The sequence below is a fragment of the Rhopilema esculentum genome, chromosome 15 (genome assembly GCF_057945365.1).
Source record: "Rhopilema esculentum isolate cy_ngs chromosome 15, ASM5794536v1, whole genome shotgun sequence".
Taxonomy (NCBI): Eukaryota; Metazoa; Cnidaria; class Scyphozoa; order Rhizostomeae; family Rhizostomatidae; genus Rhopilema; species Rhopilema esculentum.
The window spans coordinates 10,729,592-10,845,664 of record NC_142829.1 but is presented as its reverse complement, the minus strand read 5'-3'; the positions used below and the strand labels follow the sequence as shown (position 1 = coordinate 10,845,664).

At 36.4% G+C, this 116,073-nt stretch overlaps 10 protein-coding genes across 14 annotated transcripts; 3 read left to right on the top strand and 7 right to left on the bottom strand.

Annotated features, from left to right (window-relative positions):
- Positions 1 to 11,349: 11,349 nt before the first annotated feature.
- Positions 11,350 to 15,185, bottom strand: LOC135685534 (uncharacterized). Its single transcript, XM_089112866.1, has 3 exons — positions 15,057 to 15,185; positions 13,141 to 14,781; positions 11,350 to 11,912 (listed from the first exon to the last, which is right to left on the bottom strand). The coding sequence occupies exons 2-3, from the start codon at positions 14,759 to 14,761 to the stop codon at positions 11,485 to 11,487; spliced, it is 2,049 nt and encodes a 682-aa protein (XP_088968992.1). The 5' UTR covers positions 14,762 to 14,781; positions 15,057 to 15,185; the 3' UTR covers positions 11,350 to 11,484.
- A 23-nt stretch (positions 15,186 to 15,208) lies between these two features.
- LOC135685535 (histone deacetylase 8) lies at positions 15,209 to 27,584 on the top strand. 2 transcript variants are annotated; one of them, XM_065201510.2, is made up of 11 exons: positions 15,209 to 15,326; positions 16,176 to 16,228; positions 17,026 to 17,198; positions 18,901 to 19,042; positions 19,656 to 19,768; positions 20,211 to 20,288; positions 21,210 to 21,318; positions 23,880 to 24,052; positions 25,631 to 25,725; positions 26,157 to 26,262; positions 26,538 to 27,584. In XM_065201510.2, exons 1-11 carry the CDS (start codon positions 15,246 to 15,248, stop codon positions 26,912 to 26,914), a joined length of 1,500 nt encoding a protein of 499 aa, XP_065057582.2. In that variant the 5' UTR covers positions 15,209 to 15,245; the 3' UTR covers positions 26,915 to 27,584. The 2 variants fall into 2 exon arrangements, with proteins under 2 accessions (XP_065057582.2, XP_065057583.2); XM_065201511.2 differs by having other exon boundaries at positions 15,216 to 15,314.
- Positions 19,763 to 22,210, bottom strand: LOC135685541 (low molecular weight phosphotyrosine protein phosphatase-like). The gene has a single exon (XM_065201520.2). It carries the CDS (start codon positions 22,155 to 22,157, stop codon positions 21,687 to 21,689), a length of 471 nt encoding a protein of 156 aa, XP_065057592.1. The 5' UTR covers positions 22,158 to 22,210; the 3' UTR covers positions 19,763 to 21,686.
- A 297-nt stretch (positions 27,585 to 27,881) lies between the features above and the next one.
- LOC135685540 (spermatogenesis-associated serine-rich protein 1) lies at positions 27,882 to 35,208 on the bottom strand. 2 transcript variants are annotated; one of them, XM_065201519.2, is made up of 7 exons: positions 35,093 to 35,191; positions 33,862 to 33,934; positions 33,224 to 33,288; positions 31,765 to 31,914; positions 31,297 to 31,414; positions 29,147 to 29,209; positions 27,882 to 28,721 (listed from the first exon to the last, which is right to left on the bottom strand). In XM_065201519.2, exons 2-7 carry the CDS (start codon positions 33,930 to 33,932, stop codon positions 28,613 to 28,615), a joined length of 576 nt encoding a protein of 191 aa, XP_065057591.2. In that variant the 5' UTR covers positions 33,933 to 33,934; positions 35,093 to 35,191; the 3' UTR covers positions 27,882 to 28,612. The 2 variants fall into 2 exon arrangements, with proteins under 2 accessions (XP_065057591.2, XP_065057590.2); XM_065201518.2 differs by having other exon boundaries at positions 27,885 to 28,721; positions 35,097 to 35,208.
- A 7,219-nt stretch (positions 35,209 to 42,427) lies between these two features.
- On the bottom strand, positions 42,428 to 58,280 carry LOC135685539 (KH domain-containing RNA-binding protein qki.S). 3 transcript variants are annotated; one of them, XM_065201517.2, is made up of 8 exons: positions 55,332 to 55,580; positions 51,738 to 51,862; positions 51,085 to 51,201; positions 50,221 to 50,364; positions 49,785 to 49,926; positions 49,448 to 49,513; positions 45,554 to 45,610; positions 42,428 to 44,500 (listed from the first exon to the last, which is right to left on the bottom strand). In XM_065201517.2, the coding sequence occupies exons 1-7, from the start codon at positions 55,444 to 55,446 to the stop codon at positions 45,555 to 45,557; spliced, it is 765 nt and encodes a 254-aa protein (XP_065057589.1). In that variant the 5' UTR covers positions 55,447 to 55,580; the 3' UTR covers positions 42,428 to 44,500; position 45,554. The 3 variants fall into 3 exon arrangements, with proteins under 3 accessions (XP_065057589.1, XP_065057588.1, XP_065057587.1); XM_065201516.2 differs by lacking the exons at positions 42,428 to 44,500; positions 45,554 to 45,610 and adding exons at positions 45,795 to 47,471; positions 58,151 to 58,280 and having other exon boundaries at positions 55,332 to 55,490; XM_065201515.2 differs by lacking the exons at positions 42,428 to 44,500; positions 45,554 to 45,610 and adding an exon at positions 45,795 to 47,471 and having other exon boundaries at positions 55,332 to 55,581.
- A 2,685-nt stretch (positions 58,281 to 60,965) lies between these two features.
- On the bottom strand, positions 60,966 to 80,028 carry LOC135685538 (cilia- and flagella-associated protein 298-A). The gene is made up of 6 exons (XM_065201514.2): positions 79,823 to 80,028; positions 68,504 to 68,739; positions 67,885 to 68,043; positions 65,075 to 65,206; positions 63,963 to 64,058; positions 60,966 to 61,692 (listed from the first exon to the last, which is right to left on the bottom strand). Exons 1-6 carry the CDS (start codon positions 79,959 to 79,961, stop codon positions 61,585 to 61,587), a joined length of 870 nt encoding a protein of 289 aa, XP_065057586.1. The 5' UTR covers positions 79,962 to 80,028; the 3' UTR covers positions 60,966 to 61,584.
- Positions 80,029 to 85,512: 5,484 nt separating this feature from the next.
- LOC135685843 (small ribosomal subunit protein uS15m) lies at positions 85,513 to 92,909 on the bottom strand. The gene is made up of 6 exons (XM_065201928.2): positions 92,774 to 92,909; positions 89,169 to 89,241; positions 88,663 to 88,711; positions 87,972 to 88,038; positions 86,646 to 86,704; positions 85,513 to 86,010 (listed from the first exon to the last, which is right to left on the bottom strand). Exons 1-6 carry the CDS (start codon positions 92,862 to 92,864, stop codon positions 85,774 to 85,776), a joined length of 576 nt encoding a protein of 191 aa, XP_065058000.1. The 5' UTR covers positions 92,865 to 92,909; the 3' UTR covers positions 85,513 to 85,773.
- Positions 92,908 to 101,691, top strand: LOC135685840 (uncharacterized). Its single transcript, XM_065201926.2, has 2 exons — positions 92,908 to 93,259; positions 101,019 to 101,691. Exons 1-2 carry the CDS (start codon positions 92,938 to 92,940, stop codon positions 101,438 to 101,440), a joined length of 744 nt encoding a protein of 247 aa, XP_065057998.2. The 5' UTR covers positions 92,908 to 92,937; the 3' UTR covers positions 101,441 to 101,691.
- Positions 101,692 to 104,632: 2,941 nt separating this feature from the next.
- LOC135685842 (uncharacterized) lies at positions 104,633 to 108,293 on the top strand. Its single transcript, XM_065201927.2, has 3 exons — positions 104,633 to 104,796; positions 106,877 to 107,031; positions 107,727 to 108,293. Exons 1-3 carry the CDS (start codon positions 104,789 to 104,791, stop codon positions 108,185 to 108,187), a joined length of 624 nt encoding a protein of 207 aa, XP_065057999.1. The 5' UTR covers positions 104,633 to 104,788; the 3' UTR covers positions 108,188 to 108,293.
- A 1,120-nt stretch (positions 108,294 to 109,413) lies between these two features.
- Positions 109,414 to 113,466, bottom strand: LOC135685838 (uncharacterized). Its single transcript, XM_065201924.2, has 2 exons — positions 112,792 to 113,466; positions 109,414 to 111,474 (listed from the first exon to the last, which is right to left on the bottom strand). The coding sequence occupies exons 1-2, from the start codon at positions 112,968 to 112,970 to the stop codon at positions 110,505 to 110,507; spliced, it is 1,149 nt and encodes a 382-aa protein (XP_065057996.2). The 5' UTR covers positions 112,971 to 113,466; the 3' UTR covers positions 109,414 to 110,504.
- Between the last annotated feature and the right edge of the window lie 2,607 nt (positions 113,467 to 116,073).

Below are 116,073 nucleotides of genomic sequence, written 5' to 3'. Positions count from 1 at the left end.
GTTCTACAAACACATTCACATAAAGGAAACAAGAGGTTTATAAATTTTATTTTGAATTTTTTAGCTTTTTATCTGGCTGTATTTTGAAAACCAAAAGGCAATCAGATTTCTTCAACCAGCTCAACTTTTCAAATATTTGGCCACCTTTCTCTGCTTATTTTTATTTCTACAGTGGCCGTGGGTCCGTGATGTTTTCCTGACACTATAATTATTAGTTTAGTTGCCAAAATCAAATCTTATAAAGTTTCCAAAATCGAACCTTTTTGAAGTCAAGCTAGTCAGCCCATTCAATCTGTCTCTTCTATAACCACACCCAACCCTACTCACTCCCAACCTAACTACCTAGATCCCCTCTTACATGATCAGGGGGCCTCAAGCCTCTTCTTTCTCCTAACTCCTGGGTAAAATCCCTTCCACATCGATACCCAACCCTATCCACCCCGTTCCTTCAATCTTGATGCTTACATTTACAAAACAACAGAGCAATGTCGATGGCAAAATTTTGTAAAATAATGCAAATTTCGAAAGTGTGACTTTTCTGCTAGTAACCGTGAACCTTGATGAAGGAATACGTAGGGTGCCCATGTGCAACGACCATATTAAATTAAAGCCTCAGAATGTCCCTTGGGAGTTTCTGGCTGGTGACTAACTTATTTAGATACAATCTCATATGTTTTTCTTTCCTATTCAAGCTATTGCCGCTCAAATTTCTAGGGGCACCCTGGCACCAAAAATCACTCCCTATCTGAGATTGAGGCTGTAACCAGGTGATCGTTTCTACTTCTTTTTCACCTTCTCCTTTTTTCACTTTATATTTGATCGTCTATTCAACATCTTAGTAAGGAAAAATCACTTAGTATCCGTGACCAAATTGCCGGGATCTCGTTTTGACACTTATTTCGACATCAGAACATACAGAAAATAAGATTGGAGGTTCCTGTTGAAAATGCCAAGAACACCTCCGCAGAGGTGCAAATTGATGACTGCAACTCAAAAAGCGTCAAATGCTCATTTTGAGGCTATTTTTACAAATAGAGGGGTAAATCGTATAACTAACGCTGTAATTGATGTAAATGATTCAATTTTGTAATTAAAAATATAAAAATCCTGTGCGATGATGCTATAGCGACTATTTTGATTCAAGCTCCTCCACAGCAACAAAAGTTCAACTTCTTTATTTTGGCTCGAGAAAAAACTCAATCCAGACTCTTTAAGAAATGACGCCTGCACTCTGGAAGAGAGGAAAGTAAAGTTAAAAACAAGTTCTTAGAATTTAAATGTCCGGCTCCCATGGTTGTAAAACAAAGCAAAAGAAATGATGGTACAGGATCTTACACTCCTCAGTTTGACCATATCGGTCTTATAAACTTTTTTGAATCATGATTTCTTCGGAAATAGTGTAACAAGTGCTTTTCATGAAGGGTCATCAGGTGCTTTTCCCCAATTACTGGAACAATCAAACTGATAGTTGAGTTCATCAAAATAACCAAATCTTAAACAACTGGTTAAAAGTCTTCAACAAACAGTTTAAAGTAAAAATTAGTGTTGTTAAGCTAAATCGAGGAACAAACATAGGTTCCTCAATTTCAACACGCAACTTGTTAATATCATCTATACCTTTACATGTCTTGCGCTGCGAGTTCTTGCATATTCTCAGAGGGAGCTCAATGAAAACAAGCTGCTATTATTACCGCCACAGCCAGAAGAAGTTGACAGAATTTGAGACCATAGGGTCATGGCGTTGATGTTCAATTATCATCTCTCACTTTTTGGCAAGGGAAAATTAAAAAAAGATCCAAGCATACAAAAAGAACCTCGAAATAAAAGAAGAGAAGAACAATATCAGAAGATTAAAGAATTAACATCAGCGTAAAGAAACATTGGTGATATCTAGTATTTGCATTTCTTACTTACTAGCAACTTTTTATCTGAATATTCCATTAAATTTCCATCTCATTCACTTTTTTGTATTTTGTGAGGCGGAATATGGATTTTGAGACCCTCGAGGGTTATCGAGTGTACCCAATTATACCCAGATTGACAGCTTTACCTCTACTTATGCAAGACTGCAACTAACGAAATTATTTCAGAGAAATGAAAGTCACAGCATAGTGAGCATAGCAATCTACAAATTTACGTTTTTAGCCCATTGCAGCCTCCCGTGGTATAAAGCCTCGCAGCCTCTCATGCATGCAGCCTCCTTTGAAATATGATTTACTCGATTAGCTCAGCAAAATGACAAATTCGTAAAAACAGTCAAATCCACTGAAAGTCAAAGAAAGAAGGAATTTGAACCCCCTTCCCCCTCATTTCATTTATGAATCATTGCCATATCAATCACTGCCTTTAAAACACATACTTCCTTGTCTGCACCTTTCTCCCACGTCTGCCCATGGAGACTTAAGCAGTTTTGCCGATTCAGTCAAATCTACGAAATATATTGCCGTCGGCGTAACTAGAGATGTGTGTGGGTGCAGGTACACCAGCCAGACATTCAATCAACGCTGCTGCATCATAATATTTAAGAAGAACGGCCCAGGGAACAGCTCCATGTTTATTAATGCTACATTTAGGATGTACCAAGACCATAAATAAAAAGGCTTACAAACATTGTTTAGAATTTTCATTAGGCATAAATCTATGCTGTAAATATTTTAGATGCTGTTTACCGGCACCTTTTAAAGGTAATTAATTATAATAGAATGCAACAGTGCACTGACTTTCTCTGTCTTTTCTTAAAATTGCACCTGCATTTCAAGCTGACACATTCCACGTTTAATTGGTGTTACCTGATGAAGAATCTCAACTCTTCAATTATGTGCTGGTTACACCACTGACATCTCTGTTTGCATTTCCATCATTTTTCATGCTTCATTGCAGAAAAACATTTCTCACGGATGGAAATCAGTAAGAGGTTTTGTAACATAGACACTGTTTTGGTATATTTGGTGACTATGTGGTGATGATAGATGAAGTATTGAAAACTATTTGACACAAACAGATTTGCTGCAAGTTTGTTGTTTACTTGTTTTCTCATCAAAAATTCAAAAACGTGATATTCATAGCATAGAAGAAATAAAAGAATAGACAAAAAATAGAGTAGATACCAATCTATTGAAAAAAAACAAATTATATTTTAATTTATTTGAATCAGCCAATCTCCTGTCACAAATAACAGTAATATTGTGAAACATCTTGTGAAAAAATTTGATGTATTCATCCCAGCTGTAGAGGAATAGTTGCAAAATTATGAAATCATCTACATAAAAAACGAAACTTTACAATATTATCATTTAATCGTTTAAGTTGCTGGCTATTTTGCCATGTTTTCCATTCTGAAACACTCGATAAACCGTTGATATTATAGTTTTTAATCATTCGATCTGGCAGTCACTGTAATTCTTGCTCTTCACGGGTAAAACAAAAAAGTCTGGGTGGGTAGGTCAACCAATTTCTTTGAATGGTCACATGCATTGATGTGTGGTATATTATACTTAGCGTAGAGTTTTCGATCTATGTTCTGACGTTTTAAACTCTGAAGAGTGTCAGACGAAAAGCTTTAGTTTACTAAATGTTTGCTTTTTTCAAAGCCATTTACAAGTTTTGTACCACCAAAAGATTGTTTGTATATTATACTATCTTGTAATGCTAGGAAACACACAAATTACTCAAGTAGTACCTTGAGTTTTTGAATAATTTTCCTTTTTTCTTTAGCAAACTTTTCTTTCTATATCCTAGCATAAAATATCATATCTGATTACCAACAACCGATGCTATACATATAAATGAAACTTATAAAGATACCAGCAGATTTCTAAAATCACTTTATACCGTACTCAGAAATAAATCAAAGAATTGCGAATGCGTGGATGTATCCGTTTCTTTATGTCGAGATGCCTTGAATCTGTGAATTTGCGATCTACATGAATGTTTTTTAAACAAGTTGTCTCTAAGAAACAGACCCGTGGGATGATAAAAATTCAAGAAACCTTAGTATTGATCACAATCAGCCTTTAGAAACTGCTTAAAAATGATTTTGTTAAAGATAGGATAGAAAATGCTTTTTTAGACGATTAGGTTTCTTTTTCTGGTTAAACAGATAATAGAAAAATGAATTTCTAGCTGTTCGGTTATAATATTGGGTTTCTTCCACCTTCCAAGCGGTTGGAACGTCATTCTTTTAAAACATAAACGGAAGTTGCGGCTTAGGAGGAAGCGGATGACAACCAACATTCCTGTAACTGCTACACCGACATTTCGGTTCTCTTTTGTTTTTTTTCTACTTGTGTTTAAAGAACTTGGCAAGCAGAATTCTACAGCAGATGACATTGCCCTTTCCCTTTCGGCAATGATTATGTTTTTCTGCTTGTTTTTCTTGATCAGCTTGAAATTTCATTGCATATTTAATGACAGCTGATCGACTGAAAGCTGAAAAATGATGCAAAATTTGGAAAACGAAAGGTCTCGGTTAGCATTCTACCTTCCCAACCGCTTTTTTGTCTCGAACAGAGCACGACCCCCTGATACCCGTAGGATTTGGTTTTATGATAAGGCCGATTTTGTCGCTTTTAGGAAAAGTATTGAAATGTTTAATTGGCATGAGCACCTCAACAAATGAAATGTCCCAATGAGCAGGTCAAATTGCCCTGGATAACAAAATGTTGTAAAAAGCTTTTTAAGGGAAAAGTATCTTGTATATAGAACCTTTGTGAAAAACGGTCAGCCAAAAGATAAGCTCAAAGGAATAAAAACCATGGTAGCAGAAGGTGCAAAAATGATTTTAGCATCTCAGAAGAAAAAATATTGAAAATCATAAGATCACTAAATCCTAATAAAGCACATGGCTGGGATGGTATTTCTATAAGAATGGCAGAGCTAAGCGATGCTTCATTAGTTTCTCCTCTTAAAATAATTTTCATGAACTGTTTGAGATATGGTGTATTTCCTGAAATATGGAAGTGTGCTAATGTAGTTCCGGTTCACATGAAAACTAAAGAAACTTAAGAGCAATTACCGTCCTATTTCTTTTCTACCAAGTTTCGGGAAAATACTTGAAAAACTAGTGTACGATTCTTTATACTTCCATCTTGTTTCATTTAATTTTCTAAACCCCAGGTTTCCGTCCCAGTGACTCAACAGTCAACCAATTGATCTCTATAACATATACAATTTTGAGGCATTTGACTGTAACCCTCCTTTCGATGTTCGTTCTGTGTACCTAGACATTTCCAAGGCATTTGATAGAGTATGACAAGATGGGCCCATTCATGAACTCAAACGATGAGGTGTCTAGGGACATGTTCTTTCCCTCATCTAAAGTTTTCTTAGGGAACGAAAACAGCGAATAATTCTGAATGGTCAGTGTTCTAAATGGGGAGATATTTTGGCTGGGGTGCCCCAGGGTTCTAGTTTAGGACCATTATTCTTTCTTATATATATAAATGATCTCACTGCAGGCTTGAAATGTAATGTTAAACTTTTCACATGCTACTGATCACATGAACCACGACCTTTAGCTGATAGTTCAGTGGGCCCATGACAGGAGGATGACTTTTCATCCAGATGCGCAAAAGCAAGCTTTGGATCTGCTATTTTCAAGGAAGAGAAACAAAATAAACCAACCAATTCTCTTCTGTAATAACATACCCGTGGAAAAATACTTAAACGAACACAAACATCTAGGTATCATCTTGGACTCTAAACTTTCCTTTTCATCTCATATTAAAGTTGCTATCGCCAAAACGAGGAAGGGCATTGGTTTGATAAAATATCTCTCCAAATATTTACCCATGAATACCCCAAATGAACTGTATAAACTTAATGTACGGCCCTCACCTGCAATACGGCGATGTTATCTAACATACTCCTGCATGTGAATTCAGTCAAAATATCACCTTATCAAATTTAATGGAACAATTGGAATCTGTTCAATATGCTGCTGCTCTTGCTGTAACTGGGATATGGAGAGAAACATCACGAGAAAAACTGTATGCAGAGCTTGGCTGGGAGTCACTAAGTTTCCGTAAATGGAGTAGACGTCTTACCTTGTTCTGTACGATCATAAATAACCTCACCCTACTATACACAAAGGAACCAATTCAACCTCTTCAACAGCAAAATTTCCCTCTTCGCAGCCAGGATGATGTTGGATGAGTAAGAGCAAAAGCAGAGAAGTTTCAATCGAATTTTTATCCCAACTGCATATCTGAATGGAATAAACTTGATTCAGAGATAAGATTTGGCCCTTCTGTTGCTGCTTTCAAAAAAAGCTTCTGTCAATAATTCGTCCCACTGCAAAATCCCTATTCGGTATCTCTGACCCAATAGGTTTAAGTTATCTTTTTCAAATAAGGGTCGGTCTCAGCAAATTGAATTTTCACAAATTCAAGCACAATTTAAGAGATATAATTGGCATTGAGGATGCGGAGCATTTTTGTTGCTTTGCCCTGCATTTGACATCCAGTGACGAGATCTTCTCACTGGAGTTTCGCAATTGCTACGACCAGTTGAACAAATTGGCACTCTTTCAAACCATGTTTTGGTCCAATATTTATTGTATGGTAATAAAGAACTTTCTAATGATGCAAATTAGAAGATAATCAAAAAGACTATAAGTTTCATTCATAAAACCGGTATGTTTGGATGGCATCAAATATTTTACTTTCTTCTCTTTTTTACGCTACACAGCAACCGTCTACACTTTTTCCCGTTTCTTTTGTAAATCTGTTTCACATCTGATGTTAGGCACATGGATCATTATTCGTTTTAAAACAAATCAGGAGTATATTAGACCATCGATATCGTAGTACCTGGAACCTTACAGCGTGTGTACAGTTTACTGAGCAATGGGGACCCTGGAGGGGGATCAGTGGCTGCAGTAATTGCTGTCTTTTGTTCCGTCGCCCTTGGTTCCAGTTCTCCAGCATCCTTCTCATATGCTGACCGAACATGCAATGTGAAAGGGGTTCCAGTAGCTATCAGTAATTAATTGTGCTTTATTTCTGTTTCTAAAAAGTGGGGGCCAGTCCCTCCCAATACCCAACTGCTATACCTACTACGAGTTAGAATCCTAGGATATCAATAAAGCACTTTGGACTTTTCCAAAGTTCGAGAATTACATTCTTTGAAAAAACACAGTGAAGGAATTCATTTGGATGCTATGCATCCCCTATCCTATTGCTCTCTCTGGTTTTTTTGGCATTTCTGTCCTCTCTGGCTCAACAAAACATTAAAAAGCGCTATATCGAAAAGTGATTTACGCAATAAACAACATCCTCTGTAGCAGGGTTGATGGACAGAAGCACGGTTCAGAGAAGCACGGTTCAGAGAAGCACGTGACCCTGTGACCTAGCGTCATGCTACAAGAGTTTGCGAAAAATACACCTTTTGGGAGATTAAGAATATATTATTTACCGCAAAGAAGAAAGGAATCGAGGAAGGTTCGACGCATATTTTACTCTGTCAAAAATTAGAAAGACGTTAAACTTGTCTATCCGATTCGGATGGTTTTCAAACAAATAACAAAACAACTGCAAAGAATTTAAATGGAAACTTTGATTCCTCACAGCATAGTATGTTGACAACACGAATCTTAAACTCTTCTCTCATAGCAAATCTGACCAAACATGGGGTTAACTCTGTCAGCTAAAACATGTTTACATAGTACCATTGAACCAAAAAATCATACATAACCAAGTAAAGTATTTTCATGTGAAGAGTTTACACCTTATTCAGCATGGAATTGCAACCACAAGTAACGCCTGAAGGAGTGGTTGTTACAGTTTCCCATTTGAAACCACCAATGTAAGGAACCTTTGCCATAAGACTGCCTGGTTTGATGATGATAAACGATTTATATAGAAGGTGCCAAACTTTGAATTTGGATAGCTCAGCAAGAAAGCTGGAGTCCTCTTTCATGATAAATACAGTACTTTTCAAACTTTTTAATAATTGGGAAAATGAGTATATTGGGAAAGAAACTAGAAACTTTAAAAGAATATTTTGGATGATTTCCAATTACCAATAAGTCTCCTTAGAAATAATGTGAATATTTCAGAAGATAAAAATATTCATATCTATTCTCTTGGAAGAAAATTTCATAAACATATTTAGACTTAGATTAAAATTATTTCAGGGCAAGATTTGAGCACAGCTACACCTTGATAACATCCCTATAAGCGTTTTCTGTGATAGACCAACTCACTAACTCAACAACCAGTGTCGGCAGAAATACATAATTTATTGCTTTTTACACTGTGGGAAAATGAACATTGCGCAGAATGAAGTTATCGTTGGTTCGCCCCTCAAACACAGTTCAGACTTCTCATGTGGTCCCTTTTGAAAACAGATTAACCACATCTGGTGTAGGCAGAGCTAACAGGACGGTTCTAAATTGCTTCTCAGAGCTTCACGCTTAATGCGATCACCAGGCAACTGTTGTACAGCCCTACCTATACGAGCACAAAGACCGGTAAAACAGAAATTTTCAAATATGTCTATATCTGCCTATTTGGCAAAGGAAAGGTTAAGCCTTAGTAAAGGCCAATTACATATGGATTACCATAGAGATCCTGTCTAGGGCCATGACTTTTCACATTGTTCCTTGACGCAGATGACACAGAAGTTCCAATTCCGTCAAATGAATTTGGAAACGTAATGCAAAACTTTCAGGCTGAATTAATAAGCACCCCGAGAAAACCGAGTTCAGGCTGTTTGGTGTTGGTGTAAGGAACAGGACAACTCTGAGTTGCTACTCCGAGTTTCACACTTAATGTAACAATCAGGCAACTGTATGTATATATATATATATAACGATAGAGTTGGAACATAAGGTCAACCGTAATTGACCACAAAGGTAATCAAAAACCCGTGCGAACACCTTTTCCAGTTGGATATGGACTTCCTAAGCCAGACTACAAGGAGACTCATTAGACAACATGTCATGTGTAGATTAAAAAGTTTCCAAATCAGTGCCCAACAAAATTTGACTTTGAATCAATCCCTTCAAGACGACTCCCTCAAACTAATCAGTGTTACTTAGTAAACTTGACTAGATTCCTGGTTTAACTGTAAAACTTGACGATTCGGCAAAACCTAACGCAAGCAACAATGAATATTTATGAAGAATAATACCAGGACGTTTTACAAATTACCAAGTCATATATGCATGTTAGATATCATCACATCTTTACGTATTCTTCCAAGAGCTTAGGATTAAAGAGGCACAAGATGCCTGTCAGCAAGGCTTCTTGAGTTCTTGTGAAAGAAGGCTCGTTACTTGAAACAACTGCTAGACATATCAGGCGAGGGGAAAGGTCAGGCCATTTTGGTTCATGGACATCAATAGCCATTTACAGAACATTTTATTTGATTAAGCATTACAAACATATCTGAGGCTTACCAACGGATAGATTTTAAATTTTGGTTACTGCCTCTAAGCCGGGGTTTATCCGATCTAAGCTTTGTGTGTACTTACAATTACAGAAAAAGATCAACATTAGAGAAGGAATTTCAATGGTTCTAAACGATTCCAGCAGATCTCACACGAAAAAGCCAGTGTGAAAAACTACTGTAAGAAGAAAACACGAGCCTGTTCTACTCAAAGTCATCAACATGCACGATAATGGCCATTGATAAACATTAACTTCCAAGTCTTGTAACACTGGATGTAATTTTCAGCAGACTTTATTAAGAGGCTCGAATTCACCGAATTGAGGCTTGAGTAATCGCTAACCATGTTTCACAAAAATTTCAAGACATTTCACGTTTGCCTTAGGTGATGAACAGAAAGTTAAGCATCCAGAGGTGAATGGCCGATACTTTTTGGTTTGTGGTTAGAGAATGAAGCAGCATGATCTGAAGACAGCTCGCTAAATAAAAAATCTAGATCGATTGCTTCTTATCAGTATGTTATTTCAGTGGGAGCAAGAAAAATTTCACATTATGTTCACAAGGAGCATCTTGTGCAGGCAGCATCCTTGGTCAATCATTTCCTGATTGTTGGACAGCCTGTTACAAATATGACCAGAATCTCTGGCAAATAATCCTCGCAGTAGTTTTCTTCTCAGTCAGCATTTTGGTCTTAAGAAATAAAGACAACTAACTGTAGCAAAGACATTCCGACGCTAAAAAACTTATACAGTGACGGCTTTTCAAAGCGAGGACAAAAATCCTTGAAAATACCATGCTTCGATAAATCAGATGATTTGGATGATTATTAATTAATGATGAATAACAGGGTATACCAAAAAATAAGGTGTGCGGACTGGTGCAATGTGTAACAAGAAGTTCAAGCTTTTCTATGTACAGCGTCATTCATATATAGTTTTATCAAAGCAAGTTATGTATTACATGCCCTGTGCATCCTAAATAGTTCAATTGCAATGGGTTCAATTGCAACGGTACCAGTGCCATCCAGGAAACAACCGAGTTTTGTTTTGGGTCACAATTACCTGATTCATGAGAAATCGCCTTGAGGTCATTCTTTATGGTCGCAAAACTGGTTTGTTGCTAATATGCAGACATCGACGAAATAACGAAAAACCCGCAGATTAATTATCTTTACGACGGATGAATTTAAAAAAATTTTGGTTCTGTCACTTGATCAGTTGAAAAGTAAATTCATTTCACATTAAATCATTCACAATATATTTTTTGCGGGTTCTCTCTTGACCAATAAAACAATGAGCCTTGGATCGAAATTGGGATCGCGGCAATGTAAAAGAGTTCAAAAAGACTACCCGGCTACTACAACTATGAAGGACTTCCAAAGTTGCTTTACAACGCTACAACAGTCTTTTTCTTTAAGTGGCAGAATATCGTCATCAAACTAACCTGAGCTTATTATCAAAACGCAGGGGAATAAATGCTAGAATTCTACAGTTTAAAAATTCTGAGCCCGTTACATTATTGCTCTCAGGCATATACAAACTCACAACAGGGTTCTTTTATATTAAGCTTGATTAAGTATTGCAGGTGTTATTCGTATTGTTGTCAAAGTTATGACTTTTTAGCTATTTATAGTAGCATAGAAACTCAGTACTAGAACGGTTGAACCTGGTTAAGATATCAACATAGTAGGGATTGTTGAACCTGGTTAAGTGAGAACATCTTGAATGATGATGAATGTTCTTTTTATTTTCTCGTTTTCTTGTTGTGATTCATGTTTGCTACAGAACATCCTACTTCAATTTTCTTTCAAAATATAAAATACCTGATACAAATGCAAAAGGCCTTTATCAGAGCATTGTTTCCTGAAATTAAAACTAATGGTTTTTTTTCAAATACTTTTCATAGAATGGTCATTTTAGCATTTTGTAGATAGTTTTTTTAATCACAATGTCTACTGCAACAACCAAAAGAATCTTGTTGTCTGAAATGATGGGTTACATCCCCTAGCAGAATTTACTATCCACCCTCCTAATTAAAGTCTCATTAATTGTTAGGTTTTCTGTAAGAGAATCGTGAAGCACTATTTGTTAACAGTTAAATGGGTTGAAGCAGCTTCTTTGTCTGGCTACAAAAAGAAGCAACATTGACAATACAGTCCGAGCCAACTGAGGCAAAGTTTTGTGATATTTTGCTCCATTCTAACCCTTCAATTGATCCACAATGCAACTTCTTGCAAAAGAGACAGTTGAGAGAATCTAAGTCCCACATGACCAAGAAGCCATTCTGTGATGAGCATAAGACAGCATTAAGCAATGGGTTGATTGAAAGGTAGGTAAATGTGTACCAACCATGGATTTCAGATGTATTTAAAATTTGAAGCAGTTCAAATGTCTCACCATTATTTATACGCACTGTCTTATCATCTGCACATGTTGCAAGGATACATTTCTGACTCATCAATGATTTCCAATCAACTGATGTCACTGCTGATGAATGCCCAGTAATTTTTGCTATTTGATCACCTTAAACAGAAACAACATCAATGCAACAACACACTACAATGTCCATTAAGTGCATCATATAAAGGAATTATTTAAAAAGTTTCATACAAATACTTTTAAAAAGGGAGGTGCTCAGTTCATAGAAAAAGACTGCATAAATTTATTTGGAAGATTGCCAGAATATTATAAAGATTAACTAAATGTAGTTCAAAGGGGCACTGACGAAAATTTTTCCATCTGAAGATTTCAAAGGTAATTTATGATCCACAGGTTGGGGGCTCATAGTACCTGAAAATATCTTTTGCCTTTCTGTACCCGCTGTGGAAGTAAAGTTTGGAAACTTGGGATATACATTTTTTATATCCCACTTCTTTTCTGGTCTGCTGTGATGAAATAAAGGTTTGACGCCATTTGGCAGCTTTCGATCAAGGTTTTTGCCCCACCTGGTTCAATCGGTGGTCATCATTTCTTTTATTTCGCTTGTAAGGGTAGATGGAGAACGCAAAGGACCATTGTAGTGGAAATAGAAGTAAAAAAAAGTCTTGGTATAAACAAGCAAATCTTGTTCCAGTGTTACAACATGCTTGCATCATTTCTCTCACCATGGCTTTCATAGAATCATGCCTCGATATTTCTGCCCCAGTTTTGTTTGACAAAAAATTTTGTTCTCATTAAGTACATAAATCTCTACAACTGTCTTTTATGCATTAAGGAAATCACTTAATGATTACAATTCTTTGCGTTAGTGCCTCTCCAAACACTACCAACAAACAACAAAAGGTACTCTGCAGCTGGAATATCTTTCTTGATAGCTTTAGTCTGTTTCTAAAAATATGGCAATTGTTATTTCTATGCAACTCTAGGAAACATAACCACCAGATTGATAACAATGGAGAGTCTTTTTATTGCACTGTTATGACAACTACTTGTACCAAGAGCACAATTTGGAAAGGTATCTAAGAAACCAAATATCTTGTTTTGAAATTATCTTTACTGCTTTCAAATTTGCTTCTTAATGATGACAAAATGATGGGGAGGGGGTTGGGGGTCAAATGCCCTTCCCTAAATTTGATATGACTAGTCACTTAAATCTTTGCTTAAAGAAAATCAATTTAAACAAGCAACGCCAAAATTCCCTGTGTTTACCTCATCATTTTAAATTTTCACCTTCTACCACTGCCTTAGAATACCTTTTTGGTTCTTAAACAATGGAACTTTCTTCATACTTTAGTAAAAAATCAACAACTACCTTTTGCAATGCTCAGAACTATTGAAGTTTGGTCCTCAGATGCCGTAACTATCATTTTGTCACTAGGATCCCAAGCAAGACTCCAAATTTCCATTGGTTGTATTCCTGTTCCATCAACAATGGTCTTGCAAGCATGCACTTTGCGATGTAGAGCCAAATCGCATGTACCACTTCTTGTGTCAAAGATAAAAAGATCTCCACCTCCTGTTCCAACAGCTAAATGATTTGATGTGTTTGCTTTCCTGAGCGTTAGTACACCAAAATCAAACACATGTGCTACATTATATACCTGTGTTCCTTCACTGTATTTAAATGGCTGCCAACAAAACAACATACCTTCTAGGGTTCCAATAAATAAATCCTCATCAATCCAGGCCAGACAGCGCACTGAATTCTTCACATTTACTCTATATTCATTATCAAAGTTTGAATGCCTCCCTAAATTATTGATAATCACATTCCCAGCAAGGTCTCCAGTTGCTAAAGTAAATTGGTCCTTAAAATTAAGACCACAGCCAGCAACTGTGTGGTCAAATAAGGAAACAGTTTTTGATAACTTTTTATTATCACTCTGTGTTGATTCAAAGAATGTGTAGTTTAATGATGTAATGCCTCCAATCCAGAGTTCTTTTTCAAGAACAGACCAATTAAGGTGCACAACTGACTCAATTTTTTCAATTTCAATTTCTTTGACCAAATCTCCGCATACACTCCACCACTGTAGCAAACCACTTTGATAAGAAGCTGTAACTAACAAATCCTTTTCCCATATACAAACTTGTGCTGAGCCTTGAGCCTGGAAAATTGATTTCAGTTCAAAATTTTCTAAATCAATAAAAACAAAAAGGCCTCGATGAAGGCCAATGGCACATGTCATTTTTCTGCACTCACTCATGCACAACATGCTAGTATTAGGCTCACCTAATGGTGATATAGTGCATTTTCTTAACAAAACACCATCGTAACTGTAAAGGTGTGCTTCACAAGGATTTCTATCATGCTTATATATAGCGACTAGTTTTTGATTATCTGTAAAGATACATCCATAATAAGTATCCATAGGGTCAGCTTTTGATGATAATGCATCTTTGATCTGCAGTCCATCCACAGATCCAGATTGTTCCAAACTGTGTGTTCCATCTTCACTGGTAGCACAGGCTTCTAAACCCTTAATACCTGAAGCTTTCACGCACCACTTTAAAACAACAGATGAACCATCGCTCTCAATCTCATATAGTCTCACAGAGGAAAAATGACCAATGTTGCAAACACAGAAATATTTGCCACAGGTTGACCAGCTGGCGTAGACCACATTGTTTCCTGGGACTGCAAAGTGGCAAAGGGGTTTTAATGAGGGGCTTAGCAATATTCCATTACCACTGTAGGATATCAGCAATGCAAATTTCGTTTTCTGGCACTTATGCAGAATTGTAATCAGATCATCAACTAGCTGTTTAGCTTCCACTCTCTTCTTTTTTATTATATCCCAAATTACAAGCAACGGTCCAACAGGACAGACATAATGATACTTATTTTCATTTCCAATTGGAAATCCAGCTGTTTGCCTTAAGTTTCCAATACCCCAGGCATCATATATTTGAATGTTGTGGTCATCCGCCATTACAATTGAGAGGTAGAGCTCTATGAGAGACGAAATCAAAATAATAGCATGATTTCTTAAACAGTTTGCTTATACTTTTTAGACACAACAACAGTTTTTATAAGTCAGATAAACAATACTTTAGCATTGAATGCTTTTTTCTGTTTTTTCGCATTGAAACATCGTAATTATAAATAGATAGGTACAAACACAAACTCTCCATCCCGTGTTTATCACATGCACACCATCACTGCTGGTTAATCAGTATTGGGTGCTTATAACCTGTCTGAAAGTTGCAAGCGTGAAGCTTTCTTACCTCCCCAACAAGTGATAGTTTTCTATTCACTTCGACAAAATTGGTAAGCCACCAGCACCACCACCACCATAAAAACCAGCACCATAATTGACCAGTACCTATGACTCTCCATTACGAGAATGCCTCGTTTCACTGTACATTGAAATGGGGCCTTTGGCGGGTAACTGCTTACGCGCCAATTTATTTAAGATGGCGAAGAAAGATGTTGTTTATATCCACTCCGATGATTTCTTATTTACTTGCGAGCATCCTGTGAAGGTCTCTGGACGAGTATGTAATTTTCTAATTATTAATTATGGCTGCATGTATTGCTTGTTTCAATCTTCTTCAAACCAACGGCAATACTAAAGTTAGTGTCCACCAGGCCAGAGAGAGAGAGGAATGCTAGCTAGCAGCGATAATCGAAAATCGTTTTTGTCCCAGTTGGCAGAAACAGGCTGGTAGCAGCTGAACCCCCTTCCCCTTTAACGGAAAATTCTGTTTGTCACCGCTTACTGTAAATAAAATGATAATTTGTGTGTTGTAAACGCCTGCATATTCAAAAACTAGCCTGTGACATTTGTAGAAAATTTGTTACTGTAAAGGTATGATTTGGTTTGAAAATTCACAATTTTCCAAAGATTTCGGCTGAATCCCCTCCCCCAACGAACCAGTTCAAATTATAGTAGGTTTGAATCATCATCCTATAACTTTGTTTATAGAGTATAAAACTCCTGAACACTCCAGGGTGGAATCTATGTAAAGCTCACACCGGATATGCGCCAGTAAACAGTAAAAAGACAATGGGAAATCGTCATTCTACAGTTATATCGCCACAGTTATATCAAGGTTTAGTTGCCCTTCCCTCAGACATTGTGCCTACATTAAAGGAGACAAATCACCTTGCGAACCAAGTCCCATAGATATCATCCTGAAGACAAAGCATCAATGCCTCTAACCATTACTTGGTTCTCCTAGCAACATTTGCAGAAATGAGAAGCACAGAAAAGGAAACTCTATGATTAACTGAAATATTTTTCCCTGCAATGTTGCTCAGTCCTTCATGACTAACAAATACAGATAAAGCACTATTTTTTTCATCTTAGACAACTTTCATTTTTAAAACTATTTTAATTTTAGGCTTTAATGGTGCATAGACTGATTGAAGCATACAGGATTTTGGGCAAACTAAGGTAATCATAGAACCCGAATATTTTGAAAATATTACTGATATTGATGAAAATATTTATTTTGAAAATAAATGTCAAGAATAATATATCTACATTTATTTTGTTCGGCTATCATCCCCAATCATCGATTGGCTATAAGGTAATACTCTAATGCACAAATTTTGTTCTTGAATAAAAGGTTACTTTACCAGGAGAAATATCTTCTGCTCTTTCTTACATTCAACAGTTTTCCATGTTTTGTTCTTGGAAAATGGATGTTATATTGCTAATGATGATATAGAAGAACTTGTCAAAAAGGCTAATGACTATGAGCATATGTGTAAGTCTAGTAATTATGGGAAGCAATAGCTCATATCTCTTTGATCTACAATCCTTTTGCCTTGCAGATAAGGCTTGAGGATAGAATAAAAGCATAAAATGCATGATCAGCCTGTTGTGGACACACTGTTTAACATCTTATATTTTATGATTGGTAGTCTGTTAAGAAGCATTTCCAAGTAATTGTCAGCTAATTGTATCAGAGCCTAAGAGAACATAACTGATATGACACTAAAATCAAACCTAGAAAAGCAATTTGCTAGAAAAATGCACTGAGAATTAGTAGCAAACACTCATATCTGTAGGATATACTAGATTCCTGGATTTCAGAAAGTTAGTTTTGGATTTTATAAAAACGTTGTATTTTGCTGTTATTTTTTGTTTATAAAGCAACTGCCCTGTCTTTTTGCAAATAGATGAAAATAGCTAATGATCAAACCATAAACTTCCCAATTGAGCAGGAAATTGATTTGTCTTTTCAGGGTCATTACACCACAACCTGCATGCATAGATCATATAAGCCTATTTCACTCCAAGGAATATATCTCCTGTACTAAGAATATCCAAGAAATGCTTGCAGCAGGGAAATTTAGCCACGAAGAAGGGTTGGCAGAATTTGAAGAAAATTTTTCAGGCCTTGAAGACCATGGCCTAGGTAAAATATAACCATTTCAAAAGCTCTCATCTGTTACTCTAAACAAAATTTGGATTTTTCTCTTCTTTTAAATCAACTCTAAGATTGCCATGATTATCCATATTTGTTTTATTTTTCTCTTAAATGTGTACAAATCTATAAGGAGAAGTACATCTTCAAATAATGTAATTATGTAGCATTTTTGTTATATAGCTAACTTGCAGTAATGTTTGATGATTGCATTAGCACCATAAATAATGTTTGCTGTTATTCAACTGATATAGTTGAGGATAATGTTCACACATTACACTTTAAAATGACAAGCATTTAAACTTGCTGCAGCGCTGCAGCATTTAAGCTTATTGCAGTTGTTTTTGGGGCTGAGAATTGAAATTAGTAAAAATTTTGGTAGTATTATTTGTAACTAAATCAGATATGTGTTAGGAACAAGACAATGTTGGGTAGTATACAGTGAATTTCTTTTCCATACAAAACAATTACTATACTTTAAGCTACAAACAACAATAAGCTACAATAATCAGCATTAACAAATTAATTAATAATGGATACAATATTGTAATAATGGGCAGGAAAAGGTAGCTTGTTCACATGCAATAGGGGAGTGGAGGGTGGGAATTACGAACTCTCAAGCTGATGTATGTTTGCAAGTGAGTGTATGAGGAGACACCCTTAGATATAACCCGAGTGAAAATACCCTTATATGGCAAAAAGATGCTGAACCCAAAAATACATGTATGCTGATAGGCTTAGAAGACTATGCATCATACCCTGACTCACTCTGACTAATGGAGGTATAAGGAACTAAGACCCTATTGACGTAAAGGCACTATTGCTAATAGGCATGTGACTTAAGCAACCAATATTTACCATCATTCCCAACACTTCTTGATTTAGACTAACATTTAAAACTAAAAGTGCACCTAAATCAGATATGTGTTAGAAACAAGACAGTGTTTGGTATGCAGTGAATTCTCATTCCATACAAAACAATTACAATGCTTTAAGCTACAAACAACAATAAGCTACAATAATCAGCATTAACAAATTAATTTAATGATTGGTACGATATTGTAACTGGAACTCCTCATGAGTTCCAGAGGTAAACCCACTTGGAAGGCCAAGGAAGTCACACAGAGATGTATAATACTGGTTGGAGACATGTAGTTTTCAAGAGGCTCGCTGGAAACAACTTGAGAAGGGTTAAATCTAAAAAAATTTGAATTTAGCTGAAGTAGTGCAATGCCATTATGCATAGGAGAGATACGGTCTGCATGAATATTGTCTAGCCTGGAACATAAACTGCAGTTATAAAAAAATAATGAATAGCGGATAACCAAAACAAATCTTGGAGCCATGTCATGACAACAGAGTTGGCAGTAGTGCCTTTGTTGATCATGGCTACCCCAGCCTGATTATCACAATGTATATTTACATGATGGCTAGCCCATTGGGAACCCCACTTTTTAGCAGCTAAATAGATAGCAAATGCCTCTTTAAAATTGATATGTAAGTAAGGGAGCAACAGAAAGGGTATGCCAGATAAATCAAAAGTCATCTGATCCAGTCAAAGACAAATTTTCACGACATAACATTAAGCACCCAAGCTCTGTTGTCAGATAGCTCTGTTTACATGGCATCAAGTACCCTGATTTTTACCAATACACAATTATCTTTATTTATCCAATTATATCTTTCATTACAGCCTATGATTGTCAGCCATTTAAGGACATGTACAGCTACATATGCTTTGTGGCAGGTGCTGCTTTGAAATCTGCTGAAATCCTGAACAATAAGGATGCCAGTACCGTCATAAACTTTTATGGGGGCTGGCATCATGCACATAGGTACTTTTTATATTTGCTATCAGTGTCTTTGTGTGATATTGTTATCAAGGAATACCATTACCAATATGAACCTAAAACCCAATATGTTCATAAGTTAAATTAACCCTTAAAGAGGCACAAATTTGCAGAATAACACCTTATCAATGAAAAAAGTTTCTTGCACAAGTGAAGGGTGAAAGAGAAACAAACACATGAAAAAGTATGGAAACTTTTCATGCTTAGGTATTTTGTTTGACACACAGTTTAATAGCTGGATAATAACAAAAAAGGTAAGCATAAATTTATAGCCAAACACACCAATTTTCCTCCCATTTTACTTTTCATCTGCATTCCACTGAACCTTCTAGATCCAGCATTTTACTTTTTTAATACTGCCTCCTTTTCTCATGGTTACCTGTTTTGACATTTCTTTATGACATTTTGACATTTCAATGACATTTCATTATCTGACATTTATTCCCTGAGCAGTGCTAAGAAGAGGGCTAGGTGACATGTCTCTACTCTTTATGCTATCTTCAATTTGAACTACAAAAGGCTCATTTTAATATCAGAAATTCTTTCAGCTTGTGCTGCTTACCATAGTTTTGTTTTTATAAGTGATATTTTTTTACAGGGATTCTGCGGCAGGGTTTTGTTATGTCAATGATATTGTTCTTGCCATTTTGAAATTACGAGAAAAGTATAAAAGAGTGCTATACATTGATTTGGACATTCACCATGGAGATGGTAAACTTTCATACTCTTCTGCCTGTTTAAATTTATGTGGCTAATGATATATGAAGTTTTTTGCTTAATTATATCTATGATTTGTTTTCAACATGCCTTAAGCATTGCTTTCGTTTGTTGTGGTTCCTTTGCTGTTCTGGTCAGACTTTAGTAGGATGGTAAATTCTCAAATTATCTCAGAATTTTCCAAACCCCTTTCTCTATAGCATTGTTGTGCTGTTGCTTGTGCAATATTTTAAAGAATTTTTAATAGCCAGTAAAAACTCAAAAAGATAGGACTTTTTATTTGATATCATTATTATTTTTGCTTATTTTGCAATACATGCCTCTAGCTCAAAAATGACCACAGACTCTCCATAACAGTTTTTAAGGCCTCGTATTTAGAATGGTCACCAGTAATACTAAACTGTATTATATGTAAAAATTTCAAAATATTTTCCAGGGGTTGAAGAGGCATTCTTTACAACAGACAAAGTCATGACTGTCTCTTTGCACAGGTTTGACAAGGGTTACTTTCCAGGTATTTATTCACTGCAACTATTGCAAAATCAACATGTTAAAAAAATTTCTAACCATTTAAACTGAATTAACAAAGTAATGAAAGGCTAAAAAGGGAAGGGAAAATAAAAATCCTTTGTTCCAATTGGTAGTGATGTGGTCTGCAGTTTAAAAAAAGGAAATCAAGAAAAGTTGAACAATTTTTCCAGTATAGCTTTCATATCACTAATGTTCAGCTTTTATTTTCATATCCATAATTATTTATGGTAAAATGTTTGTAACTATGTCAATTTTTGCTTGTCAACCAAATAATTTTTAAAGTAGCTGGTCAGAAACATTTTTTTATTTAGAAAATTACCTTTTTGGGTTATGATCTCTAAACCCAGTCACTTAAAAAACTCATTGCGTCAAATTGGTTTGATATGCTCTTGACAATTTCAAAGTTGTGATGCTCTTGAGATGTACCAAGAATGATTAATAAGATTCTGTTTATGATAATGATTGTTTATATTTGATACGATGTTCATAGTGACCACCTTGGGAAGAAAGCTGGAACCCCTTTAGCCTTTCAGCAGCCTGTTTTTGGTTTACTTAATATATTGCATTGAACTTAAATTTAATATATTGCTTTCAATGAAAGTAGAATGTGCATTCAAGCCATTTTGGAGCAGCAACATATCTGCTGAGTAGTTTTAAAAAGCCAGAGAAATCAGAGTGATTCTGATTTCTCCAAATTCTGTTCCCTCTATCACATAATTATTTTTCTACCAATCCTGAGATTGGGTCTTTCTCAGACTATATCAATGGAATACTGTGACACATAAACTGATTTTGTACATCTACTGGTATTTCACAATGTTCTTTCATTCATGTGGTCAAAGTTCCAGTGAACCCATTCAGTACATAATTATATTTTTAATTGTATTTATGATATAATTGATAGGGACTGGCAGTGTAGAAGATGTTGGCTATGGAATTGGAAAATACTACAGTGTAAATGTCCCTCTGAAGGAAGGCATTGATGATGAACAGTACTACTATATATTTACTAGGTATAACTTCTCAATACATAAAAAACTCTGTTTTCTCTCTCCCCCACTCCTAATGTTTTAGTCTGTATCTGTATAGCTGTATCAGTAATTTGATTCTTTCAATCAAATCCTAGGCTGGAAAACTTGCATATGCTTGCAGCTACGCTTGACTTCTTGTGACCCAAATATTAATTAAGTCAGGTATCTTATACTATAGGCAATCAAATGCTTCCACTCGCAGGTGGCAGCTGATAAAGTGCCATTGGTTGCAGTGACGTTGGCAAAATCATTAAAGTTTTCTAACCTGGATCAAATCAAGGGCAAATGAATAGGCAAGAAAAAGGAGAAAAGCTTTTAAACGCGAAACGTAAATATGAAACGTAGAAAAATCATCCTAGAAACTTCTGACAGCATTTCCAGCATTGGTTATAAACCCTCTCAAATCCTTCGTCTCCTCGTCCGTAATAAGGGTCTCCTACTTGGTCGGTACTTGCATCGTCATCAAAGCTGCCTAGCAGTCTAATCGTCGCCTTCCCTTTCTTGCTTCTGTTCGCCAATCTATTTACATCTTCCAAGTTGTCATCGTCCATTACTAGAATGTAATCAAATTGTTCAAAATCCCTCACATTAATCTGCCTTGCAACATGCTGGTATCCCATGACATTATGCCGTTTTAAAGTTTTCATCGTTCTAGGATCTGGACCACCTCCAACGTGGTAATTACCCGTTCCTGCGCTGTCAACATCCCACTCATCTGCGACCCCTTTTTCTTTTATTTGCTCTCTAAATATGGCCTCTGCCATAGGAGAACGACATATGTTACCCAAACAAACAAATAATACAGATTTCTTCTTGCTCATGATGCTAAAAAGATTTGTCCTGTTCCGAAAGATCGTCCTCTTACAGTAGGCCCTTTTTATAAAGTTGTTGTTGTTGTAAAACGATGATCGTCCTGGGGGATAGACCTTGCTTGGTATCCGTTTCCTTCGCAGCAGCCTTTAATTAAGACTTGTTAATCTTATCTCTATTTATTTAGCGCCCAAAGAACTTAAGCTTTCTCTGCATTGGGCCATTTTTAAAATGGTAAGGGGGAATAAATTCCTTAAAATACACTCTTGATATTGTTCCAAACATATTTTTTCGTTTTCTCTAATATCCAACAATCTCATGTAGCACTTAAACTCAAAAGCCACGATCTTTGTTATTAATCGGATCTTGGATTTTAGAAGGAGTTTTCTCGCTTTCCGGATTTTCTCCAGTTTAGCCAATGCGAAGGTTGCCGCGCCTGTTCTTCTTCTTATTTCTATCTCACTAGTTGTATCCGCCGTGATGGTAGCCCCCAAGTATTTGAATTCGTTAACATGTTACATGTCTTGTCCGTTCTGTTGTACTTTCAGATGTTTATTAATGCCCTTTCCTAAGTGAGTTATGACTTAACTCTTCTCTGCACTTATTTCCATGCCATATCTCTTGATGTTGTACTGTACCGTACACGGTTTTTATAAGGAATCTACACGTAGAGGGTGGAAGAACTGAAAGAGCCGTTAGTACTGAAGACCAAATCTCGAAGAAACTTTTCAATTACGTTTCAGTTAAAATAACGAAAATTGTGTGTTAGGAGGGCAGCTATCGAGAGTTTCATTGTGTAATTTCAAGGGTTTCATTTCCTTCTTGATGGAGTTTCCATTTTTTCGCATATCAAACGTCATTCTAGTCTTCTTTCTGTTTTTCACCTTGTTTTCTAGCTACAACTCTAAATCTAGCGATACTTAAACTTTTCATGAAAATCCGACAGATGTCTTTAAGCGACACGAAACTCAATACTTTTCTAGAATAAATGGTGCAGTAGGAAAGTAAGTCAGACTGAATCTGTGATGTTTTAGCGGGACAGGTGACAAGGCCACAACGAGTGCAAACGATTACGAAAAAGTCGAAACTTTGAATTGTCACTTATTATTATTGATTAGTAGCCAAACGAAGCTTCCCATTTGTTTATTAACGTGTTGCCAGCAGATCTGTTTTTTAATGGAGAGCTAAAGTAAGAATTTTAAGAACTGTAAAGTCATTTATCTAGTCTGAGTTCTTGTAGTAACATATTATCTGTACTGAGTAAATAACATACCCCATCTGTCTTTGAATTGACTCTCTTAGTTTAAATTTTTAGCTTTTCTTATGTGGCTCAGTTGTCTTGACATTCTGCCTTAGAAGCCATGTATTTTTCCGTGAATTTACCGACAACATGAGGATTGTGTGTATATAAATTTTATTTCAAGATAACTTGAATCATATTTCCCGCCGGATTGTTTCTACATCCCTTTGCCTACATTCTTGAAGTGTTTTCAAATTATTTTCAGTAGCATACTCAATCGCCATATTGCATTTTTCTATCCGCCTTAGTTTGACTTGTCTGAAATGGCATTTTTCTAACGACTCCTAATTTGTGCACTTTTTTGCATAATTTCAACCAAAGTTTACTGACACTCAATCTAACTTTTATCCATATTCCAGAGAATTTTAAGAATTTGTCTAAGCCCACATTCACAATTTGTTTAAGCACGAAATCTTCTTGCCCATATTCACAGGGTTATGCACAAGGTGAAAGAGGTGTTTGACCCTGATGTTGTTGTGTGCCAGTGTGGCGCTGACTGCTTGTCCGGAGACCCCCTTGGTGGTTTCAACCTCACCAACAAAGGCTTGACACAAAGTGTGAAATACATAGCCAACTGGAATTTGCCTCTACTCATTCTTGGAGGGGGTAAGCAACCGGTATTTTTAGATTGTTTGATAATGCCCTTCAAATGTTTTAGCTACCCTTGATTTCTTGTCACGGTTTATTTTACCAACTCCGGTGCAACATGCTCCACCCAACGCCGATAAAAGACGATCCACCCCAACCCCGAGATTGGACGCTCCACCCCGGCCCAGACAAAACCCCCCACCCCAAACCCCAATTCTTTTTCCGTTTACTTCCAAGGTAAAGACAGTTTTTACAATACCACCTTTTCAACGAACTGACTGAGCTCTTTTTGTGGTGAAAAAATGATGAGTCATATACAAGCAACAGGTTTTTTGAAGATTGACTATCTGCAGGCTCGTGCTCTGGTCGGTGTGCTGGCTTGTATCAACGCACTTGAGCCCAATGGATTCCAATTTCAATAGCACCTTGTGTTAACATTTGTTACGACCTACTCGACCGCATATTTTTTTAATAAAAATTTAATTTTGCCTAATGTACCGAATACATACATCTCTTACCCTTTCGTCCTTTATCGATTTATATTTGTTTTCGGGCATTGTTCATCAATTTAATATTCGGTAACGTCAGTGTTCAGTTGAAAAGCTGCCCAGCCATCTTAAAGGAAATTGATAACTTCTTTAAAACTTAATTGATATTTGTAAACCATTGTATGTTTTATCAATTGCTGATACACAGCGTGATGATATTAGAAAAAGCATAATAAATTGTGATTTATTTACAGTTTTACAAGCCATACTGGCACCAATAGACAAAGAAACGTATGAATCGCGACAAATAGATCTACAGATTAACATTTATTGAATTGAGTTAATGTCGTTAAACACCGTGTCTATCAATCCATTTAATAGTCTTTTTCTCCTTTTACCGACTGTAAAAGTAGTGGCTCTCTTTCCATATCAACATCGATATGTTATCGACGCGCCGATAGTCTAATGTTGTCATGCATTGTAACAGAAATTACTGTTATGTATCATATGTCAGTACACATTTGAGAAGACAAATATGTCTTCGTGACAAATCCAGTGAAAAGCAGCTCACCTGATCAATCAATGAAATCTCCCCAACCTCTTCCTCATCAGCGTCCCGTGCCTGCCCTATCCATCTTCTACAGATGCTACAACGAACATTGTTCCCAGGAGATATTATTTCTGACCCCCTGAGACCTCGTCAGGAACACTAGAAACTTTTCCCGTGCCCACCTTTTACAACTCTTTTTACCAAAGTCATATCCCACAGACTCTCTCCCATAACTCGTATTTCTCTCCCAGACCTTGAAAACTTTAGAACGCTTTACTTTCTTCTGGCTTTCGAGATTTTACAACCTGTTGTTTTAAACTTAAATCAACACAAAATTGATCTCAATCTTCCTTTCTTCTTAGCTTCTCCATAATTCCTCTTGTTTAGGCGTTGTTATAGGCCCCACGGACTATTCCTAAACGCAATCAACTCTAGAAGAGGAGCTTGGAACTTTCCTTTGTTCCCCCACTTATCATCCCGCTTATAGAAATGTGTTTTCTCTATTTGAAGCGAAACTTCTTCAACCGGTCGACATAAACTTGTTTTTGCTCCATCCAGGCGGCTACAATTTCGCAAACACTGCACGGGCTTGGGCTTATCTGACTGCAAGCATTTTGGATGAAGAAATTTGCAGAGACATTCCGGAGCATGAGGTGGGTAGTTAAAGAAGGTCATCGCTTGAAGAATACTAAAAGGAAACGTTTAAAATCATAAAAATATTTTTTGCAGCCTTCCTCCCAGGATAATAAAAAACGATGAAGGGTGTATCAAACACTTCAGGGTGGAGAGAAAGCCAAGAAATTTAGGAAAAGCAGTAGCCCTTGAAGAATTTCTCATTTTGCTCTAGCACTGCCCTTATCCAGGGTACATGGATAAAAGATTTGTGGAAGAAAGTAGACCGAATGCCTAACTTGATAGAAAGTAAAACTGAGCCCTAAAAGCAAATACTGCTAGCTGCGTATTGGAAATATCAAGCTAATATATTAGGCTGCATTTTAAGAGCAACCATGTTATCTTGTTTTGCCATTAGGGTTGCTGACAGCCCGAAGAGGTATGACTGTCGCCGCTAAATTGGTTTTTTTAGATGTATGCAGAGTACTCGCCACTCTTTGACATCAACATCACCCCATCAGTAAGGCGAAGCTGCAACTCAGAAGAGTACATCGATGGAATTATAGAGTCGGTCTCAGGTAACAGATATTTTTTCTGATCACTGCCTTTCTGAGATTCAATTTTACTGCTTTTTCTTCTTAGAAACTAAATCACAGACTGTCATTGCAAAGAAGACTGAATACAATGTCTATGTTTTGTGGTTTTTATTTTATAACTTTATTACACCAGAGGTTAACGTTAATTTTTTCCAATTAATATAATCATAATTCATATCGCTTCCATTTGGCAACCATTGCAGCAGTTGATAGTCACAGTTCATAGAGTTATTCCCTTCATATCATCTTCTACGTAGATAACTTAAGCAATATTCCAAAGAGAAATCCTTTGAAGATGATACAGCATGAACGTAATGAGGTAAGTTCAGAAAGAGAGGCTAAAGCAAAGACTTCTGGTCTGAAGGTTCTACTCACTACGAGGGCTGCCAAGCGTCAGTGGAGAGGCAAACGTCAATTTATCGATGAAAATAAACTATATATAGTGGAACAGTGCTCTGGTAAATCAGATAAAGACTGCAACAACAGTAAAATACCGGCGGGACAAATTTCTAGTATCGTAAGCAATGCCCATGGCCTGGTTGGCCAAATGTCAGAATCAACCGATGTTATTACTGTAAAGCGCCAAAAATATACTCTTGTTGATAGTCTTTTCGAGTTTGATGAATATACATAAATTTTTCTACGTTAAAAATATAGTTATAACTCATTACGGATTGCCCCAAATGTTTTAAGTTAAATTTTTCTCTGTTCCAGGAGCATTTTCGTTTATTCAGAGCACATTTTAGGAAACTTGCCTTAGACTAGCTTTTCATGGATTCTCAACGAATATAGGTCTAGCTTTTCAGGGCTAATACTTTTCATCGTGTAAATAAATACAACTCAACCGAAGGCTGCTGCATCCTTGGACTACAGAATCACCCAACCATTTTAACATCAAAAGGCTTTACTTGTTTTAAAGGAGATTAGGTTTAAAGAATAAGAACAGAATTTTCACAAGAAAATATGTTTTGCTAAGGAACATCTTGCTGATAGCCTTTGTGAAGCATGTTACCTACAGAAATATTTATTTATTGCAAAACTTGGCAGGATAATATTTTTTTTGGCATGGAATTGTGCTTTCACAAGCGTTAAAATTATCGCACATTTTTTTAATGCTTTAAGCGAACAATGGATAGAAATGTAATTCTATCAAGTATAGGTCAAGCAGAAAAGCACTTGTTTTCTTTTTGCTGTTCGACAGACTTTCTTTCATTTGTATCATTCGAAAATAAATGAATTTTATTAACATGGTTTAGTTTACTTGCTCCTTTGGCATATTGATAAGTTTGAACAAGTTCTTCTGCGATAGAAGTATTGTTTGAAATTCTTTGTGGCTTTCTAGATTAGACACGTTTTCAAAATATTGAATATAAAAGGAGCGAATATCGAGCCTTGGGAAACCTAATCGACTACATCAGATCAAATCACTCGGCCACGGTAACTGCCTATCTTAGAAGAACCACTATATAGCGTTTGCATTTCGGTTATATTCAAAAACTGGATAAAGGCGTCACAGACAGGAATTCTGACTGAAAAATTTAAAATTGCTGTAGGATAACTAGATTGTAATATTTATCCAATTCGACAAGCTTACATTGAATGTTAACAGTTTTCACTCGGGGACATACTTCAGAAGTCCATACAAAATGTAGATAACTAGCAACTGGAAAAATGTTAATATTGAAAATTTTGAAAAAGATACCTTTCAAAACATTTCTAATTAGACTTACGGCTAATTTTGTATGTAAAAATTTAGAATAAAGAAAGAATGTCACGAAATGAAGTGAAGACAGTGAAGGCTGGTAGATATATAAAACAACGGGCTACATAATCTGAGTATGATTTGCAACAGCCAGTCTCCACAACTACTGCTGACGTAAAAGTATACGAATTTTAAACAGGTTCTACACAATTATCTTAAAAATAAAGTTATTTACATCGATTTCTACGGAACTATTAACAGACTATAATACCTTGCATAACAAAATATGATACATATTGAATCAGAGAAAACGAAATGGCATTTGATTTGTAAGCCATCCTTATTGATAAAGACATCATTTCTGTAGTGAACTCAAAATACTAAAACAGCAAGTGATTTTCAAACAGGAGGCTTAGCAGCTTGGCAAAATTGCCAATGATTATGAGACATATGGCTACAAAGGCATTGTCTTTTGCACTGTGGCTGACTCCAGTACAACACTGGGACCCCCCTTCGTCTCTTATCCCCAACGTGAAAGACTCAGCAATTTAACTTGCAAACGTGACTCGAAATTCACAGGCATGTAACACTTGAACATTCCATTTGTTAGCATTCTAATTTTGATCAACCTTATAACGAAGGTGTAAGACTTGGTGCAGGCTTCCATTTGGAGAGTTTTGCTACTTCCATCTTTTCCTCTTCGATTATTCGCGCTTTGTGTTTGTCCATGTAAGGACGTCTAGGTGCAGAAAAATACAATCATCTCAGAAACCTTTTAATAATACTTAATAGATAAAACCCCATTAGGTTATCTAGTGGCTGACTTGCCTAGTGGCTGAATTAGGCTAAAATTTAGGCATGTCCGATACGATCCCCACAACCCCACTAAATTTTGTCTCTGGCGTTGCATGAGCTTCTAAGTGTCCTGATACTATGCTGCGATCCGCAACACCCGACTAACTTAATGCATTCATCCACTAAATTCTAAATATACTATGTATCGCTCTTGTAGAAGAATAATTTAGAAAAATGAATAATATCACGGAATAATACGACGGGTTTAACGGATATTCCAGAAACTTATAGGATTTTTAATACGGTATTAGCAACAAAGAAAAGACCCAAAGCAACAACGATCGTGTATGTGATTAATAATCAACAAACCTTGGCTTTGCTTGAAGCGGTTGTAGAGGAATGAAGGTGTCTGACACCAGCTTAGACGAGCGACTGCAAATAGAAATTGACAGATTAATATCAAACATCACACAGGACTATTTTTCTTATGGGAATTTCTATCACCCCCTCGAAAAATTAAAAAAGTCTTTTGTTTCCCATTAACAGTCTCGTTTTTCTTATTTTTTTTTCGAACAATGATGCCCCTCCACAAAGAGAGAGAGAAAAGACGGAAAATAAAGAGGAAAAGGGAAAAAGAAAAATAAAAAGGAGAAAGAATGAGAGAAAAGCGGGGAAAAAAGAAAACAAGGGAAAAGGAAGGAAGAAAAGGAAAAAAGAGCTAGAGATGGAGAAAGAAAAGGAAGGAAAGAGAAGAGTAAAAACAGGAAAAGGAAGAAAGAGAGAAAGAAAAGGCGAAAAAAACAGGAGGGAAACAAGGAAGGAAGGAAAGAAAAATAAAGAAAGAGGGAAGAAAAAGGCGGAAAAACAGAAGGGAAACAAGGAAGGAAGGGAGAAAAATAAAGAAAGAGATAGGAACAAGAGGGAAAAACAGGAAGGAAACAAGGAAGGAAGGGAGAAAAATAAAGAAAGAGATAGGAACAAGAGGGAAAAACAGGAGGGAAACAAGGAATGAAGGAAAGAAAAATATAGAAAGAGGGAAGAAAAAGGCGGAAAAACAGAAGGGAAACAAGGAAGGAAGGGAAGAAAAATAAAGAAAAAAAAGGGAAGGAAAAGGCGGAAAAACAGAAGGGAAACAAGGAAGGAAGGAAAGAAAAATAAACAAAAAAAAGAGAAGGAAAAGGCGGAAAAACAGAAGGGAAACACGGAAGAAAGGAAAGAAAAATAAAGAGGAACAAGGGGGAAAACAGAACGGAAACAAAGAAGGAAGGAAGAGAAAAAAAAGAAAGAGAGAGGGAGAACCAGAAAAAACAGATGGGAAATAGAAGGGAGACAAGGAAGGAAGGAAAGAAAAATAAAGAAAGAGGGAAGAAAAAGGCGGAAAAACAGAAGGAAACAAGAAAGGAAGGAAGAAAAATAAAGAAAGAGATAGGAACAAGGGGGAAAAACAGAAGGGAAACAAGGAAGGAAGGGAAGAAAAATAAACAAAAAAAAGGGAAGGAAAAGGCGGAAAAACAGAAGGGAAACAAGGAAGAAAGGAAAGAAAAATAAAGAAAGAGATAGGGACAAGGGGGAAAAACAGAAGGGAAACAAGGAAGGAAGGGAAGAAAAATAAACAAAAAAAGAGGAGGAAGAGAGACACAAAAGAAGCGGGAAAAAGAAGGGAAAAGGTCGGAAGGAAAGGAAAGGGAGAGTATTTGAAGACTTAAAAGCAAAGAACCAAATTTTTTCAAAATCGGATAACCATAAAAAATCCCCACCACCTTAAATATACTAAAAATCTCTGTATCCTTTTTCGGCTTATCTGTGAACAATTGGCTATTCTGGAGTGCAAAGTGATAACGTCAGAAACCTTAATCACAAACTTTCTGCGAAACGTTTTTGCACAAATAATTTTGTACATCGAGGTAGGTATGAAAACATCACTTGGAAGTGGAAAGGCCAAAGCGTAATTAAATGCAATAGAAGAGAAGCTATGGAATGGAGAAACGAGTGTAAAAGGAAAGAAAGGGCAATATTTAGAAACGGTTTTCTATCTCCTTATATTGTGAACGACGAACGACACTAGATGCAAAAATATCATTTGCATTGTATAATTTCAAAACTGTCCCAACTCATATTTCTTGAATAACTTGCAGACGTTACCGGTTAATGAAAAGTTAAAAAAACAAGGAAAATATTTTTAGGGCGAAAAACTGAGATTTAACCTGAATAATTCGGCTAGACTTGGAAGGCCTTTAGAGTAAGTCTTAAACAGAGAGTGCTGCTGAATTAGCTAATGCTTTGGCTTCCTTAAAGTCTTTTGAAGAACCGAATAGTAAAGACTTGCAAAAACTGTAACTAAACTTACAATAGTAGACTAAAGTAGCTTATCAGCTCGTTTGAAACAATATGATTAAAAAACTGGCTTTCAATTTTAAGTTGAAATGATAACTAGGGCCTAGCAGGCAGATGTCTAAAAATAACTTTTCTATACCTAGAATTCCATCTCTATCTCTATCTCGCACTGGAGGAGAACTCACCTGAAATTGATAGCTGGCAGAGTTGATCCTACTTTGTGAAAATTGTAGGAATACTCGGGGACAGCATAGCTTTTGTCACCATCCGTCATCATTGGCAAACCTGCTCTTTGGTTCATTCCTTGAAAGCAAGAGACAATTATATGAACATCGATAAAAACCATCTTTGATTAGCTGATCCAATTGGATATTCTTAAGACATTTGCTAAGGACTTAAGATACTGCCCAACAGCGTCCTAAAAAAATTTTCGGGCTTTGAAATTGAATAATTAAACATGCCTTCTAAGTGGTTATCAACGTAGCAACAGATCCCATGATCCCATGAAAAAGAACCAGCAGCTTAGTAATGAGACTGCTCTAACTCTGTACGATGTATCACATAATCTTATTTTTAAAGAAATATTCTACTTCAAGAATATACTCACAACTGTAGACTGTGTATAGCAGGCAAGAACACCGTAAAGGGGATACCTTTGCGAGTCCTGCCAATCACGTCAGTGAGCGTAACTTCTCTCGTAGTCTGGCTGTTCCCAATGTGCTGACCTTCGATAGTACAACGCTTTCCATAATTGTACCCTTCCGGATAAAAAGTCCACTCTTCGTATGATTGCAGTGTCATTCCTCAATGTAAAAAAATTCATCTCAATTCAAGAGCCATTGTGATGCAAGGGATTCGCCTTTCATGCATTATATCATATATCTTTGCAAGAAAATACTGCAATAGACAAGTAGTGCTTTAACAGACATACAGAAAACTTTGCTTAGATTTCTTTTTCTTTCATATTCTACAGCTGAATGGGTCCCCTTCTAAAGCGCTCAACTGGGATTGTTATTTCTTGTTTTTGGCTCATTTTGCCCATCGTTTTTATCGAAATTCTTGCACCTTTCAACATCATTTTTAGGTTCAAGATAAATTGAGCAAATATTGACACTGTTGTTTTGCTTATACTTGGTTTAATAATTCAATGCTACAATGTGTTTTTGATGTTTTCCTCTTATTGTTTCAAAGTATATAGAAAACCTTTTTTAAGCCTTCTGCCTTTAACAATGATTATCCATTGGCAAAAATAAAAAAATACTTGAACTTTGGAATACATTTGTCAATCAACTACGAAAAAATTGTTAGAAGGTACGCCATTACTTGCATCAAATAAAGAACTGCATTGAAGTCAGTCAGAGGCAAACATATTGGGGGCAAGCCTATTGTTTTAATAAGATGATCAGGGATATTTCGCACCCCTACACCCCCCCCCCGATATTTCTGTATCCTTCGGTAAATGTGGTTCCATTCGGTAGAAACCAACTTTTGGTAGTCAGCAGTAACAAATTAACGCCAAGATTTTACATTATTTATCTCCTTAATATCAGTATTTATCTTCTTATCAGTAGCGTAGCGGGGGGAGGCAAGGGGAGCGGCCGCCCAGAAAGTCGGTGTCTGAGAAAAGTGCAAATTTGCAATAGAATTAGTACCTTAAAGGTGGACTTTATATTTCGGACAATCAAGGAAATAGGCAGTTGTAGAATGGGGTCAGCTACAAGAAGCCATATATGACGTTGTATAAAGCGAAATTGCCAAGTAAAAAAGCCATAGCTCTTCCAAATGCTTTTGCAAAATGGGGTGTTTTCCTAAATTCTTAAGGGTGTGGTTAGCAAAAATTTTCTCCTCTTTGCCCCTCCAATCTTCCAAACCTGGCTACGCCACTGCTTCTTATCGTCTTTACCTTAAAAATGGGCGTTTCCATAATTTACCAGTGACCTGAAGGGTGTGGCACCAAAATTAGTGTCTAACACCCCCCAATCATTGTTGTTTAGATCCGCCCCTGAAGATGATGTTACATTTCCCATTGTTTGAGAACAAAAGATCATTGTCCTCTAAAGTATTGGAGGCAGTCGCCCTCGCCCCCCAAATGTCCGCCACTAAAGTCAGTACCTGGAAAGTGTCTCCTTCCGGTTTTCTTCGTTGGTTTGTAATAGTCATTTTCATTTGGCAGTGGTCTGAAATAAATTAAAACAAGTTAGATGGATATACTGCATATACATGTATCTGTATGTTACATATGTATGTTACATGAGACCCAAGCATTGTCTGGCTGGATAGTTAAGAAGCAGTTTCAGTCAAGGGACCTTTGAAATCATATGCAGGTTTCAAAAGACTTACAGAAAATAGCTTTTGTAAGATGAAGTACCTGAAAAGACCAGGGCCACAGAAATAAGTAAAAAAGCAAATCACACAGTTCTAAAAGGGTTCCTAGAAAGTAGTTTATAGTATTAAGATAGCAGTGTAAAGAAAACACAACTTGTATCTGAACATAACAAGAAAAAGTAATTGAGAACAATACAAATTCTAATTGAGAACAATACAAAACAGAACAATATAATACAAAGTTGATATATATCTGTGCAAGCGTGAGAGTCACAAGACCAGAACTACGCAATAGGTATAATATAACAGAACAATGGTAAACAGCATGATTAGCGATAAGTATATAGCGGTGATCATAATGGATAATAACAAGTTCTTAACATATAGGAATGAAGATGCTTGCTAAACCTAGTTGTTAGACGTACGTTAGATCAGTATTGTTTTCATTCAGCTCAAACTTTGCCACATCCACTGCTTCAGTCGATCCCATTGCCATTTCTGCAAATATAAACAAGAAATAATTTAATATGCACAAGTTATCTGTTTTTGTTTTCTTTTTCATGTTTACCCTCATTATTATGGGAATATGGGTGTGTGAGTGAATCTATTTCAAGCTGATGATATGTCAGGGTGACTGAAATGCTACTATCATTGCTTTTTGAGAAAACATTTCAAGGTGGAACTGCCATATATGCACTAATCAGAATTTCCACAAATGCATTTAGGTGAGTGAAATTTTGAACATTGATGTTTCTATAACATCTTGCAGACAACTCATTTCACCTATCTAATCATATTTCTAACAGTTGGAAAAACATTGTACAGAGACCTGGGTATTTTGAATGTTATCATAAGTTGAAAATTTGAACTTGCACAGTTGAGTTCCTTTCATTTGAGGATTCCACAACACATGCCGGATATCAAGATAAAATTTGCTTAATAGAAACAGCACACAATTATATAAAGATATAAATTAGAAAAATGATGACCAAAAATCTGATGTATTAGATACAATGAAATGTTGCTTATTCCTTGAGCATGTGTTCCAGTATAGTTTGTTAGAAGTTTTCAGATTGGTAGTTAGTAGAGAATAATAAGGGATTTCACTGAACTATACAAAAGAAACCTTTTGATAAGATATGCAATTCCCAGGCTGCATATTCCAAAGTGCTTTTTATGTCAGCAAAATCTCCCTTTTACGTGCTTGCCTGGTATTGATGGGCTTGTCAAAGTAGAGCACAGACAATTTCAAAGCAAGGAGCGAAATGACATTGGAGCCAGGGGGCTGGTATGCCTCAATTTATATCAACAGGCATGCCTCACGTTTTTGCTGAGTATGATACCAATTTTGTGGCATCACGGATAATGCTGGGAAAACGACCATAAAAGTTTACTTATCTGTCTAGAGCTCCCTAATCCCCCAAAGGTGTTCCAACGTCCTTGACAGATTCAAAGAAACATATCAAAAAAGCTCATGCAGGTCGATTGTGAAACAAATAGGGTTGATGGAGCAAAACCTTGTTCATTTTTTTCTCGAAGAATTAATAATTGTTTGATGTAAGTATCGAACCAATTACAATTCCGTTTTGTTGAGATGAAGAAAACAGAGAGTACTCATTTTTAACAGCTAAAGATAAATTTGTGTCAAATACTTACTTACATTCGCAAAAAGCCTTTCGGGCACAAATGAAAACCAAGAACCCTACATATTGCTTCTTGATAGCAGATGAACAGGAAAGATCAAGAAGCAAATACTTGTTGTCATGGCAATTCTTCAAAACGAGGCTAATAGCAATCATTTGCCCCCGCAGGACGTGATTTTGATTTTGAGTCAGGGCTTATTTTAACTTGTAGTGAGTGATCACCAATTTGTGCAGTGATAAACATAATTCTGCAGTGATAAAATCAAGTTTGTGCTGTGATAAAATCTTAACAGTGGCATATAGAAAAAAATATTCAGATGTCATGCGCACGGTCATAATTACAAGTAAAAACAGTAAATAGTTTAAACAAGTGGGTTCCCACTATCCCACTACGCTTCAAGTCCGATTCCTGATTCCCGACCATCAATTCCTTAATCCCGCTCACAAAATTTGCCAGTTCCTGACTCCCGACTCTCAAAATTGATGCTTTCCGCTTCCCATATTGGGTACTATCTTTAAAAGTTTTGCTGAACCAGCACTTTTTTATTCTCTTCTTGCGGAACATTCTGGCTTTCGAAAACTTTTAGGAACGAAGACTGCTTGTCAGCTTTTGGGGTATCTCGGATTTGGCGTATTCTATCTGTATGAAGTGGTCAACGCCGATACAGTCATACTCAACTTGATGTGCCAATTGCAAGGTTGCCAAGTCTTGGCCGTGAGACTCACGGATATTCACGGGGATATTCACCTCTTCTCACAGTCTCACGACGGGAGTTACTTTCAATCACTTGCCCAGACCTGTTGCGTGAATGATTGTCAAACGCGTTAATGTATCTGTATTATACATTATTATTGTTCATTACTTCGATTGTACATTCTTACGTTTAAAAGCCGCTGTGTTGTTCTGGAATGTTTCAATTGTGAAATAAACAAATGTTTAGGCATTCTGAATGATCTAGTTTTAAGCCATTTGAGCACTCCAAATCTACTGAAAATCGGAATTCTTCTGCCCCCAACCCTGGACCCCTGTTCCAGTGTTCCCTAGCTGAGCTCATAAAATCTAACAGGTATTATTTTCAGGGGCGGTCTGATCCGGGTGGCATAGTGGCGATCGCCACCAGGGCCCTGTGTAAAATAATATACGGGCCCTTCCCGCGTTGGAGAATATTTTTTAACTTAATGTCAAAGACTTAATGCCCTAGAATGATTACTTTGTGATCAAAGTCCCAATACAAGTCCTTAAAATCAACCAAACCCTGGTTTCCGATATTTCAGCCATGTGTTCAATCTGACCTGTACCCTGGGTACCAGAGCCACAAAATTTCGAGCGCGTAAACCATAAATAAAAGTATTTACATACAAAAAAAAACAGAGCAAACATTGAAACTGGTCTACCAGGAGGTCATGATTGGGGATAACTTATTTCTATATTGATTTTCCATTATTGGTCCAAGAGGTAGGTTTTCATTTTTTGTTTGAAAAGGTGATTAGATTCCATATTTCTTATGTTGTTTGGGATATCATTCCAGACCTTTGCACCGACGTACGAAAAACTCATTTTAAGTTTTCCAAACGTGGTGTAGGTATTTGCAGATAGTTTATTCTACAAGTTTCAGATTTTGAGATCTGACCTTTCCTCGTAAACATTCCCTTAAGATTTTCTGGGCACATTTCCTTAAGAGCCTTGTGTACCATTATGGCTCGGTCATATGTGATAACCTTCTCAACGTTTAGTCGTGCGGATTGTATCTGACACCTAATAGAAACGGATTCAATAAGGTAAAATGCCCTATCCTGGATCTTCTGCAATGAGCAGAGTTTCTTTTATGGCAAATGGCCCCACATCAAGTTTCCATATCTCAGGTGGCTTCCACTAGTGCTTGGTATACAAGAAACAATTGTGATTATGGTAGTTTTTCTCGCATGCACCGGCGTAGGAAAAACATTTCCAAACATTTCCACATTTAAGCATTTCCAAACGTAGTGTAGGTATTTGCAGATCGTTTATTCTACGAGTTTCCTATTTTGAGATTTAATTTCTCCTCGTAAACTTCCTCTTAAGATTTTCTGGGCACATTTCCTTATGAATCTTGGGTACCTTTATGGATATGTGATAACCTTTCAACGTTTAGACGTGCGGATTGTACCTGATCCCTAATAGGTGCGGATTCAATGAGGTAAAATGTCCTATTCTGTATCTTCTGCAATGAGCAGAGTTTCTTTTCAAGCAAATGGCCCCATATCAAGTTTTAATTTTCATATCTTTGTATGTATTTCCATATATAAAGCAAAAATTGCTTTCGAATAGCTGCCTTCAGTAAGATTGACAGCTCACTGAAGAAGTTTGCCACTAACTTCTTGGGTCTATCACTTCTTCACACTGGCAACTTGCTGAAGGTGAAAATCAAAAATTGAAATCAAACCTAAATTTCACTCCAAATTCTCTATAAATTCTAAAGAGATATTCTAATTTATAAACTGTAAAGAGATTTTGAAGAGTTCAAGGTCTGCCTGTTGTGTCCAAATATCTATTAGTCACAACGCCTCAGCAAAGGCAGTGTTAACATTGGCCCATCATTTCTGCTTGGTGGAACCATACCTGCAAAGTGTACGATCCTTATCTTTGGCTCTCCTCCCAATCCAGACAGTTATCTCTCGTGTAGTTAATTTGCTGTTTGAAATACTCAACCTTATCACTGACAACGAAATGATAAACTGCAACTGCGTTTTAACATTTTCCTTTCCATTCTGCCGATGTCACATTTGTCTACCTTTGTTACAGGAAAGCAAAACATCGAAGTGGGAAACACTAAGAAAATTGGAAGTCAGTAGGCTCATTTCGGGGCCCAAAATATTAAACCGAATCGAGCAAGACCAAATGAAAGTGCTTATTCTTTTTGCCAGTTATTTATGAATGGCTTTGGTAAAAGCAAACATTTTGAAATATGTTACTAAAGCTTTTCGTCTGACACTCGTGAGAGTATAAAAGGTGGGAACATAGATCGAAAACTCTACGCTAGGAAATATATCTACCCAGTTGTGGATCGAAATAGGCCAATCAGAAAGGCGGGCACATTACTGTTGAGGTACTCTATGTCATTTTCAAGGAGGGCATTTTATTTAGCATTCTCTCAGTAAATTGAATGGGACTTTGTAGAAGGGTTTTTAACGTGCAGTTCTACGAAAAATGTGCAGTTCTAAAAATTTTTTGCGCAGTTCTAATGAAAAATCTTTGCATTTTTAAAAATTTTCTTTAATGAACAAAGATTTCTGGAAAACGTTTACAGAGGATAACAAACAAAAGTTTAAATGGTGAAACATAGAGAAAAAAATAAGATGACGCTTAAATTAAACAAACACCAAACCACATATTGGGACAAAGAAATTATAGATAAAGAAAGACATTCAATGCCAAGGAAATATAAGTATTACGAAACTTAATAGTCGCTATATTGTTTTTGAGTCACACATACACGAAGCTTGAAATGACAGTGTCAAACCAGGAGCCTGTTTAAGCCCTTAAATCAGCGAACATTAAAAATTAAGAACAAAGATAAGTCATGCCTCCAGTTTCGAATTTAAATTTTACAATTGTATGGTCACACAAAACAGACCGATAGCTAATTTGAAAACAATCTAAAATTTACTTTTCAAGTTGATGTTCAATTGCTATTTATACCTTGCTTTATCGTCATCAGCTTCGTCCTTTAAATTGGCACAGCTCGAAAAAAAGAAGTTATTTAAGTTTTGTAAACATTACATATCACATCGCTATTAAATGTCGCTCCAAGAACACAATTTTGTTTTTCAAGATTCTATATAATTGAGTTTGGTTTCTTGTGATTCTATATAACCAAGAACTTACATTGGTTGTCATATGCTCAAAATCAGAGCTTATTCTCTGGAAGAGTTGGGCCTTTTTCTTGGAGCTGGAATTCGAAATGTGAAGCTGAATATGAAATTCTGTGGAGCTGGAAGATTCAAACAGAACAATAAAGAATTGCTTTTTTAACTATTTTCTCATCACATTTTGTCCGAAATAAATAGTTCGACTGTACAGATGATGAAAACTGTACCGATCAGCTGATGTGGCTGATTCACCTTCATGCTATAGAATACGACAAGACATATTACCTTAGCTGTAGTTTTTCCTATTGAATTAAAGCTGGGACATAAAGGTTTTGGTTTGCAAATGTGAAAAGACACAGCATTACTGGGAGGGGGGGGGGGCTTGATGGCTAAAGCCCCCACTTTTCAGAGATAAAGCGTCTCTTTCATTATTTTTGAAAACACAGTATGAAATTAAAAGAGAACAAACAGTTTACACGCTGCTTGATTTTATTTGATCTATTTAGTAACGTATTGAGGTTTATTTCTATTATTTGTCTATTTGCATCAATTCAGTTGAAAACTTTCTGTATCATTGCAATGTAATGTCTGCATTTTGGATGTGTAAACATGGCCTACTGAAAATACTCGAGACAAAAATGATGCACATTTCTGCCCAGGAAGAAAAATTCAATCAATCAATACAACAGCTTTTTGTTATTCACATCGATGTGCACTCTGAACCAAAGGTTTTTCTTTCTTCCCTCAACTTCTATCACTAGAGTTTCAACATGACTCCTCCCCTCCCAAAATTTTCCTAAATATCAATAACCAATGCTTTTCTGAGAATTATCGAATTGTCTATTCTGAGCAGTATAGTAATTTGTTAAGTTTAAGTCTAGGAGATGCATTTCCAGCCATTCTGCAAGACTAAATCTCAACAATTTTCTTTCGCGTCCAACCCAACCATGGTGGGTCCTCCTATGTCACTAAACTTGATACCTAGACCACTAAGTAACAATTTTGTGGCGTCGTCTCTGGTGGAGCAGAGAGGAGCAGAGCCAATACATATAGGATACGGCATAACAACAGATGTTCAACCAACATCCAGAGAGCAGGAAGGAGCAAGGGAGAAGGGGGCAAATTTCCCCAGGGCCTCGAGGTCTAAAGGGAATTCATAAAGTTTTTGGAATGGAATTAATCAAACGTAACAAAGTATGCTTAAAAGACAGCAAAACGTTTTAAACGATTAGAAGAAAAGGACTGCAAGAAATGGTTTGAAATGTATTTTAAGCTAATCTAGAGGGCGTGGTCAGAAAAATTTTCAGCTCGCTTTGCTCGTAGTGGGTCCCGCTGTTTGTTTTGCCCCGGGGCGTCCGAACTACTTTCAAGTACCGGGGTATGGAGCACAAGCTACCTGACCTGCGCATCATGTACATTTTCTTTATACTTATAGATGCTAATAAGTATTCCTTCCACACAGTGTTCCCGAGATAAATGTGCAACTCTAGATTTTCCTTAAAAAACCCTGCTTTGTAGAGTGTTTCTTAATAAAGAAGGATAAGTAAGTGCTTCCAAAGAAATTTGCGAAATTGCAAAAGAACACCAGTGGATGTGACAACGGATTATGTTTTAACGCCTTTAATCTTTGTGAAAGAAAGTAAAGGATGAAGATAAATGAGAAATTCAGTTTTGATGTAATTCAAGATTAGGAATACCGCAGTCCGCAAGGATTGGTTTTGGGGCCTTTCCTCTTCATTATCTTTATCAACCATTATCTTCATTATCAATTTACCTGGTTTTTGATCTGGAGAATGACATCGACGTCTGTGACTGCAAACGAGTCTCCTTACTTGTTGCTGATGGTAACCTTGGAACAGTATTTTTGAAATAAGAGAATGAAACTTTTTCGTTATCAAAATTGTTATCTTCCATTCTTATGAAACTGAAGGAAGGAATTGTGCTACGTGTGAATATTCGGAGAAAATAACAACCAACTGATCCAAATATTTATTCCATGAAACTTTAGACTCAAAGTTTCAATCAATGTGCTGATTTAAAATACAAACCAGCATTTGCCAATAAAACGAGAAACAGTTAGAGTCATTAAAGTTTTTGAAGACGTTGTAAAATATATTTTTCTGTTTTTAAGTTGGCCTTACCCTAGCCTTAAAAATTACTTTATCTTCTTATACAGTTGACCAAATGAATCATATTACAACTTTCATGAAAATGAGAAAGAAGTGGCCGACTTCAAAATTAAAAAAAGGAATCCGAAGATTGTCTACTAGATGCAAAAGAGGAATGATGGAATGAGCTAGATAAATGAATGCAGAAAGCTATAACGAAAATTGAGCTAGGAGAAATTAAATTCATTTAGCAACAACCAAGAGAAACAGTTAACTTATGAATATTCGGTTAAAGAAAGTTGGAGAGAATATTTCAAAACTTAACTGAATGTCATAGAATGGAGAGTCTTGAAGAGTTCGCTGCGATAAAGGGCCACTCGAGGACCATAAAAAGGCAAAGGGTAAAGACACATATAGAGAAGATAAAATGTTGGAAGGCGAAAGGCGTCTCAGGTTTAGAAATTGAACAAATCAAGGCGTTGGTAGAGGATGGAATGGAAACGATGAACAATATATTTGAAGGCATATCGCACGAGGAATGTTTCGATAGATTGGAAATAATGTGAGACGGTACCCGTATACAAGCAGAAACGGCTCCTTCCAAAAAGTAATAAAAGTTTTGGAAAAGGTGTTAGACCAGAGGCCTAGAGATCAGGTTGTATTCAATAATTTTCAAATTGCTTTCCAACCAAAGAAAGAGAAAACGGATGAAATCTTTACAAATAAGCAGCTACAGGATCAACTTTGGGACGGAACGAAAGGCCTATTCATGGTGTTCTTTGCCTTGAAAATGGCTGGGTACCGAGAGAACTGATGTATGGGTGCTTAAAGAAACGATTCATGATTTTTGTGCAATATAGCAACGATATATATCGTGAAATTTCTTCATTATTTTTGGCTTACCGCTACTTTTACAAAGTTCTAGCTGATTTCATCTAATTGCAAAACTGAAAGGCCGCCATTCTGCGTGTACATACAAACATGGATCTGCAATAAATCTTTAACGTCAAAGAGTCTACCTGTCTCATACATGTCATATTTCAGTTACGATAAATTTCAGATACTTATCATTGTCGAGTATTACCTTGATCATTGTCGTCCTTATTACGTCATCGGACCACATTTAACTCGGGACATATAGAAGGAATCTATCAAATATCTTCGAAGGGGTCCTAACACTTATCAAACCATTGTCTTTATAAGCAATTCAATTGTAAGATAAAATTTACTGATGATTTGTTTTTGTGTTTCACCACATTTTTAAACTACATTTTAAACTTTTTAAAGCGACAAAAAATGTTCTTGCAAAAATTTCGAAGGCACTTGGCTGTAAAATGGCAACGCAACAATGCAACAAAAAGGAGAGGGAAAACAGAAAAAATGCCAGGAGATCTCTTTACATTTGTACTATAATTCTCTGATAAGAAGCTTTTTTCATTTAATAATCAATATCTTAATTAATTTGAATTTAAAAATCTCTTATATCACACAATTGAAACATCATCAAATCAAAAGTATTCTTAATTTAATAATTTGTCGTAGAAATATTTATAGTCACCAGCTCAATGAGACACACGTCAAACGAGGTATATGGCTGATTCTCTCTGAGCTCTGATCACCTTGTCTGTCTCTCTTGTAAGCATTTAATTTACACTCACAACATACACACAAAGCAACTACAGCAGAATCTCGATTTCAGTAAATATTTACGGTATCCGCCTGAGTACCGAATGTAGATCGATACTTGTTTTCAATTCAAGCAAAGAAAAGCGAAAGTGATTAAACGGAATATAATCTCGTTTTAAGGCTGAAACTCTTGCAAACATGATAAAATGACAATCTTACCAAAAAGTAAGTTCAGTGTCATCAACAGACATGGCTGTTGCAAAAAGTAAGTTCAGTGTCATCAACAGACATGGCTTACCAGTTATCGATTATGTGCAAATATCTTTGTTCCGGGTAAAAGTCGACCCCAGACTACTTTGGATTCGCTTTTTTGGCTGCAAGAATTCGATTATTCTACTCAGGCGGGTACGGTATGTGCATTATTGAATCTCACTTTTTTCAGCTGCTTTGCAATGTTTACTACTAGGTCGGTACACTGCGGTGAATTGGGAATTAATTTTCTAGATTTGTCACTTCCTAGGAATTTGTCGCTTCCTAATTTGCAATGCAAAAATAGACTTTGAAATTGACAATTAAGGCAACGGATATAGATGTAAAAAGCACTTGAAAAAAGGGGGCATGATTATGATAGGCCAACATGACCAAACCCATTTTCAGAAAATGATGCACTCAATCATGAAGATGCAAACATGACGTCACCAGTCCACAATCATTAGCCCCTTCAACTGACTTCAGCTAAAAACCCATAGATAAAATTACAAATTAAAGACGACCATATCATGACTTTAACAGAGTAAATGTGCTCTCCCGTACGTCTTGGCATTTTTTCTTAAAGTAGAGGCCACCCCCTCGGGTTCTTACGCCCATGACGGGGCACATCGGGTCATAGGAAGCAAGGTGCAATCAATTCAATGTACTGTAAAACGTCCACGTTGCAACATTATGGAGTAGGAAACTAATAACATTTTTTCAGTGTCTACAAGCGATAGAAGGGCCAATTTAAGTATATATTATTGACTATACATAATTTCTAATCTTCCCTGCATGTTCACATGTATATAAATCAATAAATCAATATTTCTCTAAGAAACTTTGTACAAGTTTATATTCCTCTGCACGAAGTACAACAATAACAACGAAGAACAAAACAAAACCTATTTCTGTATCAATTGTATAAGAAGGCCACACGAAAAAAGAATGCAAATCGCAAGGTGTCTAAGGACGTGATTTTTCTCAAAAAAGTAGTATTATCGAATATTTGGTAATACTACGAGTGAAGTCTTAAGAGCACACAAGTGACGCCTTATTGACCGAAACGACTTGAGAAATGCCCAATGACTGAAATTTGTGAAGATGAAATTTGTGATCACTTCTAAAAAAGTTTTATGTTTACCCAACAAGAGTATCAAATGAACGGTAAGTTCACATTTCAACTTTTCATCTTAAATTGGCAACAAATTTCATGTGGCCTTCTTGTCAACGTAATTAAAAAACGAGAAGGACCATCCATGTACGTGGTCTCTGAATATAAATAACCCCCCTCCCCCGCCCCCCGATGCAAGTGGAACACATCATGAGGTGCCAGTTCGAGGCAACAACGAGCTAACTCAGGGGTAAGATGTTTTACAATGGGGGGCTCAAAACCAACATTTATAAATTCAAGACATATTAAAATCTTTACGAAAGGATTTGCCTATATGTATAATAAGAGTGAATTAAAAAAATTTAAAATGCAACTCAGCTGGAAGTATGAAACTTCTTTCATGAAAATCTCGTTGTTTGAGACAGACAGCGTTGCACGCTGTGATGGCGCTTTCTGTTAGTGTAAGTATGTGTATCTGTTAGAAAGAGACGAGGGAGTATTAGTGAGTTACAGTTACGATTATACTAATAGTCACCACTGTTGATAAAGAGAGGCCTTAGCAATGATTAATGTTAGCAATGAGTCAGCACCAAAGAGTACAGGTTATCTGCTAATTGCTACAGCCAATGCATTCATTTTCTATACATTTGATGTGAAGAATCATAACAATCAGCACATCCAAATGCAAAGCCTGGACTCAAAGGAATTGCTGGTTTCAGTACTAAACAATTCGTAAGCATGTTACAACCAGTTCGCTAGTCATTAGTATTAACAGTGTGAGAGAATCTACAAATTAAGAATTAGATTACGCTTCGATTCAAATGCTTCTTTCAATAATTGCTAAAGGGCGCTGCACCTTCTGACAACACTATTCCCTTGATATCCATTGTGCGAAATTCCTTTATTCCCATGGGAATTAACAGAACGAAAAAAAAGAGACGCGCGGCAGAAGAGGGTAGGCGATCTTTCCCGGAAGAGTCGTTAGCCCGTGTAGAGTTTCCCATTTTAACAGCTACAGTTCAAATCCAAAAGGCCTGAATAGTGGCTTGTGGCCAATAAAGCTTTTTTTAGCTGAATACCAGTCTTGCGATGAAATCAGATTCTTATATTTGCTCAAACAATTAGGGGGGATTGATTAGAGTGAAAGCATACGAATTTCTTCTAAATTGCGAAATATTGCATTGAAGTCGAACGATCATGAGTAACGTGCAGGTTACAGCTGATTATTGTAATTTGCAATTCAGGCCATTGCATGTTATTATAAACAGTGAGAATAGCAAAGCATAGTAGGGTAGATTTCCAATGGCAAAGCTATTAAAAAAGTTTGTAGGACAATTCGTAAACAAATTTCTTGCTTCCGAGTATCAAAACAGGAAAAACAGGGAAGCATGGGGAAGCCTCCTAAATAACACTAGGAAGCTTTAAGCATGGTCTTATCTATCGTCCCGCCCTGCATTGCAACGCATTTCAACACAAGCACTGATCGCATTGATACTGCATAAAAATTAGCAGAGAAAAAATATTCCACCTTATTTGGTGTAAGGATGAAATCGCAAAGTAGTTGATCGAACTTTAACTTCTGTACCTATTAAGAGAGGAGATCATTGGTTAGAACATCACAAAAAGTGGGTACATTGATACAAACAGTTTGTAAACAAAAGTACAAATTGTTTACACTTCGTTCGCCTCACTAATTGCAACTTGGCTTACGAGAATCTTCACCGGAGTAATACAGACCAAGTACGTAAGAGCAAGATGACAAGCAAAAGTGAACAAGCCGATGAATCTTTGCAAAGCCTCTTTAAAACCTACAATAACTTAAATACATTCGATGGACGATTCCAACGGAAAATTTTACGCTTAGGTCAATAAGTCTTTAAAGTGATGCAAATCTTTCATAAATTCTCCAGCAAATATAATAAATACTTAAATAATTTAATAAATGCATAAATAAATGTGAATAAAACCAACGTAAGCATAGCATACAAATAAACACTACGAGCATAACTCTGTGCAAAAGAAGTATGTCAAGGAAACATGCAGCTATGAATTGAAACGCAACTAACAATGTTACTCATTTGATCCAAAAAAGGGGTTGAAATTCACTTTTGTACAATGAGGAAATGGCAGCCACCTTGAACCTTGCATACGTCGTGAGGTGGGTCACAGCTTCATGCTCCCTTATCATACATTCCTTCTGGCAAGATCGCATTTCACCTAAGTCAAGGAACATGCAAACTCCAAAGTCACATCAATAAATCCACCATGGCTAGGACTACACTGTTCATTGAGATGTTTCAAATGGTTGCCAAAAAGGCTAAGGATTGCCTTGATGTTCTTGCCTTGCCTTGTCTGGGTTTACGCAAGGAATTCTTGGACTTTTAAAGGGGTTAAGCACTGTAACATAGTAAGTGACGGGACTCCAATCTTACAAACCCTAGATTTGGAATGTTCGTGTCTTTAAGGATGAGAAATTAGCATGAAAGGCTGTATATCTGCGAAACAAGATGGCTTGTCACACAACACATGGTTTCCCAACTGGTGAAATAAGATCTTGCCATCTCCCTATTTTTACGCGTGGACAATAAAAATACTTTGACGAAACTCCCTTAATACATAAAATCATGGCGCCAAAAGGCGAAACATCTACCCGAATCCAACAAGTCACCGCATACAATCAAACTTTACAAAAACGAAACCCAAAGTTCAAAAATTCTATTTCGATCGTTGAGAAACAAGTGTTTAGCAAATAAGATCCCAATAAATATATTTAGTTAAAAGCAATAATGATCGAAATATATATGCAGTGAAAATGGCGTTTTATTAAGAGTAAGATGTGCCATAGGCACAAATAGGTTTGTCCATCAGTAGTGAAAGCAGGCGAATTTCAAGTGATTTTTTCTTTCTCAATCTCTACCTCAAAAGATAGGTACGACTATTGGTACATCTATTGGCTGCTGGGAACAAAGCGGGTATTCGATTCTCAAAAACCTGAATAAAGTTACAGGGGTGGTTATGTTCTTAAGAACTAGTTTAAAATTTCCAAAAAAGGGCTTTAATTCTTAAAACTTGATTTTCTTTTGGCATAAAACCAATTTTGGCAACATTGACTTATCAGGGTAACAAACCTATTCCTTGTACTATAGCTCGCAGTGCATTACACCGAAAGGCCAGGTTTGCTAATGCGGTTCGAATCACGTAAAGCAGTTGGCTTGGGAACGTGCTTTAAACTGCAGCCTTCACACTAATAATGAACGAGACTTAACCCTTTATCTACTACGTGAAAAGTTAGTTAATTATAGCGGACTTGTTAATGGCACGGCATTCAATTGCAATTCATTTCTTGCTACCAATTACTCCGGTTTCAAATCCGGCAAAGTCAAGCATGGAAGTTGGCCGATGTGCATAAGCATCGAGTGGGTACACCCCTTGCAAGCTTGCTGAAACTGTTTTGAAAGAAAATATCAATGCATCAGCTGTTTAAAATTTTCATTATTTCATTAAATTTATTTTGAAATACATATTTTACATGCAAATTAAGTTTACGATAACTTCAACTATAAACTGAAAATTTTGTTTTAAATCTCTTTTAAAGGTATATACCTAAGCACCTAGGCATAAGAAGATGGAGAGAAAGAAAGAAAGAAAGAAAGAAAGAAAGAAAGAAAGAAAGAAAGAAAGAAAGAAAGAAAGAAAGAAATAAAGAAAGAAAGAAAGAAAGAAAGAAAGAAAGAAAGAAAGAAAGAAAGAAAGAAAGAAAGAAAGAAAGAAAGAAAGAAAGAAAGAAAGAAAGGAGGCGTCAAAACTGGTTAGGTAACAGTTTTACTTGGCAGCAAATATCAGTGTTTAATTGGTCTGTTAAATGTTAGTGTTACTACTAGGTCATAAGAGGGGGGCATTTCAGCAGCTGAAACACGAGAAATCCTCTCGATTTTTAATGCTTAGTTGAGTAAGATATTTTCACACGATCTTCATCTTTTATGTTTATGTAGATTGAAGTTTAAAGTTCAAACTGTTAGCAGATTTTCGTTAGACTACAAACTGACTTCAGCAACTAGCAACTTTCTGGAAATATTAATAGACATTTTATTGAAGTTAGTTAAGTCTGTCAACTTCTAGAAAAGTTATTATGTTGTTAACAGCCAAGGGACTTTTTCTGCGAAATAAATGTTTATCTCAGCTGATAACTGTGAGGCAAAAGTAACAAGCCAAATCTGGTGTACCCACTTCGATGACAGCACATTGAAACATAATGCAGTCGAATACCGTCCTCGCATCAGTGTTAGCAAATACAAAAGCGTCAATCAGCTGAATTTAACTATAAGCATTACATTAGTATAGACATTGTTAGTGTTACAAAGGAGAACTTTAAATACTAAGTGAAGAAAATGAAATATGAAACATATATAATAACGATCAATAGACAATGCCTAGACATAAGACGCGACTGTAACAGCAAGCAAGGAGGAAATTAGATTGGGACGGATAACACTCGTGGGGTATCTGAAGAGTAGTCAACAAGTAACAGGCATTTATCCTTAGCAAGATAAACTGATCACCATTTAAAAAATGTAATCAATATCTGCTTAGTATTTGCATGTTTTCTTATGAGCTGTGGACCAATCGCGTCTTATTCAACTCAAGAACTTTTTACCAAAAAATAGGAAATAGTCGAATGAAAATTGAAAATTAAATTAACTTATATGAGAAGAAATAATTTAATCTGTGATGCAATTTAAGTAAGAAAAAGATTACGCAAAACATGGAAATGCTTCCCTTGAAATTTGTTTCAAATTCCAAAGCAACAATAGTTATAAAGATGTTGTCTGGACTTGGAACTTTTTAGACAAAACGGACTCAAACAAAATGCGAAATCAAAATAATGGGTACTGATGTAATGTTACAAGAGAAGCAATTTTCATTAAGGTTAATCGAAAGACAGTTGCTTTAAAGCAAAAATTTGTTGGAAAACGAACATAAGAAGCATTAAATTATAATAAATCTTTCTAACCATAAAATCACGTACTAAATATTTTATACAGATTCAAACACAGCAAAATCAAAAATGTATACGAAAAACTTAAGCAAATAGACAAAGGACTTAACAGGTTCAACGCTGAAATTCCCCAAAAATTCGAATGTGTTAACATTCCTTAGTATGTCAATATTTCAGCAAGAAACGATGTGAGTGGGTCACAAAATGCCTATACAAGCAGCGAAGATTAAAAACTAATAAAAATTGATTTGTTCCTTTTTGAGGTCAAAACAGTTCGTGTCATTGTCGATGACAAAACGGCAAAAACATGACAACTCCTTGGTAGATGGTGGCGCCAACCTGTTTAGAGTGACAACTGGGGCGAATGTGAGAACTGGTTCATAATGTTCATATCACATAGTTGGTATGAAAGAATGTCAAGCTCACCTGCAGTCCGAATCGGGTAGCTTGGTATCATTGGAGGTAACGGGCTGCTTAATATGCCATTTTGAACTGAAAGAGCAGACAATACCATTAACAATTTTCTATCTTACATAATTTTTCACATGGTCACAGCAATTTAATTTCAGTGAGTTAAGAAAAAGAGGAAATGCTTCTCAGCAAAAACTTCCCTTCCACTGAGAAATCTCGATTAACTTCTATGGACAAAAGGTGTGATCTGATAGTTATCATTCAATGCTTGATGTAAGAGTTTTTATGTAAGAGTATTCCCAATAAAGGCATGAATAAAATAAGCTTCCACTTAAAAGAGCAATTCACATACCTTGCCTTAGACCAGAAGGTGACGGTGGAAAGCTAGAATGTCCTGTCACTGATACACTGGTCGGTACCTCGGGTCGCAGAGTACCATTGAGTATAGCCAAGTCTTTCAACTGTTTCCTCTTTATTTCATCCTCGCCATCTTCCTACAAACGAACAAGGACAGATGAGTCATTTCCATCAGTGATTTTGGAGGGTCGATAAGACATTGAAAACCCATTTTTACTGAATGAGTGACCCAGAAAGAATTAGAATTATGGCAAACTTGACTACTGCTGATCGACAATAACTAAATCATTTGATCGTTGATTGAATGATTGTAGAATTGAAATTTGCTAAATATGTGATAGCTGCATCAGATAATAGAACTGTACTGTTTCCACATTAAGGATTGCTAAAACAGCACATAGGAGCTTCCAAATAAACTGACAGCTACTCACAGGTGGTGTCATCAGTATTTTCATTTCTTCAACAGCCTTTGATAGCCGTAGCCTTGCTCTGTCCTCGGTATCCTCAACCATAAGTAGGACATGCAGATCCTCATCTAAATGCTCATAATTCGGTTGTCCTCGCTTTTCTTCTTCCTATAGTGTGTTAAAAAAATTGCCTAGATCTTCAAGCCTCGTTTTGAAGAAATCTTAACAAGGGTGACAGACTTCCGAATGTTAAAGCTTACAAAGATGATCGCCCTACCAAATATACAAACAAAATAAAAAAAACCCTTAAGACCTTAAGGTAAATTGAAGTGTAGGTCAACACATCAAGCTTTTCGATGTTTTGATGACTCATGTTCCAATGTTGTGGAACCATGCTGGTCAGAATGCCTTTTTATGGAAGAATATTTCAATCGGTTTTCCAACAAGACTGTTTGTATAAGTGATGGCGAAGAAAACGATTTGAGTTTATGAATTTTCCAGTTGTTAGGGGCTTGAGCATATTGAGAAAGTCTCGAGTTATTGCGAATTCGAGTTGTCAAGGATTTGGTTTCATTAGCAACTTGGCCAATCAGCTGAGCAGACCACCTTTTGTTCGAAAGTTAATTACGGGTCTCTTAATGCAGTGCTATGCCATTTTAAGGCAGACAAAATACTTTAAATGGAAAAGAGGGCAGAGATCAGCCCAAATTCATAACTTTGGGAGAGCACTGGTGACGACGATCGTCCGCGAAAATGATAGGGCCTCTCATAAAAATATAAAAAAATACGACTTCACACTTCAAGGACAATACATCTTTGAATAAATCAAGAGAAAGATTAACCAGCTTTGCAGCGAATCAAAAGAGAATGTAGAGAAAGGAAATTTACCATCTTCTTATCTTTCATTGATCCTCTGCCACGTACAAGGATTTTGCATCCCGTTTCAGTTTCCACTTGTCTTAGGGTGAGGCCCCTTGGGCCAATAATGCGTCCAACAAAATTGAACTGCAAAACAAGCAGGCATTGGGAATATAGAGCAACAAAAAGATAGATACACTTGCATCACAAAAATTCAAAGGTCAGGGAAATCTTCAAGAGGTGGGGATTGCACATATATGTATCACCATAGGCAGAGAGTGTAAAGGACAGGGCTCGTGGCCTTCTTTTGAAGAAAAACGGGGGGCCTTGTTGCTTACATAAAACTTTGGGTTCTATCATTAGATGTGTTATCTAAGACAGGCGGGTTGCATTATGACTGTTGTCACTTCCCAATTGTCGATAATCATTGACACTATCCACATAAAGGGTTATGGCAAAAGATATCCACTTTACAATTGTCAGACTTTCTGTCTCACCCTTGTCAAAACTGAACTCTACACCCTTGATTGCAATCAAATTGTGCATAACATAGCAGATAGGCAATCAACATACCAATGAATCAGCAGTGAAACATTTGCAACAACAGAAAGTGAATAGGAAAGAATAAATTTTGTCAATTTCTGCTGTATCAATGAGGAAGAAAAATTACATCATGGTGCTACCTTTGGATACTCTTTCACTGGTGCATATATTTTTTCAGTGAGCTTGACAATTGCTCCATTTTGTGCAGGAAGTGACAGCAGGAAGTTGGATGGGCTGAATAAATCATGTCTCACTCTGTTTATCTCTGAAAAAAGAATGAATAGTATACTAAATAAAAAATATTGCAAAAACATGACATTAACTATGAAGTGAAGAACAGATAGACAGTGAAACCTTGGGAGCAGCTGTTTTTCCCTTTGCAGCTACTGCAACAGCAATTGAAAGACAGGAGGGATAACAACATGTCAAGTCAAAACAGGAGCAAACATTTAATTAAAAGGAACCTAATGGGATCTTTTTAGATAACATATCACAACTAGTTAAATATCTAACTAATAATAAGGGGTCATGCTTAACAGATTCTTGCCAAAACATTGAAAAAATGTTTAGGGCCATGATTTGTTTTGAAAAGTTGGGATTTCAGACTTCTAATCACCCTATGCATATGGGCATGAGTATGTCTGTGCTTTAAAACAAGAAAAACCAGATAAGTAAAATATATTGAAGGCTCAAAATATTGTTTGGTATCGTAAAAATTTTAAGCAAACACTGTTGTTATGATGAATGTGGTTTAAATATCAATGCTACTAGGCATTAGTAAATAGGCCATTTAACAGTGTAAATACCGTTTTAGTCAAACACTACATAGAGAAGTGATGGAAAGTCACAAATAGTAAGTTGTAGGATATTGAACCACTAAAAACAGCATATCAAGACAAAAATACTTAATATCTAACTTATTTTTAGTTAGCACATGCTGATCATTTTCATGAAAAGTGGCCTACAATATTTTAAAAGTACTCACGTGACCTCCCTCCCACAAGCTGGCTCCAGGTAAAGATAACTTAATGAATGATTATGAATATTGATAAAAAAGAATGAATAAATACATTTCAGACTTCTCATAACTTTGAAAAGACTTAAATTCTATTTCATTTGCAGTCATCATAGAAGTTCAAATGTTTCCCTTGGTTGTAAATTTAACCTGTTGGCAAGTTGGGGTGAAGTATTTGCAAGCAGTGGTAAGGTGTTTATCAGATGCTTCTTACCAAATAAGAAGGCCTGTATATGACTCAGGATTTTGTAGTAGCATCTGAGGCTCATTTTGAATCATTGTTAAAATTTCAAGCACTTTATAAACTTTTGAAAACTAGAGATGCTGAGCAAAGAACTAAGTATGGTAGACCAAACATTATTTCTTCTCAAGAAAAGCTACAGTGATGACTAGAAACTGGGTGGGGATATGAGCTCTTTATTGTCACTGTCAGCTCCCCAAGACTTCTTGAAAAGCAAATATCATAAAAATATCAGAAATTGTTAATCTAGGTACAGCTGGTGAGACCTGGGGCTTTGCAACTGCAAGCAAACAGCAGAAAATTGATCACACAGTTCAAACTAATTGACAAGCAAACACAGAAGATGCTGACTTGAATCAACATTTTACCCAAAACATTAAAACACATAATAAGTTTAACAATCTATCCTGCACTGAAGAAGGTAACCAAATGAAAATTAATACACATGTCAGAAAAAATAATGACAAAGATAAAATATATAGAGATAAGAAAAATATATTCTCAGACAAGGTGGAAGAAGATCATCTAAGCCTTTTGAGAAGTCACACACAAAACATCAGAAAAACATTTTGAGAAATCCAGAAAAAAATTTGTTGATAAAAAAATTAAAAAATACAGGTAATTTTGCTTTATATGAAGAAGCAAAGTTTACTTCAATAATGACTTTATGGGGTCATGGTTTCGAAATGAGACTTTTATTTTTTAATATACAAACAACAGAAATTATGGAAAGTAGATTTCATGGAAATTATGACCCTATTTTGTACATAAAATGTACAAGTTGATTCAAAACCTCTGAAAATACCAGTTCTATGCAAGATTTCACCTGAATAAGTGAGGTTGAAATCTCCCAAAATTCTTACAGAGAAAGCACAAAGAAAATCTCTATCTGAGCACCAAATCTATTGAGTTGAATGTTTCTGAGCACCAGAAGAGAAGAAAGAAAAACAAGCATGGGAAAGTGAACCTGCTCTAAGCCTTCAGTCTTATACCAAAACTATTTCAAGCCTGGCTGGATACTACAGAAATACCTGCTTAACCAAAAACCACCCTGCTTGCATTTCAATAGAAGTAGCTATTGACAACAGGGTTATTTGTGAGTCATTGAATATTTCTGTCTTCAAATAAAATCCGATTAGAAAATTTCATAGGTAAACAGAAGGTAAAAGCAACAAATAATAAAAATGATGAGAGATGAGCATGCCACACAGCTGCTGAATTTTGAGATATGTTGTTTATTAGTGTCAGAGAACAGAAAGAAAATCTGATGAAAATTAAAATAAAATATTTATCATCACTGGCAATCTATGTTTTCATTATCACTTGTTCACATCTAGTTTTAGAACAACTGCAAAGACATTTAGGTCTTGTCATTTAATCTTTATGTTTATTTAGCTAACGAAAAATGCAGTTGAGTTATTTTAGCATACTTTCACCAAGCCTTGACTTGAAAAATAATTTGAAAAGCAAACAACATAGTTTTGAAGAATAACCATTTAGACATGCACAGGAAATGCTTTGGTAGAACATAAATATTTGGAAACCAGAAACTAGTGCTGCTTTATCCTCGGTTTGTAAACAAAAGGCAATTGATGCGTGAAGGAAACACCATGAACAAAAATTAGCAAACAGCAAAAGATCAGTGACAGTGTAATTGTTCCTTTGTTCATACACACACGTGTAGCAGGTGTTGAAGCCAAGTTTAAGTACCATAACAAGAACAGGAACTGCATGCGAGTGTAGCAATGCTTGTAATTTTGTTTGCAAACATAGTCTTAATTCACTTGACATTTCACAAACACAAAAATAGCCCAAGCTCGTCGTCCCCTCTCTTCCGTACTCATTGAACGGCCGCCAAAACGGGTAGGATGTTTGTCTTGAAAGATCTACTTGACAAGGGAAGATTTCTTTGATAAGGGATTTCCTTTTGCGTTGTAGACAATAACACAGATAAAGCGGCTAATTCGAGGAAATTCGAGCAGTGATTTCTCATTCCAAACAGATATAATTACTAAGCTCACGAAGTACCGAGCTACCATAAAACACTCTTTTAGAATGATGATGCAGATTTTTAGAGTATATCAAGAAATGAATTAAATGACACTATCTCCACCTGACTAACTCAGAGATACACAAAAAGTCTAAACATAAATATTAGTAAACAACATGGTAACAAAATCATGACAAGATCAATGTTTTGCACTTGCATTAGCCATAAATAGAATAAAATACATGGTAGTTCTATACATATGCACATAAAACAGCGTTTAGTCTGGAAATTTAGAATTAACAAGAAAATGCTTCAAAAATAAGTTTCATTCACATGCAACATATAATCTGGCAAGGCCTAAAGGTCATCCCATATTTACAAATAAACCTGGCCAGAAAGTCAGCTTGTAGTGGAGGAAAAATATGAGCAACAGGAATAGAGGTTTCAGACTACAAAAAGTTTTCTAAAGTTTTTCAAGATATTCATACCTTCATCGAGCAGTCTTTCGGAGTGTAGAAAAATCTTTGGCATTTTTGTGATTGTGGTCTTATCTTGTAATAGCTGATTGAGGTATTCTGAGGCCGCCATATCATTGGTCACCATTTGTGCAATTAGCTGTAGTCAGTCGATTATTCTGGTTAGCAAATCTAGATATTAGAAAGGGGAAAGAATCAACCCCGGTGCTTGCTACCTGCTTTATAGCATTTAAACTATGACACTACTACCTGAGCTGAGGGTTTTGACATGCTATGTTCACGTGATAGCAGGGTTCGATTTCACGCATTAGCAAATGTAAACAAAAGGACATGCGTATAATGACTGTCACGTGATAAGATAAAACAATGGTGAATCGCCTCATGTTACTATTGACAGCGACGTTGTGAACATCAACCGGTAACAAAAGGTTGATATTGACATTAGTCGCTACAATTCGCAATTGTCCCGCCATGAAGCCCAGCAAGAATCGAGTTTTACAACTGGGGAAGGCGCTGATGTTACACCACGATTTTCCGCAACACACAGTACTACAATCTTGAATAATTCTCCCTTTTGCAACATGATAAATGTTTATTCAAAAATTCTGTGGGCATTTTGCGAATTTTATGTTTTATCTAAGATCTTGCTATAGCATCTCTGGAGCTTGATATCGCAGTTAGTATGATGGTAGAACAAAAGTTTCCCAGGATATTTTTTTGGGATGTTCCGCTTTCTCCACAATACACGTCTTTTATAAATAAGAAAGGTAGCGAAAAGGGCGAAAAGAATCTACAACATTTCAATATGAGCATCAAAATATTAAAAGGCTAGCAAGATCTATCAACCTTTCCTGTGGGGTATATGAATGTTATGGTAGCTGTTACCTTTGGGGCAACCTAGTATGGCCTAGTTGCAACATGATGCAGGACCCTCACTCTTCTAGCCAACGGCAATTCTCACTGCACTTCCTTGAGACAGGATGACACCCTCTTGATATTTTGGAACCCCCTGTTGTTTATGCTAGGTGATCCTAGCCCCCCGACAAAGAATAACCGTGCCAGTTTTCATTGAAGTGAACAGCACCCTTTTAGAAAAGCTTTGCAAGGAGACAAAATTATGTTTTCGTTGTATATTCACTGAAATTCCAAACAACCTTTTCACAAATATTTAGCAAGCATGTCTTTAAAACATAAAGCCGTTTAAGCGAATAGCTACATTTACTAATTTTGCTCCACATCAAATGAAGGGATATTTTAAATAATCTTAGAACGCTTTCAAATAGATTGTGATGAAAATAAAGGGCAATGGAAGACAAATTTAGGAATGAAAAATATTTGTTTGGGTCTATAGGTGGGACATTCACCAGAAGAATATCACAAGAGGTGCAGTAACATTGGGCCCGCCATGCAGCAATCATTGAGTGTTGTGTTTCTAGAACCAATCAAAATAATTTTGGGGTGGTCTTCGATGTAAAATTTAATTTAACAAAAACATAACAATTCTCAAAATCTATCGAAAGGTGTGTTTTGGTCATATGTAATCAAGAACAATATTGAGCAAAGTCTTTAACTGAAATGAGAATTTTCTGGTCTTAGGTTTCACACACCTATAGCCAGCTGATATTTAGCCAATCGAATGCCCCCTTGAAAGGACAAGCTCAAACAATACTAATTGTTCATGCTACTTAATGAACTATTGAAAGTGACTAGTGCAGTTATATTTCTTTTATCAAGCATCCATTTTCATTGTCATTTAAAAATCTCGTGCATATTATCTTTAAAATTTGACTTTGTTATTATTACTTTCGTGTTATTATCTTGGCATGTTTAATCTCATAATTTGATACGGCTAAACCCACTTGCTTTTAATAATTTAAAAGATAAGGTCGATCCTGTTTAACGTTACAGAGGCACTATCTTTGATTATTTGAGCTTAATGCTCTTTATTTATGCCAGAAATAGGACAGCTTTTGCGCTACCAACAAAACTTTCTTTTTCAATTCACCTGCAAAAGGCTATTGTTGGCAGACGAAGTGGAAGCAACTTTTTGCATTTAGCATTGCCAACAATTATCTATAAACTCATTTATAAGAATATTGTTTGTAAGAATATTCAGGCTTAGAACCATGCCATTTTCTAGAATATTGCGAGAATATTACTCAGCTTCAACTCGCATTTTCTGTCCCATTTTCCAGCAATTGCCCTGTTTGCGAAATCATTAACGAGGAATCACAGAACCGATTTATCTCGCTTTTCAGAAAACGTGGTTTTTATTCAACAGCGGGCGATGCTCCTCTGAAGCCATATCAGATTTTGAAAAAAATACGAGTACTTAAAGAATATATTCTTGTTCCAAATGAAAATTTCGTAAGAATATCGAGGCTGGAAAAAATTCATAATACTCTTATAGAAAAGAAGTGTATTTTGCTTGATGTTAAAGGACTTTTTATTAAGCAACTGTTAAAAAATTTAACAACACATGGGTTTTTTTAATAGGCAAGGCAGATTTCATTTACTAGTGAAGGATTTGCATTCATCTTCAGTTGAAATTGCTCCTACTCTTACAATTGGATTCCTTTACATCTACAATATGCTAAAATGAGCAATATTACGTACTTTAGTCCGCAATTATTGCTTATCTATTCTTATCTCTATACGTTAGAACAGGCGTCAAGGTTCTAACAACGATAATGTAACGTGACTTACCTGAGTGTCACAGCATTTTGAAAGTAACAATTAAGAAGCTGAAGTAAGAAAGGTATAAGAAATTCTATGGAAAAGATAGAAATGTTTTGGTTGTGAAATGATCAAAACAAAATGTGTATACATACCAGGTGATGATTGATTTGCTGTTCTACGTCCAGTTGCACAATAAAGACTAATTTGTATCTAAAACAAGTGCTACTCAGATCAGCAAGAGTGCTGCATTACAAAAACAAATTAAGCTGATATGATATTGTTGACAATTTTTATTTCATGGTGATCATGCTATTTTCGACAGTTTAAACATGCAGATGCTGTGGTGAACAAACTGGGTCTGCAACCAATAAACTTGTTCTTCAAAGACCTCTTGTGAAGACGCGGGCGTTATTTCAGATTCAAGGTCTCGTTAGATTGCAGTCATTAAATTGAATACTTGCCAGCAGAATAAGGCAACAAGCTCCTCAGTCATTGTTTAGACATCACGTCCTGCGAGTTTTATACTGATCGATAACAGACAAGTGAGCGTGGTCTTTACAACTAAGTGGATTGTTATAGAGATCATAAATCTAGCTAGGGTCAATGATTATAAAATTTTTTAGAAATAGAGAGGCTTCGAAAATAGTCAAATTTCAGGAAAGAAATGGGGACATAGAATGGAACTTGATTTTCATATTAATGCATGTCCTTGGAAGCGCTTTAACATACATCGGATTCTAGAAGAATTTTTGAAAAAAAAATCATCTTGACGATCGTTTGAATACAAATAAAGAGAAATTTGAAACAAAGTCCACTTTTTAAGGTAAAGAATCTACTTACTGCCTTGAAAAATAAATAAATCTATCTATCTGAAATAAGTTCAAAGGTTTAATGAGCCGATGAATGGCATTTTCCCTAGTTCAAGCAACTCAGTTTTCGATCCTTTAGTTTTCCTGTTTAGGTCATTTTATGTTTATTCAACCCAACTGAAAATCTGAATAGCCATCAGACGAAACCAGGGAAGAGGTCTACAAAAATAAACAAGGGTTTTATTAGTAATATCTTGGTAATACCTATAAAGCTACGTCTACCCAGCCCTGTTTGAGTGAACATCCTTTATCAAATTAAACCCTTTTAGTTAAAAGTTTTACAAAATGCACTTTTTCATTTAAGCATTTTTCATTATTGTGCATTGACGGCTAAGAAAGTAAACATTGTATTAAGAATGCGTGCTAAAGATTACCAAAAGAATTTACTGGCTTTTGGGAGTGACTGTGACTTTCGACTGTCAAACTAACGCGTGTCCTGAGATTAGGAATACTACAGTACTCTTGTAGTTCTTCTTCTAAGATCTATTTAGTTCGAAATTTAAGCTACTGTACTGAACAAGCGTAAAGAAACGTGGGGTTGAATTATTGAATGAGTTTATGTTTGCCAAAATCTTTGAGGGAGTGCACCCTGTAAAGCAATCCTTGTCATTGATAGAGATATGTGTTGTATCAAATCTTTGCTAAGTGAGAAGCAAACAATTTTTTAGAACATGAATCGTTTACCAACCAGAAAAGATGCACAAGTTGAGCATTTATCGAGCAATCCGACCTGTGCTTTTGCTCTCGATTCAACAGCTGAACAGAATGAAATCAAGACAGCTGGTTTTAACCTAAAGGCTAGCAGTATTTGCATCCAACGAGTCATGAAATGAACGTCTTAATCCCAATTCCTTACTTGTCTTACAAGCCAATCGACTTGACGTCGATTTCATCATGATAGGTTTTCCATGCAGTGGAAAATGAAATAAATTCAAGAAGAATGCCCTGATTAAAATCTTCCTTGCAGCTAGCTACTTTACGATCAGCTAGCGACATATATTGGCTACAAAGTTTCCTGTGATGCTAATGCTTGATGGAATTTGAATTTGAGAATATGAACCAGATCATTCTTGACTGGGTACAACTGCACATGGGCCCTATGCCTAATGAAAAAGCAATTCTTGCTTGAAATGCATCATGTAAGTACCCGAATAGTTGCTGTCGTTACGAATCGCCGGTGAGACACAAAACGCGGGAGGGGTTCAGCACCTTTAAAATTTGTTAATTAGAGTTTATGCACTTCAGGATACTATAACATTTAAACAAAAAGTCAATTTTGGCCTTTTTGGCTCACTATGGAACTTTGTCACAACGAGACTCTTCAATTTTAGTCTAACTTGTATCTTGGTAAGAAAAACTTTAGTATGAAATGTCAATCTATGGCACAATCAAGTGGTATCTGTATAATTAAAATGCAAATCTGAGATCAGCATTGTGCTTGTATCTTCGCAGACCACATTTGTGTTAAAAAGAAGCGTAGAAACAACAGAGAGAAAAGAGCGTTAAAGAAACTTACCAGTCTGTAATGACGAGCTGAAGAAGTGCTAGACAGGTGCTTTGCTCTTTTTAATGTCAAGAGTAAGATTAGCATATTTGTCAGAGGTCATCTGCTCGAACTGTGATTTGTGGAAGCAGTGCGCAAGATCTGTCGCGTGATCACGCTCTGTTTCTTAGGACACTTTCCACTTCTTCACTCAAATAAGTATAGCTTATTGTTTACAAACTGCATACTGGGACCCATTTTAACAGCAGAGTTCTTCACTGGAACTTGTTTCCAATAATGGAACAAAAAGAAAATTCAAGTCAGAAGGTTGACGCAAGGAAGCCACCTGACAGAACATACGAGCACTGCATCAAAATTCCTTAAGACACCAAAAGGTACGAGCATTGTTCATATATTATTCATTTCCTTTCCCTAACACAACTACTGCAGCTCCCCTCCCTTCACTACAATATAGACAGCCTAGATAGAAACCATGCACGCTTCATCCAAAACATAAAGTGATACATCATTTTATACTTTAACTGTCTTTAAAGCTCTGAATACGTTAGCTTGTCAATTGTTATAGAATTTCTTTACGCAGAAATAATTTAACAATTGCCCAAGAAATATAAAATTTGGATATAATTGCTTGCTTTCAAGGTACTCAGACATGGAATTATTTCGCAGTTGATGAGTACTTGACCATCACTTCTTGCACGTTCCTTTAACTAACATCATAATGCGTTTTGTATGTTATATACTATAAAATTAGGACAAAGTCACGTCAAAGCAAAAGATCCACGCAAAACAAAAGAAACAGCCCACGATAAACTAATGTTTCGCTGCATACTGGCTGAGTTTGCAGCGACGCAAACTGAAAGATTTATAATGTCTACTGGGCGATTTCGCTACAACATGTAGAGCTAATAATACATGCACACGAAAAAGAACAAAAACAAATGAAAAAAGCTTTAAAGGTTGCTAGTATTTAGCTGACTCCATTTTTGCGCAATTTATCTTATAATGTTGGGCCATGCACAGTCTAATTCAACTACACATCCATTCTAGCAAACGATGTATAAGTAAAAATGTATTTATTTAAAAGAATAGAACTAAATAAGTGCAGGTAATAAGGAAAATTTTCGCCGATAAGTTAAACAGCATTGATCTCTTCAAACCATCTCTCCTCCAGAACAACTACAACAAGATTCTAATAAACTAAACATAATGTAGCTCAAGGTCGCCACTTTATGTTGGAGACTCCTTGAAACTGCCTTTGCAGTTGATTTCCATCGGCCCATTCTGAGTTCAAGTAGGCGTCCTCTTCATTTTGCTCCAGTTTCTGAAAAAAATGTAGAACTATTAATTTGCTATTGTACAATAATGGTGCTGTTATATAAGCAGGTTATAAACAGACAAGAACAAAATCTTACATAAACCTCGTCTTCGTGAATCATGTCACATTGCCAATATGGACGGACGGAATTCAAAGCCACCTCTTTTCAATTTTCATAGCCTATAAATTAATTTGTCTTTCGCAGTGCCCCAATGAATTTGATTATACAATACTCAATTAAAAAAAGTAAAAATACAACTTTGTAAGATTCAAATCTTGTTGCGAGTACCGAGCACAAAAACTGACTAGAGTTGCTTATGATGAAGTTTATTCACTTTGGAACATGGGATGCGGAAAAGAAGAAGAAAAAAGATAAGGGATAAGAAGGAATTGAAAAAGAAAAAGAAAAAAGGGAAGAAGAAGAGAATTATGAAAAAAGAAGAAAAATAAGAAAGGTAGAAAGAAGACAATAGTAAAGGAAAGAAGTAAAGGAAGAAGAAGTAGAAAAAAAAGAAAAGGAACAAGAACAAAGAATTCGGGAAATTGAAATATATACCAATTAATAATAAAAAACAGATGTACCAAATAACAAACGAAGTAAGATGTACCAAATAAGAAACAAAGTGAGATGTACCAAATAACAAACGAAGTAAGATGTACCAAATAACAAACAAAGTAAGATGTACCAAATAACAAACGAAGTAAGATGTACCAAACAACAAACGAAGTAAGATGTACCAAATAACAAACGAAGTAAGATGTACCAAATAAAGAACAAAGTAAGATGTACCAAATAACAAACAAAGTAAGATGTACCAAATAACAAAGAAAAAAAGATGTACCAAATAACAAACAAAGTAAGATTTACCCAACAAGATGTGCCGTTCCTGATACCATCAGAAAGGAACTGATATGGATACGGCGCAGCTCTTCGAGGACAGTTGTATCAATGCAGCGAAACAGGCAGAACAGTAGAGATGTTCATCGGGTGCTAAGTATGACCCTTACCAATACAAAAAGTAACATAGCAAGCAAGCAAAAAGGGTTTTCATTTGATTGTTAAAATTAAGATATTCGAAATAGTATAAATTCTAGCAGCCTCTCTTTGCAAAAAATAGATTGGTTTTCTAATATTACTTATTGTGACTATCCTGTAAGACCCCTATATGTAAATCTTTGCTCTTTCAATGGCTGTTTACAATGCTCTCACTTTCCGTGCATAGTGACTAAAGTTTTCCTAAGACTTTTTTGTGTGTGGCATTTCGTTATTTTTAGACCGTATGCAAAGCAAATTAATGCTTCAAACTGATGCTTTAGTTCGACTTTCTTAGTTCCTTTTCTGCTATCTGAATATAATTGTTGTCATCCCGAGTTTCGAATCTGCAATGAATACAATGCTGCGCAGCATCAAATCTGGAAATGCAACCATTCAATAGTGTACTGTCTCTTCTTTTGACAAAGTGAACCTTTCCCCAGTTCCGGAATTCAATCGAAACAGCAGAACACTGATACACTGAGGTACTTTTCGTCTTTGCCTATAAATGCCACACAATGAACGAAATGGTAACAAAAATTCATATCAGATGCTTATCAAAGGTAACGGGAGAGGGAAAATAATACCCTTGATTTGTTATGAGCAGCTGCACGGCGTATTTTGAGATTGCTTTGATTGAACAAATCTCGCTCGTCTTGGTTGAGCCCTCTAGTCCTACTTCCAAAAAAACTTCACGTGAACAAACTGCGGAAATGTGTACGCGAGCGAAATAGGTTGGAGTGAAGGTCGGCCTTTATTTGGATAGTCGAAAAGAGAAAATAGACTCTTTCTGTCTACACTGGTCGGAATCTTTTGTTTTAGTGTAGGCCTATTCCAAGCACCTAAATGAAAAAAAACGATTTCGCTTGGCAGATGATTTGAAATTGTTGTCACTATACTTTAAATGCACTTTGAGTTTTGGTGTAAGTGTTAGCATATGAAAAGATCTGATTTTCCAAATATGGTGTGGTTGTTCTATTTTCCGAACCCTTTTTGCCTGCTGCTCACGAGAACATGCTGGTTTGCTCTATCAACCAATTGCTAGCCACGGATTTCTACATACCATGCTTCATACGGGTACTAAAAATTGGCCACCAAGAGCGAAGAAACCTGCTTCAGCATGACATGTTTCTACTTTCCGAGCTATTAAAAAGTCGACTTGATTATAAAAAGAAAGAAGCAGGAAATTAGAAGAATATTCATGATAGAATATTAGGAATTTTGGTTAGCCGCGGCAGCTTACCTTCATATCTTCCTGCTTGCGATAATAGTAGGCCATCATTTTCTTCTGCTCCTCCTCACTGACAACAGGCTCGCGGCCGGGGGCCCCTTGCCCCTTCTATAAAAATCCAATAGGCGACTGATTAGCAATAGGCCGTTAAAACAGGACGCAATCTCTTAAGGAAATAGGGGACCGCAAAACTTCCTGACCTGCCTTTTTAGCAGGCCCTCTGTCTGTGAGCATTTTAGCAAATTTATTATTTGTTACAGACACAGAGTTAAGTTACATAAAGGGAATAGGCTTTTCCAAAATTCCCTTTTGTTTCGAGGGAGGTTGGTACACCTTTAAATTTAGTACTACACATAATAGCTCAGTACCTTGTACCTCGACGAGCCAGTGCAAGCAGTAAAATGTTATTAAGAGAGTGCTTCTGTATGACTAACTCTAGCCCTTTATACAAAACCTTGTAAACAGGGAACCTTCAAGTCTGATAAAATGACATGTATGTTAAACAGCTTGCTATCGTTGTTCAGCTTCTCATTCCAAGTACAGTATTCTCTTTTGTATTTCCACCCTCTCTAATAATCCTACCTCTCCAATAATCCCACATGCGGGTTTGATGAAAGAAAGGAACCAATACATTGCAAATTTGCTTCGAGCTTTGAATGATTTTGGAACATTCAGGGTAGTGTATTTTCGTTTTTATTTTATAACAGCAAGGGTGAATAATGTTGCAGCCAATCAACGTCAACTTTCCAACCAACTTTCGTCAATTTACATGCAATGTTTCCACATCAACATACGGGGGGACAGGTTGAAAGTTCAAGCCCACTTTCAAAAGCACGTAGAAAAATTAACCCCCGCCTCCCTGATAATTCTGCCTCCGTGATAACCCCGCCTCCCTGATAATCCCGCCTCCCTGACAATCCCGCCTCTCTAATAATTCCGCATAAAATAAGAAGGTTTAATCAATAAACCCGCGGCGGGATTACAAATAAAATTCAGTATCAATCTAGCGCTTACAACGATCTGCTTTTCAATTTTTCAAACCACACCAAAAAGACTCTATGGGTTCTCTGGACACTACCAAAACATATCAACGAAATAAACAATTTATCATTCAATTATCATACTTTTTGTAACTTGACAACAATTTTAGTCTTTTCGTTTTTTCCAATGTAGTCTCCAAGGGATTTTGACCTGAGGAGCTCCTTCCCAGCCCACCAAAGTTCCACAGTGGTCTCTTCTAGCACCTGCGCAGCAGCCTGTCAAGGAACAAACCCACATGAAGGCCTGAAACTTGATATAATTCGTTACAAAGTTCACATGAGAATAAACTGGCAACATTATCCAGAGCTAATAAAAGTAAAAAAGATTAGTAAATCTTGGTATACTTTTAAGCAATGAATATCGGTGCCCATCAAATTTGAAACAACCAATGAAACACAAATTCTTGATCACCATTCGAAAAGATGGTTGCCAGATCTGTCACATCTGATACTAAAGCCTGGTTTCCATATAGCTATCATGCGTCGACATCGCCAATGACACCCTGCAGCAAACTCGAATAATCGGCGACACCCTAGGATGCACAAACCCAGGCCTCCTAGGGAGCCTTTATCAAAATGGTAAAATTCGTAGCGTTTTTTGCTGCGAATACAATTTGAAATGGATGTTGAAATGGATGAGGGGGTCTAGAAAGAGTGGGGAAGGGGCTAAAACCGAATAAGAAAGAGGCCTGGCTGGTGATTCATTTCTTAAAGTTTTGCATTTTCTCTTCTTATAACCTATATTCGAAGAAAGTTAGACGAAAACCGCTTTTCAAAACGAAAACATAGATTCTGGGTTAGGGTAATTTATCGTCAACGCCCAAGTATTTGGCCAGTTCCGCACATTATTTCATGAACTGAAGCTGCACAAACGAAAACACTTTTACAGGTGGGTAGGTTTTGGCCTTTGTACTCCCTAAGATTTTCATTTCATCAAATTTTCATTTACTCTTTTTTACACACGATATCCATTCAGTAAAAAGAAAAATTATGATATACGAGAAAAAATTACATTACAATTAAAATTTGTTAAGGCTACTCAGAGATTGAAAATATAAATTGTCTGATCTTCCATGGATTCGTGCCGAGCTCATTTCTGTTAACTCAAAGGTGAATTCTTGGTTCTTTTTTAAATCGTACGATGGAATCGATATCTCTAATGGATAGTGGGATTTAATTCCAAGCGGCTTTCAACTAGTGCTTGATATACATTGAGCAACTGGGATTGCAGTAAGACATTTTCCAGTCTTTAAACAAAGCTAAGCCACCAGCTACTTTCCCTTTCGACTTATTTGTACTGTTCACCCAACACAACTTATCACAAGTCCACCGCAAGTCCAAGGTATTTCGTTTAATGAACCTGTTTTTTCAATTACTATCCAAATAGAAGGTGGAAGCTCAGACAATTCGCTCTGCCTACGAGGATGGTCAATAACCATGAATGGTTTTCCCAGGTTTTATACTCAATTTATCTATTTTCATACACTCGGAAATGTTTTCTAATTCAGCCTGGAAGTTTTGTATTACGTTTCCAAGCTCATTCTACGAGAATAAAACTTCTGTTTCATCTGTGTCATTAGTTTCGAAGTCATTAAGGTACAAAATGAAGAGCAATGGGCCTAGACAGGATCTCTGTGACACTCCACATGTAACTGTCCGGGGGCCCGACCTGTTACCGTTTAACGAGCAGTATTGTTGACAGTTTTTTACGCAGGTATGATCTGTCTGCCCAGTACCCTCTATTCCATATACTTACATATTTCTTATAATTATTTCATGGTCTACTGTGTCAAACGCTTTCTTCAGATCAAGAAAAAGAAGCATTGAATATAATCATCAATGGCTTGGCAATTAACTTTGCAGCATCTTTTACAAGATATATTGGAACTCCATCTAGACCGGGTGCCTTTCCTTTTTTCAACATATTTAGCGAAGAAAGCATTGCATCTTTGCTCAATATCTTAAATGAAAATTTCTAGCCGGTATTAACGGCGTGCAAATATTTGATCGGATCGTCATCTGGCTTAGCCTTTAGTTTACTAGCAAGATTTGGGCCTACGCTGACAAAGTGTTCGTTACACTTTTTATAATCTGATTTTGGCACTTAACGATCTCCATCTCTGCCTTTTATTTCAGCAATTGTTGTGGTACCCGAGGTTCTGTGTAATATTTTATCGATAGTTTTCCACATTTTATCGAGTTATTCTTTATTGTAGAGACATGGTCCTAGTAAAATTTTTCGACTGCAAGTCGTATGTTGCTTGTTACCTCATTAAAAAGAATCTTGTTTTTAGGCCATAGGTTTGGGTTCTTCAAAGCTAGTTTCTACATTTTACTGCGCTATTCTATGCTCATTTTAATATCTAAGGTAATCCATGGAAAGTACTCGTTTTTTACCTTCCTTTTCTTTAGAGGGGCATGAGAATCTAGCAGATGCTCAAAAATTTCCTGAAATGTAGAGGCTATTTGAATCGTGTTGTCATTCACTGGTTCTAAAATAGAAGCCCAGTCAATTAGTTTTAGGTCCTTCTGAAAATCCTACTTACAATAGTATCTTAACGCATGATACTGCATAAATCATATAACGGTCTACCACTCCTAGTTCTAAGATGTACTGAATTAGCACTATTAACCGTTACGTAATTAAGATGCGCTTTTGTTATAGCCTCGTTTTAGTTATAGAGCACGTTTTTTGTTGGTTATGTTCGTAGATACAAAATGGCTGTGCATCGAAACTTCTAGTTTATTTCATCGTTAAACTTTGTTGAAACTAAAGTTCATAGATATTTTACGACAAAGACACCAGATTTAGAAAATGTACTTTGCTCTATTTGTAGAAAAATGGTCTATTTTGTCGTATAAAACTAGACTAATCATAACCTCGGAATACTCACTTGTGTGCCAGAAAGGTCTTCTTCATTCTCAAACTCCAGTCTCACAGTATCGTGTGGGGGCAAACCCATAGGGTAAACAATCATGACCGCCCCTTTCATTTTATCTATAGCTTCTTTGGTATCTGCTAAAGTTAGACATTTATTCGCTTGCACCAAATCCTAGAAAAAAGCAAAAGCACATCAAAAATACTCGACTTAACTGTGGTCAAGTAAGCAACCCATGTCGTTACCTACGTCGTTTCCTTCCCTTGGCGAGCTAGCCCCAGCTATTATCCTTCATTCTTTAGGAAATCCAACAGCCATATAATGCGCAAATATGAATGGATAAAATTGGTAGAAATCTAGATTGTGAAATCTTTATTGAGATTTGTTCTTTTCAGGCAGCGAATGCAGCACGCTACATGTTCTACTTCGTACTTTTCAATCACATTAGATATCCCAGTTTTTCAGTTTGCAATTATCATGACCTTTGAGCTGCCCACTTCCACTTTTATGAAGTTTGTTTAACTGACTATGACCAGGATGACTTTTTTATATTCTGCCAATCGAATTACTCATTTAGATCAGTATATTACACCCCTTTGCATGGCAGTAAGTTTACAGATGCAAGACCCCTCACCTTCGAAACTTGGGATTTCGCATCATGCCTCGTTTTGTTTATAATGTCAGCCATTTTTTCGTTTGGTGCTTTCCCTGTTCGTCGTCCAACAGGATCTTTGCAGTCCACACTTCCTCCACTTGGCAGACATTTTTCTTGCCATTCATCGCTAAGTTTTAAATCATTTATTTGCTCTTCCGTCAAACCTTGCATGTTTGGTGGAAAGCAAATTCCATGCTTTGCTAAAGTTTCCAAATCTAAAATTGAAGGCAGAATTCAATTTAATAGCCTTAAGGGTTTTGATTGTATGTATCTCCTTGACTGAAAACGAAATGAAGTTTTTGAAACAAAATGGTTTGTCCCTCGTTTGGAAGTGTTTGCTATTAGAGGTTTCCATTTTTAGAAGGCACCCGTTTTTAGAAGGTGTCCACTATTAGAAGGTGTCCGTTTTTAGAAGGTATCCATTATTAGGAGGTATCCGGTATTTGGAGTTGTCCGTTTTTAGAAGGTGTCCATTATTAGAAGTTGTCCGGTATTAGGAGTTCTCCAGTATTAGGTGTTGTCCGGAATTAGGAGTTGTCCGGAATAAGGAGTTGTCCGTTATTAGGATCGATAATCATGTTAAAAGCCGGTTTTCACTTGATTCGCTCTGGTCGCGCGAGAGAATCTGATAATGTTTGTCATCGCCGAGTGTCGCAAAGTAGCAATTATTCACTGGACGGATAGGAAAGGCTTATTATTCTGCAAGTTCTCTATAAAGGTTAACATTTATCAGCTTCTAAATAATGAAACAAATGATTTCTATCTTTCGCCCATGTCGAGAAAGTCTTGTAGGACAAAATAAAGTTCTGTATCTGCATAACAGCGTTAACAGACATGTCCATGAGACATTTCTTATCATGATTAACGTTCTGCTCTCGATACCAACGAAAACTAAAGAAACAAGAAGGCATAAAGATTGTAAAATTTTATCGTTAAAAGATGGCATAAAATGAGACCAATTTTCAAAAGTAAGATTGTTGTAGCACAGCGCCCCCTTACATCGTTGGCCTTTCGATACGATTAGTGATGGAAAAATCCCTTCACTTGCTATTAAAAACAGGAGTGTAAACACACGAGTCACTGTGTAAACACGATAGCAAAACTAAGAAAATAAGCAAAAAAGAACCAACAAATTGATTCTTTATGGAGTTGTCATTTACATAGGAAATGCTGGCGATTTAATCACAAAGCTATCTTGCAATTTCCGTCGAATGGAGGATGTGGAAAGATCTGGTCGTTATTGTTGTTTAGGACTGTCGATAGTTAAGCGTGAAAAACAAACCAATTCAAGCACAAAAGAGTGAAGGATACTTTGGGTCATGAAAATTATTTATTGATGACTGATTATCGTTCTAAATTATTTGATTGCCATTTTTAAAGATTTGGGAGGGCCAAATCAATTCAGTTGCTCAATGGGTTGCCATGACTGTTAAGAGCAAATGAGCATATGCGCTAAATATTGCTGAAAAGCTGGAATCAACCTTTTAGTCTGAGCGCTTTTCTATTGCATTCTAACACAGCTATCTTTGGTGGGAGGTTTTAAACATTGAAAAGAATGGCTAAGCTGCAAATTCATTGCTGACAACGTCTTCAGAGACCAAGTGGATACAAGGAGATCACAATCAAGCAAATGAATAATGAAAAGCAGTAAGATGTCTTACTTTAATCTGACACCATCTGACTTTTCTGACACAATCTAACACAATCAAAACAGAACAATGTACACAACGAGAATAGCTGATCGAATGTTTTGATTCCAGCAGCACTTGCTTTTACATTAATCGTTGTGCACTGGTATGACCAAACGAATTTAAAACTGGTAAACAAAATCAAAACAAACAGGTACTGTTGTTGCTACTCTATCACAACTATGATCACAACAAGGCAAGTCAAAACCTTGAAGATATTTCACATCAAGGTCATAGTGCAAAAATAGTTTCTTCCCAGCCTATTCGCATAATTTATAATATGCAAGGTACCTGTACTCAAATCATAAGAATAAATATGCAATAAATTAGAATAAAAGATGCATCTCTATAACCTTTAGACTAGAAATATGTGACACTTTGAACACAGTAACATCAGAAATACTGTTCCCTTGGATACTCTGCCGCGAAAACTTAATTTTTTTAATAAAAAATGGGTTTAGGCAGTGGTGTAGCGCTATTAAGATAACAAGTGGGGCTCTTGCACAAAATGTTGCACAAAATGTTGCGCAAAACATTACCAAAGTAAAAATTTGCCAATTTTCGGCATCAACAAAGTGACTGACCTAGCAAAGGGTTTTGCAGAGAAGCCACAATAGCACAAAAGCAGTTCCATACGAATCCCAGCAATAAATTATTCAAAATTGAAGCTTATGATCTATGTGTGTCATTCAAAGCAAAAAACAAGAAGACACAAAACCATTGTCAATGGAAAGTGCACTAAGCAACGAGCATTGGACAATGCCAAACGCAACAAGCACTAGCCAACGCAACGAGTTCTGAAATACGGAAAGAGCTTGGAAAAATACAACGAGGATGGGAAAAGGAAAAGTGCATCAGAAAATGCAATAAGTAATGGAACATGGAAAGAGTACTGGTTTGCATTGTGCATTGGCGAGATGAGCATTGGAACAGGCAAAGAGCGTTGGAAAATATGGCAAGAGCTTTGAAAATATGACAAGAGCTTTGAAAATATGACAAGAGCTTTGAAAATATGACAAGAGCTTTTGAAAACGCAACAAGGATGCGAACATATAACAACCATCAGGAAATGCAACGATTATTGGAACATGCCAAAAACGTGAAAGACAACGAGCATTAGAAAATGCACCAAAAATGAGAGAATGCAAGGACATCAAACATTTCCTTGACATTCATCTCTAGTTCACCAGCATTGGTCATATCCTTCTTTACTATTAGGGTATGACATTTTTCAGGATTTGTTTTCGTTTTATTGTCCTGCAACCAAATCGGAGCAACATCATACACAGATCTATGAAACTAACAATGGATGAAAACAGTTATTAAACAGTGAAAAAGTCCGGTTTTTCTAAAATTCTATTTTGCCAGCACATTATAAAAGTTATCCATTAAAGGGCCGCAGCAGATCAACCAATAATCTGCGCTTATAAATGAGCTAAAAACATTTAACCGATATGTTAATGAATCTGAAAAATGGCCCAACCTGTTTAGAAGAAACAATGGCATGAACATAGCTGGAAAATTTGGAATATTCATCTAGCCACCAACTGGAAACGCTTACGCCTAGCTTTCGTCACACTGCCGTCCAATTTACAGAGTATGTTCCGGGCAAGCCTTTATGTCAAGTTAGAGTGTTTTGTTTCAATTTCGAAAAGGAGAAAACCTTTTTCTCTAGATACTCAATCCTTACAAATACACAATACATCCCGGAAAATCCTGCATCTTTTGGCAACTTGTTTGCTGTTTTCTGCCATTTTGGCACATATTTGAGCGAATTTTTTTATTCTTAGTGAGTAACATTCAAAATAACAAAACCTGAACTTTTATAGATGTCTTCACCGATTACTATTGTACAGCTTTTGTAGCTTCAAACATGAGTCTTTGAAAGAAGGTTTAGTCTTCGTCAACGCTAATTTCTAGCGGTTGATTGCAAAACACTTCAATACAAAAGTGGGCATATCACCATCATTAGCATAGGCCAGGTGCAACGGTCATGCTGGTTGTCATTGGAAATCTATCAGTAAGGATGTGAGTATCAAATTCAAGACAGAAATGAAAATAAAAATTGGAGGAAAGTACGAAGTCATGCATATGGTCAAGCAGCTGAGCAAAAAATGAACAATTATGAACAATCTTAACAGCGAAGCTCTAGTCATATTGAAACTTTTTTATGATGCTTTTCATATTATGTAGAACAGGAAACGTCCATGTTAATGATAACGACCGCCCTTAAAGTCGCAAATGTAGAACTCTCGATTAGAGTCTTAACAAGATTTCAAATTTCTAGTTTCACTTTTAAAGCTTGCCAAACCAAAACGGATACAAAATGTTTTAAAATCTGAAAAACATTTGTGTTATCACCACTAAATGATGCAACTGCTTGTTGGTAGCGGATGAGCAATTGGCATGGTAACAGCAAGTGATCTTGAAAAACAAATTACTTTTCCGTGTTAAAATTCTTTTGACGTAACAACTTTTTATTTTATATTTCTAGTTTACACTACCAAAGAAAGAAAAGCCAAATGCAATTCACCGCGAAACAAACAAACGGTAAACAAAAACCTTTTGATCCCTTCTTGTCTCAAAACACAAAAAAACACTAAGTTTTGTGCCTTTAATCTATTCACAACAAATGGGTTACCTTGATTTGTGCCATTTTTGGCTGCAATGCTTGTTAGAAAACAGGTGCAAGAATTTACACTCTTTATGCTGTGTCAAATAAAGGTAGCAATGTTCTACTTCGACTTTCACTACGAAACCACATTTTTAAAAAGCATAGGTTCTATTTAACGTCTGTCGTGTGCTCAGTGCATAGATATGTGACAAAACCATACTTCATTCTTTAAATAAGGTATGAGAAAAATTGAAATTTCAAATGCACCTTGAATGCAATAACTATTTTCAGTGATAAGCAGTGCTATCTTATCTGTGTTTTAATGTCACATAAAAGTTTAGTGGCATTGCAGACTCATGATTGAGCATGTATTCATTGCAAGGGAGTGCTTTATCGAAGTTGGAGAGGCCTTGAAACTCACAATTTGTCTAGGAAAATTTCAGAACACTTCCAAAAGGAAAATAGATTTGTGCCATTGCCAAACAGTACATCATTAACAAAATATAATAAGTACGATTGCTCCTAAGACAGGTCCTTGTTACTCAGCTGCTTAAATAAAAAACAGAAGCAGTAGGATGCGCGTGACAGCGTTTCAGCACGCGGACATGTGACCAGAACTGGCAACGGAAGCAACACAAAACAGGTCCGTCGAAAGACGATGATAATTCTAATCATTTCCAAAATTGTCTCAAATTTCCATTGTGGTTAGATTTTACCATAAATTGCAAAGTATTAACTTCTTTCATTTGAAACGGATTGAAACGGACTTCTTTTAAAGACGCCAGAAAACTGAAATAATTTTAATTTCCACAAGGATCTCAATTTTTAGTTATTAATTGCTTCTTTTGCTTGGGAATTCTTTTCGCAAAATCTGAAGTAATGTTCATTTTAATTACAGCAATCCACACTTGTTATGTATGGCATGCACATGTTTTGATAATTTGTGAGTATCATGGGTTTTTAACAAAGTTTGGTCAACAAAGTTTCAAAATAGCGTTATAAATTGTGAATAATTTATTGTGAGAGAAGTTTTATAAATTGGCATTGAATAAATTTTTGGGTGAGTACATCCAAGTCTTGGGTGAAAGAGGGAAATATTTGGCATATGATAGTTGAAAGAATGGTAGATACTTTCAAAGGAGCCTTTCGTGTCGTACTGGGAAAATGATCACGAGTTACCACGAGTCACCAACGAGTTACCGCACGGGTTACATTCTACATTTGCAGAGCTCAGTACGGATGTATACGAGATACCAACGAGATACCATCTTCTTTATGAAATATTATATATACATGTTTATTAAAAAAAGTCACGGCAACTCGTGGCATTCCCATGTAAAACCACTATTACAGGGCCGGCGAAACGTATTGGAAAGTGGAGGGGCCAAAATATCAAAGTCTTGAAAGGGCTTAGGAAAGGTTGCCACCCTGGTTGGCGGCAAGAAAGATTTTAGAATTATGGTGTCCTGGGGATGGCCAGAAACTGTGTCTAAAATGAAGCTTGACTGAAGGTGTCGCATAGTCGCGTCTATTGTGATGTTGACTTGGAATAGAAAAGTTTTGCAAAGTTTTAAAATAACCACTATCATATAGCTCGTAATGAAACCTTCACAAATAAGATGGGGGAAAAATAAATGAAACACGGATTAACAAAAAACATTAACATTGAAATATCAACAGAAGAACTATCAACTAAAAATAAAAAGTTAAGCAATTTTATACAGTTAAGATATAACTTTGTAACATCTGATCTTAACTTTTTCGGAAATTAATTGCATTAACAAGAACTTGAAGAACCTTCAAACTGGGCTTGTCAAATTGAGTTTAAATAGAATTTATAATTGCGTCGATATTTTCTCTTTCTTAGTAGGAATGGATTATCCAAACGATCGAACTCTGAAGTTTTCTTGATGCTACTTTTTAAGAACAAATCTGCCCATACTTTATTCCTCATATCCTCAAAAATGTTCTTTCCAGCTGCTTCTTTTCCTTCAACAGCTGATTTCTCTCTTTTCGTAATGTTTCTGAGAAAGTTTTCGTTAACAAATAGATCTTGTGTGCCAAGTTCAGGCAATGGAAAAAACGAAACTCCGTCAATTTGTGCTGGCACCAAGTTATTCTGGACTAGGTTTCTCGATCTATTTGATAAGCCAAGCTGTTACTCTTTATAAAACTTAGACAATGGCCGATTTCTTCGATCTAATTCCCATTTTCAATTTTATGTATGTCTTCTATGATAAAGACATAGATAGACATAGATATGATAAAGCTAAGGACACATTTAAGAGAATACAAGGCAAAGTCACTTAGAGAATCATATACTACTTTTATTTCCACTTTTGCCTTAAATTTTTCTTTAGCTCTGCAGAAAAGTGAGGGGAGCATGCCCCCTCCGCCCCCCTGCTTTCGCCGGCCCTGCTATTAGAAATAGTAACTCGTTAGGGTAACTCGTTGGTAACTCGTTGGTTACTCGTGATGACTTGAATATTTTCAAATAAACAATTTTAGACATTGATGCCACTCAAAATCAGTTCTGAAAAGCAGCGAGGACAATTTTGAATGCTTTTCTGTACATCTGCTGGTATTGATGAGTAAACACAAATGTTCTCCGTCTCATAGCCATTATTTCCTTTTCTCTCTCGACGGAGGTATTGTATTTTTGGTAGACTGACTCTCATGCTGGGAATTTGGCTGCATTTGCCCTACTGTAAGTAATCAGGTAGCATCTGCGAATTTCTCTCTCTCTCCTAAGCTTTCAGACGTTATCAACTGTTGGAGCGATCGAGTCCTGGAAATAGGGTGGTGCCCAATCTTTCTCCCGTTTACCACTGCGTTGACACGTCTTTCGTGATAAATCGCTTCGGCACTTGACCCAAAGAGTTATTGTGGCTGCGTGTGTAGTAAGCACGTTTTTGTTACGAAAATCATATACATAATCTCACAAATGGATTTTCTCTATGCGCCGACCTAGACTTTACAACATCAACTTATTCTTCGTATAGAAATATTAAAGGCAAATTGAATGTACGTACCAATATAGCAAAGTCTGAAGCAAAACGTACTGTGTAGGCTATCAAACCCATACCAACCCATCACTTATAGTTAATTGACTAAGAAGGACCGCAATATCTATATTTCCCATCATAATTATGTACCCTCCACGTGCAAAGAGAACTTTGAATCTGAACAGTTTAGGTAGAAGTGTCGCGTCTCTTTCGATTAACTACGTCAAGTGCAGCTTTTTGCAATTTTTCAATTTTTATGAAGATTAAACACATAATACTCTAAAAGACTGACTTCTTAGTTTTTTAGCATGGGGCGACCATTTCTAGACGCCTAGTAGCTCTTTCCGATACATAACAAACCTCTATGATAGGTTTTCCTTCTGCTTAGAAATCCTTCCGAACTGGCCGGCAAATTTTCGTCTTTTTGAACAAATACGCTCCCCATCCCCCACAGTCAATGTTGATCAATGCCGTTTCGATTGCAGTTATTGGGGTAAAATTGTCATTATATTGGGTTCTTTCTCAAGTTCACTAACCTTTTGGCCAGGATTGTAGGCTTCAGATTGGTTTAACTGTATTATGAGAAGGAGCAGGTTTGAAATTGATGAAACCCATCTTTTTTCCCCTTTTCTCTCCTTCACCTCTGCAGGTCTCATTATTTTTTGCTGCCGTTTAATATTTGCAGAATTTGATGAATTTATTCTTCACAATGGAGTCGAGAAAAAGATATCTTGATTTACGATATCTCAATAAATAACATGAGAAAACGAAGAAGAGAAAGAAAGCTGAGAAAGCAAGTAAAAGCATATCAGTGCAAAGCAGTATAAATGAAATTGAGCCAAGGGGAAACATTGAAGTAATTACTTGAAAAAGGAGTGAAGAAAGCCGTATGGCCAGTAGAAAAAGACAGGTATGATAAGTATAATGTGTATAAACAACTACTCGCCATGGCCCTTGGAAGCAGGGGTGGCAGCCCTTACCCTCACCCCCCCCCCCCCCTAAAAAACAAATGCATTCATTTACTTGAATACAGCAATAACAGAGTACTGGCTGTGGATCAACTGATTGAGAAGCCCCTAAATAAGAATTTGACTTGCTATGGAACAAATTTTAATACTTTCATTATCTCACGTTATTATTCGTAAGTTTAAAAAATATCAAAATGCAAAAATACCTTGTTGATTAATCTTATAATTTATCATGTGATTAATTAACCTGAAACTTTGAATGAGACAAACCTGCTGAAGATATTTTCCAATGCATGTTGAAACATTGCTAGCTACTAGAGACAAAGCTGTGCGGAGAACCATGATAGCCAATGCCTCTATTGAATAGGGCACTCACAGAGTGATATTTATAGTGTACTTAGGTTTTCTGCTTTGACAGCTAAGAAATTAGACATCTATCTTCCCTTTTAAACCTTTTATTGAGCGAGCTTATGACATACTATCTGATTAATTGTATTAATACAAAGGTTTCAACTCTCCCAATTTTGGTAGGAGTCTCCCAACCAGAGAGCTCCTCTCCTGGTTTCCCCCTTTCAAACCAAACATCCTGCTTTCAGGAAATTATTTCATAAATCTGGTCAAAAATACCATTTCTTAAAATCTACACCAGTTTATGGGACGTTTGCCAACGTACCCTTTTTTCAGAACCTTGAAACATAGCTTGTGAAATCTACTTTGGCTCTTGATGCAGACCTTTCCAGTTCCATGATCCAGCCAATCAGAGGCTGCCATTTGTAAGTTTCATGGTGACATGACCTGCCCTAGCTGTGAAGAATTTAATTGAGAAACCACAGCCCTACCCCCCCCCCATTTTCTGATAAAGAGAATAGGGGGGTGATATATATTGCTTTAATACCTTATTTTTTTTAGAAATACAAAAACTATGCCATAAATATATTGAAAAATATAAACATTATTTCTTTTTGATTGCGTGAAATCACCAACTATAGAACAACTTATGAAGTTTACCTGCCCATCTTACAAAAGCATGTCAAGTTCGTTATAGCAATATCTTCACACATAGGCGTAGACTTGCATTTTTTTCAGGGGGGGGGGGCTCAAAAAATTAATGACAATTCCTAATGGCAGCTGCTGATGTCACAGGATAGAAAGTGGATTAGCTAAGGGCTTAAAGGTGATTTTTCCATGCATTTTCATTATCAAGGAAGAAGAAACACACAAATGAAATGATTGAAAGTTTATTTTTAAATCATTATCAGTTTCTTTAGGTTGAGATCATCAGTTCTATTTAGGCACCCAGAATGTACTCTTTCTTGCGGCGTTTCTTGATATGAAGGTGTCAACCTTATGTTCACAATAATTTCATACTTTATTTTGCTGTAATGCAACAAATCTTATGCATGAAACCAATAATATAACAAACTAATCTAAAAATTGGTAAAGCACTTCCTTATTTTCCAGGGGGGGCTCAGCCCCCCCCCCCCTCAGTTTTCGTCAGGAGGGGCTGAAGCCCCAGAGCCCCCCCTAAGTTTACGCCCATGTCTTCACATGACTTTTGCCATTTTTGTATTCAATCAAACCTTGGCTCAGAAAGAATTTAAAGTATCATCAATCTAGTTGCAAAAATAATTTTGGATATATCAAGAACTATGCTAATTTTTAATGATGATTAGCTAAAATTTAATCAGAGGGTAAATTTTCATGATTGTTCATTCTCTAAATTTATTTGTAATTAATTGATATTTTTTTGCTATTCATTATTGTGTCTTGTCATGTGCTTCTTCTTCAGAAATCTCTTTATGTCAGATGTTTATCTTTATGGAAGATAGAATGACTTGTGCTGATATACCAATGACCCAATTTGCTCTCAATTATGTGGGAACATTCCAAACCAAATGTTTTAGGAAACATAATAGCTTCATGTGGCATTAGCCCTCCAGTACGCCCTTGGTCAAAACAAGCAATCAACACGTGGTGATCTCTTCCTCACTATGGCAAAAACTTTACAGTACAGCTTGAAAGCAACTCGATATATGGGGGCAAAATTATGGAACAATCTACCTGTAGAAATAAGAACCACGTCTTCTAAATTCTTATTCAAAAAACATTCGAAAAATTATCTTCTAGAAACTATTTTAAAGTCAGTGAGCTTTGCAAAATTTCTTGTTTAGTCCATAAAGTAATTTAATTTAATTCAACGAGACTTTATTATAGATGAACATATAGATCGCTGAAACAAAAGGGGGGCCTTCATCTTGTTAGTTAACCTACTTTGAAGGCTCCTCCTTAAGAATTCTGCTTCATTTTGTCTTTTAAATATTGTATTTTAAATAATGTTATTGTTGTTGTTGCATTTTTTATTTGATTTGTTTATAATTTATGTAACTAACTAGCTTTTCGAAATGTAGTAGAATTTGAATTAAATCAAATCAAATCAAATCAAATCAAAGATTTGTATTGGTCAAAGTTTTCCTGCATATAGTTAAGATTGGTTTGTAAATTGACAAAGTTTAATAAACAAAACTTTTTCAATAAAATGCAAACTAGTTTCACTTCTGTTTTGAAAAGAGGAATCAACTCTTGGTATCAGGCCCTGCCCTGCTCACTTTGGTTTTATGGTGCTGTGAATCGAGATTTCCTTTTTAACAATTTTTTCCTGCAACACTAGGAAAACTTTGACAAATTTAAAATGTTCTTTGAAACAATCATATATTTGGCTGACTGCAGTATTGCTGAATTGGCGGCTTGTTCTATCATCGACTGTAAGACAAGGTCATACACATTTGGTATTTATCTATCCAACAATTATTTTTGGCTTTCATTGCAAATAGAGTGGATAGTTTTACTGCAAATTTTTATCAAATTTTATGAAATTTATGAAATTTGAAATATATGAAATTTCGCATTTGATTTTAATTTACAATTGATAAAACTGTATATTTTTTAAAAGATGCAGCCTTCGCATTTCCCTGTTGATTGAGCATAGGTCGCGAGCAAGCGAAATGAAATTAGTAATGGCTCACCATAAAAAAGTCGTTCTATTTTAAGCCGCTGGTTCTGTATTCTTGCTAGATCAGTTATTACATCTTGCAGTTTTGTCTTGACCGTTGTTTCATATAGAAAGAGGCTTTCATCCCCACGCTTCACGTGCAACTTAACCATGTTATGCCACAGTCAAAAAGTCCTGGCCTAATTTCTGTCAGTGAAGCCAAATCCAGAAAAGCAACAACAACATCGACTCAATAGCATAGCAACGCGCAACCAGGGTTGCCAACTTGGCTTTTCTTTTTCAGAACATGTTTGACTTTGAAAAAATGATTTGGCTTAGAGCTGGAATTCGGCTTAATTTGGCTTTTTTAGAACGTTTTTCAAATGAAAACTTGATTTTATCAAAAGACATAAATTGAATGGCATCAATTGATAAGGTCCTTGACATTAAATTCAACATGCGGTTCTTTTTTCAAAGTCAAACTAGGTTCTTTTTCTAGTTCATATGACGTAATTGTCTGCATTCAGGGGCGGATCTAAGCAACATGGGTTGGGGGGGGGGTGTTAGACACTAATCTTGGTGCCACATCCTTCAGGTCACTGATAAATAATGAAAACGTCAATTTTTACGTGGCAATTTCCCTTTATACAAAGTCATATGTAGCGTTTTGTGGCTGACAATATTCTACAATTGTCTATATCCTTCACTATCTTGAATTGTGTAAGGCGAGGAAGCACTACGCGTAAAAAGTAATTTTCCAAAGTGGTAATCAAATATCTAAAAATAATAAACAGTATTCAAATGTTTTAAACCAAGTTCGTTCTCCTTGGAGCAAAATCCACGACAAGCACTTCAGAATCCAATTTTTTCAAGGATTGAACTGCTTAACATTTTAGTTGTAATTTTTTCGGGACTGTCTCAAGAACGTGAAGGACGTTTCTATACAAACCCCAAAACGAAGGGAAATTGTTGAAGATCCTTTAGAAATATACACGAGGGTCTCCTGATAAGAAAAGTTTTGTGAGGACACCCTTGAGATTAGCTTAAAATCGTTTCTGAATATTCCTCCCCACCGCTACGCTGCTGATAAGAAGATAAATTCTGATAAGAAAAATAAAGTAAAATCTTGGCGTTACCTTGTTACTACTGAGTACCAACGAATGATTTTTACCGACTGAATTAAAATTTACCGAAGGACACAGAAATATTGTGGGGTGTCGCACCCTCTACACCCCTCCCCCCCCGCTAAATCCGTCCCTGTCTGCAATTGTAGAATACCTTGCTTCCTCAGCAAGCTCACATTTGTAAAAAACCAGATGCAATTATTTAATAAAATAACAAGTGCAATATGTTTATTAGTATGGCAGGATTTTGAGGACACTAGAGCGACATACAAAATTTGCCTCTTTTTTGTCTTTAGACATACTTGCATGCTTAAAATTGACAAAATAATAGAGTCAATGTAAAGACAACAGGATTTAAAGACAATTAATCGCTCGAACTCGCTCGGGTCGGTTATTTTCACGCACTATCTATTAATAGAGTCAACGAAACGGATGTAACAAGAGAGCTTTTTTGCTAGAGGGGTTTAGCGGTATGTGTAGATTATCGGAACTCTGTGTAGTTTGTAATATTTTCATAAGGATAATGATGAATAATGATATGCTAAATGTGCTCTGTTGTTCTCTATGTAATTGCAGATGACATTATATCAGCCTTTTTTTCAATAATTAGTGACATCGAAAGAGAGGCTGAGGCGTTTTGAAATCTGTAATCCTTAACAAAATATGTTGAGACCAGTGATGAAATCAGGACAAATTTATTGACAGTAATCTACTAAAATTGTATTAACCCCCTTCCCCTTCAAGCAATGTTGCTGAGATCTTGTTATTGTAAACGGTCTTTGCACACATGATTTGCAACTACAGTATTCTCTCCAATTAGCGGAAACCGTCGGGGCACGAGCAAGGTGTCTGCTAATTGGAAGTGTCTGCCTTTTGGAAAGTTTTGCAATGTAAGTCCCAAATTTGTAAATAGACCCGATTTTTGTATTTAAAAGGTGTAATCAGTGGTGGCGCCAGGTGATGGCCACAGCCCCTCTGTCGGAAGCATCTAGCCCCCATCGGAGGAAGTTATTGGAAAGAGGTTGAATCTTGGAGGTGGCTATAGTCTGGAGATTCCAGTGATTTACCACTTTCATGGACAAGAACAAGTAAACTGGGCTGTAAAGAAGCTCAAAGCTCTAAAAAACCAACTAGATTGTCAAAGTGTTTGAAATAGATATTTGAACAAATATTCATTCGTCTTAGTTTTTTGCTGGCTCCTAACCTTTTTAGTGTCCGCTAATTGGAAAGAAAAACATCCAAATTGACTATTTTATGCCAAAAATATTGTCCGTTAATTAGAGTGTCCGCTAATTAAGTGTCCGCTTTTTAGAAAGTTTTTTATGAGACTTTCACCAGAAAACGATCGGAGGCTTTCACCAGAAAAAATCTGTCCGCTAATCAGAGGTGTCCGCTTTTTAGAGTGTCCGTTAATTGGAGAGAATACCGTATTTCTTCAAATCGAAACAAACAACATTGCTTGAAGGGGGCGAGGGGAGGGAAAAGGACGGTGGAAGGATTGAGCAACAAATAAGTCTGTCTGAAGCCTAAGTCAAAATTATAAATGGTTTGCAACATAATTTCGACAGGTTTTCTTTTGGGTAAAATACGCCAAACAGACGTTGGCATTATTGTGAGGTGGGAAGGAAAAGCAGTCTCACAACTTTTGTAAATGATTGTAGCTACATTTTTAACATCAAATATTCAAAAAAATCGAAGAGCTGCTTGCATAGATAGTAATGACCTTTCAAAGATATCCAACTTAGCAAAGGTTGACCGAAGAACTCTCCAAGAAGTGCTTTTGCTTGTTGTGTCATTACTATTTATCATGCTATTTTAACCAAAATGGTTTGTCCGGAAAGAATGGGCCCCTCTATGGTTTTTTTCCCGGCACTCTTCTAGGAGCCATAGCGCCTCTGTGTGCATGGAACAATCATGTGATATAGATAATTTAGGACATTCAAGGACCAATGATGGGGGTGGGGCGGAAGAAATTGATATTATAGTCACCTATAATTTATTTACCTTCCAGGTGGGCCACATAAAAAATCAGTAAGCAAGAGGGGGGGGGGGGGCATAAAAATCTTCTTCAAAATTAAAAACTGTCATTTCTTTTAGAATTATTCTCGAGAATATACGATGACTATTAGGCTGGCTTTTCAGGACAAACTGTTTTCCAGCAGACTTATTGCTCTAACCTCCACGCTTGTTATGTTTAGCATTTCCGTCCATGAGGTGGTCTAATGGCGTGATAGTCTGTCCAGAGTAAAGACACTATCATTTGATTCAGAGTTTGAGTCTGACAGCTGACCTTTTTTGCCCCAAAAGCTGCATGAATTGCTAACTGCTTTCCATTGTCTCTTCGGTCACATACACCATCTTTTGCCATTTAGTACACCCTTTGCTAGAAAAGACTTGAGGCCAGCTCTGTGCAATTTGCTACTCAATTTAGAGCAAACGGACATCACAATGATTTCCTCATTTATTTTGCTTTAGCTGACAGCAAAGACGCATTAAGATTGCTGTACAAAAAAATTATCTGAACTGCGAGTTCGGCATCATCAACAAATTTAAGTCTCGGAGTTGTAAAGTAAATGGCAATTCGAAAGATCAATTTAGTCACTTGCTATAAGTCTTCATTGCTTTTACTTTTCATTTTCTTCTCTTAGGCCGTTGTTCTAGTTTTCCCGAGTCATATTTGATGACTAAAAAGGGATCCACTTTAAAATTACAAAGAGAATAGACTTTCTTTAGGTCAATTTTTGCGTTAAAGCTACACAGTGGCGGATTCTTCAAAACCAGGGCCGGGGGCCTTAGATATTTTAGGGCCAACTTCTTCGGCCAATAAAAAAATACTGTAATATTCCAACCTCTGCCAATATTCTAACAAATCATTAACGCGATTAACGTACATTGCAAAAACCTGAAGCAACAATTTTAGACAATGAAGACAAAATGTAACTACAAAACTGGCAAACAATAGGTTTGCGCCATAAGATGCCTCATATAAACTGTTTTGAGCATTTAAAGCTGCAAAGTCAGAAATAATGTCATCCATCGAAAGACTACACCATGCTTATTGCTGAGAAGAGCTACCCAAAATCTAGTCTGACCTATACTTGATCGTATATAATTCTTTAGGCGTTTCAAAACACTTAAAGGTCTCTCGCCACTGCAGTTTGTCATCACTAAAAAGAGAATAATTTCAACATGCTTACCACATTTGGAATAGAATTCGAAATTATGATAAGATACATAGCTTTTTCAATAAATTTTCTAAAGGTTTCTTGTTCAATAAGTAGAAATGACCAGGCCACAGTGGAAGAAACAGTCAACCATTTTATTAGCGACGAAAATATGCTCAAATCCTTACTTGAGTTTCATCGTATTGAAAGATATTTCAGACGGTAAAGTACTTTGAGATGTGAGGTATAATCTTGTGTGTACTGAACAAGTGTTTGTAAATAGGAAAGAGTCACGGTAACAGATCCATTGACAAGTAAGATAAACATCCACCTGGGTATAATGTATGTCTACTCTAAATGGTTGGACGTAAATTTCATCGTTGCAAGAAATGTTAAATAGGTTTAAATTGAACAAATAAAAACTAACGACTCTTTTCGAGAATTATGAGCCTCTTTGAGCAATTTCTGTCTCAAAAGTTTTGAAGATTTTCGCAAGTCTTCTATAATTTCTTTAGAAGTTGAATAAGATACTTGAAATGGCTAGGCTAGCGAAAATAAAATAGGGCTTCATCCGGAAGTTAATTCATGATGAAAAAAAGCTGCATACAAATCATAGCCAGTCAAAAGGTGGAAAGAAACTGTTTATAGACAACTCTTCATACATACGAAACTTGATCAAAGAAACAAAGAATACCTGATAGAACACCGCATAATGCTTACTTTACGCAAAAAATCGCTTGAAAATCTGCATTGCCTACGAGGTACCAAAAGCAAAAGAGAATCCATAAAAGAGGTTTGAACAGAGATATTTGCAAATGTACTTATGGTAGCTAGTGCTCTTCCATATTGACAAAGATTAATACGCAGATCTTATCTTCGAATTGATCAAATAACTGAAATTTCACCCAATTCCTGACGATAAAAGCAACTTGCATTTGTTAGCAAAAATGTCCATGTTAATTAGCGGGAGAAATTTTGGAATTTGAATGAATAGAAGAAGAATTGCTATGATGTGAGAATGAACTGAAAGATAGGCAAAATGTCAAAAGATAGAGGAATATCTAACTGCAATGCAATTAGGTACACTTTAAAAAATGTATTGCAAATCAGCAATTACACGCAGATGTATTGCAAATCAGCAATGACATGACATAGCAATTACATCAAGCAGACGTAACATGACATAGCAATTATATCAAGAGGATGCACCCCAGATGTATCAATTTTGGAAAAATGTGACAAAAAAATTGAACAGCCTTGAAAGCTGAGAAGAGCAGAAACGCTCATCCACGTGCATGTACTGGCAACACGAGCATGCAATTAATTGTATACTGAATAATGTCAAAGCCCGGACTCCTACGGGTTATTACGAATCACTGTGTGACTGTTCTAGGTGAGAGAAGGCAAGAGTTATTTGGCGTCAAGCATAAGCAATATAAGCGCAAATCTTGATGTTTATAAACATAAAGACATGTGATAGGGGAATCTATCGGTGTCAATCCTTCTAAAAATCAGGCAATTGCAATTCGTTTGGCATACGATTTAGTAGAGTGTTAGGAAAAAAGCTACATTTCTTTGCCAACATAAGTTATAACTACTTCACTGAATTCTGCAAAAAAGCTTAAATGTATACTTTGATTAGCCGCCCACTGAACAAACGACCTGAAATCGATCATTCACACAGGTAAAAAGATTAGCTAGTAATTCCTATCATATTCGAATTCATGCAGTTCTCTTTTCTTCTTGAGCGGAACATTTATCTTGTACTTTCTAAATTTGTACTTGTTCTTTGGGTCGTTAGGATCAGCAAGTGGAGGAATGTTCAACTGTTCTACAGTTTGCAAATATTTTTCAAAGTCGTCTCTCCTCAGTCTTTTCAGCAACTTTTTTCTTTGGTCAATAAGCCATATAAAGAAGACTTTATTTTCTTTGTCCTATGAAGAACAACAATATTATTTTAACAGAAATTAATCAATACCACAATCGTTCAATTTCTATCTATAAACCTTTTTTACGTTTCAAATTGTTAACTTCATTTGCACAGATAGAATCCGATTGGACCTATTTGAATTACAGCAATGAAAAACTGTCGCCATGTTTAATTATACTTGCACCAGAGCTGCGAATAGGATCGGAACCTGTAACTGGGTTCCCAGAAAACTTTCAGAGTTGGCAAAAATAATGTCAAAAACAAGAATTTTAGAAAAAAATATCTTATCTTCAGTCATTACAGCAAGGGATATATTTTCTTTGAAATTGTCAATTAACTACATTTGAAAATGCAAATCACATTAGTAATATTCAATTTTTGCGGAATTTTTGATGCAATATCTTATTAATAGAATTGGATTTTACATAGAAATGAATAGGTTCCGAGAAGAAAAAATCTATTTGCGGCCATGACATGCTCAACATCCAATTGCAAAATATACGTTAAAGCATAAAGCAAATAAAAGAAGAGAAGCTGGATAGTTGTTTTTTATATATCACTGTTAAAGAACATGAAACAAAATACAATATTCTGTGCCGTCCACAGCAGAAATAGACATAGTTGTATGGATAGATGTACCTGCTTATTGGCTTGACAGTGTTCTAACAACAGCTTTATTCTCATCGTGTACTCAGCAACTAGAGCAATCAGAGAACATTCTAATAAGCAAATGGGGCCATAGAAAACCACAAATACTTGTTAATCTAAAATCGCATTTAAGGCATGGTTACACGACGCCGGATTGGTTTTCACTTCGGATTGTCCTCCAAACCAGAAGTAATTGCATTCCGCATTTGGAAAAGTTAATACGACTTCGGATTGCTCTTCACTTTGTTTTGCATCCATTTTACACAACGCCGGATAGCTACGTTCTGGTTTTTTGGCGAAGGAGCTTCCTTGAGATCACACCATTGGCGCCAAAATAAAAAACAGGGAAGGTAAAAGAAAACGCCTCTTAGTTAAAATGTCCAATGAAATTGATAGAAATATTAAAGAAGGGCTTTCCGTTTGGACGGAATTTCAAGTGAAACTACTATCTGAAAAAACTGCGCACTTTTTTTAGCAATACGGTAAGAGGTAAAAGAGGCAGCTTGGCTTGAGGGTTGTTTATACGGGATTAAATGTGAAGCGGATTGACTTTCACTTCACCTGCAAAAGCAGAGTGTCTTTCACTCTCATTTGGCAAAAGGAAGCGCATCGGTTTGCCTCAGCGTCTTGTAACTGAGACTCCTATCTGAAGTAAGAGCCAATCCAGCGTCAACCAAATACATTTATCATTATTGTAACATACATACAGAATGAAGCTATATCCATTATAGGAAGAGATATACAGATAAACAGATAAGAGATAAATACATTATAGCAATAGATATACAAAATGAGGCTATGTACATTATAGTAACATGGTAGAATAAAGAAATATGTAAAATAATAGGGCATTTTGGATTAAATCTATATGCAATGATGTCCCTTAACTGTTTAGGGATCTGTCAAAACCTAAGATCTATACTAAATTGACCATATCATCACCATATAATTTTTACGAAAGCTTTTTGTGTCCCAGATCACTGACTGACAAGCAGAAAAAAGTCAACAAGTCAAACCAGAAAGAACAAGTCAAGTCTAAACAAATGATTGACAATTGAGGAAGGCAGTCCTAATTGAATTTGGAATATAGACAACATATTAAAGGAGATATGTCGCATCAACAGTTGGTTAACAAAACAAAAGCGTTTGGAGTGGAATTCCATTGTTTTGTGACTTTCCATGCTTTGCACTAAACAAAAAATATAATTGCATTGCATTAGCCAATCATGTTCATGATACATGCCCTTAAAAAGATAAATAAAAAAATCATTAAATAAATTTCACATAAATCAAAACAGAAGTTGAAAAAATTCATACTTTGTCTCTCGATATTCTCAGAGAAAGTGTCGAATATTTCGTCCTTTTTCACTCTACGTTTGTCACGCTACAAAAAATTTGAAATGATACAAAAAATTTGAAATGACACAAAAAAATTGAAATGATGCAAAAATGCATAACGGAAATCATTGATGTATAATAACCTGATCATTGTTTTGCAAAATTTTAAAATAGAAAATCAATCAATGTGGAGATCTTCAAATACAGCCAGTAATTACATTTGATTGATTTGAAAATAAGGAGGACAAGGTTCCAATATTTTATAAACATTGTAAGAACCAATATAAAGTAAATAGTTCATGAGGAACAGCTTGAGTTGCATTCCAGCAAGGCAAATGTAGTGTGGTAATCAACGTTGATAGATGATCAGACCACACCATGTCTAATACGAGTTTGACTTCAACAGGCTTCGGTAAATTAATCGCCATATTTTGAGACGAGCTCTCTTCATCTTCAATTAAAACATGGCTTAGTCTGATTATCTATCAATGTTGGTTACCGCACTAGATTTAACGTTTTCAAATGCAGCTCATGTTTTCCTTCATGATTGCTTGGTTTCTCATTTGCGATTCACAAAGAGATCATTCCCGATTCTCCAGGCTTCATTCCAAATCTGCTAATTTCATTTGCTTAAGGCTTTATTTTCACCCCTAAAAGGTTAAAAGCTCACCTCGTTTGCCATCTCCAAACTGAAAATTCTTTGAACCATTTGATTTGCACTAAGTAAAGTATAAGTAATAATAATAATAATGATAGTAGAAATAAGTAATAAAATAGTAATAACCCAAAAAAAGACGCAAATTATATGCTTGAAACTCCATTCGAATTTGTCACAGCTTTATTCAATGGTTTTTACATCAAGGATAGTCAAATACTGATAATAAGAAAACAAGTGCAAGTGTTATCCTCAGTATAAAGTATTTCCAAACTCATTCCCCTAGCTTTGAGCCCCTAACATAAATACATAAAAGCTTAAGAATACAAAAGAAGGATGGATTTTTTTCTCAAATTCTTCCAAACTTTCTCAAATCATTGATACATTTTTAGTATTCCAAGCACGAAAGTCAAGGAACTGGCCTGTAGAAACAACAAATTATGCAGATTTTCATGTAATGAATGTATGTAATGAACGTATTACATAAAATTTCAGAAAATGAAAAAAAAATCAACGCATACTTTTGCAGCTCTTGTATTTTATCAAAGCCACTTAAATATTTGCTTCCCTTGACATCTGCCGTAGTGCAAAAACCTAAAGAGGCAAAAAGATTACATTTTAAATACCAGTTTAAAATAATTAATACACTAATAAATGATTTGGAAGAAATCTTTTGATTATGGCAAATACTTTGAGGTAAATTCTTACATTTTAAAAATACTTGAATCAAAAGAGAAATGTTTCATTTGCTAAAGCATGAGAACACTTCTTTTACAACATTGAACCAATGACTTTGAAAGAAATCTAGGCATTAACTTGGTTTCCTGAACAACAAAAATAAATTTTCAGCTACCATAGGGTGGTTTATTGGGCAAATAAATAAATAAATTAGTAACCAGTCTTTGTCGTTTAATGCGTGCGATCGCACGCGCACGCATCGGCACACGCATGACACCAATAATGCGAGCGATTGATCGCACGCATGAGTTATATATTTGACCGTCGTTTTTGACCTGAATAAAATTGTTTTCTTCAACGAAACTTTGGAAGTTCTGTTTTTCATAAGTTAGCAACATCAGCTAATTCTTTAAATAGTGCCTATTTCGCTCTCTATCGTGGCTTATTGCTTTGCTTTGTTCAAATTCTCCCGGAAACATGGCGGTCGTCAGGTAGTGTCCAAAACTTTTACCTTCTCGTTTTCGCCATTATCGGGGTAAATATCGATAAAATTGCTCAAAAGAAAATGGGCTTTTTTATCATGGATGCGAGAGGCAGGCGGCGAATAGACCCGCAAAAAGAAGATCTTCCGACAATCAAGGTCAATATCAATCTAGTGATGCAGAGCGAAAATTCATAAAAGGGGCAAGAAATTTAGATTTTCCGACCTTATTGAAAGAGATTGCCAATCTGATTCAGAACAACAGAAGAGAACACCATATTTCGCTTTAAAATCGTTTCTTTCAAAATGTAACATTTGGATTTAAATAGACAACCATGTAAATTTCCGATCAGATCAGAAGTTTTCCGACAAAACAGCAGTTTAGATGTACAGGGGGAGGGGTTTGTCCCACCCTTGACCCCCCCTCCCTTATCTACGCCACTGTATCAATCATCCCTATAGTTGTCCTGTAATGTCGAATTTTCTCGGAATGAACACAGCAGAAACACTCAAGCTCTCTGTAAATTGTTCCAGGGCCTCGAGGTGTAGAGGGCCTTATAAAGTAATGAATTCTGTTTTGAAATAAAATTGATCAAAAGTAACAAAATTATGCCAATAAACAATAAAACATTTTAAGCGAATGAATGAATTTAAGCTAGTTTAAAGGGCGTGGTCGCAAAATTGTTCTCCTCGCTTCGCTCGCAAGGACCTAGTTCTCTGCTTTTGCCCCAGGGCCTCCAATTCTCTAGGCGGCCTTGCGTGCAAGTTTGGAACCGTGACAAAACGGTCGGGGTTCGCCCTTTCGTTTACGCTAGCACTCTGGAACCGGGCTAATTTTGCTCTGCCATCCGGAATGGTTTTGACCCTGTTACGAAAGAGAACAAATTTTGTACCATCGCGGTTCCGTTTCTGAACAGGACTGTGTAAACAGGGTCCGAAATAGCCTGATTTTTAAAAGTGTGAATCGCACGCATGAAAGAAATAATGGTTTGCCACACGCATGGTGATTTCCTTATGACGAAGACTGAGTAACATAATAAAATCTCAGGCCAACTACAATCATTTTACACCTCTAAAACTCCAAAAATCTATAAGTATGATCAACTCATAGCACTCCATTGCCCTGTCTCTTTAATTAATTGCTCAAATCTAATGGGTACAATTTATGATTACTGGAATGATGCTATGTAAAAGCCAGCCAGCAGACAAAATCCAGCACAAACTTTAATTAAAACTTGTTTATGAGTCACTCTGAAACATTTCAGGATATTTTTTCAGCATGCTTTCTTCCTGGAAATCCCACATCATAACTTAAAAAATTAGTCTGGGAAACAATATTGGAATTTAACCAAACCCGAAGAATTTAACTTTTTTAGGTTAAAACAAATGAGGAAAACTGTAAGCTTTTAGCCAAAATGCAGAAGCTCAAGTTGACCAAACCTACAGCTTCAATTCATGATAATCACTAGTAGATATCAAATCAATGTAATAAACTTCATTATCAATACAGTGATGTCAACACTACACCTTCTTGTGTCAGTCTTGTAACACTACAAATTTACATTAAGTGTGAAGCATATGGTACAGGATGAAATTCCAGGCCTGGCAATTTGTATATTTGTAGGTGAGCTGTGAATCGCTCAACTCATTAGCTGAGGCGAGCTAAATCAGTAACACATAGAACATACTTTAAAGACACTCGACAGATGGCTTATTCCCCTTTAGTATCTATCGGTTGCCTTTAAACTGTCTTGAAGTCAAGGAGTATGCTGTTTCTTTCTTTCAATTTGTATTTGCTTTAGGCATGACTCTTTCAGTTTCATGTAAAGCTGGCACAAACAAAAATAACAATTCTCTTGCCAAACAATCTTTTTGTTATACAGAATTTGAAAATAGCTTTGAAAAACAAATTTTGAAACAAACCAAAGTTATTCGTCTAGCACTCTTCAGAGTATAAAACATCAGAACATAGATGGTAACCCTATGCTAGGAAATGTAAATACCCAGTTTTGGATCGAAGTAGGCCAATCAGAAAATGCGAGCACATGACTGTTGAGGTTGTCCAATCAGTGCCGTTTTCCTATTGAAAATGTTACCAAGGGAGTCCTAAGGTGAAAACAAACTTCTTCTGTCTACACAGAAGCGGTCGATCATGTTTATATAGTAGATAGATTCACAAACTGCTAGATAGAACGATGATCAGGCTTTGCCAATAATGCAAAACATGTCGCCGTTATAGTTTTTCACCCAATCTAGGTTTTTCAGTAAATGCTGCTGGATAGTAGAATTCCATGTTTTGGTTGTCGTTTTTGATCTGCAAGACAGAGTACCCTGTTCTCTTTGAGAGATCTACAATTCCTACCAATTTCTTCGACTTTTCTTCCAAAAAATATGCCTTTTCTTAAGATTGAAAGGTTCTAATTGCTACAAACATACCTTTCGCTTAACTATCCTTTTCCAAATAGATCGAAGTTTATGCCTATCATCACGAAAACCGCCGAACAAGCAAAAAGTTAATTGCAAAAATGCAATGAAGGGAGAAATTGCTGCTACAAAATAAAACCAATTAACAAACGGCCAAGCCTGAGAAAGAGTGTAACATGAATTTAATGTTCATATTAAAATCAAGCAATGGAGATTTCACGCTTAAAATTTCCTGGCAAACAGCAACAATTTCCTACAACGAATTTGTGCTAAAAATTTCCTGGCAGCGCCACTGCCTGACATTTTCCAGCCCTAAACTCACATTCGGTAATTTTCGTCATTAACTTTCGTCATGGCCCAGCACAAAGTGTCTCAGGTACATTGTTTATTAAATCGAATCAATCTCGGGATCTCCTAGTTTCTTAAGAAAAATTTGTAAATAACAGAAATTTGATGGTTGACAGTGCAGACAGTTGACGTAGACCTTAAAGAAGCATTTTTATAGCAAATACTCAATGCTGATCGAGCCAAGAACATACGTACATGCTAGATTTGATCTTTGATGAAGCCTTGCAGTGCAACGAACAAGTTTTGTACCAAGGGCTCGCTGAACGCACTTGACTGCTGCCGCCATTACGCTCTGCCAGCCTCGTGTTAAATTCTAACACAGGTTACCGAGGCGCTTATCGCTTCATGACGTAACCAACATGGCGAGCATGAAAGTTGCTAGTTCTCTTGTCCAAATATCACTTGTTCGAAGATGTGCAGTGTTAGAGATGATTAGCGGGGAAAATAGATTTAATATTGATTTCATAAAGGATCTTAACAGCGCCTTAGACGTGGTGGAAAATAATAGCGAGGTTGATGCTCTCATTACGACCGGACGTGGCAAATTTTATTCTAATGGCCTTGATCTACCTTTTGTGCTTAATATTAGCAGAGAAAAGGCTTCAGAATTTATGAAGGATTACTCAAAGCTATTAGCTCGTTTTGTGACATTCCCAGTTCCAACAATTGCTGCAATAAATGGTGAGATATGATATGAAATGAATACTGCATTTAAAAAGTATCAGACATAGAGGTTCAAGAGTAGGCCAGTCTGCAGAGCATGGCAGTTTTCGACAAGATGTTGTGTGTGCAAGAGCAAATATAAATGTGTGCATGTGTGCAAATGTTTGCAAGAGTGCTAACAAAGTGTGCAATGTGTGCACACTGTTCAGTTTTGGTCTGATGCGTGCAGCGAGCTTCTAATGGGCAAAGTATTTGTCAATTTGTCTCACAATGTGTGCACAGCAATAATTCCGGTCCGCTATTTAGCGAGCGACATTCGATTAGACATTCAGTTAGACATTCGAGTATACATTCGGACTTTGATTGCTTCTTACAAAAAAACCATAAAGGATAATAAAAAGATATTACATAGTGGGAAACTTGGCTGGATTCTTTGTCGATTCGTGTATCTTGTTTATATTAAGACGCGCTATGCTTTAAAAGGTAAGGCAAAACATCGAAAATTTTTGTACACGGCCTAAATGTTCGAGTAAAATAGACATTATTTCGCAGTGAAATATCACAACCTAATTTGAAATGATTTCTGGCGCTAAGGAAGAAACAAATTAGCGAAATCGACTCAAAACAACATGAAACATACCTTTCCTTCAACTTTTCAGCAAATTCAAGGGAAAAACTACCAATTTCGAACATCCTCTTCAACTAGCAACAAGCTCCGAGGAAACCCCAATTTGTAAACTTGCAAAAACTATCTCCCTAAATAACGTCTGCCAGGCTGATCGGAATATGATGAAACTTGGTAGGATTGCTAGAAATAATGTACGTAACATGTTTTTTTGGGTCTGGTTGCGATTTTTTGGTTTTGTACGAATTTATGAAACGACCCTCTATCGAGCTCCATACTGAAGCCTTATAACAGCGGTCACGAATGTATATCTCCCTAAATAACGTCTGCCAGGCTGATCGGAATATGATGAAACTTCGTAGGGTTGCTAGAAATAATGTACTTAACATGTTTTTTTGGGTCTGGTTCCGATTTTTTGGTTTTGTACGAATTTATGAAACGACCCTCTATCGAGCTCCATACTGAAGCCTTATAACAGCGACCTCGAATGTCTATCTCCCTAAATAACGTCTGCCAGGCTGATCGGAATATGATGAAACTTGGTAGGGTTGCTAGAAATAATGTACTTAACATGTTTCTTTGGGTCTGGTTGCGATTTTTTGGTTTTGTACGAATTTATGAAACGACCCTCTATCGAGCTCCATACTGAAGCCTTATAACAGCGACCTCGAATGTCTATCTCCCTAAATAACGTCTGCCAGGCTGATCGGAATATGATGAAACTTGGTAGGGTTGCTAGAAATAATGTACTTAACATGTTTCTTTGGGTCTGGTTGCGATTTTTTGGTTTTGTACGAATTTATGAAACGACCCTCTATCGAGCTCCATACTGAAGCCCTATAACAGCGACCTCGAATGTCTATCTCCCTAAATAACGTCTGCCAGGCTGATCGGAATATGATGAAACTTGGTAGGGTTGCTAGAAATAATGTACTTAACATGTTTTTTTGGGTCTGGTTGCGATTTTTTGGTTTTGTACGAATTTATGAAACGACCCTCTATTGAGCTCCATACTGAAGCCTTATAACAGCGATCACGAATGTATATCTCCCTAAATAACGTCTGCCAGGCTGATCGGAATATGATGAAACTTGGTAGGGTTGCTAGAAATAATGTACTTAACATGTTTTTTTGGGTCGGTTGCGATTTTTGTATCAGGTATGGTGAACCTCAGAAGAAGACTAACGACAGGTTGCAGAATTAGTAGTGATTTATTGAAAGTTCATCTTTATAGCAAATGACAACTTACATTCTCTTATAAAACTTGTTACAATACTACATTGTTACAGGGGTTTATTTGTTCATACTTATTGAGATTGATTTTTGTTATACTTTGTTTTTTCTACTCGTTTAACTTACATGATTACTAATATACATGTAAATTATTTATATACATCGATTTAGACTAGGTATATGAACGTACCAAAAGCATAAAAAGTCAATTTTAGATCCCTCTTTACATCTTAGCATTTCTTTTGAATGTTAAAAAAAAGTTCTGGTGCTCATTGTGAATTGCAGTTGGCGCTTTTACCGAGAAACTTTAGGGAAGTTGACACAATGCACAATTTTACCGAAAGGGGGCCTGGATTTTTTGATTTAGTGCCAACAAGAAATCTTCAAATTATTAATGCTTAGATTGTTTACCTTCATTGATATCAAGGAATATCATACGTAACCAACGGAGCAACTACCTTTGCTTGATCCTTTATTGATCATAAGACGTGAAGGTCTCTGAACTACCTAAAGCGTTTCTTTCTGAGTAGATTTTACCTGTAATTTCCTATTGGGATACTATTTGGGGATGTCACATCCCCCACACCCTCTCAGTCACGATGCTCCTGTCTACTGTGCTTTACTCAATGATACAAATTGTTAGTTTAAAAAAAGATCCAAGGAAATACAAATCCAGATTATAAATCCAAGAAAAGATCCACGTGGAACATCAAAATCTTATTCTTCCATTCGTGACGTAGCACAATTTTTCGAAGCATACCTTGGACTCCAGAGACTATAGAAGGAACTGAAACAGCCCAAATTTAATTCTACTTTTTAACTAGAAATATATCTTTCAGTTCCTTCTTTGGAAAGTTGAATGCTTTTAACGCCCAGTCAAAAAGTGCTGTTCTGCTATGCTGATGGCTTTATATAGAACAGAAGCGGTTAGCAGCAGCAACACCGTGAAGAAAAAGGGGGCCATGGCTCAGTTTGGAGCAAATCCGATACAACAAAGTTCTAAATTGGGTTTTCCCTCAAAAACATATAAGAGGAAGATACAACAACCTATATGTATTACAAAAGCTAAACACGGATGTACTTTATTAATACTGTACTGTTTTCGAAAGCAAAAATGAAAACATGTGACCAATTCTTACACAGTAGATTTCAAATTAAGTTGCTATTGAAAAAATAGGGGACTCCTCCTAAGTGTCCTCAAAAATAGGGGACTCCTCGAGTTTACTTTTTATGTATGACATGTTGTATATGAAAAGTGGGCAAAACGATAAATGTGTCGCTATAGCTCTCCAGCGAGTCTGGTTATGTATTAGTCATTTTAGAAATTAAATCAAGTACATTTGTAGTCGCAACTTGAGAATTTTTCAATCAAGGGTAACGCCATTTAAAATGGAGAGAATGAAAATTGGTATTTATCAGCAAAAAATCACGAAGGTTACAACATGGATATGACAAGATATCACCGCTAGCATTTCTCTCACATTTCTAATTAAACTGCTACATTGTTTAATTCAGAACTGGCCAATACCGCACGCTGGGCATTGAATTCGCTAAAAACCATTCACCACCGACTTTTCTCATTACCGAAATTCCGCCAAATTTGAAGAAGATTACCGAAATACCGCAATATCGTCAGCCCCAAACAACCCCACCCCCCCCCCCACCCCCCACCCCCCATAATTTTGTATTCAAATTTAAACAATTTGAAATCAAATGTTTGCTGATTAGCAAATTTCCGCGTAGCAGAAAAATCACTGTAAGTTTTCCTATACTTCATCATTTAACAAATTGATCTATATAGCCATAGTCATGTTTAAGTAAATTATTTCTAGCAACCCTACCAAGTTTCATCATATTCCGATCAGCCTGGCAGACGTTATTTAGGGAGATAGACATTCGAGGTCGCTGTTATAGGGCTTCAGTATGGAGCTCGATAGAGGGTCGTTTCATAAATTCGTACAAAACCAAAAAATCGCAACCAGACCCAAAAAAACATGTTAAGTACATTATTTCTAGCAACCCTACCAAGTTTCATCATATTTCGATCAGCCTGGCAGACGTTATTTAGGGAGATAGACATTCGAGGTCGCTGTTATAGGGCTTCAGTATGGAGCTCGATAGAGGGTCCTTTCATAAATTCGCACAAAACCAAAAAATCGCAACCAGACCCAAAAAACATGTTAAGTACATTATTTCTAGCAACCCTACCAAGTTTCATCATATTCCGATCAGCCTGGCAGACGTTATTTAGGGAGATAGACATTCGAGGTCGCTGTTATAGGGCTTCAGTATGGAGCTCGATAGAGGGTCGTTTCATAAATTCGTACAAAACCAAAAAATCGCAACCAGACCCAAAAAACATGTTACGTACATTATTTCTAGCAACCCTACCAAGTTTCATCATATTCCGATCAGCCTGGCAGACGTTATTTAGGGAGATATACATTCGTGATCGCTGTTATAGGGCTTCAGTATGGAGCTCGATAGAGGGTCGTTTCATAAATTCGTACAAAACCAAAAAATCGCAACCAGACCCAAAAAAACATGTTAAGTACATTATTTCTAGCAACCCTACCAAGTTTCATCATATTCCGATCAGCCTGGCAGACGTTATTTAGGGAGATAGACATTCGAGGTCGCTGTTATAAGGCTTCAGTATGGAGCTCGATAGAGGGTCGTTTCATAAATTCGTACAAAACCAAAAAATCGCAACCAGACCCAAAGAAACATGTTAAGTACATTATTTCTAGCAACCCTACGAAGTTTCATCATATTCCGATCAGCCTGGCAGACGTTATTTAGGGAGATAGACATTCGAGGTCGCTGTTATAAGGCTTCAGTATGGAGCTCGATAGAGGGTCGTTTCATAAATTCGCACAAAACCAAAAAATTGCAACCAGACCCAAAGAAACATGTTAAGTACATTATTTCTAGCAACGCTACGAAGTTTCATCATATTCCGATCAGCCTGGCAGACGTTATTTAGGGAGATAGACATTCGAGGTCGCTGTTATAAGGCTTCAGTATGGAGCTCGATAGAGGGTCGTTTCATAAATTCGCACAAAACCAAAAAATCGCAACCAGACCCAAAAAACATGTTACGTACATTATTTCTAGCAATCCTACCAAGTTTCATCATATTCCGATCAGCCTGGCAGACGTTATTTAGGGAGATAGTTTTTGCAAGTTTACAAATTGGGGTTTCCTCGGAGCTTGTTGCTAGTTGAAGAGGATGTTCGAAATTGGTAGTTTTTCCCTTGAATTTGCTGAAAAGTTGAAGGAAAGGTATGTTTCATGTTTTTTTGAGTCGATTTCGCTAATTTGTTTCTTCCTTAGCGCCAGAAATCATTTCAAATTAGGTTGTGATATTTCACTGCGAATGTCTATTTTACTCGAACATTTAGGCCGTGTACAAAAATTTTCGATGTTTTGCCTTACCTTTTAAAGCATAGCGTGTCTTAATATAAACAAGATACACGAATCGACAAAGAATCCAGCCAAGTTTCCCACTATGAAATATCTTTTCATTATCTTTTATGGTTTTTTTGTAAGAAGTAATCAAAGTCCGAATGTATACTCGAATGTCTAACTGAATGTCTAATCGAATGTCGCTCGCTAAATAGCGGACCAATAATTCCTGCGAAAGCGCTTTAAAGCATTCCACAAAATTCTGACTTCAGATTATAATTTAGCATTGGGTCAGTCATACATTTTGAATGATTAAATTTCAATTATTTTCCCCCCCTCCCTTGTACTAGCCAAACTTCTAGGTGGGGTGTTGGATTTGAATGTAACCCCCCAAAAGCTCACCCAGTCAGTTGATTTTAATTTTAATTCAGTCCACACAATGATCGATCTTACAGAATAAATTCTTGACCCTATAATCATGCTTGAACACAAGTCAGATACTGTAGTTTCCCAAATAATCTTACTTTCTTTGATTCAGACCTTTTCATGCCCCTTGTTAGTAATGCTTCTTCTTAACAGGAAATTGACAATGAACCTAACACTGTAGTTTCTCAGAGAATTGGAATATGCTAGTTCTCTAGGCTTTAGGGCAAGCAGAGCTCATTTCAAAATATCAATAGAAATACTGAGATATGATATGACTCCAGTGCCATTCTGCGGTAATCTATAGGGTGTGGCCCTTAAAAATTTTCCTGGGGAGTACCCCTCGACCCCCCTTCATTTTACCTCATAAAGCTTTCAGATTTCATTGAGCAACCCTGAAAAGTTGTGCCTCATATTTCATTCAATACTTGGTGTATTGAAAAAATTTCCAGTACCCAGAAAAATGTGTATGCATCCCTATGTTTTTCTGTCCGGCCAATGTTTTTGTGTTCATTAGACAAGCCTGCAGACTGGCAAGCAGGCAATATCTAAGGTGCAGTGATGACCAGTTTCTGCACTGATAGAAGAAAATTGTGCAGCAATAAATTTTTGCAGTGATTAAATTTTCAAAAATATTTAGTTTTCAATATAAAATTATAAAACTGCTTGCTTATCAGCCTTTTACCCCATCTGGCAGAGTATGACAGTTCTCGTGTGTGTGCACTGTCATTTTGGCCATATACGTCGCATGCAAATTCCAGTTCTCAGCTATCAGGCCTGCAAGTACAGCTTTTCCAGGAAAACGTTTTAGCCCGATTTAATTGCCCAGGATGATCTCATCATGGGTTTTTGGTACCTTGATATTGACAACCCAGATAATAAATCACTTGCCAACCAAAAATCGCATGGCTTTGTAGTGATGAATGATAAAGCTTTTCATAGGCTTTTTGCAGTACCACCGTTGCACTAAGTATTTTGTAACAATGCTATAAATTTTGTCAAGCCTCAACTCAATATTTTTGAAAATGTTTATTTCGAGTCTGAATGGATTCTGGAAGAATTCCCTTTTTCAAATCTTTTAGTTTCCTATGTCTGAATAGTTAGAGCCAAATTGTTTTTTTGATATTCCTTATTCTGATCGTATTGACAAGTATCAGTCTTTGAATTGCAAAAGATTTTCTTTCAACACTTATTATTGGGACAAATGGCACCATTTTTCTCTTGACACCATTTTATATGATTGAATTTGCACCACTGTTCTTTTGCATGAATATACATTGCCCATCCCAGAAATATGGACTGAATCAGAAAAAAATCAGATACTTGAATCAAATGTCAAGCTTTGGTCACATTTTTGTTGCACTTGATAGTTGTTAACTTATCATAATTGGGATGAATGAGCAATGGCTTGCTATCATGAAATGCCTTTGCCAGCATTCATCATTATGCTATTTTGGCACTTTTCCTTCAGTTTAATTTCATTTTTTGAGGTCACATAAAATGCACACATTGCAACCTTCCCCCTTGTTGATTTTGAGGCATGGTTTGGGGATTTGTAAATGATCATGTAGCAAAATCTTTGAATCCAGATGACTTAAGTAAATATATGCTTACATTTAAGACAGTATGTGATCTATCAAACTCTTAAATTAAGTAAATGCTGCTGTCTTAATTTTATTGTGAGAGCATGTGCCCTGGCTGTTAGCCTATCTTAAAAACAGTCTGCCCTTCATTGTTCTCAAAATTTCTCTTAATAACCAAGATATTCATGTTGGTTGAATGAATGCACAAATAATCCATTAGAATGAAAAACCACCTTAATATACTCTCACTGAATGTGTTGAAGTAAGCTTTGTTTGGTGTCAAACATCTAACTCAGTTTAGACGATATAAAGAATAGGCATTTTTTGTTCACCCACAATAACTAAATTTGGATGCAAAAATGGCAGAGGAAGACCCTCATTTAAGGTGATGCTTTTCAGTTAGTATTAGCCAGTCATGGAGACGACACACTGCCTTTAAATAGGCTGTAGTATGTTCGCCCCTGATAGATTTTCTGTTTGTTTTACCTATGTATTCATGTTGTAGGACATGCGTTTGCAGCTGGAGGCCTTCTGGCCATGGCTCATGATTACCGTCTAATGAGAGAAGACCGTGGTTGGCTATGTCTGAATGAAGTGAGGCTTAAATTGCGTTTTCCACCTGGAGTATGTGATCTCCTTGCAGCCAAGGTGACTCAAAAACGATCCCTAATGGACTTTTTGGTCTTTGGGAAAAGATATACCGGCCCAGAAGCCCTTAGGCATCAGCTGGTACACAGCCTTCACAAAGAAAACGATTTATGTGACAATGCAGTGTTGTTAGCTGAAGGGTTGGTGGACAAAGAAGCTTTTGATCGATCTACACTTCGAACAATGAAAATGGACCTTTACAAAAAGGCAGTTAAGGACCTGACAAGAGATTTTACATTTCAAGATTTAGAATTGTTCCCGCCCAATTCTAGATTCTGACTTAGATTTTGAAAAAAGCAAATCAAGAATAAAATTCTAAGAAGTTCGAAGATATTCTATTATTTTGCTAGCAATTTTGAAAAAAATTTTGTATCAACATAAGTTTGTTTCAAAGTTGAAAGTGATTTAGAGAACCAAATTCATTTTTGTTTCTATGAATTTTATAGTTTCTAAAATTTGTAATATGTTGTTTCAAATAATTCAAATGTAAAATCAGAAATATTGTTCTCAATAAAAGATTCTATATTGTATTTCTGATTAAATTGTTTTGAACTGAATTTTTCAAACAGTTGACCTGCATCTAGCTTGCTTTGTTAAATGCGCCTTTCTTCTTTGTCAAGCTTAAGACTACTTTATCAGAAAGCTCAGGTGTGCTCCAAAGCAAAGCTGAAAAATACTTCCTCATGAAGCTGAAGTATGCTTCTTTACATATACTTTAACTATTTCATCAAGCCTTAGTATGGTTCTTTGCAGAGCTTGAGTAAGTTCACGAAATTTGAGTATGTTTGTTTACATATACTCTGTCCAATGCTAAAGTAAAGTGTAATGAGAAGCCTAAGTATACTTTGTCATGATCTTCCTGCAGTCATCTGTTCTGGAGATATGCAACTCTAAGGCTTTCTCTTGGAGTCTCTCTATCTTCCTTTTACTTGCTACTTTGCAGAAGTACCAGACTGAACTGCAGTAGGTCAAATGAGAAAAGTTGCTGACTTGTAAATTGTTAATTTTCCTTGGTGGGAACTATGTTACGAAATCTTGATAAGACATCTAGTCTCTGGCTCACTTTCTTGCACAAATTGCTGATATGAGTGGTAAACGTTAGCACATCATCAAGTTCAACTCCAGGTAGCTTGAGACATCTTGTTGGTTCTGCTTCATTGTTTTCATCAGCAAATAAGTTTAATCCTTATATTGCTTTTCATGCAAGTTCGAAGTACCATTACTTGGTGCTTTCCCTGTTTTGCTTTCAGACGATTGTCCTTGTACTGTTGTGAAACCATCCTAAAATCTCGATTCCATTGTACCTCAACATCCTCACTGCTCTCCCTGGAATAATAGATCTGATGAGCGTCAGCATATCTGACACTGCTATATGTTGAAGATTAAGTCATTTTGAAAAATTTCACATAGCATTAGAAGCGTGGAGGGAGGGGGCAGTGGGCATGGCCCCCTCTGTTTTCAAAATTTGACAGATTTTCGGAAAAATCGTTGTTATGTCGGAAACATCTCAAACTTGTGCTATGGGTAAAAAGGAGAAGTGAAACGAACCAAATTAATTAATATTTATCGTATTATTAAGTGGCAAGTCACTTTTGTAAAGAAAATACTAAATTTCCACAAAAACAAAATGATCCACAAAACCATCCGCACTACTAAACGTTGAGAAGGTTTAAATTGATCACATTTGACCAAGCCATAAAGGTACGAGGAGAATCAAATCTCAAAATATGAAACTCGTAGAATCAAAGATCTGCAAATACCGACACCTCGTTTGGAAATCTTAACAAAAGTTTTTCGTACGTCGGTGCAAAAGTCTGGAATGATATCCCAAACGACATAAGAAATATGGAATTTACTCGCCTTTTCAAACAAAGAATGAAAACCTACCTCTTGGGCCAATAATGGAAAATCAATATGGAAATAATTTATCCCCAAACATGACCTGCTAGTAAGCCAGTTTTTATATTTGCTTTGTTTTTTGTATGTAAATACTTTTATTTATTTAGATACTACTTTTTGTCACTGAAGGAGTATCATGATTATATCTTATACGAACTGACATGGCACCCTTTCGAAAGAAGAGAAGAATGCTCTTCACAACGAGCCCAATGAATCTTTCAAGCACTGTAAAATTATCAAATGTCTTTCCAAAAACTCTAGACAATATACAACCTTTTACATTACCTCTCATTTTATGAAATGAATGGAATTGGAAGAGCAGAGTTTTTGCAATCACGCCCTCCCGGAAGATCAATATAAACAAAACATAGTTTGTACAAGGCTTTAAGTGCCAACAAACATCATCTTGTTATGAGAAAACATCGGAAAAGTGGACGTTATTCGAGACCTTTTTGTTATATTAAGAAAATAACCAAGATTTTATAGGAAAAAAGAGAAAAAAATATTTGGACAAAGAGAAAAAAATATTTGGACCAGTTAGATAGGATGAAATCGTCCAATCTGTTGACAGATAAAGCGAAAATTTGGATGACATTTTAGCAAATAATTTGGACCGTCGGTGCGTCAATCGTTTGTTTTGGGCTGTCGGTGCGTCAATTGCAGAGACGGCCATAAATAAAACCTAAACCGTTTTTAGGGGGTTAAGAAGAAAAAACAATGGCCATCTTCCGCCGAATAAGAAACGTTACCTTGTTCATGCAAAAGTCGCAAGCCATTCGGCCATTAACTACTGCACGAAGAAAAGAGGTAAAAAGTTAACAAGCATATAGAAATCTGAAAATACTTTGACATGGGTTGGGCATGCAGGGTCGCAAGAAAAACCTTTACTCTCCACAGCCCAACTTCAGGTTGTCTTGTATCATGTGAAGAAAAAACTATGCCAACATAAAGTTTATACACATTTGCACGCTTGTTGATTTGGCTGTATAAAGACACAATGGAACGCCTACTCGCCCACGGCTACAATGAACAGAAACTCTTCAATCATGCTATCTGTAATCTGTGCCAAAACAAAACCCAAGGGGCACCAAAAAGGCGTACCCTGTCAAATATCAAAAGTGATTGAACTTTATTTAATCAAGCTCTATCTCAATTTTAGTTGAATATTCAGACAAAATTTACTGACGACGATGCTCGTGTTACTGTTCTAGGCTGTTACCAATAGGTTATTCGGCGACTATCTTTTTGTGATATGCGATGATCAGGCCATTTTTAAATTGCAGATGATCATTTTTTAGCGTTTCTCTCTTGTTGCCCGTTGGCTTTAGCCTGGGAGGCCATTCTTTTACTTGTTCTTGTAACTTGCTTTGTTGTAGCGTGCCATTTTGCTTCACAATAAACTTTTACTCGTCAACTTCCTTTGCCGATTGCAACGTTGATAGAAATAAAGCGATTTCTTCTTCACTGAATTCTGAATGCAAGAACAAGTTTTTTTTATTCATAGCCTGTTCTTTAGCAGCATGACCATGTTGTTAGGTGTATTTCAAAGTCGCGGTGAACACAGTGGACTCAATTTTCTCCTGTGGCTTGTGGAGATTAACCTTGGGCAGAACCACTGAGGCAGCTGACCAGTGTTTAGGCCTTGCTACTTGCGTAGGCCAAAAGATTACCAATATTCTTGCTTGATGACATACGTTTAATAGTGGAAGCTCAAATAATTTGAACGCAATGTTGAGGTGTGTAAATTCTAATTTCGCGCATAAAAGTTTCATTCAATTTCTATTCAGTTGTTCCGGGCAATTTGCAAGAAGTATTCTCTCAATTTAGAATTAACCAATTTCAGATTGATTTTCACAACTGCGTGTCGACATCATATTATATATCTCCGTTTGCTTCATCTTTAAAAGAGTCTTGAACGCAAACAAATATTATGATCAATATCGAAAATGTATTAACACTTTTCAAATGTAAATAGACATTTTTCAGATTCTTGAAAATAGTCATTCAAGTGGATCATCAGTTATTTTTAAGTTGCTAGAGAGCATTTGAAGATATCAACTACATTACTCCAAAAATTTCCATTTACTGAGAATCAAATAGATTGACTGTGAACCGGAAAATTCTATGCAGAATTAGCTAGAACGTTATGGCATAAACGACATCTGGAACTTGGTAGTTTCACAGGTTTTATCGGGCAAGCAAGAAACACTTTCAGGAGGCCGGAACCTGCCTGTGTCATCTTCCTGAGCTTGAGGGCATAGCTTGATCCAGCATAACTGACGGCAATGTGGTTGATTTGCTTTAAATTGCTCCAAGATTGACAGACATCACATGTAAACAGACTAATTTGATTTTCTCCTAAGATTTGGGAAGCAAGGTCCTTCTAGATTCCATGAACTCTTTGGGAGAGTTTACTTTTAAAATTGCAATCAAATTACTGATTGTATCATCTTCTTCCACTTTCATCCTATGTTCAAGATTGCACTTTTTCTTCTCTCATTGCACCTTTGTCATGACTTTTGGGTGACATAAATCTATTGGCGCGTGCAGTTTGGCGAACATTAGCCTGATCAACATTTTAGGCAGCTCTGCATTCTTCTTGGTACTCTTCTTCTTTCCCTCCAAGAACAGGAAAATCTTCCATTATTTTCACATTTTCAACAGCACCATCTTTTCTATTGATTATGTCTGAGAATATCAAATTTGACTTTTGACTGCAATATTTTGAAGATAGTGCAAATATCATAATATATGTGTAAAACCTGCTGTGAATTTTTCCCCATTTTCTAAGAAATCCTTGAGCCACCTTTTTTTAGTTTTTTCTGTTGGATTTGTTTCATCGCACTTCTTTGGCCAGACGCTTTCTGCTGCTGCTAGGTTGTGAAGAACTGCTTTTAGGACATTCAGGGTATGCTCTGCAAATCAGTCTTCAAAGTTCATGGAAAATGCATGACACTTATCATTCTCTCTAAGAAGTAGCTTTGTTTTTCGAGAAGACGGGCGAAAAAAGAGGGCGTTCCTACAGTCCTTTCTTTTTAACAGTATTTGCAGCCTCTCCATCTATTGTCATCTTAACAAATATTTCTGTACCATGACGAAGATCATCCATACACTGTACCAAAGTCAAGAAGACAATCTGCACCACCAAGCTCACTGCTTGCGATACCAAAATACACTGTCTTCACACCTTCTTCCTCTGCTGTAATCATCTTTCTGTTTGTCAGCGCTGCCATCAATCTGCACACAGAAGCACAAGCACTGCTTCAAAACTCGACTGACTTTTTCTTTTTCCGAAGAGGCCATAATTGGGAGCTCTCTTTCCAAAAGGGCTAGAGCTACAACCCTAGATAGCATGGTTCATTTAGATAGCTAGATAGTGACTATGTAAACAGGAAGCTAGGCCACTTCTCTCTGCTCCCCAGCTGTAATCGTCACAATTTGAATATCAAATATTTTGAAACATTGACAAATTTGCAAGTGTATAAATCTAAGGAGCCCTTTAAAAAGCAATTGTCTTGCAAAATTATAATTATGTCGAATAGTTATTTGGAGTAACTGTAGCCAGAGGAGGCAAGTTTTTATCGAAATTTTCATTTGGAGGGGCACTGGCCCCCATGCCCCCTGCAACTACGTGGCTGTCTGCAAAGATGAACGTTTGTAGATTTCTCGTCCCATCGCTATTCAGATTGTAAACATTTCTTAAAGTCTGACTACCTGCTCATAGTTTATTCTCCTATTGCAACCCCCCCCTCCTTTATTCATTTTTAAAAAGATTATTATTGACTGTCGTAATGGTATGTATCGCTGCGTTTTCAGGATCACGGGGTGGACTTATTGCGTCTGGTTTCTATTGCTGCACATCTCTGTATTGCTACATATATCAGTCGTTGAATCTGTCAGCAATGCTCACTGTATTGCAGCCAATAACCGAATAAAAGCAATGAGGACTGGAATGGCAGCTGCTAAACCTGGTATGTCTTTAAAGTCATTTTCTTTAATGGAAGGTGGGGTCGAAGAAACCTCTAAGTGTTAGTACTTAACTTGCCTTTGTAATGACCTCGCTAAAATTTTTTCCCGCTACCGCCAGGTTTGATTTAAACTTTCCCAGCCTTTTTGTTTTGTTTTCCCATAAATATTTTTGTGACTGCATCGAAAACTTATGTTATCAATTTTCGGCAATTTGCGATTTTTCTTATCCCCGAAAATTTTGATTTGAAAATTTCTTCCGGGGTGGTTACTAAGGGTTTTCAATTAAGATTACAGAAAAATAAGCAGATATTTCTTTGAAGCCTGGTGGCTTAATGCTTCTTAATGATTTTTAGGATAATTCTTGCATTCCCGTTTCGAAATGGATTGCCAAATTGATTCTCATTGACTAAAGTAGGGACATCAACTGCATTTTCTTAGAAAATAACGAATCGAATTTTCGACTAGAAGTCAGGAATTTGCATTAACTGTAGCATCATAGTAGTGCAGGCACGCCCCCTCACTTTTTAGCTGAGCTGAGCAGGTAATGGCATCAAATATAATTCGAGAAAACTTCCTAAAAGTTAGAGCCCCCTCCCCCCTCCCATTCCAAACATTGCTCCGGCGTCCCTGCAGTACCAAAAAATGTTGTTGGCTACATTTTCAAATAAAGTTTTGTATGGCATAATTAATTTTTCAGACTACTGGACTCGTCTTAACGAAGACCCAGTTTGTGTACATCCTAAATATGAAACACCAGGGAGATTTCAAAGTCCGTACGACGGCTTCATTGGAGGTATCAAACTGGTGCATATTTATGGCAGGGTCACTTGCAACAAGCTTTATCGTCACTATGAAAACTTCTGGGGCTGCAATAGAGATTTGCTAAAGCCACTTGGGATTTTTATCACAGACTTGCACAAGAGGATCTTGTTTAATCGCACTGGTAGCGACCCCCCTGGCAATGTTCAACTCCCTTGGTATTCGTCCAGTCTCTTCGATGGTGCATCATCCGAGCTCATATTCAACCGCATGAATGATCCACTCTACGTCAACCAGGATTTCAAGTTGTTTGCTTGGTACGGCGAAGACCTGATTAATAAAGATGAACGCGAGAATGACGGCCAAACTTGTGTTGATGTGTATGCTCATTTTGTATAGGTGAATCGCCCCGCATCCTATTATTAAACTAACTTAAGCTTTCTAAAGCTTTTTTAATTTCAAGATGCTAGTTATTCTATAATATTTTCTTGTTATGACCGCTCCAGCTCTTGTCCCCCTAAAATGTGTCTTGTAAGTAAAACACTCTAGTGGAAGCAGTACTTTTTCACTAAACTTTAAAAATGCCCAAGTTTTAAAAAGGGACCACAGGGTGTTGGGATTTTTCAATAGTAAAGGTCTCTGTGGGTGTGCCGTGAGCAAGGGTATCCTTTTTAGAACCTTTTTCTAGCCAAGGCTTAACTCTTTTGCAATTTTGATCAAGCCAAGGTCTAGCCAAAGGTATTTGAAATTTTTGGCCTGGGAAGCGGCCTTTGAAAGTAGGAGTTTCTTCCCGACAATCTATTTTTGTTGGTGATAAACTAGTAAATGAAACCAATCGACCTTTGACATTTCTAAGTTGAAACCAACAATTTCGAAGTAGCCCCCCCCCCCCCCCTCATGAAAGGGACTGCCTTGGAATTTGTTAAGGCTGCTGCTGGTTGTTGAGGCTCATTTTCATTCTTTAAAGACACAGGAGGCTCGTGTTTTGTTGCTTCTCTGAGCTTGAGATCTTACTACATATCTTTTATGTTAGATAGCGGAAGTTTTTTGCCTTTTTAAGGTCGTAAGAAATATAGCTTATCATGCCATGGAGATCTTGAACTTAGATTATCTAAGTCTAATGCTTAAATCAGATCCTTAACAATATGTTTCAAATTATTTTGTTATCAAGACAAGTATTGTCTAGAACCTGAATAAAGCTTTTTCTACTTAAAAACTAAAAACTTGAGCCTCACATGAATAGCACTTATATATTACAGTAACATATTTTATCAAAGTCTGTGCTCTTGTGTTATTTAGAGAAGCCTGACCCATTAATTGTTGGCATGCAATCGACAGAACTGCGTTAGCTCCACACTAAGCGGATATATAATATGCAAGGGAACCGGGTTTTTTTCTAAGGGTAGGGGGCCGTCAAATATTGTCCAAGGCCCACAAGGTACAAGGCTCACAAGATACAGCGGCGAAAGCATTAAAGAAACAAGTTTTATCTAGCAACAGTTACAGACAAATCGAATTCTTATCGATCACGCCTTATATGCTTCGTAGTGCATCAAAAGATTAACAAATTTACTCTGTATCAAAAATTTGAACCACAAAAACTAATGTATTTTTTGAGAGGTCAAGCATTCTGGTTGTTATTTGCAGACAAAACTAAGAACACAATTTTTGCTGCTACTTTCAAATTAGAAATGGCAGAATTAACCCTTTTTTCTCTCAAAGTTTTACATGTAAATGCTGTCATTGAATCTTCTTAAAACGCCTAGAGAAACCGATGGAGCTTCCAAGGAAATATTACAATTTAGTGAAACACCTAAATTCCTCTCTGCCCCTGGTTCTTTTTCTAGCAAAAAGCCACATTTTGGAGGCTAGATGAGCAAGGGGATAAAGCATTAATCGCAGGGAAATCATAACTATAAATTGTCAAGGTATTTAATTTGAAAATCTCAATTAATAACACAATAAGCATGAGTATTTATCTAAGTTTGCAAAATTCAGAAAACATAAACAATTTTTTTTTTGGTGAATGAATGATAATCGCTCTCTTTAGTTGTAGGTAGAAGCATTTTATCTTGGACTTTGGCCATTTTGGGAGAATTTCCTCGTCAAATGAAATAAATACAACAACTCAAAATAGGTCAAATTTTGCGTACGTCGTTAGGTGGGAAAATTTATCGTCTGAGAGCCTAACGTTTGTAACCACCATCCTAACTATTCCCTACACTCTGCTGCTTCTATCTAAAAAATAATTACACGTTTCCTAGCAGCCATTGTAAAGAAAGGGATATGTGTTAAGACCACTTTTTAGATTTAGTCGGACCAAAATCAACCTATGAATAATCGTAAGTAACAGGGCCTAGCCTATGGGTACCTGGTGTTGCTGATCCCAGCTGATAATAAGTTTAGCTCAGCATTTTGACGTCAACTTGTTAAAATTGAAGCAAATTCAGCTAAATGCCGACGAGGATTGATAGAAAACTCATTTCACGTTTGATAATTGACGAATGTACAGAACTAGTAGTCTAAAAACAATCATTGTAGTGATTTGAAACTTAGAGGATATCATTTACTTGATTCAAAATAAGGTATTAAAACTGTTTTAACATTCAACACTGAACCACTACCATTGCGTAGATAAAAATGGACCTTGGTACTTGCTTCAAAGTGTCATACTGCCACCTTCTTTCCAAGTACTGCAACTTATGCACGAAACATATCATATTGCTGATCTTCCATTTTTCTCCGTTTGTTTAGGTGTCTCCAGCATTTTCTTCATTAAACCAAACTGTGCAAGAAACAGTTCTTGTGGAGTAGTAGGTTTCCAAAAATTCTTAACAGGATTTTTCTTTTTTATCTTTTTCTTTTTTAACCTTTTATTGTTCTTCTTTATATCATTTCTTTTACTCCGTAAACTGTAAGGTCTATACTTTAACTTTTGATTTTCTTTTATTATCCGCTCTCTAATCAAATCCATTTGTTCTTTTTCAGTCATTTTTGTGTCAGTAGCCGAGCTAACCTCGTTTTCAGTATTGCTTTCTTCCACTTTAATATTACTTACGAGGCCATTTCCTTCCACTGTCATTTTAACGTCTTGCTCTGTGTCTGATTTCCGCGCATTTACCTCAGCGGACAGCACCAAGCGAGCATGGTATCTAAGATCGTCAAACATACTTGGTCGATGGCGTTGTTCATTATTATGTTGCCAATGAAACTGCTGTTCGAAATTTTCTTTCTGACGGTTGTTCTGTCCAGCACCCTTGTATGCAACGCTGTTCGTTTCACATCTATTGTTAACCTGAGTTGTAGTATCGCTTTGCTTAACTACAAGGCCACGCCTTTGCGGTAGATAAGGGAAAGTATGCCTGTTATGACGTGCATGTTCTGCTAGGACATGTTCAAAAAAGCCGTTGCTGGAATGTTCGTTCTCTCGATACAGGTAGTCGCCAGGGGCATGAGCAATTTCAGCAGACCGCTGGTTTTGTTTGTCATTAGTTTTGCTCTCTGTGTCCCTCGTTTCTCTCAGTTGGCCTCTCTCTGAAACATATTGCCTTGTTTGTATTGGAATGGAAGGGTGTGAGTGGGCAGCGGTTTCATTTGCCTTTGGCCCAAAGATTTCCAAGGAAGAGTCGAATAATGGCCTGATGTTGAGCAAGTTCTTCACTGCTCTTTCATACAAATCAGCAAAGCTGGAAAATATGTCAGCAATAAATTACTTGTGGCAAAGTGCAAAACTAATTAGAATTTTATAAGAAAGCAAAATAGGCAAGATACATCTGCAATGCATTTTTGTGCTACATAAATGAGTAAACATAAGTGAATAAATATATAAGTCGTTTTAGAATTCGATTGAGCCTTTTCACTTTTGAAATATTTGCTAGTTAAAATTGTCTTATTTGAGAACTTAGCTCTCTAACATACTTAAATGATTTGAAGCAGACATCAGTTGCCAATACAGTATGCTAAAAGCAACGAGATAAAACTTTCTTCACACTACAATCTATAACTTGTTGATCAAAGAGTGAATTGATAATTTTCATTAAGATACAATCACTTTGATGGAAGCAGGAACTTTAAAAGCTACTGTAACTAATTTTTACCCTAATTATAAAGCTTCTCTCACCATTTGAATCATCTTTAATATTAACAAACAAATATAAAATGAGACAAATATAAAGTAAGAGTTGCTAAGGGTAAAAAGATTCCGCGAGAAACAAAGGCAATCGACACACTGCCCCCCTGTTTATATCAAGATGTGAGAAGGTATCCTAGAAATTTAATTTTTTGGTCTTCTTGTCTTAAATATAATACACAAAACTTTGAACGTCGGGGCCAGTGTTTGTTAGATACACTTGCAATATTGATTCTATGAAAGTTCATTTTAACTAAGTTAAGAAACTTTTCGAAAACGTTTAATAAGTTGATAAAGCAAGAAAATTTCAGTTGCTGGTTGTAAACAGAATTGCCTTAAGCCTACATAATGAATTTACACCATCGAAACGCAAGAAAGAGCGAAATCTAAGAGCTGGAGGTTTTCAGTGGTTTGTAAAACATCAAGTTGCCTTTTTGGCCAATGAATAATTAATAAGACGATAGTTGTTTTGAAACTTGAAATAAATCGCTGTTCTCTTGACCAAATCTGTAAACATGATACTGATTACAGACGCTGGCGATTGCTCCATCAGCTTCTATAAAATCAAAGGCAATCGACCTTCCTTTCTCAAATTCTAAGAAACATTCGACGATGCGCTCTGTTCAATAAGCAGGTACCGGCCGATGTGAGTTCGGCAAAGATCATTTCAAGCTCGAATTGAATGGCATTAGGCCACTCAAGATTGTAAACATACAATTATTTTTTTAGCTTAAGCTTCCTGCACACTGAACCGCTTTCAGCATTCGGAGTCAGTCTAGAGAACCCCGTATATTGCCTAAACTCCGAAACGCACAGGGATGTTTGTGTTTCACTCACTTAGATAAACAAATGGATAAATATTTCGTAATTTTACCTCGTTACACTTGATCTTCTGTCTCTTGTTCTATACCTCTGTGCGTCCCATTCGGGTGTTCTCCCTAGTGCTATTCCATCTTGGCTGTTGTCGTATCCTTGGTGAGACTGACCCGTGCCTTCGCCAGCCTGTCCGTTACGTAAATACTCATTCAATCGACGGCTGACGCTCTCTGCCATTGCCCAGGTCACCAAAAATGCCTAGATAACTTCAGATCTTGATCTCAGTCCCAAATGTTCTTATCAAACAGCTCTGCTTTCACGAATCGTTCATAAGTTAATTAACATAACCCTATAAAACAGTTGAATCAAAGGAACTTTCATAAACAGCTAGAGCAACTTTGATCATTTCTGTACTTGTGGAAAAACCAGAGGGTGATGAATTTTTAAATACTTACGCAGTTCAGTGGCTACCTGTTACCTTCGTTTATTGCAATTATTCGCCCTATTACGGGTATTAAGACAGTCTTCTGAATAAATTCCTTTGTAGCTATGGCCTAAAAATATATCAACATGTTCTTAAAACTATTCATAGACCTAAAAAAATGCAAAATGAAGTCAAAATGCAAGCACGAGAGCACCAGCCGTGCAAAATAAACTCATTTGAAAGAGTAAAATTAGGTCTGTGGCCAGAAGTCACTTTGCGCACCTGGCGATGTTCACTCGTTTGAGTCACTTCTGCTGAAACATCCTCCATTTCCCGAGAGATAGTAGCTGAACCATTCAAATTTTTCTAAAAGTAGAAACAAGTTCTCTGACAGAAAATTCAAGCACTAAATCATGAGAAAAAAATGTTGTAGTCTTTCCAAATAAAAAGCTTGAGAAGTAAAAAAACAAATGTAAGGACGAGACCGCATGCTGCTGGAAAAACTTGCTTGCATTTCTGATTTTTATCTGGAGCATTTGTGTAAACGTAAAAGCATCGTTTTATTGAATTTACGAGATCAATACCAAAACGGTAGCTACAAACCTACTGTTTTGTTGAAAATTTTACCAGATAGCGCAACTCGTAATCAACGATCTTTTTGTCGTGTATAAGACAGTTTTCTAATATACCTTAAAATACAAGTCAGTGAAATAGCAAGAGAAATATTAAACAAACATGGTTAAACCAGTGATGAAGCAACTTTCAGAGCTCTCCTTGAACAAATTAATCTATCAATGAAGAGGATTAAACTTGGATTGATATCCTGGAAAATGTAGAGGGAAGAAGGTTTTTTTTAGAGGATTTTGAACACTTCTAGAACGAAGGGAAAATTCTAAGCATTAGCTATCTGTGTTGCGATTAAGAAATTTCATAACATGAAATTTTGGCAGCTGATAAACCATTGCATTGACCTATTGACAAATAGAAAATCTCGACCTAAATATATCAAGAAAGCAAGTAGCCAAGCGTAACAACTAATTATTTTGTCATGTGACTTGCAACTACCAGTCAAAACCTTGAAAAACGTGATCAAGGTGTGTTTAAATCGAGGTCAAAGAAATAAGGAGGCCAAAATGAAGCATACACTGACAGCGCATATCGCATAAATTTCTTCTGGGAAACATGAAAAGCAAAAAGACCCTGTGGTAAGGAAAAGAATGGATTGTGGACCACAGTGTCAGCGTAACACACGTTTCACATGATGAAAGAAGGTTGCAAAAGAAAGGGCCTGAGAATTTTTTAGCAAAAAATCGACATGCAGAGTCAAAGAATTAAGTTGTGATGCCATTAACTATGTAACATTGCATGTTTGATTAATCAAAACTGAGCTGCAAAATTTAAAATCTTCAAGAATTACATTCTATCTAAAAACTATTCTCAAGAATATGACACCATACTTCTCAAATATTGCAATTTGGCATCTTTTACCATCATATTAACTTTTCGGTTAGAGTAATTGGGAGTGTTGTTAGAGCAAATGGTCAATTGACTAAAATGCCGAGGAAACTTATACTTGCTTAAGGAAAACTTTTGTTTATTTAAAGTTAGCATTTTATGATCAAAAGCGAAAATATCAACTTTTTTTCTCCATTTAACAGTAATAGATGCATCTAAATCTTTTGTAAATTGCCTTAAAATGCGTGCATGTCAACAGAAAAACTAGGTTTTATATCTAGCCGTAAGGAACTTTGTAGAAACTCATTTATGTCTAAAAAGATCAGTTTTTTATGAGAAAGAAAAAGTTGACAATCGGAAACTTCGAAAACAAAAAGGAGGAATAGGAACAGGACCTTTAAATCGGAACTGTCAATTTCAGCGATACTTGAAAAAGATTCAAATTTAACGCAAGCATGCATTCATTAGCCGCATGTCACACTGGCCACTGTGCCCATAGCATCAGAAAAGTTAGCATTTTTTGGCATGGCCAGATTTTTTCAAAATGGATTTATGGCATATAAACGAAATCAGATTTTTGGACAAATGTATTTTAATTCAGGCCCTTTTGCAGCCACTGTAACATTTATTCATCACTTCAAGATACTCATATCACAATATTTCTAATATTTACTTAAAAATACTGGGGTGCAGGCAAAAATTAATGAAATTAAAAAATGTGCATTCTACATTCGCTCAATTTGATTGGCAACACATAAGCTGAATGCTGCCTCTAGGTTGTTGCTGTCTTTTACTGGTAGAGAAAATGCATTTCTCAGATTGCGCATATCGCCGGAGTATTCTTAAAGAAAAGTTAGCAATGACCGAGTTAGTTGTTAAGAAGGGAAAGCCAAAGAAAGGAAAGGTACAACAAAACCAGTTGGTTGTTAAGAAGTGAAATCGAAAGCGAAGGAAAAGAAGAGTTAAAATGAGAGTAAAAATAAAAATTTAGCTTTACAATGAAACAAGGCCGTTAAATTTATTTCAACAGCATAACAAGGGACTTTGCTGCTGGAAAGACACGGAAGCAGCCTATAACTGGACCATTATTTTTAGACATGATATAATTATTGAGATATCGCTTGGCCCGTTACTAGCTTTTGTGCTTTGGTTTCTAAGTCCCATTTTCCGAAAAAGTGGGTAAGCCGTCCTTTATTTGCTGACGTTTGGAAATTTGCTGACTAGACTAAGCAACACTTGATGGCAAATAACTCTTGGTTTTTGCAAGGAACTGTTTTTCAAGGGGATGTCACACCACACAGGCCCCCTTTAGCGACGGGCCTGCATATCGTTTATTGACATAATGCAGGGCAATTCAAAAACTGTGTTATAATTTTAACATAATCACCACCCTTTTATTCTATGTTACAAGCATGTGTAATTCCCAGGGCCACGGAGGGGATTCATGGGCCCCGGGTCAAG

Bases quoted from the DNA above. Each gene is read 5' to 3' on its own strand.
- LOC135685534 (XM_089112866.1), bottom strand. From the start codon at position 14,761: ATGGCGGATGACCACAACATTCAAATATATGATGCCTGGGGTATTGGA. The intron at 11,913-13,140 runs GTAGTTGTTGAT...TTTCTGTTTAAG, and splicing joins AGTTCTGAGCATTGCAAAAG to GTGATCAAATAGCAAAAATT.
- LOC135685535 (XM_065201510.2), top strand. From the start codon at position 15,246: ATGGCGAAGAAAGATGTTGTTTATATCCACTCCGATGATTTCTTATTT. The intron at 16,229-17,025 runs GTAATCATAGAA...TTGTCTTTTCAG, and splicing joins AGGATTTTGGGCAAACTAAG to GGTCATTACACCACAACCTG. The intron at 19,769-20,210 runs GTAAACTTTCAT...AATATTTTCCAG, and splicing joins GGACATTCACCATGGAGATG to GGGTTGAAGAGGCATTCTTT.
- LOC135685541 (XM_065201520.2), bottom strand. From the start codon at position 22,157: ATGAGCAAGAAGAAATCTGTATTATTTGTTTGTTTGGGTAACATATGT.
- LOC135685540 (XM_065201518.2), bottom strand. From the start codon at position 33,932: ATGGCAATGGGATCGACTGAAGCAGTGGATGTGGCAAAGTTTGAGCTG. The intron at 31,915-33,223 runs GTACTGACTTTA...TTTTACATTGAG, and splicing joins CGGAAGGAGACACTTTCCAG to GAATGACACTGCAATCATAC. The intron at 28,722-29,146 runs GTTTGTTGATTA...TTCTGCACCTAG, and splicing joins CCGCTTCAAGCAAAGCCAAG to ACGTCCTTACATGGACAAAC.
- LOC135685539 (XM_065201516.2), bottom strand. From the start codon at position 55,446: ATGGTGACCAATGATATGGCGGCCTCAGAATACCTCAATCAGCTATTA. The intron at 51,863-55,331 runs GTATGAATATCT...TTCTTTTTTCAG, and splicing joins CGAAAGACTGCTCGATGAAG to AGATAAACAGAGTGAGACAT. The intron at 50,365-51,084 runs GTAAATTTCCTT...AACACACTATAG, and splicing joins CAATGAAAGATAAGAAGATG to GAAGAAGAAAAGCGAGGACA.
- LOC135685538 (XM_065201514.2), bottom strand. From the start codon at position 79,961: ATGGTTAAGTTGCACGTGAAGCGTGGGGATGAAAGCCTCTTTCTATAT. The intron at 64,059-65,074 runs GTATGATAATTG...GGATTTTTATAG, and splicing joins TTGTTGTCAAGTTACAAAAA to AAGGGGCAAGGGGCCCCCGG. The intron at 61,693-63,962 runs GTAAGCTGCCGC...CATTTTTTTCAG, and splicing joins GCAAGCAGGAAGATATGAAG to AAACTGGAGCAAAATGAAGA.
- LOC135685843 (XM_065201928.2), bottom strand. From the start codon at position 92,864: ATGGCGGCAGCAGTCAAGTGCGTTCAGCGAGCCCTTGGTACAAAACTT. The intron at 88,039-88,662 runs GTGAGCTTTTAA...AATTTTTTGTAG, and splicing joins GTTTGGAGATGGCAAACGAG to CGTGACAAACGTAGAGTGAA. The intron at 86,011-86,645 runs GTACATCTATCC...TGTTCTTCATAG, and splicing joins ACTGTCAAGCCAATAAGCAG to GACAAAGAAAATAAAGTCTT.
- LOC135685840 (XM_065201926.2), top strand. From the start codon at position 92,938: ATGGCGAGCATGAAAGTTGCTAGTTCTCTTGTCCAAATATCACTTGTT. The intron at 93,260-101,018 runs GTGAGATATGAT...TTCATGTTGTAG, and splicing joins AACAATTGCTGCAATAAATG to GACATGCGTTTGCAGCTGGA.
- LOC135685842 (XM_065201927.2), top strand. The intron at 107,032-107,726 runs GTATGTCTTTAA...TTAATTTTTCAG, and splicing joins AATGGCAGCTGCTAAACCTG to ACTACTGGACTCGTCTTAAC.
- LOC135685838 (XM_065201924.2), bottom strand. From the start codon at position 112,970: ATGGCAGAGAGCGTCAGCCGTCGATTGAATGAGTATTTACGTAACGGA. The intron at 111,475-112,791 runs GTAAAATTACGA...CATATTTTCCAG, and splicing joins AGAAGATCAAGTGTAACGAG to CTTTGCTGATTTGTATGAAA.